At 33.4% G+C, this 144,179-nt stretch overlaps 1 protein-coding gene across 2 annotated transcripts; it reads left to right on the top strand.

The window, feature by feature from the left end:
• Positions 1-32,980: 32,980 nt before the first annotated feature.
• On the top strand, positions 32,981-139,736 carry TECRL (trans-2,3-enoyl-CoA reductase like). Of its 2 annotated transcripts, none has more exons than XM_045881082.1 (12): positions 32,981-33,268; positions 60,270-60,321; positions 85,884-85,928; positions 92,276-92,364; positions 108,461-108,576; positions 111,980-112,085; positions 113,357-113,429; positions 117,350-117,393; positions 128,776-128,833; positions 136,963-137,048; positions 137,851-137,896; positions 138,756-139,736. In XM_045881082.1, exons 1-12 carry the CDS (start codon positions 33,035-33,037, stop codon positions 138,881-138,883), a joined length of 1,077 nt encoding a protein of 358 aa, XP_045737038.1. In that variant the 5' UTR covers positions 32,981-33,034; the 3' UTR covers positions 138,884-139,736. The 2 variants fall into 2 exon arrangements, with proteins under 2 accessions (XP_045737038.1, XP_045737037.1); XM_045881081.1 differs by having other exon boundaries at positions 92,276-92,379.
• Positions 139,737-144,179: the final 4,443 nt, after the last annotated feature.

The raw sequence follows: 144,179 nt of genomic DNA, 5'->3' as shown, positions 1-144,179 counted from the left end.
GAGAGAGGACAGTTAAGAGAATATTGAAATAAACCAGGTGACATATTACTCCAGTTTGCACCAGAATAATAAGGGTGATTGGACTGTGTGTATATCTGTGTGTGTGTATGTGTGTGTGTGTGTTTGCAAATTTTGTGAAGGAAATTTTTTTTTTTTGCTATTAAGATGATTTGAATATAGGGTAAAAGAGAAGGGAATCAAACATAGTTTCAATTTTTGTGAGTGCATTTCTTTATGTGTGTGAATGTGTGTGCCAAGTATCTAGTTAATGTAGTGTCCATCAACTGAAGTATCAGATTGTGAGAGAATAGTTTCACCAAAAGGATATTTTCTGCCCTGGATTTAAGTTTTAGGTAACTTCTAAGTGGAGATTTCATATTTGCAGTTTTGACACACAAATCTGGGTTTAAAGTTAGAGTCTAGTGTGAAGAGGCAAAGTTTGAAATCCTTAGCATGTTAATGATATTTGCAGAAACAAAACTCAAAACACTCAGTGTTGAGTATAAATAAATAAATAAACAAACAAACAAATAAATAAATAAGAGAATGGCCTCTCTTAAGATGTAGAGGCCTACATCTTAGAAATTAGGTAAGACTCTAGAGAAGAAACTGAGTAGAAGTCACACACATTACAAGAGAACCAAAATGAATAGTGTTCCAGAATTCACATGAAGAAGTTTTCTCAAGAAGGAGGTTATGATGAACTTTGTCAAATACTCCTGTCAGTTCCAGTAAGATGAAAGCTAAACGTTTTGTGTTACATTTGGCAATATAGAAGCCACTTGTGACCTTGACAAGGAGTTTCTTTAAACTAGCAGGCAAGTCTGACTAGAATAAATTCAGGTAATAATTGGAGGTGAAAAAATGGAGATAATGAGTGTGATGATGTTTATTTAAGTTTTTGGGTTTCAAGGAGAGATGAGAAATGAAGTAGTTGCTTAGGGGAAAAGCAAGATCAAGAAAATATATATATTTTTTTACTTTTGGTATGTAGGAGACATTATAGTGTCCTTTACTATTATACCTATAGCATTTGTTTGTTCAATCTGAATGATGGTTAAGAGGAAGCATATAATTCCTAGAGCAGTGTCCTTGGTGTGCAAGAAGGGATGAAACCGAATTTACAAAGAAGGTTGGCGTAAAAGCCTTTACCCGTCCTAACAATACTTAAAACAATTTATGTGGAAGCAAATTTATTTATGTGTAAAAAGAATGTGTGGAATGTCTTTTTTAATTGCTCCTATTTTCACTGAAAAATAAGTAGCATGTTTATCAATAGAGTGTAAGGGCAGAAGAAGGATTTCTGGAGGTTTGAAGAGATAAGAGAATTTGTGAAAAAGGCATCTAGGAAAGTGGGAGAGTGGAGCAGAAAAATGTGGTAGACAAATTGGAAAACACATAGAACTTATTAAGATATTTTTGGTCTTGAATATAAGTGAATGTATCCAGTGTGGTTTTCTGAGTTTTTCAAACATATACACCCATCTAGAATTAGGTACAAAGTAGGTAATACTTTGGAGTTAACCAGAGTAGGGGTTAAGATAGGCAAAAAGAATGGTAAAACTGATACTCATGATTTGTAATTGACCATTTTGTAGGTTAAACTGAATGGACTTTGATACACTTTTATATTAAAAATGAATATGAGATTATTTTTACTGGAGAAAATAGAATTTTTCCCCTATATTTGAATCCATAATAGCTGAGAAAGAGAGAAGAGAGAGAGGTTGGGAAATTCCTCTTCCCTTTGTTACCATTCTTACATTGTATTATTTTAAGGTCTGATGGAAGCAAAATCATTTTTTCCCCTGACTGACTGCATTTAGGACTAATTTTCCTAATCTCAGTGATGCAGTTTAAGGTCAATCCGATGGCTTTTCTTTTCACTTTTATTTAGTAAATTTATCCAATCTCTTTTAGTTAAAAAATAAATTCATTTTATTGATTAAAATATCTACCTATCTGTAATGATTAATTTTATGTGTCTACTTTGCTAAGCCATGACACGCAGGTATTTGGTCAAACACCAAACACAACACTGTATGTTAACTACACTGGAATTAAAATAAAATGAAAAAAGTCTAGATGTTTTCATTAAGGTATTATTTTAGATAAGATTAACATTTGAATCAATAGACTTTGATTAAAAATAGAACTATAATCCAGCAATTGCACTACTAGGTATTTACCCAAAGAACACAAAAATACTAATTCAAAGGGATACAAGCACCCTGATGTTTATAACATCATTATCTACAATAGCGAAAATATAGAAACAGCCCATGTGTCCATCAACTGATGAATGGATAAAGGTGTGTATATATACAGTATATCTGGAATGGAATATTATTCAGCCATAAAAAATGAAATCTTGCCATTTGCAATGATGTGGATGGAGCTGGAGAGTATTATGCTAAGGGAAATAAGTCAGGCAGAGAAAGACAAATAGCATATGATTTCACTCAAATGTGGAATTTAAGAAACAAAACCAATGAGCAAAGGGGGAAAAATGAGAGAGAGGGGCAAACCAAGAAATACACTCTTAACTAAAGAGAACAAACTGATGTAAATCAGAGGGGAGGTGGATGGGGGATGGGTGAAATAGGTGATGGGGATTAAGGAGTGCACTTGTGATGAGCACCGGGTTTTTTGTGTGGAGTTGCTGAATCACTATATTGTACACCTGAAACTGATGTTACATTGTATCTTAATCAACTGGAATTTATTTACTTATTTTTAAAAATATTTATTATTTTTTTAAAGATTTTATTTACTTATTTGAGAGGGAGAGAGAGGAATAGGAGAGGGAGAGGGCCAAGCAGACTCCAGGCTGAGTGCAGAGCTCGATGTGGGGCTTGATCCCTGGACCCTGAGATCATGACCTGAGCTGAAATCTAGAGTCCAGAGATTAACCGACTGAGCCACCCAGGCACCCCAATCAACTGGAATTTAAATACAAACTTTAAAAAAAATTGAATCAATAGACTGAGTGAAGCAGACTATCTTCCATTTTGTGAGTGGGTCTCATCCAATCAGTTGAGAGTTTTAATACAAAAAAGTAAAATTCCCTGGAGGAAGAGGAACCTTTACCAATAGACTGCCTTTGGACTCAAACTGCAGTTTTTCCTTGGGCATTCAGCTTGCTGGCTTAGCCTGCAGAATTTAAACTTGCCAGCCTTTATAATCACAGGAGACAATTTTTTAAAATCTCTCTTTCCATCTATCTATTTTATAGAGAGATGACAGATAGATGATAAACACTTAGATACATAGATATATACATCATATATATATATATATATATATATATATATATATATACACACACACACACACACACACACACACATCCTATTGGTCTGTTTCTCTAGAGAAACCTGATTAATATACTATATAATAGGCACCTTCTGAATTACATGGAGATAAACATATTCTCCCTCTGCCTTAGTGTGTTCCATTTTAGACTTCTGAAGTCGTTGTAATTGATTCTCTAATTTTCTCCAGTCTAATGCTTCTTTGCCTCACAATCTTTTCAACTTGCTAAACCTGGTTAATGATCCTTCCAATGTTGAGAAGCACCCAGGCCAGTCTTAGTTGACTAGTACTGTAAAGATCTGTCACTGACATTCTCCAATTCTAGGTAATTGGAGTCTGTCTTTCATGGAATGCTTTGTAGACTTTCCAAACTGTCCTCTGCTGGGGACCCTTCACCTGTGTTTCACTTAAGAGAAGTTATATTTCCACCAGACAGCCACTTAAAATTCCTCCCCTAACTCTCTTGATAGGGTCCATGCCTCCTCAGGCCATCAACCGAGAAAGATGTAAAAATAGCTGCCCTCCAGTTTTTGTTTGTTTTTTGTTTTGTTTTGTTTTGTTTTTTCTTTCTCCTGAGAGACAGCTCTAAGCCTTCCTTGCCCCAGCACTTTCTAGAAGCTGTCCTCAAGAAGGTGCCTCTCCAGGTTCTGTCCTTCAATAAGTCCTCCTGAAATTAACACTTCGAGCTCTGTGAGCAGACTTCAGCAGACAAATATCCAATTCTGTTTGCTCTTTTCATAAAGCCCTTTTACTAAACTTGATGTGAGATTGAAAATAATTCTCTCCCTTTCTCCATTGTGAGAGAAGAGAATATATTGCAGAGTTGTGGTATTCACCAAGGAAATTCTAGTACCCAATTTATTGAGGTTTTAATTTAAATCATTTTTTTATATCCACCATCCGAATAGGCCACCAGTGTTACAAAACATAAGTGTTAAACCTAAGTGAAGCAAATGTTTTCTTCTCGTAATTTCTGTTTTCTTCTGTGTACTTTCAGAATTATAAATTCTAACTCTAATGCTATAATATGTAATTCTAAATATAAATATAAATATGTATCTGATCCTTCCTATTCCAAATAAGAATGCTAATTATAAGATATTGTTGTTTATGTTTTGTTTTGTTTGTGTTTATCTCCACTTTTAAATGTGTTTATTTCTTGTATAGGGCTATTCTCCTTTATTCTTTTAGGGTGTAATTATGTATTTTCATTAACCACTTGGAACAAAAGTTCATAAATACATAACGAACAAACACACAACTTAACAATTGTTTGAGGATCCTGGCAGTTTATGTTAATTATCGGAAGCAGGTATGAACTCAGAGAAGTGACTTTGTAGCCACTCACAGTGGGAGAATCAAATTGGGACTTGGATGTTAGAAAGTTTGCATACAAACTGAATTTTTACCCATTAAAAGGAAATATAGATTGAATTTCTGTTGGAAACTGAAATGTGTGTTTCTCTTTTTGAGGGTTAGAAAATATTTTTTTTCCTTTTTCAGAAGAATTTTGAAAAGACTTTGTAAGAAGGGATTTTGGTACCTACATTCACTGAAACATATTTTTCTTATTGCTGTGCTGAGATTTTATAGAAAATAGTTCTCAGGGGTGCCTGGGTGGCTCAGTCGTTAAGCGTAGGCCTTCGGCTCAGGTAATGATCCCAGGGTCCTGGGATAGAGCCCCACATATGGCTCCCTGCTCAGCGAGGAGCCTGCTTTTCCCCCTCCCACTGTCCCTGCTTGTGTTCCCTCTCTGGCTGTGTCTCTCTCTGTCAAAATAAATAAATAAAATCTTAAAAAAAAAAAAAGAAAGTAATTCTCAGTTGGAAAAAAATCACTAAAATATGTATTATAAACATGATCATTTTTTAAAATGCAGTTAGTGTCTCTCATAGCCTGTGTTTTTATGAGAATGTGGCCAGATGACTTATCTTGTGAATTTCCCCAGAAGCTAGCCTGTTTGTCAAGAAATAGCAGGAGGGCAAGGAATTAAATTTTTATTAGTGCTATTGTACAAGCTTATGTGAGAAACATATACAAAATACATGTGTATTGATTTATTTTGCTTAAATGTAAAGCAAAATGTAAAATTTTAAGAAAGATGCAGAATTTTAGTTTAGTGTTATATTTCCCTTATTTGAATTTTTAATTTTATATTACAGAACTAGACATTTAGAAATAGAAGAAATGATGGCATTTTATTCTGTTAATGATATTTAGATAAAAGAGAGTTTTTATAGATGAAATAATAAAATTTGAGGTATGTTTTGATTGTTAAAAGCTTTAGCTAAACTTATGACTAATTTCAAGCTATTTAGAGGGCTCTTTATGCAAGCACTTATTTGTGATAATGATTTAGTATGCACATTTAGTAGTTATCAAATATGTTATATATATATTATTAAAGCTGCAAAAAGATAAAATGATTCAATTTGGAGGAAATAAAGACTACAATGTATTCTCAGTCAAATTGCTAAATACATGATTTTTTTTTTCTGGATAATTTCTTCTGACACCATTATTTTTCTTGGTGCTAATCTCGATTTCCATTTTCTGTCCTGTTTTCTTTGATCCAACAACTCTTTGGAACACTCCTGCTTTTAATGGGATAAGTTTAGTATTTACAGTAAACTTATAGAGTCAGAGAGCAGAGAAGTTGTGTTTTAGGCAAAATAAAAGGATAAGCAAAACATTGTGGGAGGTGAAACTCTCTAATGGTGCTCAAATACAGCAGATGTATAATCAGCTGAACCTTGAATAAACTCTAAGCAGTTTATATTCAGTAATCATTAAAATTAAATCTTCATCAGATTACTGATTTTTACTGAAACATTCAGTATTTTATACATTTTTGTTGAGTTTTCTTTGTCCTAAACATTGCATTAAGCATTCATAGGATTCAAAAACTAAAGTGGGCATTATTTCAGAAAATTTTGTTAGTGATTAATCTATTAGAGAATCCATACTGGGTCACTGCCTAGGACACTTAACATGTATGATATACAATGGTGTTAGAGACACTATAAACTAATAGTGGTTGCATTATAATTACTGGATTACTGAGTTATAGATAATTTCTGAATCCAAAAGATATTTTATATCCATGTGGTCTTTTTAACGATTGGTAGAAAATGTCTTTCTTTAGGATTTTTGAACTTGGAGACCAAAGGTTTGTTGGTTTTATGTTTTCTTCATAGTGGCTAAAGCTCTGAACAGATACTGGTTGCCTGGTTTTCTATAACATATTGAAAGTTAATGTGTAGAAAGAAAGGAAAATGAAATGGAGCTACAGAAAAATATAGAGATCGCAAGCAGATAGAAAAACCCAAACCCAAATAAACGCTTTAACCCTAATTATGGTTATCAAATTCCCAGTTGTGAGTTTGCTCAACCAGACACTTTTTGCTCAACTCCTCTTTATATTTCATGAAGTACCTCTGTGTCCCAACATAAATCTCCCTCACCCCTCTTTTTTTGTTTCACATAAAGTTGATTTCAGTCACTTGCAATTAAAGTAATACTTATAAATACAGGACATAATTTTTTATACTGATAAGAAATATTTTATGAAAACAGAATGACATACTCTGATCCAGAGGAACCCCATCACTCAATTCCAATTTCTGCTCAGTTTTCATATACATGTGCCATTTTTCCCAGAATAAGAATCCAAAATGAATGAATTGTAACTGAAAAGATAGTGGAATGCATTCAAATAATCTAAACAAAATAGCCTCCTAAAAGACCTGATTCTTAAGTGCTTCGGTTATGTTTGTGATAGGGAAGAATATAAGTGACAGAAACAAAAATCTTGAGAATTAGTCTTTAAATATAATATATTGTAGGTTTTTAATTTCTTTCAGGATGACTTGTATATTTATTAATAATATGGTTTTAGCACTACTGTGAATAATTATCTTGAGTCATTATATATTCACATTGTTATAATAGATTCCAACTCCCATTTGCCCCATATTTTCATTTTGATGGCAATATTAATATTTTGACTATTGTTTTGTTTTATTTTTCTTGAAGATTTATTTATTTACTTGAGAGAGAGAGAGTGCACATGAGCAGGGGGGGGCAGAGGGAGAGGGAGACAAGCAGACTCTGTGCTAAGTGGGGATCCCCATGTGGGGCTCAATCTCACCACCCCTAGGTCATGACCTGAGCCAAAATCAAGAGTCAGAGGCTTAACTGACTGGCCCACCCGGGTGCCCCTTATTTTGCTTTTAATAAGGAAAAATCAAATTGCCCAGCCTAGAGCCTTATGCCATCTCACTGGCCACATTCTCTTTCTCTGTCTCTTTCTCAGGAATAACCCAATTCTCTTTTTGTTTTATGATTAATCATTTAGTGAAGATCTCATTGTCAGTTCCAAGTAGCTTAACAAAATATTTCTTCCCAGTATATGCAATGCTCTTATCAAGAGCAATTCTAATGAATAAAAATACCCCTACCCCATTAAAGTATTTATCAGATAACAATATGCAAGAACCATTTGAGCCTAGAGGGGTATTGTGGTCAGTACCAGTCAGGGTTATTGGTTGCAAGCAATAGAATTAACTCTGGCTGATATAAGCAAGAAGTAGAATTATTTTAAAGGTATGAGAATGTGAATGGGTCACTAAAAGGCTGGAGAAGTCGTTTTTAAATAGGGCCTACTCTAGCACGTCTGTGGAAGTTAAGAATAGTCAATGCATTTCACCCACTCCTGTATATCACCACTGCCAGTGGATGTAGCTGTCCTTGCTAGATACCTCTGAGTATTACAATTTACTCTTTTTCCAATTGAGTCACTCAGTCAAGAACCTAAGTTGTTGGCAGGAAAGATTAGGCTATTTATCAATGTCCTGTCTTGCAGGAAAAAAAAAAAAAAAAAAAAAAAAGGAAATTAGGGAATAATGTCCAAGGGGAATAATAAAAATTTCCAAAAACTTGCTAAAGGATTAAAATGTCCTATGGGCAAGAAATGACAAATGATGGACTTCTATTTACTACAAAAATTAAAGACATGGACAGCAAGAAATAATAAAGAATAAAATAAGAAGTAGGAAGAAGCTTAGGGTATTTTTGCTCAAGTATTTTTAATTAAGTTTGTTTAAAATCCATCTGATTTGTTCTAATTAAAGAGCATATTAAATCAATTTAAGATGCTCTTATTCATAAAATGTACAACAATTAAAAATAGAAATATTAGTATTCAGGAGTATGAAAGGGAATAGTTACACTGCACTCGTCAGAAATGCATAAAATAGGAAAAATCATACTGGAAATTTATTTGATAATAAATAGAAAAATATATTAAATGTACATATCTTTTGATGGAGCATTTCATGTTCAAGGCCTTATAATTACATGAGTAGATGTATGCACTATGCTTACCAATAAATATGATCTCCTGATGTCTTTGCCCCACTCTTAACACTCTCCTTCCACAGTCTTAATTGTCATAACCAGCCTGCCAGAAATTCCTATTTTCTCTTGCTCCAGAATTAGAACACAATGTATAATTCCCACTGCTACCTCTCCAGTAGAAGTCCATCATTTTTGGCCTTGAGCATTGAAGCAACCTCCTAACTAATCTCACAGCTTCTCTGTTTGTCCACCTATTACTCTATCCTTAACTAGATAGCCAAAATAACACTAATTCAGACCATGCTACTCTTTTTTTCTTAGAGAATTCCCAAAAGACTTATTGTTTCTTCTGCAGTAAAAGGTAAATTCTGACTATGACCCCTAAAATTCGGCATGACCTGACCCTCTGCTACCTCCTGATGTCATCCCTAACTGTCCTCTCATGTCTACTTCAATCCAGTACTTTGGCCTCATCCCCATGGTATGCTGCCACTTTTGGACTTTGTACTTGCTGTTCTCTCTTTCTGGAATGTTCTGCCAGATATCCATGTGACTAGTTTCTGATTCATGTCTTCATCAAAATAGTTTCTCAGAGAAATCTTTCCTGATCACTCTAATACTTCACACAGCAAACTCTGTTAATCTGTGCCTGCCTTTCTCAGTAGTTAGCACAATACAAAATATTATATATATATATACTATTCTATGTCATTTAGTGTTGATTTTCACCAAGTAAGATTGCGAATTCTATAAGGGTAAAGATTTATGCCTGTTTTTATCACTATTATTCCTAATAACAAAGCATGAGAATAGAAAGTTGGAAATACATCTCTAAAAGATAGATAATTGGTTAAATTGGTTTTGATACATAACATAATGAAGTCACTAAAATTTTGTTGTACAAGAATACTTATTAACTTGGAAAATAGCTTATCAAATAATTTTGTATTACATTGTTTATGGTATGCTTTTTAAAATTTTACTAAAGCATAAATAGTTGTATATACTGAAATGTTAACAGTGATCATTTTTTGAAGTTATGTTTAAAAGTGTGTTTTGGGGATTCCGCATTGGGCTCCCTGCTCTGTGGGAAGCCTTCTTCTTCCTCTCCCGCTCCCCCTGCTTGTGTTCCCTCTCTCACTGTGTCTCTCTCTGTCAAATAAATAAATAAAATCTTAAAAAAAAAAAAGTGTGTTTTGAACTTTTCATATACCACAAATTTACTAAAATGACACTAAATGCTAACTGAATATAAAAAAAAAAACACATTATTTTCAAAGAAAGTTAATCCAAAGGTGTATATTTGAGGAGAAAATGACCAAGAGTTATACATAGTTGAATGACACCAATTCTCACAATCTGTTAGACCAGTTGACTTCCAAGAATGGTAAATAAAAAGACATCCACATCCAGATATATCTCAGGGAAACGCCAAAACCAAAGATAAAGGGAGCATCTTTAGTTTTACATTTCCCTGATGACTACTGATGTTGAGCATTATTCATGTGTCTGTTAGCCATTTATATTACTTTTTTTGGAAAAAATGCCTATTCAACTCTTCTGTCCACTTCTTAATCAGGTTGTTTTTTTTCTTTTTTCTTTTTTTTTACTTTACTTTTACTTTTACTTTTGAGTTGTAAAGTTATTCATGTATATTAGATATTAATCCCTTATTGGATATATCATTTGCAAATATCTCCTTCTATTCAGTAGATCGTCTTTTTGTTTTGTTAATGGTTTCCTTTGCTGTGTAAAAGATTTTCATTTCAAGGGAGTCCCAATAGTTTGTTTTGCTTTTGTTTCTCTTGCCTGAGGAGACATGTCTAAGAAAAAGTTGCTATTATTGATGTCAGAGAAATTACTAGCTATATTTTCTTCTAGGATTTTTTCATGGTTTCAGATCTCACATTTAGGTCTTTAATCCGATTTGAGTTTATTTTTATGTATGGTCTTAGGAAGTAGTTCAGTTTCATTTTTTTCCATGTAGCTGTCCAATGTTCCCAGAACCATTTATTGAAGGAACTGTTTTCCCCATTGTATATTATTGCCTCCTTTGTCATAGCTTAATGAACCATATAAGCATGAGGTTTTTTCCAGGCTCTCTGTTCTGTTCCATTGATCTATGTATCTATTTTTGTGCCAGCACCAAACTTTTTGATTATTACAGCTTTGTAGTATATCTTGAAATCTGGGATTATGATACCTCTAGCTGTGTTTTTTCTCTCTCAAGATTGCTTTGGCTATTTGGGGTCTTTTGTGGTTCCACATAAATGTTGGGGTTATTTGTTCTAGTTCTGTGAAAATTGTGGTTGTATTTTGATAGGGATTGCTTTGAATATATAGACTGCAATCTCTGGATCTAATTTGAATTTTGATCCAAATTAATAAACTGTTAGCAAAAGAGATGATCATAGGGCATTTGGGGGAAATTTTATACCCTGACTAGCTTTTCGGATGTTAGTAAGGAATTATTGTGGAATTATTAAGAAATGTTATTAAGACATTATTGTGAAATTTTTAGATGACAAAGGTATTTTTAAAATATTTCTGAAGAATATTTAACTTTTGGACATGGATATAAAATATTTATGGTATTTGGGATTAACTGGAAAATAATCAGAAGATAAAAGGGAAACGGATGGGAATAGTGGATGGAAAGTGGATGGAGATGACACAAGATGGTTAAATCAACAAATACTGAATCCATATGATGAGTACATAATGGATGTTACTTTTCTATGCATGTTAATTTTTTCTAATAAAATATTTTTTAAATATTAAAAAAGGGGATCTTTAGAGCATCCTGAAAAAAAACAAAAAGAAGAGGGGGTGATAGATCACTTACAGAAAAATGAAAAAAAACACTGTTAATATCTTAACGGTAACAATAGAAGCATAAACAACAAAATAATATCTTCAAATGATTGAATATTGATTTCATAGCTAATAAAAAAGGGGGAACATATTTCCCTATATACAGTAGCATACAAGGTTTGTTCTAGCAAATTATCTCTGTAGAAAATTGAAGAATGAATTTAAGGAAAAGAGAAAATTCATCAAAGACATCTGAGAAAAAAATCATGATCAAAGGAAACAGAAAGTGTTTGAAAAATCTAAACAATTTATAGCAATACTGAATAATAATGCCAAATTGTGGCATATTTATAAATAAATCAATATAAAATAAGCATACTAGAGAACAATAGAATGAATGTTAAGAAATTAATCAGACAAAATAATCTAAAATTCATTATATTGTTGCAGAACTGAGAAAATAGCATCAAATGCTATCAAATAACACTCACATTTTTAAGCTTAATATGAGTGCTAAATTTTTAAACCACTAATGAATATAAATAAGTATGAAATTCCCAAAGGAAAAAGAATAAGGAGAAAGAAAATAGTGTAACAAAAAAGAAAGCAAAGGATGCAATACAAACCAATTCAAGAAAGGGGCTAAAGGCAGAATAGGAGAGAAAATTATAAAAATAATAGAAATTAATCCATATTAATCATTCTAATATATGAAAAATAATTTAAAATTTAAAAACCACTCATTTTTTAGGCATTAGATATTTGTAAAAGGAATAGGAGGAAGAGAAGGCATACATTTTCATTGACTATAGAAAGGTGATGGACATTGGGGAGGGTATGTACTATGGTGAGCACTGTGAATTGTGTTAAGACTGACGAATCACAGACCTGTACCTCAGAAGAAAAGAATACATTATATGTTAATAAAAAATTAAAAAATAACTTTCTAAATGCAATAAAATAAACAGCAAAAGAAAAAAATACACTGAGTAGAATGTAAAAAAAAAAAAAAGAAATTCTTGGAGTTTAAGTGATGGCTTAATTTATTTATTTCATGGAGATTTGTCCAATTTTTTCCTTGGCCAAGAATCTAAAAAGTCAATTTAGGTCCAGGCAGAGGACTACCACTGATAAGAAAAAGAAACCAAGAGAAATTTGGTGGTCGCATGGGACTGCAGTGACAAATGTGGATTCCTGAGAATATTTGGACTCCAAATCCCGAACAACTAATGGATCAAAGAAGATACCAAAAGAGAAATAAAAAATATATATTGAGACAAACAAAAATAGAAACACAGTAAAACACACTAAAACTAATGGGATATATCAAAAGTAGTTCTGAGTAGTCAATAGCAGTAAATGTCCACACTAAAGAAAAAAAAAGACAAAAACAAACAAACAAATGAACAAAGATCTCCAATAAACAACCTTACTTTATACCTCAAGGAACTGAAAAATAAAGAATAAACTAAACCCGAAGTTAGAGCAAAAATAGATGAAATAGAAACTAGAAAAATAATAGCAAGATCAGCTACACTGAGTTGGTTTTTTGAAAATATGAACAAAATTGACAAGTCTTTAGCTAGACTAAGAAAAAAAAAGAAAACTTAAATAAATAAAATCAGAAATGAAGAGGAGATATTACAACTTAAACTACAGAAATGCAAAGGATAAGGAGAGACTATTATGAACAATCATACACCAACAAATTGGATAATCTAGAAGAAAGGGATAAATTTTAGAAACATACAACCTCTGAGACTGGACCATGAAGAAATAGAAAATTTGAATAGATCAATAACAAATAAGGAGATTAAGGCAATACTAAAAAGTTTCCCAACAAAGAAAAGTCCAGGACCAGATGGTGAGTTCTACTAAATTTTTAAAAAAGGAATTAATGCTAATCCTCTCAAACCCTTCCAAAGAAGTTAATAAAAAAGAACATTTCCAAAGTTATTTTACAAGGCCAGCATTATTCTGATACCAAAGCCAGGTAAGGAATACTACAAGAAAAGAAAACTGCAGGCCAGCATCCCTGATGTATATATAGATGCAAAAATCCTCAGCCTGGCATGGGATTCTGGTGCCTCCAGAAGCTTTGTGCTTTTCCAAATCCTAGTCTTTGTTCTTAGTGGTCCTCAGGAGACTATGGTGTGCCAAGTCCCGTCAGTGCCCAAAGACAGGGAAATTCCCACATGCCCATTCAGACCTCCAGAGGACAACTAATTGCCTGCCCGGTCATTTCCCAGATATGGGCTAATTGGAAACCTTTCTCTGAGCAGTTGTGAAAGTTGGGATGTCAGATACGCAGTCTAGTTCCTCTCAGGGAGAAACCGGGAGCTGGGTGTTTTTCCTAGTGGCCCTGTGCTGAGCCAGGGGGAATAGGCACTTGTGCATTCGTATAAAATTGCCTCTCTATGCTGTGTGTCCTGTGGGATCCAAAAATGCAGAGATTTCAGAGCTATGTGACATAGGGGGCGGTTCCCTGGGTGGCAGTCTCATAGGTTGCACAGGCTCCTTCTAGGGAAAGCTGGTAACTCTTTTATTGTTGGAGTGAGCTGGGAGGAGAAGATGGGAGGCCAAGTATCTATAAGCCCATTCAGGCTCCTAGGGGATCCCACTCAGCTCCCAGATGCAGGCTAATTAGAAGACTCTCAGGCAGCACCTGGGAGAATATACAGTCAAACCCCATCCAGGGAGAAACTGGGATCCAGGACTTTTTGCCTGCTTCTTCTGCGCTGGTGCTGCTGGAGGGTTCTGTTTAACACTGTCTCTGTTTAATATGGTCCCTAGGGTACTTGCCAACACAAAGCCTCATCCAGCTCTGAGAGCTCTGTGATTTGGTACTCAGTCCCTTGGCTGGCAGCCATGAAAGGTGAGGTGCTAAATCTGTAGCTCCCAGAAGAAGCTGGGAGGTGGGGTTTCCCTCCCAATTATAGGGCTCTGCACCAGGGTTGGGGTTTAAAGTATAAGTGTGTCTCAGCTTTTCCAAACCATTTTACACTTGATCTTAGCCAAAAGGCCGAGAAGCGATCCAAACCATTTTAATGCGAACATTTTTTCAGTCACACCAGGTAGGAAACACTCAACTATTTTTTTTTGGGGGGGGTCTCTCAAACGGAATTGATTCATGGGTAGCTGTTTATTCAGGGTGTCCCTGAGAAGAGGGACAGTCAGCAGCTTCCTACTCCACCTTCTTGCTGATGTCTTTCTCACCCTTTCTTTTTAAAAATGAGTTACAGGGGCACCTGGGTGGTTCAGTGGGTTAGGCCTTTGAGTCTTGATATCCACTCAGGTGACAATCTCAGGATTGTGGGATCAAGCCCTGTGTCCGGCTCCATGTTCAGCACAGAGTCTGCTTATCCCTCTCCCTCTCCTTCTCCCTCCACTTCTGCTCTTTCTCTCTCAAATAAATAAATAAATGAATACATAAATAAATAAAATCTTTAAGAAAATGAGTTACAAATCTTAACCAGCAAAATAAAAAGAAAAGCACAGGACTCAAAGTATTATCATTTACAGACAATTCAGAGAAATATATGAATCATAGGAAAAATATTAAAATGAATAAAAATGTCATTTACTCCAAATTTTAATCACAATCAAGTTTCTCAAGGAACTTAAAGAATAATTAAAAAATTAATATAAAATAGAAAGGAGCCAAACATATACAAGATACACCAGCAGAGCAACCAAATGAGAGGACTTGTCCTGGTTTATATCATAGCTACTCATAAGGTTATAGTAAAACAAATACTATAGCAATGGTGCAGGAATGGGCAAACTACCTATCCACAGAACCAGATCACTACTTATTTATATGGAAAAGTCATACATATAGAGCTGGTATTGCAGGTTATCAGGGCAGTAGTGGATTATTAAGTGAATGGTGTCGGATCCATTCATTATACATGTGGAGAAAAATGAGCCACTCATTATAACGTAAAAATAAATTCTTAATGAATTAGAAAGATATATTTAGAAGGCAAAATTTGAAAACCTTCCAATAAAATATAGAAGACAAGCTTTATTAGTTCAGCAAATGAAAACTTTCAAAGGTCCAAAAGTAACTAGGAAAAGAAAAAAACTGATAAATTAGACAACCTCAAAATTAAGAAACTAAGAAGAATGAGATATGACAAGTAAAAAGTCTGGTGAATATATTAACAATATACATAATCAATAAAAGATTTAAATACAAGAAGTGTAAAGACCCTCTGCAAAATATTTAAAGGACCAAACAATTCATTAGAAAACATAAACAAAAATCTTGAGGTGATTTTAACAAAAAAGGAAAAGCATATCACCAACAAATATCTGAGAACATCTTCAATCTCATGAATGATCTTGGAAATGGAAATTCAGAGAGTAGTGAAAAACCATTCTACACACAATAGATTGGGGGAAAATGATGTAAATGGCATTATCAAAAGCAGAAAAAGTTGTGGAGCAATGGAAATTTTAGACACTCCTGCTCCATGTTTAAAGTTATGCAACAACTCGGGAAAACAATCTTAATTTTCCAGCACAAGTGAACATGCCTGAATTTATGGCACAGACATTGTACCTCTGGGTGTTAAACACATAGTGAAATACTTTCATGTGCGTATCAACAGTGATGTACATGCATTTTTGTTGTAAAATTGTTTATAGAAAGAAATTGAAAACAAACCCCCCAAACTCTGGCAAATATGTAACACAAATATTAAGTGTCAGATCCCAAACAGGGGCTCGTAGGTGGCTCAGTCAGTTAAGCAGCCAGCTCTTGATTTCAGCTCAGGTTATGATCTCAGGGTCACTAGATCGAGCCCCACATTGCGCTCTGCTCTCAGTGTGGAATCTGCTTGAGGATTCTCTCTCTCTCCCTTAGCTCCTCCCCATGTTCATGCACGCTCTCTCTCTCTCTCTCTAAAATAAATAAAGAAATCTTTAAAAAAACCCACAAATTTTACTACATACAAAAAGTGGAAAGTCATATCTAATAATTGGTAACCATTCTTCTATTGGAATCATTTCTGACAACATACATGAATATACCTAAATCTCAAAAATTGAATGTTTAGGAGAACATGTGCTGCTTATAAATATTGAGAAGTGGTCTCCAGAGGTGCCTGGGTGGCTCAGTCAGTTAAGCATTGGACTCATGTCGTGATCTCAGGGTCGTGAGATTGAGCCCAGCATGTGGCTCTGTGTTCAGTGTGGAGTCGGTTTGAGTTTCTCTCTTCCTCTGCAGCGCCCCCTTCAACTCTCTCTCTCTCTCTCTCTCCCTCTCTTTCTCTAAAATAAATCTTGAAAAAAAAAAGAAAAGCAATTGAAAAGTGGTCTCTGAAACCCAACAGAATATATTATTTAGAGATAAATAATCTGAAATTCAGGGAAAGGTTAACTGAAGGAGATAGCAAGATGTTTTTGCAGGTCACAAAGAGAAATATAAATGTTATTTTTTTAATGCCATATCATGAAAACTTCAATTTTTGCTTTGTTAATACACTCTAAACTTTAAAGGTATGCCATATGTGGTGTAATGTACTCATAATATAATTCAAAAATAAAATGATTAAAACCTACATATATAATCATATGTTTAAATATGTATATTTCTTCATATCTACACAATACACACTATAATTACATAAACATGCACAAACACAGATTGGAACCTATTAGGATTGAATCCTTAACATATGTCTTCCATCACACACAGACACCTCCATTTTGCTTATAAATATTTTCACTTCTCATCTTATCTTCTATAGAAAAAAATTTTGGTTGAAATACAGGTGGTCATTATATTTTCCTCAAAAGACATGGGGTCAAGCCCATTTGTGGCCTCTTTATAACTTTGTCAAATTGACTAACTACTTTGTTTGTAGTATCATATTGTATTTAATGAAGATAAACCTTATGAGCTACAAGATTATTGGTAAGTATATGAAATGGCATTACAAAAAAATAGAACAGTTTTATTTGTATATATACATACATATCTATATGCTTTTCTGAAGTGCATTTTGAACTTGTGTTGACATAATTTGAAGCAAGAAAATAGCTATTTCCTTCCTTCTATATTAAAAGCAAACATTATCTCGGCATGCCTGGGTGGTTCAGTCAATTAAACATCTGCTTTTGGCTCAGGTGATGATCCCAGGATCCTGGTATTGAACACTGCATCAGGCTCCCTGCTCAGCGGGGACCCTGCTTCTCCCTCTCTCTCCCTGTTGCTCCTCCCGCTTGTGTGCTCTCTCTCTGTCAAATAAGTAAATAAAATCTTAAAAAAAAGCAAGCATTATCTCATAGCATATGACTTAGTCATTTGCTAAATTAATGATGACACAATCAAAACAACACAATGTGCTGGAAGGTTTTCCACACAATGGAACTTTCAAAGTGCAACATGACCTACCATAGACAGTTGAAGATCATAACTAATGATAGCCAGAGCGGTTACTAAAAATGTCAATTTATTTGTTGCAGGTTGGTATTATACCTTTGAAGTATGTAATTATTAAGTATTTAATTATTTTTAAAGTGTGTAATTATTAAGAAAACTAGAAAAACATGCATTTCAATTTTTAAAAATATATACAGTAGAATATACAATGTACGTTTGAATGTACAGTTGAATATGAGGATTAAACAATATCTTTTAAGTGACTTAGCTTTTTTTCTTAATCAAATTTAATCAGCAGAACACATCCTAAGACATGGGCAAATCTTTCCTGAATTCCCTTCAAACACAGAATTTATGAATCTAGGGAAAGCAACATAAATGGATATCATCTGCTCTAGTAATCTAAATAGAATATCTTTAAAAATTAGCCATACTTTATAAAGTTGAACTTATAAGTAGTATAGAGTGAAGATGTGATTCTGAACAGCTTGCATATGTGATGAATATGTTGTTTTACTGTTGTAAAACTTTCACACTTTATGTAAATACTAGTATCTACCATAAAACCACTAGAGGTGAGCATATAAGGGAAAGTAATTTTAAAGAGAAAATTCCAGAGATCAGCCTTCTGAAACAGCTATTAATACTAGGTTTTAAGCCCCCAAAATATACTGTCACTCTGCAAGATGTAAACATTCTTTATTTAGTGCTAGGGGAATAGTTTCATGACCCATGTGTTTCTTACTGTGTCAGATAGAATATTTATTCTCCATTCTGTATCATATCTATATTTTTCATGTCAACATTCTATTTAATATTATTCTTTATCAGAGTAACTGGATTAGGAGATCATTTAGTTTTGCCAATTCCATAAGCATCAACACAGAGAATATGAAATACTAAAGAATGACAGAGGTTGATTTCACAGGAGAAAAATGAATATTTAGAAATTTGATGAAAGTACTGTGATACAATTATATTGTGGATTAGGGAAAAAATGAGAAGCTGCCAGTATAATGCATTAAATAAAATATGCATAATTTAGTTAAAAGAACTATTTCATAATTACTTAAAAAACTTTTTTAAAGAATTGTGACATATAAGCATTTTTTTAACTTTAAATTGTTGTTGAATACATTAGGTAGTCAGTATTTGTTCTCAAAACTGAGGTGGTTTACATCCATGCTCTTTTTTCACTTAATTTTATGGAAATTCAAGATATTTATTTAGATTGACAGCGAAGGAATATTAGCTCTTCTCTATTACCCTCTTGCATAATTTAGTCTGCCTGAGAAAAGAACAACAAAAAAATCCTAGAAACTCTTTTTCTTTCTTGAGAGACAGAGACAGAGTGAACATGTGCGTGCCTGAGCATGGGGGTGAGCGGCAGAGGGAGAGGGAGAAAATCTTAAGCAGGCTCCATGCCCAGCATGGAGCCCTAGCATGGAGCCCCACATAGGGCTTGGTCTCACTACCTTGAGATCATGACCCAAGCGGAAATCAAGAGTCCATTGCTTAACCAACTAAACCACCCCAGTGCCCCTCCTAGAAACTTTTTCAAGAGTCAGAGGTGGAAAGGAATCATGTCTGGTCTAAAAGTTTTGTATATTTTTTCCTCTACATCAAGAACAACATAGGGGCGCCTGGGTGGCTCAGTTGGTTAAGCGACTGCCTTCAGCTCAGGTCATGATCTTGGAGTCCCTGGATTGAGTCCCGCATCAGGCTCCCTGCTTGTCAGGGAGTCTGCTTCTCCCTCTGACCCTCCCCCCTCTCATGTGCTTTCTCTCTCTCTCATTCTCTCTCTCTCAAATAAATAAATAAAATCTTAAAAAAAAAGAACAACATAAATATATATATATTTGATTCTGGTAGCTATATATACATAAATATATAGATATTTGATTCTGGTAGCCACAAACAACTTTATCTTAAGATTACTTTCAACTACACTAATCTCTGGCATATTTAAATTGTTGCTTCATACTTAATTTGTTCAAGATACATTCTATAAATATTTCCCATAAACCTACCATGTTGCTGGCAATTATTCTTGGTGTCGAAGATACAAGTTAAACAAATAGACTAATTCTTACTCTGTGGAGTTTATATTCTAACGGAGATAAAAGAAGGATAAAAACACAAAGAATTGCATACTTAATGTGTCAAATGGTAATTTGTGCTCAGAAGAAATAAAGGTGGATAAGGACCCAGACTAGTGGCCAATAGGGATGGAGTGATTAGGAATGTCCTCTCTGAAATGGTGGTATTTAAGCAGAGACCTGAAAAAAAAAAACAAGTTAAGTACTCTTGCAAATACCTTCTACAATTAGGAGAAAAATAATGCTTCTTTTTATGGCATTTTTTCATAGTTCCTGGTATCTGGTATAAAGCAGTTGGTGCAATGTGAACTTTATGGTAATTTTATGGTAATTATTCATTTCTATAATTTATTGAGTGCCCTTTATGTGTAGATTGCACTAAACTATAAATGATGTAATGTCATAACAGTGAAAGTCACTGTACTGAAGACTAGCCAAAGAAGCAAAACTACTAACACATTTACCAAGAGGTTAAAAGTTGCAAGATGTCACAGATTCCTGGAAAACTCCATATTGCTATTATTATTTTTTTTTGGTATCTAATCTCATTGCAAATGAGGAATCATTTTAAATTAAGGATTTGTACCCTAATATATTAATCTTTCATCTCTTTTGAGTATTATATATCATAACCTCTTCATTTATAACAAAAATGCTTCTTATTTTTAAAGAATTACAAGCTGAAAAAATAATAACAATAATAATACAAAGAACACCTGTAACCCAGATTTGCCTTTTTTTTTTAAAGATTTTATTTATTTATTTGACAGAGAGAGACACAGCGAGAGAGGGAACACAAGCAGGGGGAGTGGGAGAGGGAGAAGCAGGCTCCCCGCAGAGCAGGGAGCCCGATGTAGGACTCGATCCCAGGACCCCGGGATCATGATCTGAGCTGAAGGCAGTCGCTTAACCAACTGAGCCACCCAGGCGCCCCCAGATTTGCCATTTTTTGACTTGTGTGTATATACTCTATTTTCTTAAACTATTTGAAAGTTAGTTTAAAATATCATGGTCTTTTCCCTTAAATAATTCAGAATTCATTTCCTAAGTACACTCTCATAATTATGATAAAATTATCTAACTTAGCACATTAAATCTTTATACAATAATGCTATTTCATATATAATTCATTGTTTCTTCAATTATCTCAAATTCATCCTTTTTTTGAAGTATAACTGACACACAATCCTGTTAGTTGCAGGGATACAACATAGTGATTCCGTATTTTTATACATTATGAAATGACTCCCATGATAATTATAGTTAACGTCTCACCATACAAGGTTGTTATGATATTATTGACTAATTCCCTATGCTGTTATGTATACATTACATCTCAATGACTTATTTATTGTCTAACTGAAAGTTTCTACCTGATCCCACCTCTATTCAAGAATTAAATGTTAATTATTGTTCATTTTTCTTGAGTCTTCATTTGGAGGATTTATTTACTCATTGTCTTACACTGTAAATTTTGAAGAATTTAATACAGATGTCTTGTTTATTTTTATCTGGTATTTTCCTATGATTATGATTAGAGTGAGCAACTATTTTTGGGAGGAATATTACAGAATCAATATTTTGTTCTTCTTAGTACATTATATCAGGGGATACAAGATAACAGTTTATTGCATTTTTGTTTATGTTATAATAATAGATCACTTATGGCTACCAAGTTTCTTCAATGAAACATTACACTTTCCTTTATAATTAGTGATTACTTTATGGCGAGATATTTAAAACTATGTAAATATCCTATTTTATTTTTCATTGAAATTTTTTTGCCTGAAAAAATTTTGTGATGGTAACAAAGTGCTATCTTTGTAATTCTATTATTCCTTATTAGCTGGTATACAACTGTTAAGAATTGCCATTTTTGGGGCAAATGGGTGGCTTAGTCAGTTAAGCATCTGCTTTCCACTCAGTTCATGATCCCAGTGTCTGTTGTGGGATTGAACCCCAGGTCAGGCTCCCTGCTCAGCAGGGAGCCTGCTTCTCCCTCTCCCTCTACCTCTCCCCCTGCTTGTGCTCTCTCTCTCTCTCTCAAATAAATAAATAAATATAACCTTAAAAAAAAAGAATGGTCATTGTTCACTATTTATGTAATTATACAGACCACTAGAAGATACATTAGCTTGGGTTTTAGATCATCCTGACCCTCTTAATTCATCCAGTGTCACTCCATTCTACCACTGGAGACAGACATGGCAGAGCTTAAGTATGATTGTTTTTGACTGGATCTTTCTTTCCTAATATAATCAAAAGAATATTCTGGCCCACATACATTCCAGCCCAATAATGATATTGACTGTACTTATTAACATAAAACTATATTTTATCCATCTTTTTATACTGTCTTAAGCATATTTTCATTTCTGTTTATTAATTTATTCATTAAACTTTATTGAATGCTTGTCATTTTTCCACACTAGGTAATTTATTCATTAAACTTTATTGAATGCCTGTCATTTTTACACACTAGGTACTATGCTCTATTATTTCAAAAATAGGTTAACTAAGATAAGTTCTGAAACTTTAAGAAAATACAATTCTTTTATAAAAACTGCATAATATACTAATCAGAAGACAGAATAAAATGACTATTCATCACAGTGCAGTATAATTTTCTTATATAGCAAACATAATGACCCTTTACTTATCTCCCTCAGTCCAAAAGAAAATTGTGTAACTCTAGGTATCATTATGGCTCAAGTAAATCCCAGAATAGCTGTGATGTAGGAATGGCAGGAAAAGTGACTCATGGGGCAAACTTAGAGTGAATGAAAGCCAGAGGAGTGTGAGCCTATGTATTTGTCAGGGGACATTATGTTTGCTATTTCATTAAGAGCAAGCCCGCCAAAGAACAGCACTGATTGCTCTAAATCATCACACACACATACACACACACACACACTCATTTGTACACACAAACATACTCACACATAGATGATATTGTATATGAAGGATCCCTAGGTTTTGAAAGTGTGCCATTGAAAAATGTGTGTGTGTCTACCATTTTGCAGTCACAATTATATTTTAAGCATTGAATTTAAGATAAATAATAGGCCCCTACTTACATGCTTAGCTCTGTATATGTATGTGTGTGGTCATGAAAAGTGATGCCTGGAAGTGATTAGGAATTTACACTGGTTTGTGAACACGTTTTGACTATCGCTGTGGTCAAGTTACTTAAATTCTATGTGTCTCAGTTTCTGCATCTAGAATAAACACCACCCTATAGAGTTGCAATATGGATAAGCATGGAGTACACTGCCTGGACCATAATAAACCTGACATGAGCATTGGCTGTTATTCTGTGAATACTGAGTACTTCAGCATAGACCTATCTTTTCTTTTCCTAAGTAGATTTAAACTATGTAAATCTTGTGGTATAAGATGTATCAAAATGAAAACAATATAGACAATGCCAGAGAGTCTTAAAACATGATACTTCACATATTGATAGTCAATCACTCTGCTTCCAGTTGAAAATTCATTTCAAACATCTCAGGTCTTATTACTAAATTTATTTAAATGTGCATTTAAAAACCTGAATAAAATATTCTTGAACTTTAAATTATGAGGATGGTTAATACCTTCACTCTGTTTGTACTGCTTCATTCTCATTTCTCTGACATATTTTACGTTTTTTTGAAGATCTATGAAAGCAAAGAAATTCACCTGCTTCAATCCTACCACCTGAATGAAAAAATCAGCTACATATAATAAAAAAATAAAGAAACTGAGTTATGATTCTCAAACTCAACCTTAAATTTTTGTTTGACCATGATTTCCCCACAACTTACCAAAGTAGAGGGAAAAAACCTGCATAAGAAGTGTTGAATTTTGTTTCTCTTATTTTTTTTCAGGTTCTTTTTTGAACATTGATTAAGAAGCTCTATAGTCCACACCATTCCTGACAACAAATCCCCGAAAGAAAGATGAGAAATAAGCTTGGCCTCAGCTCCCAAAATGAAGGGCAGGCTGTGCCAACACACATCAGTGAACAACTGCAATCTTAAGACAGGCTCTGGGGAAGGGCAGGCCTGAGTGATCTGGAAACTCTCCAGGAATGATTCAAAGAACGCAAGGGAGGGCATAGCCAACTGCCCTAATAAAAGCACAGTGTGTAATTAAGGGAAATGAAGCAGACAGAGATGAATTAGAGACTGAGATTGAATGGTTTGTGATGAGTTTGTAATTTGTATAAATGATTCAAAGGAGACATTTTAGTAAATATGCATATCAAAATTAAAAAAGAAAAACAATCAACAGAAACAGAAATGCATGGTCGGCTTGAAACTATGAAATAAAGTTCTGTCCCTCCTTTTCATTTTCCTTTTCCATGGAAATTTTAACTTTACAAAAAACCTTGAACCTTAGACACGCAAGATAAGACTATGTTTTACTCAATTTTCTTTAAAAAAGATTAAATCTCAGTCGAATGGATGTGCCTTTCAATAAACCATTAATTTCATCAAAGTCTTGGTAAAGAGCAGATATTTTCACTCCAGTCTGATTTATTAATTAATAATAGTGTCACAGATTTCACAGTACATTTTTACAAACATTACTTAACTGTCCAACAACCTTGTGAGGGAAGGATTAAAATCTGTGAGGATGCAGATTTTATTTCTACTTCTTTGTTATGGCTGATTTTGAACAGGAAACAAACTTTTAAATATTACTTGGCTAAAATGTAGTATTAATTTCAGGTGTAGAATTTAGTGATTCATCACTTACATACTGGAATTTAAATAAAAACTTAAAAAAGATAAATAAATAATAAATAAATAAATAACAAATAAAACATGGAAATCATAGTTACAGGGGTCATTCAAGATCATGTTGAGAATGTAGTCATTTCATGAATGTTATAACTACTATTAAGAGAGGTTACCCAGTTTATCCAATATCACACAGAACACATTGGCAGAGTAAGAATAAGAACCTACATCTCTTTCTTTAATACCAGAGCTCTTTCCCGTATGTTTCAGCTACACTGTCTTTTTGAATAGAGCAACTATGATTTATCTGTAATTTGAACTGATGCATTTGCCATTATTTTTTATTGATAATTTTTTCAGATCAACTATCCTAATCTGTTGATCAAAAATGTAAAATGGAAGCTTCATCATAATAAGAACATCTGCTTTTCTCTTCTGTCCCTTTACTTCTATTAAGAGTGGTTTATTTCATGTGACCAAAATAGTTTTTCAGTTATTATATATATTTTTTTCAATTATTACGTATTAGTTGAAATGGTAACATCAGTGATTTTAACCACTTAGTAGTTTCAGGACTTTCAGAAGCTTGTATAATAGATCAGGATATAAAATATTATTTTGGGAAAGTTCATATCCTCTGGGGACTCAGAAAATAATTTATTTTTGTATTACTAAGGTCTTTCCTATCTGCTTTTAGCCTGCTGATTCAGAGCCCATTTCATAGTTCATTGATATCACTAAAATTGGGAAAATTGGAGAAAAAATAAGACCATATAAACTTCACAGAGGAAGATATTTTGGGGAGTCAATGGAACTAGGTTAGAACACTGCCTGTCACTGTGGCTATTATGAATAAATTTAATTTCATAGTAGTATAACTATTCAGGTTTAGAAAGGTAGAGAACAGAAATAATTTGAATGCTTGAGTAGGGTGATGGGGTGAAGAAAGGCATAGATCTCATTTGGAGAGACATAAATCTGATTTTGGAGACCAACACTGAGAAAGTGCATTGTAAGCATATATTGGGAGTGCCTGGCTAGCTCTTTCAGTAGAGCATGAGACTCTTGTGAGTATATATTGAATGCCTTCTATTTTTCAGAAACTTCTCTGCACTTCATATGCATTGTCCTATTTGTCCTATTTCATGAAACTTATAATGTTATCAATGTGTGAAGATAATGGAAGCCTTGAGATCCCATAACGATTTAATTACAAGTACTTCTTGAGCCCATACTATTTCTACTAAACAATGTTACCTCCTAGACACACGTTGCTTGTGCCTTGGTCCAAGAATTGTGTACCTTGATGTATATATTGACATCCTCCTCATGCCTTAACTTCTTAAACTCCAATTATTTGTTACTAATATATAAGATTTTCCCATAAGTATTGACTAAAAATGTCCAGGACAAGTGGTTTGTCTTTTGCTTCCTATACTTTTCTTTTTCACCGACCTAATCTTGGGTTTAGTGTCTTCCAGGATTTGCTCAGGTAACATGTAGTACTGATATAAAGCATAGTTTTATCATGAGGACCTTCCTACTATCAAAGATGTTCTTAAACTCCAGTGACTACTTTATTGGTTTATTGAAAGGCACATCCATTCGACTGAGATTTAATCTATACTTTATTATTAATTAATGTCCCAGTTTAGAGGGAAAAACTTCATTTATACTATTATTTGTTTATTCAACAAAAAATGTTGAGTACTTACTATATGCCAGGAATTATACTATGCCTTAAAGGTAGAGTGATGGATAAAACCAGATCTGATCTCTGCATCATGAAACTTAGGTGGGTGACACTGTTCTTGGTTAAATGTCACAAACACGTATAGATGACTACAATTTCCATTGTTTGACTAGTCTATTGACAACAAGTGTTAAATATAGAGAATTGAACTACTCTCTAGAGGAAGGAGTAACAATCATTTATCCACTGATGGGCATAAGATCCCTTCCTGTTTTGCATTTTTGCCATTGATTCAGAGCAACGGTATATCAGTTTTGCAAATTTCCAATCCTATGATCTTATGAGAAAATCCTTTGTAAACATGCAGATACTCAAATATGACAGACTATGATTTAGAGAATATACAATGCAATTTTGGAAAAAAATGGAGTCTCTATGATAAAAACTGAACCAAGACACACAAAAGCCAGAAGAGCCCTTACAATACTGAAGAACAAAGTTGGATGACTGACACTACTCAACATCATGACTTACTATAAAGCTACAGTAATAAAGACAATGTGATGTTGGCAAAAGAATAGACAGAACAATGGAACAGAATAGAGAGTCCAGAAATAGACCCACACAAATATAATCTACCAATTATAGGCAATTCAATGGAGATAAAAGTAGTCTATTCAACAAATGCTACTAGTACAACTAAGCACCAACATGCAGAAAGAAAACAAATTTATACATAGACCTTAAATCTTTCACATAATTACGCTAAGCAAAATAAGTCCATAAGAGAAAGACAAAGAGCATATGATTTCACTCATATGTAGAATTTAAGAAACAAAACAGATGAACATAGGGGAAGGGGAGAAAGAGAAAGATAGAGGAAGCAAACCATAAGAGACTCTTAACTACAGAGAACAAACTAAGGATGGAAGGCGGGAGGGGGAGGGAGATGGGCTATATGGGTGATGGCTGTTAAGGTGGGCACTTATTGTGTTGAGCACTGGGTATTATATGTAAGTGATAAATCACTAAATTCTATTCCTGAAACCAATACTACACTATATGTTAACTAACTAGAATTTAAATAAAAATTTGAATAAAAAAGTAACTGTTGAATAAATTTACTGGCAAAAAAAAAAATTTTCTTCACATAAATTAACACAAAATAGATCATAGACCTAAATGTAAAATGCAAAACCATACAATTTCTAGAAGATAATATAGGAGAAAATCTGGGTTATCTTTGGTTTGGTGATGACTTTTTAGATACAACATCAAAAACCTGATCCATGAATGAAAAAAAAGGTAAGTTGAGCCTCACTGAAATTAAAAACGTTTGCTCAGCAAAAGGTAATATTAAGAGAATGGGAAGACAAGCCACAGACTGGAGGAAGATATTTGGAAAAACACATATCTGATAAAAGACTTGCGTCTAAATTATACAAAGAACTCTTAAAACTTAACAATAAGAAAAAAAAAAAAAACACAAAATGGACAAAAGATCTGAACAGACACCTCACCAGGGAAGACATACAGATGGCAAATAAGCATAAGAAAAGATGCTGCAAAAATTCTTTCACATCATTTGTCATTAGAAAATTGCCCATTAAAACAATGAGATACCATGCCACATCAATTAAAATGGCCCAAATCCACTGACAACACCAAATTCTGATAAGGATGTGGAATAAGAGGAACTCCCATTTATTGCTGGTGGGGAGGCAAATGGTACAGCCACTTTGGAAGGCAGCCTGATAGTTTCTTACAAAGCTAAATATAGGTCTACCATTCAATCCAGCAACCACACTCCTACTTATCTACCCCAATAATTTGAAAATTATATTCACACAAAAACCTGAACATGAATGTTTACAGCAGCAACCAAGATATCCTTCAATAAATAAATGAATACATTAATTATGATATATCCTTACACTAAAGGTATTATTCACACACACACACACACACACACACACACGAGAGAGAGAGAGAGATCTCAAGCTATGAAAAAGCACGGAGGAAACTTAAAAGCATACCGCTAAAAGAAAGAAGCCACGCTGAAAATACTACCTACTATATGATTTCAACTAATGATATGGTGGAGAAAGAAGACAGCAGAAAGATGAGTCATTGCCAGGGGTTTGGAGTGGGGGGAACAGTGGGGAAGTTGGAGCAGAGGACATTTTCAGGTCAGTGAAACTATTCTGTGTGACACTATCAAGGTGGATACATGGTTTTTTACATCTGTCAAAACTCAAAGAACTGTAAAACACAAAGACTAAATTCTAAAACAAACTATGGACTTTAATTAATAAATATCTGCCAATATTAGTTGTTTTAACAAAAATTCCACACTAATGCAAGATGTTACTAATTAAAGATTTATGTCATGGGGGATGGAGAGAATATGTGGAAACACTGCATTCAATTATGTATTTTTGTTCTGTAAACTAGAACAGCTTTAAAAAATATTATAAATCTATTAATTATTTAAAATAATCTAAGAAGAAATGGTACTTCAAATAGAAAATGAACTGAAGTGGATAGCTTTCTGTCAAAAATAAATGAAAAATATGAGGGTAAAGAAAAATAGTATCTTGGGTGCCTGGGTGACTCAGTTGGTTAAGCGACTGCCTTCGGCTCAGGTCATGATCCTGGAGTCCCGGGATCGAGTCCTGCATCGGGCTCCCTGCTCGGCAGGGAGTCTGCTTCTCCCTCTGACCCTCCCCCCTCTCATGTGCTCTCTCTCATTCTCTCTCTCTCAAATAAATAAATAAAATCTTAAAATAAATAAATAAATAAATAAATAAATAAATAAATAAATAAATAAATAAAAGAAAAATAGTATCTTGGGGCACCTGGGTGGCTCACTTGGTTAAATGTCTGCATGCAGCTCAAGTCATGATCCCAGGGTCCTGGGATTGAGCCCTGCATTGGCTCCCTGCTTAGCTGGGAATCTGTTTCTCCCTCTTCCTCTAACCCTCCCCCCTACTTTTGTGCTCTATCTCTCTCAAATCAATAAATAAAAAAAATATTTAAAAAAGAACAATAGGGGCACCTGGGTGGCTCAGTCGTTAAGCGTCTGCCTTAGGCTCAGGTCATGATCCCAGAGTCCTGGGATCGAGTCCCACATCGGGCTCTCCCCTTAGCGGGAAGCCTGCTTCTCCCTCTCCCACTCCCCCTGCTTATGTTCCCTCTCTCGCTGTGTCTCTCTCTGTCAAATAAATAAATAAAATCTTTTAAAAAAAAGAACAATAATATCTTAACTCCCATCCTTCATACTTTATTATAAATAAATGCAATTAGAATAAAGACACTTTTTTGACACTGCATCTTTTTGTAAACTTTTTCTATTTTATTTTTTTAAGGACTTTATTTTTATTCTTTACCCAAATTTTTAAGTTGTGTGATTGACACAGATGAAAACCTGAAAGTTTGCTTTTTAAAATGTTTTTAATTTCCATTTTTTTCTCTTTCTCCATTCCTTATTTTATATGTTGGTGCAGGTGTGTGTTTATTTTATGCTTTGCATTTTGGAATAGTTCTACAAAAACATTGAAAAGGAGGTACAGAGGGTTTTTTGTGTACTTTTTACCCAGCTTCCCCTAATTTTAACATCTTGTATAACCATGGTATATTTATCAAAATTCAGAAATTGTCATTGGCACAACACTATTAATTAAATTACACACATTATTATCTTTTCACCGTTTTTTCCACTAATTTCTTTTTCTGTTCCAGGAAACAATTTGGATGCCATTGCATTTTTTAGTCATGTTACCATAAATTCTCTTTTGATCTGTTACAGTCTCTCAATTTTTCCTTATTTTTCAAATGTTTGACAGTTTTGAAGAGTATTAAGTACTGTGTCTCAGTTTGTGTTTGTCTGATGTTTTCTCATGGTTAGACTGAGGAAATGAACTTTTGGTAGAATACTCCAGGAGTGAAGCATCTTCATCTCATGGTATCTGTGAGTACATGATATCAACATGACTTTTCATGGTGATATTCAACTTGGCCTCTCTTAAAATGCTGTCTGCTGCTTGTTTTTCCTCTATAGAGTTTCCATTTTCCCTTAATTATTTTTTGCAAGTGTGTCACTAAGTGAAATCCACACTCAGAATCAGAGTAACCATATATACTATTTGGAATTCTTGCGTAAGGAAAATCATCCCTTATGCCTATTTATTTATTTATTATTTAATCATTTATTGATAAAAGTATGGACTCATGGATGTTTATAATATTTTTGAGTTAGATTCTATTATCATCAGTATTTATTTTCTTACTGGAATTATTCCAGCTTTGTCAATGGGAGCTACATTCAATTTGGCTCCTATGTCCTTTAGACTATTTTTTTTTAAATAGAAACTATATTTGAAGAGACATACAGGTTGTGTTTATGTCATTTTAATATAAGACAATAGTTTACCTGAGCATTCTATTAACATCACACCATTCTGCCTATACCTCCAAGATACATTTACTGATTGTTTATTTCTTTCTTTAATATATATGTTTTGGGGGCACCTACTGTGTACCAGACACTGTTGTAGGCACTGTAGATAGTTTAAGGGATGAGATCAGTGATATAACAAAGTGCTGATGATGCAGACCCTATAGACCTTTGCAGAGAACTTTAGCTTTTTCGTTCCATAAAATAGGAAGCCTCTGCCGTGTGCTGAGCAGATTATTGCATTATCTGCTTTAGCATAGACCATATGCAGAGGGATCATAGCATGATCACTCTAGCTGCTGTATTAAAATGATACTAGATTGACCAGTATTGACACAGGGGACTAGTTTGGAAAAGCAATACAGATGTGATTGATGTTTTGAAGGTAGCATGGGGTGGTGAGAAGACTGTGTTCTGGATTTCTGATGGATTAGAACTGAGGTGTCGGAGAAAGGGAGATGTTAAGGATGATTCATTTTGTGAGTTTGGAGTCCTTAACAACTGGGGTGATGAAATTTCACAACACGTGTGTGTGTGTGTGTGTGTAAATACATGCACACACAAATGTACACAGACATAGACACATATATTCCTGTCTTCTATGTTTTCAAAATATTAAATATTGAGTATAATGGTTGTCTAGAGGATGAAATGATAACTGAACATGTGTAAATGGATCTCTATTGAATGATGTTTGATCAAAATTAAAAATCACTACATTACTTTTTTAATTATAAAAGTAAATTTTAACCTCATATAGATATAAGGATTCACCCCTCTATAATTATTATTATTATTATTTTAAGTGGGCTCCACAATATGGGGTTTGAACTCACCACCCTGAGACCAAGACCTGAGCTGAGCTCAACTCAGTTGCTTAATGGACTGAGCCACCCAGGCGCCCCACAACCCTCTATAATTTTAACCATTTTGCTTTTCATGTCATCATTAAAAATGATATCTCAGAATACTTTCCTGTAATATCCCTTTAAATCAGTGACAATATGTTTTGGATAGTTTTCAGTTGTTTCTTTTTTTCTTTTTAAGATTTTATTTATCTATTTGACAAAGAGAGAGAGAGAGAGAGAGAGAGACAGCACAAGCAGGGGGAGCAGCAGGCCAAGGGAGAAGCAGGCTACCTGCTGAGCAAAGAGCCCAATGTGGGACTCCATCCCAGGGCCCTGGGATCATGACCTGAGCTGAAGGTCGACACTTAACTGATTGAGCCACCCAGGAATCTCTCAGTTGTTTCTTTACCAGATATACCCGTATCTGAGTACTTGGAGTCTTTTGTACAGGTTGTTTAACATTTTTCATTGTTAATTTTGTGATTATTTCAATTTGCCATAGTTTAATGTTGTGGTAAATGTGGTGGTTAGTTCTAATTTCGTACATAAATTCAAATATTTTCCAATAAATGTAATGTGTAGAAATGTTAAAATGAAATTTACTTCTTTTTCCTCAAGTTATAAAACGGCTTTGTACATATTCCAATCTCATGGATGACTTGCCATCTTTCTATTCCCTGTACAAAGTGAAGAATTCATCCGTTTGTATCATACATATACACATTTGTATATATAATATATATTATTTATATTACATTATATTATATGTAGCATGTTTTATATTTATATATTAACCATATATTTGTTTATATATTTACATTTATTTATATGTATTTAAAACATGCCACAAATCTTTATCTTAGGCAGGATTTATAAAAAATTTTGTTATGTAATAATGCACTAGGTGTTTTTAAATTTATCTATAAGATAGCTCTATGCTAATTTTAAATACATCTAAATGTGAATGTGTGAATAATAACATATGTCCTTGAAGATTAGTGCGTACAGAATTCAAAGATAATAAAATCTCTTTCTACTCTTTTGGAATTTCAGATATTAGTGACCCTATTAAAAAGCAGAGATAAAAGGGGAAAGCAAGAAATAATTGGAATGCTGGTAAAGTAATCCTCTACACTGCCGCAATTTACAATAGCTTGTTATATATAGAAATAGATCAGTCATTGTTTTCAAGCCTGCTAAATAAAACTGAACTCTTGGAAAGGCATGGCACTTGACCTTTCCCGGGTTCACCAGCAGTATTTAAACTGGTGCAAGGCAACATACTTGCAAGTGTCTTCTGTTGTCATGACAGATTCTCCTGCTAGTTCACACAATGTTCAAAAGGCACAAGTCCCTTGCTTCGGAACGCAAGAGAGAAATATTTTCCCGAGGAGTTACACGGTCCATGCTGAAGAATGACTTGAGAAACTTTCACTGTTTGTCGCAACTTGTGCTCTCAGCAGGCCCTCTAAAATCAGCTCCAGTAGTTAAACATGCAAAAACTGCGCACTTTGAGATTGAAATACTTGATGCTCAAACAAGAAAGCAGATATGTATTGTGGATAAGGTAAGTTATATTCATTCATTAAATTTCTCTTACCTGCCCCAAAGATTATTGTTCACTTGATTTAATGCTTACAAGGTTGTATCAAAATATATTCTTGGCTTTTAATGTTAGTTTTATGAATAGTAGGATAGATACTTCATATATTGTTTCAGTGGAAGATATTTATTATGTCTTTCATAGTCAGTTTAAATGGTAGCTAATAATTATTAGGTTCTGGTTTTTCTTGTTAACGTTGACCATTGTCCAGAGGTAAAATGTCCAGTGCTCAACTTCTCAGCCTAGGTAACAAAGTTTCTCTAGGTTTTTCTCTCCATGTACTTCATTACATATTCAAATTATCATAGGGTTTTATTAGTGTTCATAGAAAATAGCAAGCAAAAGGTGCTACATTTACTAAAAAATTATGTTTAGCATATATGATAAAGTCTAGTCATTTAAAAATTATTTAGAGTTAATTGTCTTGAAAAATAAACATCTCACTTTTTATGAAAAGTTTACTTATTTCAAAATTACCACGTTTAAATTCCTAAAAATCAGTCTTGCTGAATATGTTACACTTTTATATTCATATCACAGATGTTTCACTCAGGAAAGATAAAATACATACTTCCTAGGTTAGAAAATTGACACATAAATATATGCGTACATCATGGATATGCATATGTGTATTTAATATTTAAAACATTTTCAGTTTTTCATAAGTTTGAAAAGTCACTAGTAATTGAATTTATTGTGAAAGATTGATATTTTTAAAAATAAGATATCTTCATTTATTTTGCTATAAAGACACGTTAAATAAGTTTTTTGCTATTGTTCTAAAATTCAATCACTGATTTCATTTAAATATACATATGATTTTAGATAACAGGGAAAGAGAAAAGTGTTTACTGCTTTTAATTGCAGAAGATCATATGTACTTTCTTACTTAGTAATTATAACACTATGACCAACCTATTAGCTGGGTGACACTAACTTTTATTTACAGATGGAAATAAAAGACAAAGAACTTTTACAAGTTCATACAGGTCGTAAGTGGAATGCAAGAGATTCAAAACTATGTCTATGCAATTCCAAGTCACATTCTTTTTCTATACAAGAATCATATATAAATGATGAATATGTATTACTAATAAGAGAATTTTAACTTATGAATTTCATGCATGTTATAATTTCCTTCTATTTTAGTATCCCAATAAAGTTTTTAGATTTTTTTTATATCATACAGGAATAAGATAAAACAAAAAATATCCAGAAGTTGCTGATGTTTGCATAATGTCACTTTTGAAAATTTAAAACTTATAAGAAAATTACAACTAAATGAAAAGAAATAAGGTAATGAATGGGACGAATATTAAATTGGTCAAGGATTCCCAAAAACCAAGATTCTAAAATGAGACTGGGTTTTGTGTCCTTTCTGATAATGTGTCTAAACCTTGATGCAAAATCCACCTTAGAGTAATGAGAACCTGCTAATGGGCTGCGAATTATTTTTCCCATACATTCAAATTTTGATATTGAGATTGCATTTAAAGGTAAAACATGGAGGCCTACATTTTCAGTTATTACTTAAATTGCACACACAAAAAATTAAGCATGCAGAAAGCCAGCATTCTTTAGAGATAAGGATTTGGCTTAAGAATTTCGGTTCAGAAATTTTGCTTGCATTTGAATAGTCCTGGTAATCGCATCTCCAGTGGCAAACCTTTGGGGAAACTCAGCAAGCCAACGAGGAGATTACTTTTGGATTCCACACCAGCCTTTATTGCGCAATGACGCTGTATGATGTGCAACTTACAACATAGAAGTGTTTGACTTGTCAGGAGAACTGGATTTTGTTTTGTCTCGTTTTCATTTTGTAATTTGATAAATTGTCTCGATAATGAAAGACATTTAAAAGAAAAAAAGATATGGATTCATGTACATTTTTTTGCTTCGTGACTCTTAAAAGTTCAAATCTGTAAACATGAGAAAGATTGATTTTGTTTGTTGTTCAAGATACTGTTTTTCTTAGACAAAGTAACAGCTATATTAGCAGTAAGGTCATGTTCAGTGCCTTTCGTTGTTCTTAGCTTTACTCAGTATACTAAGTAAGTGTTGCTTATGACTGAATCCCTGTCTTTCAGTAAGTACTGTGTTACAAAGTAGTAAAAGTTAAAGGTCGTGTACTTTGGAACTAAGTATATCTGGACTGAATCCCTGCTGCATCAATCATATTTATCAAGGCTCAGGCAAGTTGCTGGATTGCTGATCAACACCACCTTATTTAGAAAATAGGTTAATAAAATCTATTTTGTAAGCTTAGACTGAAAAGTAGGGATAATATATGTAACATGCTTAGCATGGTGCCTTGAACACAATAGGGATAAGCTATATTTTTCTTAGTTTTAATAATCATTTGGAGAGATAAAGTGAATGTGCATAAATATTCAAGAAAAAAATAAGTGATGAGCTTTGTGATACTGGCGCAGAGTTTAAATTTGACTTCTTGATGATTGTCCATTGATGTGAATTGTTATAATGCTTAGGTTAGATATACATATTCAAATATTCAAATGCCTTGAGTGGAATGTATGTATTTTATTTTATTTTTAATATGTATGATTTTTTTTTTAAGATTTTATTTATTTATTTGACAGAGGGAGACACAGCGAGAGAGGGAACACAAGCAGAGGGAGTGGGGGAGGGAGAAGCAGGCTTCTCGCTGAGCAGGGACCCCGATGCGGGGCTCGATCCCAGGACCCTGGGATCATGACCCAAGCTGAAGGCAGACACTTAACGACTGAGCCACCCAGGCGCCCTGAAGAGTGGTAACTTTCAAACGATATGAATTGACTGGAGAGCATAAGGAAATAGGAGAAACTATCCAAAAATTGTAACAAGTGGATATTTCATGCCTCACCTACAGTGTTTTCCATGGCCTGATGTGGCCAGTAAAAAAGCCACATGATTCATGGTGGATGACCAAAGACTACCAAGAATTGAACAAGGTAGTACCCCTCATTTATGTGGCCGGAATACATTCCCCGGAATGTATGTATTTTAGTAATACATGCTGACCTCTAGTAGAAATTTAGTTTATATCTAGATACTATAATTTAAATTTCAAAATGGATAAGGTATCTACTAAAGACATTCATGAAACAAAGCATTGAGAGAATTCCTGGGGTTAAAGAAGATATACTGAATCATGTTCTTTTACTTAACGTCATACACACACACACACACACACACACACCCTAAATAAACAAACCAAAACCTCTTGCCTTCACTATCTTCTCCAGCTTCTGCCCCATTTCTCTGATTACTTTCGTCCTGTTCATATTGTCTATCCACATTTCTCTCTTCTCATTCCATCCTAAACCTACTCCATTCAAGCATTTACCTCCCTAACTTGTCAGAGTTTGAACTTGCCAAGATCACCAGTGAGGCAGTGGTAAATTCCTCGCTAAATCCAAAGGTCAATTCTCACACTTTATTTTAGTGTACAGCAACATTTGCTGGATAAGCACGTCCTCCTTCTTAAAAAACTTCCGCGACGTGTGTTTCAGGATAATAGACACATATCGTAAAAACTCACTCCATTGCTTCTCCCTTTCCTCTTGGTGCTGCTTCATCATCTGATTTAAGTAGGCATGGATTGTCATTAACTCAGTCATCAGAACTTCTCCCCATCTTTACTCATTGTGTCCCATAGCTTTGAATATTATCTATTGGTGACTTTTAGCTTCTCCTTTTTTCCTGAATTGAAAATTGATTTATATATGTATGTATACATCTATGTATGGATCTGTGTATGTATTTACCTATGCATCTATCTATGTATCTATTTATGTACTACCCGTCCATCTATATGGATGTTTATTGGGCATCTCAAACTTAGTACATCCAAAACTGAGCACTTGGTCTCACCCCCAGATTTTATGACAGAGTTTCCCAAGTCAATAAGCGGCAACTACATCCTTCAGATACCTCAAGCCGAACACTTAGAGCCATCATAACTCATATCTTAATCTCACACTCCACATACAATCCATCTTCTCAGTGATACTTTCAAATATATCCAAACTGACAAATTTTCACCACATCTACTGCTAGCACTCTTAAATCTTTCCTCTACTTCTGTTCTTAGCACCTTCAGTATATTCCTTACATAGCAACCAGGACTAGCCTGTTATATCATGTCAGATAATAGCATTTCCTACCTAAAATTAGTCAGTGTCTTCTTTAGGTCTACTTAATTGTCACTTTTTCTTTGGGGGCTTTTGCTAGCTACTTGTTTTTAAATTGTAAAATCTGCCAGTATTCTCTATTACCCTTTCCTGTTCTATTTCTTTACTACTACTTAATACCATCTAACATACTGTTTATTTTTCCTTTTCATTTTGTTTATTATTTGGCATACTCCTGGTATGCCAGCTTCACAAAATCTGGGATCTGTTTTGTTTCTTTTTTTTTTTTTCATTCCTGTTCCTCCAACATTTAGAACAGTGGCTGGCACAAAGAAAATACTTAAACACATACAAAAAAGGTGTTTAACCAACATGTATTGAATAAATGATGCCTGTTCAAGAAATGTGTAAATTTGACAATGCACTCATGTTTAGCACTGATAGTTTTGGGATGAAGGAATAGGATATTTGAAAGTACTTTTTACTATTCTCAAAATCAAATTATTATTGAAAAAAATGTATTCACAGAAAAAGACATCTGATTAAACCATTTCACTAAATGCTGAAATTCTTCCTGGTTTGCTCCCCAAAAAGATGTATAATATTTAACTTTGTATTACTGTATAATTTACTGACAGTCGTGTTCTGATTTTAAAAAGCTAATAAGTTTTTCATAAGGCAGACAATGAAGATGGGGATAGTTATTCAATTAATTTAGTTATTTCTCATATGTGATTAAAATAATATGACTAATCAAGGATGGTTAGATGGAGAGCTAACTTAAAATGTAAATATCATTCTTGTTTTATTGTAACATAAAAATATATGAAAAATAATTTTTAAACTTTAACAGTGTGTTATTTTCAGTTGCTCACTATCCCTGTCTCACTTCTTTTTTGTAAAATGTCAGAAGCTTATCTAGTGATATACTGATGATTCAAGAGCACAGCAAGAACTCTAAAAGCTAAGATTGATAAATGTTTCCAATATCTTCCCATTCTTTTTTTTTTTTAATCTGTTCTCCAAGGAACTTGACCTCAAGAGCCCTCTTTCTCCTATTATTTTATTTGCTCTATGTCAAAACTTTAAAAAGCATTTTAAAGACTACTTATAGGAGTGCACTTATTGTGATGAGCACTGGTTGATATATGGAATTGTTGAATTACTATATTGTACACCTGAAGCTAATAAAAAATTGTATGTTAAAGAAAGGCACTTATAAATAAAAGAAAACACCCAGTAATTTTCCAATCCTTCTAATGGTAAAAATATCAGTTTTTACCAGAAAATACTAGAGAGAATTATAGGGTAGTCAGAATGAATAAAAATTGCACTTTTAATACTTTAGTTAGAAATTTTAAGAATTCTTAATTTCTAATATTGTCACTTAATATTTTACCTTGGGCAGCATGCAACTAAGCATATATATGCCTCAATTTGTTCATTTGTAAAATAAGAATGACATCTGTCTTAAAATATCCTCATGGCAGTTTTTGGAATTTCATGTGTATACAAATGGCAATATCTTATTTTTCTTTCATTCCTTTCCTTCCTCCTCCTCCTTCTCTTTTCTTCTTCTTTTCCTCCTCTACCATTCACCTCTTTCTCCCCTTTTTTCTTCCTTCCACCTCAATCCCCTTCCTCCTATTTCTTATTGTGAGCATGATATACTTGAAGCTTATGAACTTTGAATTCACACAGAACGGAATTTTAATATCAATTTGACTGTTTTTACTTTGTCTTTGGACATAATCCAATATCTATGCCCTTTATTATCATTTACTGTAAAAAGGATTTAAATATTACTATTCGTCTGTTTATAAAGGAAGAACAGTGGCATAGAGACTTGAAATGAAGAACTTAGTGTGAATTAGAACCAAGTTTTGCACTGGCCAATATATGTTCTGGGCTTTGCTCTTAACTACTATACACTACCAATTGACAGATACCCGTGATTTTCACTAGCCCAACTTCTCATGTTCTCTTTAATTTCATGATTGGTACAGAACATCTGAATCTGACTTCTGATACAAACAATATGTTTCAGGACAGAGATGCTATTTTTTTTTTTTTTGCATCTTTTTTGCCATCTTCTTTTATTAATATTTCAAGTTTTTATTTAAATTTATTTAGTTAACATATAGTGTAATATTTGTTTCAGGAGTAGAATTTGTGACTCAGCACTTACATATAACACCCAGTGCTCATCACAAGTGCCCTCCTTAATACCCATCACCCATTTAACCCATCCTCCACAACCTCCCCTCCAGCAACCCTCAGTTTGTTCTCTATAGTTAAGAGTCTCATTTATGGGGCGCCTGGGTGGCTCAGTTGGTTAAGCGACTGCCTTCGGCTCAGGTCATGATCCTGGAGTCCCTGGATCAAGTCCTGCATCGGGCTCTCTGCTCAGCAGGGAGTCTGCTTCTCCCTCTGACCCTCCCCCCTCTCATGTGCTCTCTCTCATTCTCTCTCTCTCAAATAAATAAATAAAATCTTTAAAAAAAGTATTAAAAAAAAGAGTCTCATTTATGATTTGCCTCCCTCTCTTTTTGTTTTTTCTTTCTCCTGTGTTCATCTGTTTTGTTAGAGGAGCTATTTTTTTTTTTTTTTTTTTTTAATTTGACAGAGAGAGACACAGCGAGAGAGGGAACACAAGCAGGGGAGTGGGGGAGGGAGAAGCAGGCTTCCCGCTGAGCAGAGAGACCGATGTGGGGCTCGATCCCGGGACCCTGAGATCTTGACCTGAGCCAAAGGCAGACGCTTAACGACTGAGCCACCCAAGCGCCCCTAGAGGTGCTATTTTTGAAGAATGTTATTTCCCTTCCATTTGATATGAAAGAAGTTTCCAAAGCTTTGCTTCTACTTTTTATGTACAGACATAAAATAGCATTAATTAATATTCAAACCTAGAATTAAAAATATCTTTGAAGTATCTTTAATAATAAATTAAGCAGCAGATATGCTCAAAATGTTTATATCATTAAAAATTAAGGAACTGAGATGAACAATTCCTCCCCAAAGAGGAAATTAACATAAGCATTTTCTATGAGCCCAGAGGAGCCTCAATGCCCACTCCTCTTTTTGGATATACTAGGAAATTCCATAATACAGCATGAAATTCTAATTTCAAAAGCATCAGTGTACTTTGAACTTAATATATTTTAGTATCATCTGCCCTGACTTAGAGTTCTCTCAGAACAAGTGAACCAGCTATATTTAACAAATACATAATGCCATGAGAGGCCACGTGGTGCAATGGTTTATGCACAGAAGTCAGACATTTGTGTCTGCATTTGAGATGTGCAAATTATTAATGTTTTATCATCCTAACATGTTACTTGACTACTCTAATTCTTGCTTTTATAAGTAGAATAAATACCAAATCAAAGTACAGTAAATATCTATCTTCCAGGATTATCTAGGGCTTTTATATTCATGTAAATATGAAAAATACAGCAGTGTGTCCATCACATGATTGGTTTTCTGTAAATGAATACTGCATTTTAGATAGTGGCAGTATATCAGTAATATTATTATTCCACTGACATGGAAAATAATTAAATTAATACCTTTCTTTTATAACTGTAAGAATTTAGTCATTTTTCATGACAGTCATTATGGTTCCTTTCTGAAATGATTAGGAAGCATTAGAATTAGGAAGTACGGTAATGGGGGCCATCTTTGTAACATCAGTTTCTAGCATGCTATATCTAATTTTCATACTCCAAATAATATGCATTGGGTATCTATACCATGATATACCATGAAAGACGTCAATGGATATATAAGCATTGCACATCAATACATAGAGAAAAAGAATATACTCTAGAAAACTATTCATGAATAACATTTATAAAACAAATATAAATGATTATGTGTATTCAATTAAATTATGTCTACATTTTTTCTATTTTCCAAATATATCACCATGTAAGAAAACTGTTTTTGTTTATAGTGAAGCTATAAAGAAGATGTCATGATCATTGCAATAAGAGATGCAATGATACTCTTTTAGAAGGTCAACATAGATGAGTAAGTTTTGGAGGATGCATCTCGAAAGAGAAGAGTTGAAATTTACCAGATCCAGTGGTTCTCCAGTTCTATCTTTTGATGTCTTATAGCGTCACAATCAACCATTTATTAATTGAATAGGTATTTGTTAAGACATTTGTCTAGTTTTCTATTATGTGTTCGAGATAATGCATTAACTCGACCAGTTGTGATTCATATTCTCATAGATTCAATTCTTTCCTGTGGAAGCCAAACACTGCACAAGTAATATTAACTGCAAAGATATCTACACAGTTAGAGGAAACAAGGTAATTTGAGGTGGTAAACAAAGGGAGATAATCTGTGAAACAGGAGAATCTCCCTGGAGGAATGATGTTTATGTGTGGCTCAGACAGTGAATATGATGGAAGAGAAATAGGAGGATATGACAGACACGGGAGATAGAGAGTACAGGACTTGTTTGCTTGTAAAAAATAAGAGCCAGGGAGGATGAAAGTATGATGTTGAATTGCTATTTGAGCAACTGAGATCCTGAGAATGGTATAATTTATTGACTTATTTTGTTGGTGTTTGTTAGTTTTCTTTTTCAAGTTTTTATTTAAATTCCAGTTAGTTAACATACGGTGTAATACTAGTTTCAGGTGTGGGATTGTTTCCTTTCTTGTTTTTGGTACAGACAAGTAGAGAAGCGGTAGGAAGCAAGAACTCAGTTTTGTTCTTTTTAAGTTGGAGGTCTTTGTGAAATATCCAAAAAGAGATAACCTGTAGGCATTTGGGTACGAGGATCTAGAACTCAGGAAAGTGGTCATGTTTAAATATGTCAACTTGGGGATTACAAATGTATAGGTGGTTCTTGCAGCCATTGTAGTATGGAAGAGAAAATTTAAAAGAACAATACAATGAATAAGGAAAGAAAACAACCAATAATAGAGGCCTGAGGAATTCCAATATGTACAGATCTTAAATAAAGGGGGGATTGAAAAGGAAAATGAGAAGTCTCCAGAGATACAGAAGAAATATGGTAACTCCTTCCTCATAGAAACCTAAGAAGAAATATTTGAGTGAGAAGGGAAAGATCAGTAGATGAAGCTAAGAAGCACAAAAAAATACAATAAGTACCCCAGGTATTAAGTGGGATAGTGTTCACTGTTTAGTTTAATCAGATCAATTTAGGTACAGTGATTTGGGGGGAAATCCAGTCTAGAATGGGGATGACAGTCTATGGGTAAGATAAAATTTGAGTTTCCTAGAAAGCCTTTCTTTTATAGGCAGCAGAAGTCTTGAAAAACTTAATTGTCTCTAACTCTTCATTCTTCAACTCTATATTGACTTGTGCAGTCTGATTCACATACTTTGGCTTATTTTTTACCCTTTATTACTCCACTTTTAACATTCTATATTACTCACCAGCTCCCCACAAAATATTGTAATTTCCATTCTTTGAGTTTAGGTAAAATTTGATTCTTGTGCCTGGAGTGTTCTGTCACAATCTTCTGTCTAATTCACATCTATTCCTCATGATCAAACTGAGATGACAACTTCTTTGTGTACCACTTATGATCCCTGATAAGCTGATATGTTATTTGTCCCAGGAACAGTTGGTTGAAATTTCCATTATATAATCTAATAGTTGGAAGTGAACATTTGTAAACTATCCTAACAATTTGAAAAAATAATTTTGTGCTTGTTCAATCAAATAATTTTTCTAAATGAGAATTGTAATTAGTTTATCAGTATTTTATTTTTTCTAGCAATTTATTTCATTGTATTTTACAAATGCATCATAGAATTTCTTTTTTTTTTTAAGATTTATTTATTTATTTTTATTTGAGAGAGAGAGAATGAGAGAGAGCGAGTACACGGGAAGGGGGAGGGTCAGAGGGAGAAGCAGACTCCCTGCCGAGCAGGGAGCCCGATGCGGGACTCGATCCAGGGACTCCAGGATCATGACCTGAGCCAAAGGCAGTCGCTTAACCAACTGAGCCACCCAGGCGCCCCGCATCATAGAATTTCTTAAGGAGTGATATTTTGTCCTACATTGTTTGGGAAGCATTGAACTGGATGACATGGAAATGACCTAAATGCTATGGTACAATAAATATGTCTTGGATGCAAAATTAGAAAATGTCATAGCAGGCTCCTCTTGGATTTCATTTTAAAAATTGTATGTTATTGACAGACAAGGTAAAATAATAATTCCCAAACACTTGAATTGTAAATATAGAACAAAAATTTTGGCTTAAATAACATGTTTTTACATCAAAGAAAGTGAATAAATCATGTTTTCCTTGGAAATGTAAAGACAGGATGAAAAGAGAATTTTTTTTTAAAGATTTTATTTATTTATTTGACAGAGAGACACAGTGAGAGAGGGAACACAAGCAGGGGGCATGGGAGAGGGAGAAGCAGGCTTGCAGGGAGCCTGATGTGGAGCTCCATCCCAAGACCCTGGGATCATGGCCTGAGCTGAAGGCAGATGCTTAACAACAGAGCCACCCAGGCGCCCCTGAAAAGTGAAATGTTAACCACTAGGGAAGAAAATTATGAGGGGACTATTATACTATTAAAAGAAATCCTGTTTCCTATTAAGTCAAGCCTGAATTAAGATAGTTAATTTTAGAAACACATGTTTTAAAAAGTACATAAAACATAGATAACAGTCTATGTAAAAAAAATCTAGCAATGAAATTGTGACTACAGTTGACCTTTGAGCAATTTGAGGGCATGGGGCACTGACCTTCATGCAGTTTAAATATATGTTTAACTTTTAACTCCCCCAAAACTTAAGTACTAATAATCTACTGTTGACTGGAAACCTTACAAATAACATACACATTTGGTTAACACATATTTTGAATATTATATGTATTATATATAGCAGTTTTACAACAAAGCAAGCTAGGTAAAAGAAAATATTACTAAGAAAATCACAATGAAAGAAAATACATGTACAGTACTGTACTGCAAAAAAATCTGTGAACAAGTGGCCCACACAGTTCAAACCCATGTTATCCAAATGTCAAATGTATATCCAAGAAAGACATGTTATTCAAATTAGACAGTTAATTTATGAGTAGCTACTATACTTTAGATTACTTGAGGTTGAAAGTTAAACGGATTTCCTTACCCTGATATACATGAGTCAAATTGGAAAGACAGATTACACATTTTAAAACAAATTATAACATGGCAAATAGCATATGCAAGTTTAACACAAATTATATTATGAAGGCTAGGGAAAGAATACTTATTCATCTGATAGAGGTTTAGGCATGAGGATGAGAAAAAAAGCTAAATTGAGTGAAAGGAGGCACTCAAAAGGATTTTAAAAATATATATGTTACATTTAATTATCATGGGTGAGGTAGAAAGAACATCCCAGGGGGCGCCTGGGTAGCTCAGTAGGTTAAGCTTCTGCCTTTGGCTCAGGTGATGATCCCAGGGTCCTGGGATTGAGCCCAGCATCAGGCTCCTTGCTCAGAGGGGAACCAGCTTCTCCCTCTGCCCCTTCCCCTGCTTGTGTGCTTGCTCTCTTTCTCTCTCTCTCAAATAAATAAATAAATTAAAAAAGAAAAGAAAGAACATCCCAGGAAGAATTAGCATATTGAAGGTATCACAAACCCAAATTTCTACTACAAAGCTGTAGTAATCAAAACAGTATGGCAAAATAAAACAAACAAACAAACAAACAACAGTATGGTATTGGCACAAAAATAAACACAGAGATCAATAGAACAGAATAGAAAGCATAGAAATAAACCTACACTTACATGGTCAATTAATCAAGGACAAAGGAAACGAAAGTATACAATGAGGAAAAAAACAGTCTCTTCATAAATGGTTTTGGGAAAGCTAGATAGCTACATGCAGACAAATGGAACTGGACCACTTTCTCCCACCACACACAAAAACAAACTCAAAATGGATTGAAGACCTCAATGTAGACCCGAAGGCATAAGACTCTTAGAAGAAAACACAGGCAATAAACTCTTGGACATTAGCCTTACCAGTATTTTTCTGGATCTATCTTCTCAGGCAAGAGAAACAAAAGCAAAAACAAAACAAAACCAAAAAAAAACATAAAACAAAAAACAATTAGGACTACATCAAACTAAAAATCTTTTGCACTATGAAGAAAGCCATCAACAAAACAAAAAGGCAATTTACTGAATGGAAGAAGATATATGATATATCCAATAAGATATTAATACTCAAATACATAAAGAACTCATACAACTCAATACAAAAAAACCCCAAATAATCCAGTTAAAAAATGGACAGAAGGCCAGAAGCCAAACAAATAGTCAATAGACATATGAAAAGATGCTCAACATCACTAATCATCAGGAAAATGCAAATCAAAATCACAGTATCACCTCAAACCAGTCAGAATGGCTAGTATCAAAAGGGCAAGAAGTAACAAATGTTGGTGAGGATGTGGAAAAAAGGAAACCCTCATGTGTTATTTGTGGGAATTTAAATCGGTGCAATCAGTGTGGAAAATAGAAATACCATATGATCCAATAATTCCACTACTGGGTATTTACCCAAAGAAACAAAAAGATTAATGAATATATATATATTCATATGCTTCCTATGCTTATTGCAGCATTATTAACGATACTCAAGGTCTGGAAGCAACCTAAGTGTCCAGGAATAGATGAATAGATATAGAAGATGTGGTACACACACACAGATTCACGTGTGCACAAACACTGGAGTATTATTCAGCCATAAAAAAGAATGAAATCTTAGCATTTGCTGCAACATGGTTGAAGCTAGAAGAGATTTTGCTGAGTGAAATAAGTGAGACAAAGACAAATACCATATTATTTCACTTATGAGTGGAATCTAAAAAACAAAGAAGGAAAAAAGACTCATAAATTCAGAGAACAAATGTGGTTGTCAGAGGGTGGGGTGATGAGCAAAATAGGTGAAGGGGATTAAGATGTACAAACTTCTAGTTAAAAAATAAATATGTCATAGGGGTGAAAAGTACAGCATAGGGAATATACTTAGTAATATTGTAATAACTTTGTATTGTGACAGAGAGTATCTATACTTACTGTGGTAAGCATTTCATAATGTGTATAATTGCCCAATCATTCTGTTGTACACCAGAAACTAATGTAATATTGTATGTCAACTATACTTCAGTTCATATATATATATATATATATATATATATATATATATATATATATATATATATATATAGCATGAATGGTGGACAAAGAGCATTCCAGGAAGAAGAATTAACATATCAAAGGTAAAGAAGCCGAAAAGTAACAAGCTTTCTGGCTTACTGTAATTAAGTCAATGGTGTGATGATGCAAAATAGAGCAAACAGAAGGGAAGGTTTGGCTGGAACTGAGGGTAGAGGCCTAGCTGACTTTCTAGCATCTGGACTTTTTCTTTCCATTCAAATCAGGGGGATAGTATTTTAAGATACTACATTCAGCAAATTAAATCTGGTAACAATGTGGAAGATAGAATGGACAATAGAAAGATTGAAGACAGAGAGCTCAGTCAAACTGAGAAGCAAATCTTTTGGGAGCCTGGTCAGGACTGCCACACTTCGGAGGCACCAGAGAATTCTGGGCTCTGCTTTGATTTTGAAGATACTCAGCCACCTCCCACACTTAACCAGCTTGTGACATTGGGCAATGTCCTTATTTTCTTTTCCCTTAAATTTTACTGAGGTAAGCTATGTCACTGGAGTCATCTGAACAAATGCCACCTTCTAGTAGGGATTTCCATAAGGAAATGCCTATGGCCCAGGGCCTTGAATATTGCTAACAAATTAAAATCTACAGATGTAAACATAATATAAAAGTTTTCACATCATTTAAATATATTAAAAACTATAAAATGAAGGAAGGTTTGAATTTTCACACTGTGATAAAAGTGTTGAAGTTATTTATTTTTTTCTTTCTGTATGTGCATACTCATGGGGGAGTAAGTAAAAAACAATTTAAATCAAATATAAATCACTGGGCGCATCTTTAGGATACACCTGAGCCTTAAAGTAATCAATATATGCACATATATTTCTAATTTAATCTTTATTGGACAACACACTTTATGTAAAAAAACAGAATAGTTATGTAATAAATATACCATAGTTTCTATCAAATGTGGTTATGGTCCACATTGTTTAGACAAATGTTTATATCCAGGTACAATAGAATAGAATGTGGTATTATAGGTAAAAGGAATATGATAGTCCATTACCATTTTATTTCAGTTATGTTTGGTTTAACAGGGATTTTGCTCTTTGAACTTGTAATGAATCAAGGCAATCTTCTGTATATAAACCTGTTATGAATTTGTCAAATGAATACACATTAAGTGGAGCACAGGGTGGTAGATGGTGAGCCGAGGTTCGACAACAGACCACAAGAGAAATGAAAATAGAGGAGTTTATTACTCACAGGTTCTGAAGGAAAGTATCCAGCAGGCTTCAAGGAGCTACATGGGGAGGTGAGAGAAGACAGGGTGCAGATATAGACAGACAAGACCTGAGGCCCAGGCCTTTATTAGGCTGTGTGAGTGGAGTGCTAGGGGTTCCTGGTTTAAGTCCGAGTTAGTCAATTCAGACCAAAATAGGGGCTTTTGGTAAGCCCCAAGGAAGTCTTATCTTAGGGGCACATTAAGAAAAGTCATTGGGAAACAGGGGAGACTGTTAGTCCCAAGGGCTATTGAAAAAGTCCTATCAGAATGGACATTTACTTATAACTCTGAGGGCTGCTCTCTTGGGCATGTTCTTGTCTGAAGGGCTAGTGTCAGGTGAAGGTCACTGCAGGCTGCTTGGCAAACAAAACAGATGCCAAAGCAGCAATCTCAGCTTAGCTAAACTCTTGACAAAACCTGAAGATGAGCAGAGTGTATTAGTTATCAGACAGTTCATGATGAAAGAGTTCTTAGTTTTTTCATGATCTAACAGTTCAAACAAAAAAGATTAAAAGTTGTGCTTAACATAACGTACTTCTGAGAAATAATTTTGTTTTGGTATTTTTGTGCTTTTCTTTGATTCTTTTTTTCCAAATAAACTAAAAGAAATTATATTTTAGGCGTGTACCTTGTCCAGATTAACATTTTACTGGTACTTTGGCTAGCCCAATAAAGAGCTATCAAAATCATTACTGAACGCGTTGCTGTGAACTTAATGTTATTTAAATACAACATACTTTTTTTTCAATTGTTCCTTTTATAGACTGTAATGCTCAAAATTATCTAGTAACAACTTTCTTTCCTGTACTATTACTCATAATAGTAGTATTTAACAAATGAGGAGTAAATTAAGGCAACATTAAGAATTCAACATTCCATTTTTTGCTTCATTTTGTTTTTTAATTAACTAAAGGCTACAGGGCAAGAGGTCTGAAGGCATAATATCGCAGAAAGTGGAAACTGACATTGATATCATTTAAGCCTTTTAACATCCTCACGATACACATTTGTGCTTCTTAACAACATAGAATATAGCAATGACAAAATTTATATTTCTGTTAGAATTTGTGTAATTATACATAAATGTGAGTGATCTTAGATTGACGTATGCTTACAGTGCATCTTACCATCTGCTGTGAAAACTATGCTATTTACATGGCCACATGATAAGAGCTCGAAGGTTTGGAAGCAATCATTGTTTGAACTTGATATTACCCTTTAAGTGTGTTCAATGGATCATCAAGTTCCTACAAGAATATCTTGCAAGGTCAGAACCCCAGAATATCACCTTTCTCTTCCCTTCCTCCTTCCTTCCTTCTTTCCTGTTTTTCTTTCTTTCTTTCTTTCATATACATTGAAGAATACCAGTCTTCCACTGTAATAGATCCTGGGAACACTAGTGTGAAAACCAAACCAAACCCGCCCCCCCAAAAAAGTTCCCTCCTTTTCAGACATTCTCTGTATTTTGATGGATAATCACATGTAAGTAGTCCAACATAAGATAATATGACACAAGCCAAAATAGAGTCATGAACAAGCTGCTAAGTCCAAGTGGATGATTTTCTTTTTTACTGCAGAAATTGAGAGGGGCTTTAGAAACCTTCTCCAGTTATAAACAGTCCCGACACACTGGCGGATCATCCCGAGGACATCTCTAATAGTAAAGGGCAATCTTCTAAAGTAGAAATTATCTCCTCTAAATGCCTTATATCCTCAGCTTTTCAAGCTTTAACTGAAGGCAGATAGCTATAGAGACACCTCTGGAGAATTTGGGAAGAAAGGCAAAGATGAATTCTCTATCCACTTAAGAGTTTCAAATGTGCAAACTTTTCGGGCTCCATAACATTAGTATGTTATATTTTATTAGTGGCTTTTTAAACTGACAGTCATCAAATAATTTTCAATCCTTGTTGATCTACTGGGATTCAGCTAAGTAACCTGAGCCCACCAGTCTGCCACCACATAAAGCCTATGAATGTCACACTTATTTATTTTCCTATAAGAAGTTAGTTCTCTTGTAGAGAGATTTATTGTGAACTGCCTACTACATCAACATATTGGATATTTTATTTGAGAATTGATCTTCCTCTTAAGTCAAGAATGCTGTACCTCTGCCTTCTTATAAACTCATCATTTTAACATCATTTTGTAAAAAGTGTGAATTAATTATCACCTGTCTTTTTTCTTATTGCTGTTTAAGTTTCCTTATTACACATTTTCACTGTCTCCAAAATAAACATTTAATATTACTTCATGTTTGGGCATTTCTGACTTTTCAATTATTGGCTATTTGATTTCTTAAAAATAAAAATGTAATGTAATTGTAATTTCTTTTAGCAAAATATTTGATGAATTACTGGTTATATAACTGAGGCCTTCATTTGTCAGTACTGGTCTGTGTGCCATTGAATATCTATTATCTGTTTCTCATTAACATCATTTAATAAAATCCATTTGTAATCTGAATTCAATTTAATAAGGACTTTAACATAGAATCCCTGAGACATTCAGAAGATATGCTACTTCTTTTTTACAGATAGGAAAATTTCAAAGAGCTTTCACACTAAAATTCCTGAGAAACTACTTTTGTCTTAAGAGATATTTTATGTAGAATTCTTTTAACTCGACATTATAAGAAGCCTATAAACAGCAAGAACAGCCACAAACCCTGAGCTGTTGAATGCTAAAATGAAATCTGCTTCATTTCAAAATGAGAAGAAAAAAATCAAGTACATTTTTCTACAACTATAAAAAAAGAGATCCATAAATGTACTTATTTGCTTTTACTTTCAATCAGCATTTCTGGCATTGCATAGATATATCTTCTTTTTTTAATTTTTTATTTAAATTCAATTTAGTTAACATATACTGTATTATTAGTTTCAGGGGAACATAATGTCTTCTTAGAACTTTGTTGGCAATCGAATTCCTCTAACTTAAATTAATGGTCCAAGTATGTCATGATTTAAATATGTAAATACAACTTCACTAAAATACTTAATTTTCAAGCTATTTCTTCTTGGGTCTCTACTGTGCTATAATAGAAAAAAAAATCTGAACTCACAGCTTAGCTCTGCTTCTGCACAAAATGACACCATATCCACTCTGCCAGATTATGTCTCTTCTAAATACTCACATCATCCACCATCACATCCATACTAAAAGGAGGAACCAACATGTGGAGTACTATAATACATAATGCATGTGTGATGGAAAGTGCTATTTTTTTCAGATGGGTCCCTGCTGTTGCCTCATGGTTATTCATTTAGGAGGTTGAAGACACTAACACTCAGCAAGTGATTGCAAGATGATCAAAGTGTTTCCATCAGTAGAGAATTCATGTGTGGAGCTAATTCTTTAATGAGCTGACAGAGAAAGTCTCACCTTAGCTTATCAATCTGCTTCAATTCTCTAGAATTTCTCCCTGTCTGTACTACATTCAATCAATGAGTATATCATTTTATTCTATACACAATATATCTCTGAACTTTACCATCCAAATTCAAATCATTATCACTTCTAACATACCGACTGATCTATGTGGGTCTTCAACAAACACCCATGGAATATGTAGCAAAACAGGAAATATACTAGAGTTTGTATCTGCTGTACTTACAGCTCATACATGTTCCACAGTATCATCTGGTGAAAAAGAACTTGGAATTTATTATTATAGGTGAATCATTTATTAATTGCAGTACCATTTTAATTGTCACCTAGTGTCTGTTCAATTTACAGAAGCCAGACTGATTCTTTTAAAACTTGAGTTATATCATGTCACTGCTCTGATGAAAACCCTCCAACAGCTACATATATCACTCAGAAGAAAATCCAAGGTACTCTCCCATATTCTAGAAAGTTATTCATTATTTCCCACCTTCATCTCTCTGGTCATGTGTTTAACCACGCTGTTCCTAACTCACTCTGCTCCGAACACACTGGCCTGCTTGCTGCTTCTCAAATACTCTGGATGTGGTGGTCCATCAGGGTCTCTGTCCTTGATGTTACTTCTGTCTGGAAGAATCTTCTTCAAGCTATCTGCATAGTTTGCTATCTAGCGTGGGCTTTTGCTCATACATCTTTTTCTTCCTATCAAAATCATATTTCTTCTTTCCATTATTCACATCTCTTACCTCCTTTATGTTTTCTTCTTAAAACTTGTCATCCTCGGATATATTACATATGTATTTCTTTATTCACTGTCTCATTTCTTAAATATTAGTTATAATTGAATATTAGTTCAATGTGTGCCATTGTGCCATAGTATTTTAGAAAGTGCTTTCAGGTATAAAACTGCTTATAATTAACCCAGTTCTGTTTCTTATTGGCTATGGGACAGGACACAGATCTCTTCACATCTGAGTGCATTAGTCTCTGCTCTGTCAACTGGGGTAACAATACCAAACTCTGGGTTGTTAGGAGTTCACATGATTTAACTGTTTAGAAAAGTTCCTGGTACATATAAGACATTATGCAAATGCTGGCTATTATTTTAAAATAAAATGAGAGAGAGAAAGAGAAAGAGAGAGAGAGTTTTTCCACTCTGACACATAGAAAAGTTACTGGTACATAGTTGGTGCTCAATTAATACTTTTGAATGAAACAACAAACTCCACACATATTTACCATATCATATTAGTTGTTAGCTTGGATCCTTTTATGTTAATAAAATACAAATGTTATTTGCATTTGTATAATGGCTAATGATTGATTTGTATAATAAATATCCAAAATATCATGCTTGGAATAAATATTATGAACAGCAAGACATGACAGTGAATACTTTCTCAAGTTTTTTTTTTTTTTTTAATCTATATTAGTTAAGTGACTGGTTGTATAACTTCAGGAGGACATTCATATTTCATGACCACAATTTTTTCACCTTTTAAAAAATCTCAGTGTCACTTACTTCATAAGGTTGCTTATGATCAAGTGCCTATCTGTATAGATCGTAAAGCAGTGCTTATAATGATAAATATTCAATATATTTTCCTCCATTCCCCTACCTTCACCTTTTTCACCACCTCTGCTATGTCATGTACTATGGTGAAGAATAAGTTTTGAACCAGGTTATTTGCATCCAAAGTCCATTCTTGTAACCTGTTAGCTGTGTCACCCAGATAAATTACTTAACCACTTATAGCCACAGTTTTCTTGTATGTAAAATGAAGATAATGTTGTATCTAAAGCCATAAAGATGGTATGTTAATTAAATTACTTAATAAAGGTAAAGGTCTTGGAATAGTGGTGGACTCTTATTAAGCATTCAGTGATGTCAGTTATGACTGCTAGCAGTATTCTTAATGGTTTTCAATGCTATTTCTCCATTCCATATTAATTTAAAACAAAAATGAGATAAATGATTTAATTACAGCATTACACTGGGAGTGAACACACTTCGGTGATGAAAAATGATAATCTATATCAAAGTAATAGATGAAAGAATAGCAAATAATATATATCAAGCATTGAAACTGATCTAAGTTCTAGGTCTCAATAACATTCAGTTTCTTTAAGGTCCATTGTAGCTGTTTAGGACACCTTATGTCCAGAAGAGAAGTGATGGGACTCCTTACCTGTATTACACTTTTTTATCCCTGTTTTGTGCTGTATTTAGTAATAACATTTTGTTTAGACTTAACATTGTCTGCATTAGGATTATAAATTATATGGTTGCTTTTTCTACATTTAAGCCTGTGAGAAGAGTACACCCTAGAAGCCTATGTCCTTCAAAACTACTTTAGAAAGAAATTGATAAAAGTTATTTTTCCAGAAATGCTAGCTGTACAAGGGGGGAAAGAATGCTGCTGTGCCTCGTAGTTACCACTTTTGTACCATGAGGGACAGAGGCTGAGCTGTCTGCCATATTCACTGAGAAAGAAATTTTGATTATTATTTGCAGTCACGATTTATGGACACTCTCCATGACATGTTCGCGATAGAAGTAATTTTATAATTCATGTAAAAAATAGTTGGTCTCATATGGAATTATTGAATATTGTATATTACATTCCTCAAACTAATATAACACTGTATGTTACTAACTAGAATTAAAATAAAAACTAAAAAAAAAGGAATAACAAAAAGATAAAGAAACTGAAAAAAAAAAGAGTCGATCTTATATTTATTTAACATCTGATGATCTGACCATTTTTATTTCTCTCATGTGCCCAAGAAGCTAATGTCTTGGTCAAAGATGGAAAGCATACACTTTATGTGAAGGAGGAAAACTGAATTGCATTTCATATCCTATCTCCCCATCCCCCCACATGCTAAAGGAACTCATATTTTCCAACTACTATGTTACTACAATAATGTTTAAAATATATAACATAAAACCTATCTATATATCTATATCTATCAATCAAGAGGATGGCTACATAGATGAGGACATGGTGTATGTGTATTTTGAAATGTAAGGGATAGAGGGCCAAATATTTGATGATCAGAAAGGTAAACCCTGTTGAACATTAGTGCTGTTTATTAAGAATTTTTGGCAGGTCCTCACACAGGAGATTGGTAAAATTAAACTTGCCTACTTCTTTGAAGTAACTTGTTTTGTGCTATAAAATGAAGGTGAGAAGCATGCATTTATTTCCTGAGGGAAGCTTTCAGAACCTAATCTAATTCACCATCTTTTCTTTTTTTAACTTCTGCTAGAAATAAGCAATGTTCTGTGTGATGTCTGCTTCTTCAGTGTAGATCCTAGAGTAAGGAAAATGTGCAGTAGATCCATCAGCCGGTCTGTGATATACATGTAGTGTGTGTGAAAAATAAGTGTGTATTGTTTTGAACCACATTTGTGACACAACTTATTTTGAGAAGTGCATTCAATGAAACTTGAATTAAAATGATTAAATCTTGTTTAAAAAGGTAATTTAAATGATAAAAATCATTTCATGATTTTGTCAGTTCATTACTAAAGATTCTTTTATCATTAAAATAACTTACAACAAAGAGACAAATAGAGAAACAGTTTTCTATCTCATTGTCATTTTTTTCCTCTTCTACTTAAAACTGTAAGGCAGGACTACATCAAACTTAAAAAAAAAAATCTGCACAGCAAAGGAAATCATCAACAAAATGAAAAAGCAACCTATGGATGGGAGAAAATATTTGCAAACCACATATCCACTAAGGGGTTTATTTACAAAATATACAAGGAACTCATACCACTCAAAGCAAAAGAACAAATAATCCAATTTAAAAATGGGCAAAGGAGCTTAAAATAGGTATTTTTTCCTAAGAAAACATACATATGCTCAACAGACATGAAAAGATGCTCACCATCACTAATTATCAGGAAAATGCAAATTAAAACCACAATAAGGTATCACCTTGCAACTGTTAACAATGGTAATCTTCCCAAAAAGACAAGTGTATCAAGTGTTGGCCAGGATGTAGAGTAAAGGGAACCCTGTACACTGTTGGTGGGAATGTAAATCAGTACCACCATTTTGGAAGACAGTATGAAGGTTCCTCAAGAAATTAAAAATAAAACTATCATAAAAAATAGGGGTCCCTGGGTGGCTCAGTGGGTGAAGCGTCCGACTTTTGATTTCAGCTCAGGTCATGATCTCAGGGTTGTAAGATTGAGCCCCACCTCAGACTAGCTGGGTGTGAAGCCTGCTTAAGATTCTCTCTCTCTTCCTCTCCCTCTGCCCCTCCCCACCCACTTGCACTATCTCTCTCTTTCAAAAAAAATAAATAAATAAATAAAATTGAATTAATTAAATTAATAAAAAATAGAACTATCATATGATCCATTCATCCAGTTTTGAGGTATATATCCAAAAGAAGTAAAATCAGTATCTCAAAGAAATATCTGTATCCCCATGTTTATTGCAGCAATGTTTACAGAAGCGAAAGTATGGAAACCACCTAAGTGGTTAAATAAAGAAAATTTGGTGTGTACAGACACCGTGTGTATAAGATGGAATATTATTCAGCAACCAGGAAAAGGAAATTTTGTCATTTACAATAACATGGATAAAACTGGAGGGCATTATGCTAAGTTAAATAAGTCACAGTGAGAAAGACAAATACAAAGACAAAGACAAAGCATGATATCACTTATATATGGAATTTTAAAAAAAATGAAGTCCTAGAAACAGAGAATAGAAAAGTGGTTTCCAGGGGCTGGGGGTGGGGGTAAAATAGTACAAAATTTCAGTTATAAGATGAATAAAGTCAGTGATTCTATTGTATAACCTGATGACTATAGCTTATAACACTGTGTTGTATGATTGAAATTTGCTAAGAGAGTAGAACTTAAATGTCCTCACCAAAGACAAAAAATGTGAGGTGTTAGATGCGTTAATTAACTCAATGGGGGAAATTCTTTAACAAACAATGCATATGTATATCAAATCCTCACATGGCACAGTTTTAGTATCTTACCATTTAATTTGTCAATTATACCTCAATAAAGCTGAACAAATAAATCATAAAAATATTTTTAGTTACGATCTGAAGATTACTTATTGTAAAATATCTGTTTACTCAGAATACTTCCTATCCATTCTGAGTAAAATATATGCAGTATATGCAAGTATGTATCCCATTTGCTAATGTAAAACCTTCCAATGGAAATTCTTAGAGAAATATTTTTCACTTTCCTGAACTTATCAATCCTAAAATATGATTCTCCAGGCTAGTACCCTTCCTTGTGTCCTGAAAACCAGGAACAAAAAGCTCATGCCAGTTAGCAAAACTGCACCAGATATTTTGCCTGTATGTGCGTGTGTGTATTTTCATGCCTCTGCATTTATTCATTTCTATTCAATTCATCTTTTATTCTGTTTTTCTATGTCTTTACTGCTGGACACATTTCTAAACAAAGTTTACTGACAATTTTTGGTGTGGTCATGGCAATTACTGTCAAATGAATTTCAAAGAGGTTGTTGTTTTTCCTTATCCCTTGATTTTCATTTCTTTAAACAGGATAAGCAGTATTCTGAAGACATCTGTTCATTTCAAGGAGTTCCTGAGAAAGTAGCTGAAATTTAATTCTAAAAAGTAGCAATAGTACAAAAAGAGTTTTACTGTGTAATACGCAGTATCTGCATAGGAAGCAAATTCAAGCAAATCCTAGATTTCAATTGAATGTGAAAAGTTTTTTCAGTCTATCAATTTAAATTGTTGGATAAAGTAATAGTGACCCAAAACTCAATCACGATCAGTTGGAATTAGAAGTAAATTTTTGATTCAACTAACAAACACCATTTACCTTGTCTATTTAACATTTTAAGATCAATTTCCTAATTGATCTAATGAGAAAGAAACATTAATGAAGAGAATTTCAGGATTTCAGATGTCAGAATACTTATGTCTCCCATTTGCACAATTAATTGTGATTTATAAAAGTGAACAAATTATTGTGATGATAGTTTGTCTTTTTTAAGAGGTATTAAAACTGGCTAAAAAGTAAAAGTTATTATGAATAAACTTTCTGATGAAGCTACAGAGACATCGATTTTAGTAATTGGAAAGTCTTACATACTCTGGTAATTATCATATTTTCCTCTCTTTGTGTTCTGAGTACAACAGAAGGGCTGGAGGAGTTGATCAAGCACAGTCTTGTGGCTAATTGAGCAATACTGTCTGAATCATTTAATAGTTAATTATTTTTTTCTTCTGTATTTGACTAAAATTGCTCCAGCTAAGGCAGTTCTCAAAGATTTATTCAAAATCAGCACTTTTCTAACATGTGAAAGTCAAATGTAATTTTTAAAAAGTAAATTAAAAACTTTGTTAAAAGCTTGCAATAACAACCCATTTCCACACGTAGGTTTCTTTCAGGAGAATATAACCTTAGTTTTGAAAATTTGTAAATTCAGAGCAAAAATGCATATATCAAATTAGAAGACTTTCTTTTATTTTTTATTTACTTTTTTTAGTTTTATTTTTTTATTATTATGTTATGTTAGTCACCATACATTACATCATTAGTTTTTAATGTAGTGCTCCATGATTCATTGTTTGCATATAACACCCAGTGCTCCATGCAGTACCTGCTCTCTCCTTAATACCCGTCACCAGGCTAACCCATCCTCCTACCCCCCTCCCCTCTAGAACCCTCAGTTTGTTTCTCAGAGTTCATAGTCTCTCATGGTTCATCTCCTCTTCCGATTTCCCCCCCTTCATTCTTCCCTTCCTGCTATTGTCTTTTTTCTTTCTTTCTTTTTTTTTTTTAACATATAATGTATTATTTGTTTCAGAGGTACAGGTCTGTGATTCAACAGTCTTAAACAATTCACAGCGCTTTCTTTTAAATTATTCTAGGAAAACATAGCTTTTCCACAGAAATCTACTTGAGAAAGATTTTTCATTCCAGATTTAAAAACTTCTGTTTTCATATGAATTTGCACTCACAGCTTTATTTTTTTGTTTCAACAGAAGTGACGTTAAACATTATTACATTTTATATGGTGCACTAGATATTGAAATGCAGACTGCAATAACACCAGGTCTTTGTCCTCAAGGACTTCAGAGATGGTTGGAACAACTAGCATGTAAACACAAGATAATATGCCTTCATCAAGTGAGAGCTGAGCAACAGTGAACTCTAAGGAGCTATTGATCATGAAAATTACTTGTTTTTCTAAATTAGATGGCCCTTGAAATGAGGGGTGGACAAATAATTGATACTCTAGAAAACAGTATATGGATTTTAGGCATCCTTATCAGAGAAAGCAACATATAAAATTTCTTTGTGTTTAAGTAGTGGTAAGATAAAACCAGAACAATGTTAAAGTACCATGTTTTAAAAAATATAATTCAAATATAAGAGTTAAATTATCAATATTAAAATGAAGTATAGGGCACTTGGGTGGCTCAGTTGGTTAAGCGACTGCCTTCGGCTCAGGTCATGATCCTGGAGTCCCGGGATCGAGTCCCGCATCGGGCTCTCTGCTCAGCAGAGAGTCTGCTTCTCCCTCTGACCCTCCCCCCTCTCATGTGCTCTCTCTCATTCTTTCTCTCTCAAATAAATAAATAAAATCTTTAAAAAAATAAAAATAAATAAATTAAATAAAGTATAATATATTCAAGTATATAAATATATATTACCCTATCTAAAAACTGTTTTATAAATATTTATAACCTCTTCCAAATAAGAGCAATGTTATGAAATTTTTGAAATTTTCATACAGATTCTTTAAGGTTCTTTTGTTCTTTACAACACTACCCAAATGGGAATTAATATCATCATTCTGTGCTTCAATCTTAGAACATTTTATTTAGTAAACCATATTCATAGAAGAAATTAGAAAAAAAAAAACATTCTATGAATTAATGTAGCCCACCCTTGGTTATAGGTCTATTAATCAGAGAGTGGAATATGGTAAAATCAATGCATTCATTGTTATACTTTTAATATTTAGTTAAATATTAAATATAATATTATAATGTTAATTAGAACTGCCTGGGGTGTTTTTATATGCCATCCTTTATGCACTTTTATTATTCACTTCACTCTTTCAAAATAGCTGTAAGACTTTAGTGTAGCAATAAAATACATCATGAACACAATATTCTATATGTGTTTAGAGAAAGGAAATATATTTTCTTACATGGCCATGGATTTGTCCTTTGTTAAAGATCTTGAAGTATTGTTGAGTTTTTTCATAAGCCAGTGAAAGGGACCAGAGGTAGAGAAAAATTTCAGTTAGCAAGTTTGATATGAACAAATTCAGAGAGTCAAAAAAATGTTGTATTGGCTTGAGGTGTTTAAATAGAATTCTCATCCTCATACATTTTGCAATCCCGATGAATCCATATATCTAACATGAATAAATACTAATAATATATCTAATTATATATCTAATATATCTAACATGAATTTTGATAGACTTACCATTTTGAAATGGGAGTTTTAATAACATAACTAATGAGGGGGCTTGGATAGGATATTTTTTCGGATGATACTCTGTAGTAAACATTTTCCTCTTTTGCCCATATAAATCAACCTCATATACTGAAGCTTCTCTGTTACAAACTCTTTTACCTTCTGTCTATCTTGTATATTTATTCATATTTTAATTGGTAGTCTCACCAGTTTGGAAGCCAGAAGTTGAGTATTATGGACAAAGAAGATTCAAAAATATATTTTTGAGGTGACCATTTAATAATCTCATATAATGACATCATTATTGCTACATACAAAAATAAAATTTTAGAAAAAGGCATACAGATGCAATATTTCAAGGTTGTCAAAGCAGTAATGAATAAAAAGTCACACAAAACACACTGGTTATTTCATACTAATTTTATACTTTACTAAATTATGTTTTCTTCTTAAAAATATAGCAAACAAATAAATACTTTATTAAAATAATTCTCTCTATATATTTTATTTTCCTTTTCAGGTGGTGCAAACATCTACTATTCATGATGTTAAACAAAAACTCCACAAAGCATGTAAGTTTTATACATAATTTAGAATTTATGTTACAGTTTTCTCAAATTGGTTCAAATGTATCTGTAAGAATAAGTTCAACATTATGATGGAAAGAGTGTATGGAAATCATATTTTTACAGGAAACTCAGAAATAATGTGTTATATATTTCCTGACTATATTTTCGTATCTAACTCTAATCCACAATTCTCTTAGTTTTTCACAAAATTATTTTGTCCTTCATATTTGAACAAGTATTTACTTATATGTAAGCAGAATATTAAGCAAAAACTTTACTCCATGCATTTATACTGGTCAAATCTCTTTCACATAGAGATTTTTTAACAGCAAATTAAAACTATACTATTTAATTTTATTAATAGCCAAATTTACCTCATTAAGAGGTGTCTTTGTTATTTACTTAGAAATATTTATATGAGGTTTATTTAAATTGGATTTTTATTTTACAATTTTACAATAACGTTTACTCATAACTTAAACATCATGAAAATGTCTATAATTACTAGGAAGCATTTTTTATAGACTTTAATTTTAAAGCAGTTTTAGATTCATAGCAAAACTAAGCAGAAAATACACAGAGTTCTTATATACCCTCTGCTTTCACACATGCACAGACTCTCCCACCAACATTTCACATCAGAGTAGTACAGTTGTTACAATTCATGAACCTACATTGACAAATCATTATTTCCCAAGGTCCATAGTTTACATCAGAGTTCATTCTTTGTGTTGTACATTGTATGGTTTTTGCTAGTGAGCATTTTCAATCTCTTGTATTTATTTGAACAATATTTCTTTTCTGAAAGTCTTAAAGCTCGCAATGTAATGCATCAAACAGTTTATAAATAAAGTAGGTAGAATTTTTAATAGGAACAGATAGCATATATAGTATGGAATATAATTATTTAAAATATGCTTAACCTGTTTAAAATTCTTTGGGAAGGTAGGTTCTAATATTTACCTCAAAGACATGTAGAATTTAAATATGCAGAAATGAACCAGAAAGGGATTATGGTAAGGAAAAGAGAAAAAAACAAGTGCAGAGATCTGTCATGGAATTGATTCTCTAACTTTTAGAATGAAAATAAATTATATTTTTGCCAGTACTTTCTAAATTAGGGAGAACTTTTCCAAACCCCAAATTTGTGCCTCATCACATTACCTATGTTAACCATATTAACCTGATTATTTACACAAATATTTCCTGTTTATTTGCATACTAATGCAGTTGTTTGTGTTATTCCTATCTTTGCATAAAATATGGTTCTCAAACTAATAATTATTGTCATCTTTGGAAAGACTTGGACTAAACTTATTTAATGAGGTCGTTTCAGAAAGTTTAGATTGTAGTAATAAGTGAGAAGACATTTGAAAATAATGCTTTTACTATAAAGTACAAAGTTGCAAGAAAATGGTTGTATTTAAATTAATAATGACAACGTAATAAAAATATGATTTCTACTATTGTCTGAAAAAGAGGAAATGAATTAAGGGCTAATGCATGTGTAGAAGGAATGTGCAATTACCTTGATGTGTAAGTCTATGACTGCTTGTATGACAGTTTGCAATATATATATAGATATACATAACAATTACAAGAAATCTTAAAAATTTTTGAGCCAGAAGTCCTGTATGTGGTTTAGAGCCTATTTCTAATAATAAGTAGTTTGCAGAAAATCTTAGAAATATGCAGTTTCTGAACTGGATAATTAAAAATAAGACAGGCATCTGGGTGGCTCAGTCGGTTGAGCATTGGACTATTGGTTTCTGCTCAGGTTATGATCTCAGGGTTGTGGGATTGACCCCAGGGTTGGACTCCATGCTTAGCGTGGAGCTTACTTGGGAGTCTCTCCCTCTTTCTCTGCCCCTCAGGCTCTCTAAATAAATAAATAAATAAATAAATAAATAAATAAATAAATAGACAAATGTAAAAAAATGTGACAATAATGTGATTAGTTTTAAAAGCTATATCAAGACAATGATTTCTTTTTTTTAGACTTAGTGATTTCTTTTTTTTTTTTTAGACTTAATGCTTTCTTTAGAGGATTTTTTTTTAAGATTTTATTTATTTATTTGAGAGAGAAGGAAAGAACACAAGAGGGGGAGGATAAGAGGGAGAAGCAGACTCCCCACTGATCAGGGAGCCCAATGAGGACCTCGATCCCGGGACTCCCGGATCATGACCCAAGTAAAAGGCAGTGGCTTAACCAAATGAACCACCCACGTGCCCTAAACCTAATGATTTCTTGATGACTATTATTTTATTTATTTTCCTAGCCATATATCTAATCTTTAACAACTATATGTAAATTGTGATCTTTTCATTATTATAAAATGAGTGTTATTTTATAAAGTATACCCATCACTTAAAGAAAAATAATATTCAAATGATTGTATTTATTATACCATACTTTATGTGGCCAACATGAAAAAATGCTCAATATCACTAATCATGAAGGAAATGCAAATTAATACCACAATGATGTATCGTTTCACATCTCTCAGAATGGTTATTTTCAAAAAGACAAGAAAGAAAATGTGTTGGTGAGGATGTGGGAAAAGGGAATCCTTGTGCACTGTTGGTGGAAATGTAAATTGGTGCAGCCACTGTGGAAAATAGCATGGAGATTCTGTAAAATATTAAAAATAGAACCACCATATGATCCAACAATTCCACTTGTGGGTATTTAACCAAATAAAATCAAAACACTAATTCAAAAAATGAATGCACCCCTTACGTTTATGAGAGCGTTATTTACAATAACCAAGATACGAAAGCATAAGTGTCCACCTAAGTGTCCATCAATAGATGATGGATAAAAAGATATGGTACGCACACAGACACACACACACACACATGCTGGAATATTACTCAGCCGTAAAAAGCAATATCTGTTTGTAACAAAATAGATAGAACTAGAGAGTATTATGTTCAGCAAAATGAGGCAGAGGAAGACAAATATCATATGACTTTACTTACATATGGACTCTTAAAACCAAAACAAATGAATCAACAAACAAAAACAGAAAGAGACTCATAAATACAGAAAACAAACTAATGATTGCCTGAGCGTAGGGGAATAGGGAGGTGGATAAAATAGGTGAAAGATATTAAGAAGTACAATCATCCATTTATGAAATAAATAACACATGGGAATGTGGTATACAACATAGGAAATATAGTCAATATAAAAACGTTGTATGGTGACAGATAGTAACTTATTGAGGTGATCATTTCATAATATATGTAGGTGTTGAGTCAGTATATTGTACACCTGAAAATCGTGTATTATGTGTAAATTACACTTTAATAAAAAATATAATATTCAGGCAATTTTTGTCCATTATACTTTATTTCAAAAACTTACTGGTATTTCAGTTTTACAAAGCACAAAAACATTTTTTTGTTATATTACATTACAGAGAATTTTCTGTAAGTCAGTTAAATTGGACATTATGTTTAATGTATCTACCAAATAATAAAAGGCAAGGAAAAAGTGCTAACACTAAAAATTTTACAATGGTAAAACTGAAACAGAACAAAATAATGTGTTGATTGCTTTAATATTTTATGTTGATGTTTAGCATATTTAATAGCATTGAATATCTTGTTGAATTTCATAAATATATTCAAATAATATTAATCTTATATATGTAACTACAATGGTTAGATTTTTTACAAACTTATTTCTTTACTTTCTGACACAGAATAAATTTTTTTATTACAATACTTCTGATGCTGTTTATTGGCAAGCCCTGCAGTTATAATAGGAATTGTTAATCTTGTAAAGAAAGAAACAGAGTCATCAGAAGGCTGGGTTTCCTGGAGGGAGAGTTCTCCTTATTTGTCTTTCATCTCTATTCTTTGTTCTCTTAGGTGTTTTGACTGATCTTGATTTCTGGTCGCCCTACTGTTTCTCTTTGTGTCAACTTTACATTTTTCTTAGTTCTATTTTTAAATTTTCTTTACTGTGATTTTCTTACCCTGTAAAATGACTATCTTATCCTCTTCCAGGGTTTATAATTTTTTTAGTTCACTTTTGTTATAAGAGTCATCTTTGGGGCGCCTGGGTGGCTCAGTCATTAAGCATCTGCCTTCGGCTCAGGTCATGGTTCCAGGATCCTGGGATTGAGCCCTGCATCGGGCTCTCTGCTCAGCGGGAAGCCTGCTTCTCCCTCTCTCACTCCCCCTTCTTGTGTTCCCTCTCGCTGTGTCTCTCTCTGTCAAATAAATAAATAAAAATTAAAAAAAAAAAAGAGTCATCTTTTAGATTACCCTGTTAATACCATGGCAGCCAGACTGGTGAAGAAATAGAATGGGAAGGAAACCACAATTAAAATATTAGTTGTTAAAATAAGAGGGAAATAGCAATGGTTTCATGAAAAAGAGGTTCTAATAAAACTTTAAATTATACATATGCACACATATACACTTTCATCTATTTATCCTCTTCTCATTTTTAATCACCAAAAATGTATGAAATGCCTCAGCTGCAATACTCCCCCAGTCTTTCTGTACCTCCACACATGTCTTTATTCACACTTGTGATGATTGTTTTTGCTTGTATTTTGAAGCCTCTCCTAGAGAGTCTCAGAGACCATGCTCACGGCCCTATAGGTCATGCTCTGTTTACTCTCATTTTCTCATAAAGGTTGTGCAGAAGAATTAAACCTTGTTAAAGTTAAGCTGAAAAATTAAGAATCTTAGAAATCTAGGTGACACTGTGACTAAAATTATGTGAATATTTTCAAAGATTTCAAGGGATTAAAAAAAATTCCATGTTAAAAAACAAACTTGGGGCACCTAGGTGGCTCAGATGGTTAAGCATCTGCCTTTGGCTCAGGTCATGATCCCAGGGTCCTGGGTGGAGTCCCACATTGGGCTCCCTGATCAGCGGGGAGTCTGCTTCTCAGTCTACCCCTCCCCCCTTCTCATGATCTATCTGTGTCTTGCTCTCTGTCAAATAAATAAAATCTTAAAAACAAAGCAAAACAAAAAACAACTCTATTACGTATTCAAGCTGAGTAGCATTACCTTATTTCATGTTACTTAAATCAATAACTATTCCATGATTTCTTTATTTTAAATTTAAGTTAATTATCTTTTGGTGTACAATATGACTTTATTAGAATAATAGCTAATATTTTTAGAACATAATAGAACTTATAAAAAGCCAGGGCCAACTGTGTATATACTAATTTAAATCTGTAATGATATATTCCATTTTGTGGATTTAATCAATCAACAATCAAAATGTTTGCCAGAATAACAAGTAAATTACAGTGGAAAAATTCTGCCCAAATATTACAAGTTATTTTGCTATGCTTTATCATACTTAAAAGTATTTAGATTCTTATAATCTAGACCTCCTTAGAAAAGGGATGGATGAATAGTTAGCATGGATAAAATAGAAGTTATATTAATAAAAAGAATTTAAAGATTTTTTAAAGCAAATGTCTAGTGAATATATTCTTTCAAAACTCTGTCATTACTTGTTTTAGGGAGGAAGCCAAGGAATCTAAAGCAGAGATTAGATAATACTACTGCTGTACAAAGTTGTATAAAGGTAGGATTTCATCTAAATAGTTTAAAAAAAACAACTTTTTTTCAAATCTTTAAAAACTTTTACTGGTTTTGTAGCTAAAAGTGATTTGCAATCACAACAAGATAAGGTGCTCTGAATACTATTACCATTTCATGCATAATCTCTAAAAAGAACTAGCCTTCAACCACTTACTGTGAATGACAACTTCTGTGATTGTTTGGTGGACCTAAATACCATAGTTATAATTAAAATGGATGATAGGAAAAACTCTCTAAAGATCAAGGGAAGCCATTTTAGATTTCTTCCTAAGTTAACAGGACTGTGTATAAACTTCATTTAAACCAAAAGGCTGATTAATGGCCCACCAAGCATACTTTGTACACTTGCTTTTTAAATAAGTAGCCTAAAGGAAAACCATCTTTTTTTTTTTTTTCAAGATTTTATTTATTTATTCATGAAAGACAGAGAGAGAGAGAGGCAGAGGGAGAAGCAGGCTCCCAAGGAGCAGGAAGCCCGATGCGGGACTCGATCCCAGGACCCTGAGATCATGACCTGAGCTGAAGGCAGACTCTTAACCATCTGAGCCACCCAGGCGCCCCTAAAGGAAAACCATCTTGCCCATAAGATATCAATCAATGCTCCTACTGCCTGCATCCCTTAACACTAAAATTTGTGATTTCTGCATATATGTTAATCTATAATCCTTTGAGATTTTACAAGAAGTACAAAATATATAACCCTATAAAAGCTCTTCATTTTCCAGAGCACTTTCTTCCCTGTGAAGAGCATGTTTCCTGGGCAACTATCCTAAATTAGGCTCAAATAAAACTTTCTTTAAAAAATTTTATTTATTATATATTACATTATATATATAATAAATATAATATAATATATATAATAAAATACATAATAAATAAATATAAATATAAATAAATAAATATACTTAAATTCTTACTTAAATTACTTAAATTACTTAAATTCTATTTAGTGAACATACTGTGCAATATTGACTTCAGGAGAAGAATTCAGTGATTCATCACCCACATGCAACACCCAGTGCTGATCAAAGTGCCCCTTTTAATACCCATCACCCATCTACCCTCATTGCTTTCCTTCCATCAACCCACAGTGTGTTCTCTATCTTTAAGAGTCTCATGGTTTGTTTCTCCCTCTCTGTTCATATGTTTTGTTTCTTAAATTCCACATATGAGTGAAATCATATGGTATTTATCTTTCTCTGACTTTTTTCATTTAGCATAGCATACCCTACCTCCATCCACCTTGTTGCAAATGGCAAGATTTCATTCTTTTTTGAGGGGTGAGTAATATTCCATTATATATATATACCACATCTTCTTTAGCCCACCTGGTAGACATTTGGGCTCTTTCCAAAGTTTGGCTATTGTTGATAATGCTGCTATAAACATCAGGGTGCCTGTACCCTTTCAAATCTGTATTTTTATATCCTTTGGATTAAAGACCTAGTAGTGCAATTGCTGGGTCATACAGTAGCTCTTTTTTTTTTAACTTTTTGAGGAACCTCCATACTGTTTTCCAGAGTGCCTGCACCAGTTTGCATTCCCACCAACAGTGTTAAGATCATTCACATTTCTCCACATCCTCGCCAACATCTGTTGTTTCTTGTGTTGTTAATTTTAGTCATTCTGACAGATGTGAGGTGGTATCTTATCATGGTTTTAATTTGTACTTCCTTGATGATGAGTAATGTTGAGCATCTTTTCATGTGTCTATTAGCCATCTGGATGTCTTCTGAAAAATGTGTATTCATATCTTCTGCCCATTTCTTAACTGGATTATTATTTTTTTGGGCATTGAGTTTGGTAAATTCTTTGTAGATTTTGGACACCAACCCTTTATCAGATATGCCTTTCGCAAATATCTTCTCCCATTCTGTATGTTGCCTGTTAGTTTTGTTGATTGTTTCCTTTGTTGTGCTGAGATTTTTATTTTGATAAAGTCCCAATAGTTCACCTTTGCTTTTGTTTCCTTTCCCTCCAGAGACTTACCTAGTAAGAAGTTGCTCCAGCCAAGGTCAAAGAGGTTGCTGTCTGTGTTGTCCTCTAGGATTTTGATGGTTTCCTGTCTCACATTTAGGTCTTTAATCAATTTTGAATTTATTTTTGTATGTAGTCTAGTTTCATTCTTCTGCATGTGGCTGTCCAGTTTTCCCAAAACCATTTGTTGAAGAGACTTTTTACATTGGGTATTCTTTCCTGATTTGTCAGAAGATTAGTTCTGGTATGGATTGAATTAAATGTGTAGATTGCTTTGGATAGGATTGACATTTTAACAATGTTTTTCCAATCCCTGAGCATGGAATGTTTTTCCATTTCTTTGTGTCCCTTCAATTTCTTTCATAAGTGTTCTATAGTTTTCAGAGTACAGATCTTTTACCTCTTTGGTTAGGTTTATTCTTAATATCTTATGGTCTGTGGTTCAATTCCAAATAGAATCAATTGCTTGATTTCTTTTTCTGCTGCTTCATTATTGGTGTATAGAAATACAACAGATTTCTGTACATTGATTTTATATCCTGTGACTTTGTTAAATTCATGTATTAGTTCTAGCGATTTTTGGTGGAGACTTTCAGGCTTTCTATATAGAGTATCATGTCCTCTACAAATAGTGAAAGTTTGACTTCTTCCTTGATGATTTGGATGTCTTTTATTTCTTTTTGTTGTCTGACTGCTAAGGCTAAGACTTCCAGTACTGTGTTAAATATAGTGGTGAGAGTGGACATCCTTGTCTTGTTCCTGACCATAAGGGAAAAGCGCTCTGTTTTTCTCCATTGAGGATGATATTAGCTTTTGGTCTTTCACATATGACCTTTATGATATTGAGGTATTTTCCATCTGTCCCTACTTTGTTGAAGGTTTTTTATCAAGAATGGATGTTGTATTTGCTTTTTCTGCATCTACTGAGATGATCATATGGTTCCTATCCTTTCTTTAGTAATATGGCATATCATGTTGATTGATTCATGAATATTGAACCAGCCATGCAGCCCAAGAATAAATCCCACTTGACCATGGTGAATAATTCTTTTAATGTACTGTTGGATTTGATTTGCTAGTATCTTGTTGAGAATTTTTGCATCCATGTTCATCAGTGGTATTTGCCTGTAATTCTCCTTTTTAATGGGGTCTTTGTCTGGTTTTGGAATCAAGGTAATGCTGGTCTCATAGAAGGAGTTTGGAAGTTTTCCTTCCATTTCTATTTTTTTGAACAGTTGGAGAATAGGTATTAACTCTTCTTTAAATGTCTGGTAAAATTTCCCTGGGAAGCCATCTCACCCAGGACTTTTGTTGGGAGAGTTTCAATTACTGATTCCATTTCTTTGCTGGTTATGGGTCTGTTCAAATTTTCTATATCTTCCTGTTTGTGTTTTAGTAGTTTGTATGTTTCTAGGAATTTATCCATTTCTTCCAGATTGCCCAGTTTGTTGGCATATAATTTTTCATAATTCTCTCTTAAAATTGTTTGTATTTCTGTCATGTTGGTTGTGATCTCTCCTCTTCCATTTGTGATTTTATTTATTTGGGTCCTTCCTCTTTTCTTTTTCATAAGTCTGGCTAGGGATTTATCAATTTTATTATTTCTTTTGAAGAACCAGCTCTTAGTTTTGTTATTCTGTTCTACTGTTCTTTGTTTCTATATCATTTATTTCTGCTGTAATTTTTATTTAAAATTCTCTTATGTTTAGAGACTCTAAAAGGTTTGTTCATTTAACATTGACAAATCCACAGTTTTAAAGTTGGGTGAGATATAAAATCCAATGAACATTTGAAGAATACTGAATGAGATTCAATCTTTATGTAGTAACAAATCACATAACATTTACTAAATGTTTTTCAAGTTACATCAATATTTATATTTTCAAAGCTTATATCAAAGTTTGTATATAATTGAGATTAACTATGCAAGATTTTGATTAATGTGAGCATTTGTACCAAACACTTGATGAATGATTTCTTTCTAGATAATTCCTCATAAATATTTTGGATCCTTATTTGACACTAAAGTTTGAATACTTGTTTTTTTTTAGAAAATTATACATAGTATGGGGCACCTGGGTGGCTCGGTTGGTTAAGCGACTGCCTTTGGCTCGGGTCATGATCCCAGGGTCCTGGGATCGAGCCCCGCATCCAGCTCCCTGCTCGGCGGGAAGCCTGCTTCTCCCTCTCCCACTCCCCCTGCTTGTGTTCCCTCTCTCACTCTCTCTCTCTCTCTCTGTCAATTAAATAAATAAAATTTTAAAAAAAGAAAATTATACATAGTAAATGCTTTTTAGTGTTTCTAGATCATGTTTCTTTTTAAATTATCAAAATAAATTAGGATGCTGTGATGTTTTGATTTATACTAAGAAATGTATATTTGGTTTTCATCCTAGTTTCCGGCACAGAGCTCCTAAAAACTTTGGAATATCCTAAGTAATGACAGCAACAAAGGTCTTTTATTGTTAATGAGGTAAATTTTAGACTACACCTAAGAATGGGGGCTTGTTGCCAGGAGGTTTGGAACTTTCAGTCTCACCCCCAGGCCTCTGGGGAGGGGAATGGTCTAAAGTTTGAATCAATTGTCAACAGCCGACAAGACTGGATTCAGAGAGCTTCTGGAGAATATGTGCAGATTCAGGGAGTGTGGTTTTTTTTTCAGACAAAGCATGGAAACTCTGAGGCATTTCTCCATCCTTGTTGTATTCATCTCTTCCACCTGACTGTTCCTGAGTTATATCCTTTCATAATAAACTTGTCATCTAATAAGTAAAATATTTCTCTGAGTTCTGTTAGAAGCTCTTGCAAATTAATGATACCTGAGGAAGGGGTCTTGGGAAACTTCATTTTATAGGAGGTTGGTCAGAAGCACAGGTGACAACCTGGACTTGCAACTGGTGTCTGAAGTAATGGAAAAGCAGTTTTGTAGGACTGAACTCTTAACCTGTGGAACCTGCTGGTACTTCCAGGTAGATAGTGTCAGAATTTAGTTAAATTGTGGGACACCATGGTGGTGTCCCAAGCATAGGTTGTAATGGGAGAACACCCTCCTCCCTCCCACACCCTGACACACACATGTTTAATTGGGTGCAAAACCCAAAATAGATGCTCTAAGCCAATAAAGTCAGAAATAATAACACCATGAAATTAGTATGATATTCCATGGAATCTTTCTACTCATCAATTTTTTATGGACTAGGAACATATATGTCAAAATTGATAAACAATTGTGTTTAAGAAAATTAGAGGAAACCATGAAGGGCAAGGAAAATGAAAAGAAAAGCTCTTTCCTTGTGATGTTTATCTTGTTATTGTTTTCTCTTCTTTCCTCAAATCTAGGTGTGTCAATTATTAGTATCCTTGTGCTCTTCAAGCATTATACCTCAAAAACATAACTCTGTTAGCTTCCAATACCATCCCTGGGCTGCAGAAATTTCTTTCTTTCTTTTTTTATTAACATATAATGTATTATTTGTTTCAGGAGTACAGGTCTGTGATTCATCAGTCTTACACAATTAACAGTGCTCACCATAGCACATACCCTCCCCATTGTGCATCACCCAGCCACCCCATCCCTCCCACCCCCCTCCACTCAACAATCCAGTTTGTTTCCTGAGATTAAGAGTCTGTTATGGTTTGTCTCCCTCTCTGGTTTCATCTTGTTTCATTTTTCCCTCTCTTCCCCTATGATCCTCTGTCTTGTTGGGAAATCCACTTCTAAAACCTATAAGATTTTTTCTCTGCATAACTGTTCCTTGATACTTAAAACCTCTAATTCTCCTTCAAATGAATTTCTTTTTGTTAAATTTCATACTTTCTGCCAATGATTATAGCATCGCTAATTTTTGTTTCTTGGATATTTGAATTGCTTTAAAAATTATTTATTAAGTTTAAATTGTCACTTAGGCAGAGTATCCCTATTCCTTCACGCCGATGTTTGCTCGTCTCTTTATATTTCTTGGAATAATCTATCTTTATAAAATTCACTAAATTATCAAGATATAAATGCCTTTTTGTTCTTGATGAGAATCCTTGATTTTTCTTAATTATACTCTCATTTTTTTTAAATTGAAAGATTATAGCTGATATCAAAGTTGAGCTTTTGCTATCAAATATTGTGCCTCATAATATCTTTGTATGTCCTATTCTAGTTCCCTTGCATTAACATTCATAATAAGGAAAATAAATATAGCTAACTTTTATCAAATAGTCACTCTTTGTTATGAATATCCTAAGATATTTCTGTTCAGCAAATATTTAAAACTACTTACAACAACTTTATCATCATCTAGTAGTATTTTACTTTTCATTTTACAGATGAAATTCTTTGAAAAAGATTAGAGAACTTGCTCAGTGTCACATAGCTAATAAGTGGCAGAGCTGGAATTCAAACTCAGGGAATATGACTCTGTAACCTGCACTCAAACCACTAATCTCCATTGCCTCTATTTTACTGAGTCATATATTTAAATTATTTTTTAGGCAGAAATTCAAATAATACCTGTGTATTTTACTTCAGAAATGCTATCATTAGTCCTCATTAACAAATAGAGAAAGAACTTGAAAGTTAGTTTTAGAAATTATGTAATGAATAATATTGCTATAAGTCTATGCATAGTTCACAATTGGTTATAAAAGTTGAAATCCCTGTCTAATGTCACCTGGTGCCATGTAAGATCAACAGTTAAATTAAAAACAACACTTAATACAAATAAGAGGAATTAATGCAAATATGGTTTGAAATTGCCAATGGAATTTTCTCCTGTGAGACTGATCTAAGAATTAGTAATATATGAACTGAAGTAAAAAGTGAATGACAGTCAATTGAAGTATAATTCATGCACTCATTCTGTGTCATAAAGGAATTTTCTGAAAGACAAACCAAGTCATTTTACTCATGACCTGTGTTATCTATTAGTTGGTAACACCATACAAAGTTTCAGTGATGTTTATAATTTATTGGACTACTTGTCTCTGAGTCCCCAGAGAGAGCCTGGGATGGGGCAGTGGTGGAAAGGGAGAGAGAAGCAAGAAAAGGCAATGGGATTAGGAAATCAATTGCAGTTTCAGACCCATAAAGGGATGTATAATTTATTGTGACAGTTGAAATGCTTATATTTCTTTGCCAAAAGGCCAGGGGGACATAAACAATGATAAACTTTGAAAGGTTCAAGGAGAATAACTCAAAACAAAGATAACACAATGGAAATATTTATGACATATAGTATAGAATAATGAGTATCCTCTAGGCAATCTGAAAGGAGCCTCCTGGACAAGGCTGTAGAATTCCCTGATCTCTCTGTGAAAGAAGCTAGAAAAATGATAAATGTAACCAAGGGAAGAAGTGGCAGAATGTTTTTCTTTAAAAAGCTCTCCACTGCTAACTCTAGAAGTAGCTAATATTCTTTCTATAATAGTTTCCTCAGCAACAGAAATTATGAGTCTTATCAAGAGTTTAGATAAATATATGGAATAATTTGGCAGGTTATTCACTCAGGTTACATTTTGTGAAAGCTATGGGGATTAAGTGGCTATTTCCCTTCTAGAAATCTAATCACCCCACAATTCAGTAAGACCCTTCAATAGTGGGCAAAAATCTCACCAGTTTTTTCTTATTACAATTAGATCTCAAGATTGAGATAAATTAATAAATCCTGTTAATATTGATGTTCTGGTCATTGAAAAAATTCTAATGAATATGCCAAATGACACAAAAAAGTAGACTATATGGGTCTCCCTGAGCTAGAAATAGCAAAAGAGATCTGTTAACCACATCCTTGATGAACCTCATGCAAAATATTTCAGGAAAAGAGTGAATTTTTATGAATCATATTTAACCCATTTAAAATTTAATCAGATTTTCAAAGCATCTCTTCTTTACTAAGCATACTGTATACATCATTATAACAATTTTATTCCACAGATTGTTAAGTTTTCTTCAATAAAGAAAGAATCATTACAATTTGAAGCCAAATAATATTTGGTAATCTAAAAAATTTTGTTTTACAGGAAATTTTTTATAAGTTTCCACATGATTATCTCACAAAATAATAGTTTAATTTTTTTGTATTTTTAATTGTATCTTTAAGAAAATCTTTTTTTTTGCTACTTGAGTAACAAAAATTATTTAATTCCATTTAATTCAACAAATACTCATTAATCAAGTTAAATCATCAGGTATTATGCTTTACTACTATAGATGAATATTCATAGTCTAACCATCAAGACTTTGTGGCATACTGAAACACATGTGCCTACGCAAGCATACACACAAATTGAATGATTTTCCAGAATTGCTTAATGTTGAATTAATTAGTTAAAAATAATTAAAATTTTATTTTACATTAATGTTAGTAAATTTTATTCTGTGTGGTCGCAGATGCTCTCTTGATTCTTAAAAGGAGTTGACAGGATATATCCAACTTTCTTTTTCTTAAGTATATTTCAAAATAGTTAACTTATATATGTTGAGAAATGTATATACATAGAGAGAAATGTCAAATCTTTTTTTTTTTTAAGATTTTATTTATTTATTTGACAGAGAAAGACACAGCGAGAGAGGGAACACAAGAAGGGGGAGTGGGAGAGGGAGAAGCAGGCTTCCCATGGAGCAGGGAGCCCAATGTGGGGCTCTATCCCAGGACCCTGGGATCATGACCTGAGCCGAAGGGATCACGAACTCAGCTTAACAACTGAGCCACACAGGGACCCCAAGAAATGTCAAATCTTAAAAAAAAAAAAAAAAAAAAAGGTAATGCTGGAAGAAGATTGCTTCCCTAATTTTGAAATTTTATTTTTTTAATTTAATTTAATTTTATTATGTTATGTTAGTCACCATACAATACATCTTTAGTTTTTGATGTGGTGATCCATTAATGTGTTCTATTACATTGATTGATTTGTGAATGTTGAACCACACTTGCATCCCCAGGATAAATCCCACTTAATCGTGGTGGATGATCCTTTTAATGTATTATTGGGTCCAATTAGCTAGGATTTTGTTGAGAATTTTGGAATACATATTCATCAGGGATATCAGTCTGAAATTCTCCTTTTTGATAGGGTCTTTTCCTGGTTTGAGGATTAAGGTAATGCTGGCCGAGCCTTCAGGATCTTAATTTTGAAAGCCTAAAATTAACAAGTCAGGAAATGACAGATATTGGCGGGGATGCAGAAAAAGGGGAACCCTCCTACACTGTTGGTGGGAATGCAAGCTGGTGCAGCCACTCTGGAAAACAGTATGGAGGTTTCTCAAAAAGTTGAAAATAGAGCTACGTTATGACCCAGCAATTGCACTATTGGGTATTTACCCCCAAAATACAAATGTAGAGATCTGAAGGGGTATGTGCACTCTGATGTTTATAGCATCAGTGTCCACAATAGCCAAACTATGGAAAGAGCCAACATGTCCATCGACAGATGAATGGGTAAAGAAGATGTGATTGAGATATATATATACACACACACACACACACACACACACAATGGAATATTATGCAGCCTTCAAAAGGAATGATATCTTGCCATTTGCAACAACTGGATGGAACTGGAGGGTGTTATGCTGAGCAAAATAAGTCAATCAGAGGAAGACATGTATCATATGACCTCACTGATATGAGGAACTCTTAATCTCAGGAAACAAACTGAGGGTTGCTGGAGGGGTGGGGGGTGGGAAGGATGAGGTGGCTGGGTGATAGACATTGGGGAGGTTATGTGCTATGGTGAGCATTGTGAATTGTGTAAGACTGTAAAATCACAGACCTGTACCTCTAAAACAAATACTACATTATATGTTAAAAAAAAAAATGAAGAAGATAGCAGGAAGGGAAAAATGAAGGGGGGGGATCAGAGGGGGAGATGAACCATGAGAGAGTATGGACTCTGAGAAACAAACTGAGGGTTCTATAGGGGAGGGGGGTGGGGGGATGGGTTAACCTGGTGATGGGTATTAAAGAGGGCACATACTGAATAGAAAAAAAAACTGAAATTTTAGAGAGATTGATGATTAATTTGTTCATAAGTGGCAAGTTGAAATTTTAAAAAAAGGAACTAAGGAATGTATCATCCACCAACATGATATTAAGAGCTGCATACGTTTTGAGGTAATATTTTGAAAAGAAACTACATATCAAATTTATTCCATTATAGTATATATAGGTACTGAAATCACAAAGTGTAATAATATAATGTTCCAAACATGTTTTTTATATCTCATTAATGTTTTCTATTATGAAATTCTGCTAATGATATATAGAATAATACAATTTTGTTTTCTCTGTCATCTTAACTAAGTAAAAGGCCCTTGTTAAAAGTACTTCTCTTAACTTTCTTACTTAAGCCAATATTTTCTTTGTGGCTTCAGTTCAAATCATAGTATAAACCACTTGCACATATTAATGTACCAAGTATTGAAAATAGACTTCTTCTCACTGTGACTACTGTAAAATACTGGTCAAATTTACATTGCTGTATACTTAATGTCATCAGCAACTCATATAAGTGTCAAAAATTCAATTTACCTATGTGATGTATTATTGTTTTCAGAATCTTAGGAGACTAAATTGTTAGGAAGGGATGTCCATTTTGCCAGTCAAGTTTCATGTAATACAACTGTCATAGCTAATACAATTATTAAAGTGCATGAGGTATGATCCTGTCTGTAAGTTGTTTCATCTCTCATTATGGCACATTTAAACCTGTGAATTGCTGAGCAATGTCAGGGTTATTTTGATTCATCTTTAATGACATGCTGATATTCCCAAAGACAGATATTATTAAATAATTTTGTTTTATAATATCCAAAAGTCAAAATGGTTGGGATAGCAGTATTTGAACTTGAGCAAGTGACTATATTATAGATTCACCAAATATTAGAAGAGATGTCTTATCTATAGCAAATGATTGATTTCAAATTTATATTTGAATGTGTGACTGTGTGAGGAAATTTAAATTCAAAGAAAATAGATATATGAACAGTGAAATATCTGGACTGGTTATTATACTTTTTAAGGGAATGTTCTCAATAATACAAAACCAGAAAGCACAGAGTACTATGGCCACTGGTATGAAGTCAAAGATTATCTTGCAAACTTTAAAAGCAATGTTCTTTTTGTTGTTTTCTTTTTTTTTTCTTTTCTTTTCTTTTCTCTGTTTGTTTTTAATTTTTTTTCTACTGTTTTTGGTTAAATTTCAATCATTAGCAGGCTTATGGACATAATGTTTGGTGAGTAATATAAAAAATCAAGTTATATTAAAATCACTAACAATGATGAATGAGTAGTGGTGGAGAGCATGTTCTGAGTTAAAGTCATGAATATTTTAAGTGGAAAGACCAGTCCACCAGAGACAGCAACAAGAATCAATTAAATTAGATAGTAAAATTTGATATGAAGTCCACAAGGAGAATGGAGAAAATGTTTTGGAAACAGCATTTAATAGCAAGGAGGATTCCTAACACATTTTCATGCCCATAATTGGAAGGATTTAGTGTGAAGAATAAATACTTAGTTGAAAATCACAGAGTTTTCTATTAAGGGAAGAAGATGGAGGGACTTTTTTGAGTGAAAATTGATTGTTTAGAAGTTTTTGCTGTTGACAGACTCTAAGTGCCCTCAAGTGCATTGGGGGAGTATTAGAAGGCATGGGAAGGTGGACAATCAGGTCTGATTAGTGGTTGTGCAAGGCAAAATTGGGAGAAGAGTCATTGTAATACTCTGGGAGACTTGACAGCTAATGGTGTCCAATGTAAATGATCAATCCTGGTAATTTCTTAGAAGTATGGTGGGTAATTTGGTGAACAAACTGGCTATAAATTTAAGCCAGTGAGGATAAAGAAATAGTCTGGTTATACTCTTTGTGTTCTTCTCCCTGCCCCACATTATTCTGCTTTCTGCTTTGTTATTTAGTGTGAAATTGACTTGCTACTTTATGCTTCTTGCTTTCATGCTCTCTTTTATAAATCTGAATATTTTTATGCAGCTTTTAAATTTTCCATTTTTAGAACCATGTCTGTTTTCCTTCAGAAGCCTTGCTTTGTGATTGCTGATTATACAGTGTGATAGCACTCTGTCTTTCTTATTTGAGCACTCCATAATAGCAAATTCTTTAGCAGATGCATTTTCTTTTCAAGGTCAGCAAAATTACATACATTGGTTGGTGGCTGGCTTTAGTGTTAAAACTTTTTGTTGTTGTTGGAATGAGATAGGAAATGGTTCTTTTATTTTTCAGATATAAACACTATCACTCATATCATATCTTACTGGCTTCCTTGATTCTATTTTAGTTTGATCACTTAATTATGTAGGTGGCATTTATAAAACTTCAAATAAATGGTTTCCAAGGAAAAGAATGGTCCATTTAGTTCTAGTGAAGTACTGTACTGAATGAATCATTTGTAACAAATAAAACAACTGATTCAACAATATTAAATCAGCAGCCAGTATTTTAATACATAAGGAGTTTTATATATGTTTGGTGTTTATTTCTTATAAAAAAGGAAACAATTCATGTGTCTGCCCTTTTGTTCAGGCTTGCTTATAGAATTGTAGTGTTTGGAAAGACTATGGAAGTACTAATTAATAAAACAATATAACCAAAGAGATAATGCAAACTACACAGGACAGTCTGTCATAACATCATGTTTCCTACTTAGAATTTCATTACTTGGTTGATATCTCCTGTACTTTAATTTCATTTTGTACATATGAGAACTTTACATCAGAGCACATCCTTTGTCTCAAAGGAAAAGAGAGTGTTGTATACTTCAGATATTAGAACAAGGAATATATGTGGAAGTTATTAATAAGAAAAAGTTTGGCTTAATAGAAATATGTTTACTAATAAACTGTTCAAAATTTTAAAAAATAAATCTTTTGGGAAGCCTGGGTGGCTCAATCAGTTAAGTGTCTGACCCATGATTTTTGCTCACATCATGATCTCAAGGTCATAAGTTCGAGTCCCATATCAGGCTCTGCTCTGGGTGTGAAGCCTGCTTAAGATCTCTCTCTCCCTCTGCTCCTCCTCCTCCTTTTCTAATAAATAAATAAATAAATAAACAAATAAAAATATTTTTATCAAAATCTGAAATTGATCAATATTCCTACATTCTTCTTAAATAATCCAAGTTATTTAGAATACTTTAAGTACAAAGAGTGCTTTCCATTTTTTTGAGTGCTTTCCATTTTGTATGTTATTGTTGTCCAGTATTTTGTTTCTATATACGTATATACATTATTACTAGTACCTATATTATTTTATATACATGAATTATATAGATATTCAGCTATTTTATATAGAAGTGTCCACATATATGCCAGTTCCTTTGCTCAATATTGTTTAGTTTATCTTATCTCTTAGTCCTAGAATTAACTTATTTTTCTAAAAGTTGATCCTTTAGATGTTCATCTACCAACAGGCAGAAAGGGTCTACTGAGTGTGAGATTTCTCATTCCAGTAATGTCCTTATGTTTTGTTTAAAAGGTACTCCATTTAGAAGCCATTTGTCCATTACCTTTTATTGTTGCCATTTAGAAAATCTGCTATCAGTTTAATTGCCATACATAAAAATTTGAAAAATGTGAAAGTATGTAAAGATAATAACAGACTCTAGATGAAGTTATCTGCCTCCAGAGATTATTTACTTTTGCTTCCTTGGGCAGAAGAGCTGGACTGTGGAGATTACAGATCATTTGAATCCAAACAGGGATTGGGATGATTCAAAATTCAGCTTCATTTCCTGTAGGAACTGGTTTATTTCTGATTTGCCCTAATTACACAATGCCAATTGGAATATTGGGCTTTTACCAGAGCTTCTACTTCTGAACTGGGGATATAGTTTGTTCTTCTGTTTCCTTAGGCTTGTGAGTTTGTGGAAAGTCCTGCTCAGCTGTTTCTTCCAATACAAGCTGATATCCCTAGGGGAATGTGTCTCCAGTTGCTAGACTCAGCTTTCTTGGTTTTCTGTTCTCCCAGAGCTCAGTTTCATAATTCTTCATTTTTCTAATTACTCTGTGGAGAACTTGAGAAAATATTTTGCCATTCTTTTCTAGTTGTCCTCAATAGGATGTATGGGGAGGAATATATAGTGTACCATTGTAATTAATATTTTTTTTCTTATGCTTGAATATGCCTAATATATTGTTCACTTTTAGCCCCTATTTCTTTTAAATTGCTTTCACCTTTTCTTGAACCTTTCATGTTTCTACTTTCTGAGTAATTTCCTCTCGTCCATTTTCCAACTAACTAATTCTCTCTTCTGCCTGGTCTAATTGTCTATACTATCACTCAACTTTTTTTTATTATTAAAAATAAGTTGATAAATTTCTATAAATTTTATTCAGTCTTTTGTCAAAAAGCCTCTGTGTATATAAACAAGGATGAATTATACAAATACAAATAATATTATATATTATGTTATATATTATAATAATTATATACACATACAATTTACTTTTTCTTTCAAATGGGTTATTAGAAATAACAGTTGATACACTTTAGTTTATAATGATATGTTTTCTTGGAATGCCTGGCTGCCTCAGTTAGTACAACATGTGACTTGATCTCAGGGCTGTGAGTTCAAGCCCCACGTTGAGCATAGAGATTATTTAAAAAAAAAAAAAAAATGCTACATTTTCTTGAGTCTTATTATCTAAAGTTTTTTTTAAACAGGTGCCATTGTTATTTTTCAGAACATTTAGAATCTATTTCCTATCTTGTAGCTATCAATTATTTGGAAAATAAGCCTTCTTTGTTTCTAACTCTCTGGAACTGTCATCTTCAAGATTAGCTTTAATTGCCACATTTATATCTAGTGGCAGGTCACAGTAAACAGTGCAGACAAATTTGCTTATTTTCTTCTACATCCAGTTCTGGAATATTGGGGAATTAAACTGAGCCATGTAGAAGCTTGTAGAACTTCATCTTTCTTCCATTAACCTCTTGAACAGAGCCAGCTCTGCATAGCATACTTCTTAGGTCTATATTCTGTTTCTATTTATTCTTTATCTTATCTCACAACACCAGCCACAAAGAACCCAGGATGTAAACAACAAAAATTGATCACCATTTCATTTATTCCTAGAAGTCTCTATGGTTCAATATGGAGGCTCCATCACATTTATTAACTTTCTTTAATCCTTAACTGCTCTCAGAACTTATCCTTCCTACTGGGATGGGTGAAATCAAGAAAAAGGTAGGAGTAAAGGGCAAGTTTTACCAAGGGTCATAAGTGAAGGCATAAGTGTTCTGGGATTCATGGATTTCAAAATTTTTTGACTGTGAATAAGAAATTATTATAGTTCTTATAAAAATAAAATGTACTTATACAATTTAAACTATTGAACAAAAGTTCAAGAAACAGTCCTTAACCTATCTACAATTTATTGCAATACATTGCATCCAGTGTCATGATGATACATCTCTACTTATTCTACTCTACACTATTCTGTTCTATTCCTTTAAGTAATGTTAAGAATAACACACTAATTCCATTTTTCAATTTATTAATGGCTCACAACCAACAGTTTGGAAAATAACTTATTAAAATAAATATATTTGAATTACCTATTGAAGTACATATATATTGAATTACATATATTACCCATTTAGGATGTTATCCCTTGGGGCGCCTGGGTGGCTCAGTTAGTTAAGCATCTGCCTTTGGCTCAGGTCATGATCTCAGGGTCCTGGCATCAAGCCCCACGTCAGGCTCCCTGCTCAATGAGGAGTCTGCTTCTCCCTCTGGTCGTCTCCCTGCTTATGCTCTCTCTTTCAGATAAATAAATAAAACTAAACTACACTAAGCTAAACTAAACTAAAATAGAATGTTATCCCTTAGTGATATAAACACTTTTAATTATCAAGAAAATAACTATAAGTCGTGGTTAGAATATGAAAAAAGTTGCACAAATCAAGCTCAATATCTTGATAAATTCGGAGACTGACAGATGCATTAGATCTCCTATGTATTTATAATTCATCTGTAAGCCAGTTATCTAACTTCAATGTACTCCACAATATAAATAATCTTTTAGAATATTCATCCATGCTAAAAATCCGTATGCAACTTATGTTCTTTATCATTTATACTGTCTTTTTTCTGCCATTCTTCAAACCTATTCCGCCTCCCCACAACAAGCACAGAACATTTCAGCAAATGTATTCTTTGCTCTTTGAAAAGGTGACTGAAACTAATCTAAAGGCTTATATAGGCAGTTAATAACTGTTTTTCGCTAGGACACAGTGTTAAAAGGTCACAACCTATAAATGCCAAGTTTATTCCATAAGTAGATCTATGTTGACAGAGTTAGAAGGCCACGGATTTCCCAAAAAGTGTTTAGAGTTTCTAATTTCTCTGATGTATTAGTGTGGGTTCAGCCAGTATTCAGTCATTTGGTTCATAGACAGTTTTATTGGCTTAGAATGATAGTTTTTTATTTCCACAATAGGAAGCATCACAAAGTGCTGTTGAAAGCAGTATCTCATGTGAATATTATTTAAATGGACAGAAATTGTCAGCTTTAATGTACACCCATCGTAGGTGCTCAATGACTATCTGTTCAATATAAATGGATTCCCATTCTGATTGTAATTTCTCCAATACCCATATTTGAAACTCAATTAAAACTTTAGAAGCCTCTGTTGTATATATTTGCATCATATCTTCTTTGGCAGCAGATTTTCACTATGAATAATACAAGTAATTATTTTAAAATATCTTTCAGCAAAAAATGTTAATATACATTCCAGAACAACCAATGGTTATATAAATAATAAGAATTTTATTAGTAAATACAAAAACAAAACAAAAAAGTGTCTTTACCTGCATATTCTCTAATTTAAAAAATCAAATGTCAAAATTAAATTTTGTGTCTGCTCATTTGTCATGCTGTTACTAAATTTTGTTTAAATATAATCCTAAATAGTTTTAAACTTGTGATTACAATTTTTGACTTATGAGTTATTTGTCCATGATAATGTGCATGTATAAGTTCTCTTTTTGCAATAAATTTAGAGAGAATTTATTTCAATAGTCTACTTACATCTTATTATCATCATTCTTACTACCACTTTAAAAAGTAGTGTTTTGGGGGCGCCTGGGTGGCTCAGTCATTAAGTGTCTGCCTTTGGCTCAGGTCATGATCCCATGGTCCTGGGATCGAGCCCCACATCGGGCTCCCTGCTCGGCAGGAAGCCTGCTTCTCGCTCTCCCACTCCCCCTGCTTGTGTTCCCTCTCTCGCTGTGTCTCTCTCTGTCAAATAAATAAATAAAATCTTTAAAAAAAAGTCTATAAAAAAATTAAAAATAAAAAGCAGTGTTTTGAAAACAAAAGAGCAATGCAGTATGTTTCTTTGACAGTACTCTTAATTTATTATAAATCAAGTTAATTTGCTTAATACTGGATATCAAAGTTAAGAATTAAATTTTCAATAGAAACTTTAAAATAATAACTTAGAATTCATTTTAAGAGAAAATAATTTTTTTTAAATTGTATTATGTTATGTTAGTCACCATACAATACATTATTGGTTTTTGATGTGGTGATCCATGATCCATTGTTTTTGTATAACACCCAGTGCTCCATGCAGTACATGCCCTCCTTAATACCCATCACCGGGCTAACCAATCCCCCTCCCCACTCACCTCTAAAACCCTGTTTGTTTCTCAGAGTCCATAGTCTTTCATGGTTCATCTCTCCCTCCGATTCCCCCCCCACCACCATTTTTCCCTTCCTTCTCCTAATGTCCTCCATGCTATTCCTTATGTTCCACAAATAAGTGAAACCATATGATAATTGGCTTTCTCTGCTTCACTTATTTCACTTAGCATAATCTCTTCCAGTCCCATCCATGTTGATGTAAAAGTTGGGTATTCATGCTTTCTGATGGCTGAGTAATATTCCATTGTATATATGGACCACATCTTCTTTATCCATTCATCTGTTAAAGGGCATCTTGGCTCTTGCCACAGTTTGGCTATTGAGGACATTGCTGCTATGAACATTGGGGTGCGTATGGCCCTTCTTTTCACTACATCTGTGTCTTTGGGGTAAATACCCAGTAGTATAATTGCTGGGTCATAGGGTAGCTCTATTTTGTGAACCAATTTTTCTATTATGGCTGTATATGGTAAATGCATTTTGATTTCCTTATCCAGGTAGAATTCTTTAGTAAACTATGTATTTATTCCTAATGGTAGTATAAGGGAAAGATACTAAATTGATGGTCTGCTATGATCAATAGGTTTATAATTATTAAAAGTCGATAATACATATTATTCCAATATGAATTGTGTGCTTTACTCCTGGTAAAGAAAATAATCCACTTTCAGGTGTCAATATTAAAAAAAAATAATAATAAGATCAATGTTCTTTGGTTTTAAATGAAGATGGTTAAGCATTTTATTGAAAAATAACTTACATAAAGTGCACAAGTCCTATGTCATATACCTTGGTACATGTCCACAGATTGAACACATATATGTAGCCAGACCCCAGATTAAAAAACAGAAAATTACCACCCTAAAGCTCTCATCATAACTATCAACCACTGCTCATCAGCACACTGCCAAGATCTATCTCCATTTATGACACTGGATAAGTACTTTATCCACTTCCTAAGATCGAATCTGTCTTCCAACAGAAACTATTAGATTACTTGGGGTGGGGAGGGAAATGTCTATTCATGTATTCTGCCCATTTTTTAATCAGATTTTTCATTTGTTTTATTTAAATTACAGTTAGTTAACATACAGTGTAATATTGGTTTCAGGTGTACAATTTAGTGATTCAATGCTTACATACAACACCTGTTACTCATCACAAGTGCACTCTTAATCCCCATCACCTATTTAACCAATCCCTTCACCCACCTCCCCTCTGGTAACCATTGGTTTATTCTCTGTAGTTTAGAGTCTGTTCTTGGCTTGCCTCTTCCTCTTTTTCCCCTGTGATAGTTTGTTTTGTTTCTTAAATTCCACATAGGAGTGAAATGATATGGTATTTGTCTTTCTCTGACTATTTCACTTAATGTGCTACACTTTAGCTCCAGCCACATTATTGCAAACAGCAAGATTTCATTCTTTTTTGTGGCTGAGTAATATTCCATTGTGCATCTATACTACTTCTTCCTTATTTATTCATCAGTTAAAGACACTTGGGCTGTTCCCATAATTTGGCTATTGTATATAATGCTGCTATAACATTGAAGTGCATGTATCCCTTTGAGTTAGTATTTTTGTATTCTTTGGTAAATACCTAGTAGTGCAATTGCTGGATCATAGGGTTAAAGACCTAAATGTGAGATCCAAAACCATAAAAATCCTAGAGAAGAACACAGGCAGTAACATCTTTGACATTGACCATAGTACCTTCTTACTAGATATGTCTCCTGATGCAAAGGAAACAAAAGCAAAAATGAACTGTTGGGACTTCATCAAGATACGAAGCTTCTGAACAGCAAAGGAAACAATCAACAAAACTAAAAGGCAGTCTTCAGAATGGGAGAAGATATTTGCAAATGATAATTTCTGGTAAAGGGTTAGTATCCAAAATATATAAAGAACTTATAAAACTCAACACCCCAAAAAATGACTAATCCAATTAAAAATGGACAGAAGATGTGAATAGACATTTTTCCAAAGAAGACATCCAGATGGCCCACAAACACATGAAAAGATGCTCAACATCACTCATCATCAGGGAAATACAAATCAAAACTACAATGAGATATCACCTGATACCAGTCAGAATGGCTAGAATTCACAAGACAAGAAACAACAGGTGTTGGTGAGGTTGTAGAGAAAGGAGAACCTCTTACACTGTTGGGAATGAAAAGTGGTGCAGTCACTCTGGAAAACAGTATGGAGGCTCCTTAAAAAATTTAAAATAGAATTACTTTATGATCCAGCAATTGCATTACTAGGAATCTACCTGAAGAAACTATTAGATTTTAAAATGTGTGTATACTTGTGCTGACAATTAAATGCTTTATTTTTCATGGAATAGGTCCAAAGTGGTATCCTTCCCGAGTTGGCCTGCAGCTAGAACGAGGTAAGAATAAATTTTCACTGATCTATTTATTTAATTTGGAATCCCTTTTCTTTCATCAATAGTTAATATTTATTTATCACTTACTAAATGACAAACATTATAGTAAGTGGTCTAGATCAGTTATGTCGGTTGATTCTCCCCATAAGCTAGTGCTTCACTTTTTGCATGAGGAATTCTAGTCTAAAGATAATTTTCACACATCCACTGTAATTTGCATTGGAGGCAGGATCTGAACTAACATCTTTCTGTTTCTAAAAGTTTTACTGCTTTATTCTCTCATTCTACTATCACCTAATATGCTCTCAGGGATACAGCTCAATATTCTTTTTTCTTCCTTCCCTCTTTCCTTCCTTCCTTCCTTCCTTCCTTCCTTCCTTCCTTCCTTCCTTCCTTCCTTCCTTCCTTCCTTCCTTCTTTTCCTTCTTTCCCTCCCTCTCTCCCTTCCTTCCTTTCTTCCTTCCTTCCTCTCTTCCTTCCTTTCTTTCTTCTTTCTTTCTTCTTTCTTTCTTTCTTTCTTTCTTTCTTTCTTTCTTTCTTTCTTTCTTTCTTTCTTTCTTTCTTCTTTCTTTCTTTCTTTCTTTCTTTCTTTCTTTCTTTCTTTCTCTCTCTCTCTCTTTCTTTCTTTCTTTCTTTCTTCCTTCCTTTCTTCTTTCTTTCTTCTTTCTTTCTTTCTTTCTTTCTTTCTTTCTTTCTTTCTCTCTCTCTCTCTCTCTTTCTTTCTTTCTTTCTTTCTTTCTTTCTTTCTTTCTTTCTTTCTTTCTTTCTTTCTTTCTTTCTTTCTTCTTTCTCCTTTCTTTCTTTCTTCTTTCTTCCTTTCTTTCTCTTTCTTTCTTCTTTTCTGTTTAAAGCAGAATAAATGAGCTAAGGAGGGGAGAAATGAATGAATTTTAGGGAAAATGTAATATCTGGGATTAAGCCTGAAATTTCTCAAACTGTCAAATCCTATTCTTCATTCAAAAAATTTATAAATAGATACACTTAAAAGTTACTCCTGCTAATAATCATTGTCACTAATATTACATCAACTTGACCTTAAATTTGGACTTGTTAAATAAGAGCTGTGGGTAGAATATAAATTTTGGAAGAATACTTGAAGTCAATAATAGTAAATCTACAAGAGGTGTCTATTAAGGAATTTCAATCTCTAAATTTTTCCATAGAGTGGTGAACTGCCCTTTTTTTTTTTTTTTTCCTGGTACTTTTGCTAATATTCAGGACATCCTTTCTCAGATATTACCTTTACTTAAGGACAAATGATGATTTCCTTGCATCTCTCTAAGGTGTTTTGTTTGTTTTCATCGTTTCTTAGACATTCCAGGTTTCTCTGAGACCTCTATGCTGAAAAAAATAGGAATCCATGATATTCTTGGAAGTTATACTTTCTTAATGATTTCAAATTCTTCCAAGCTCAAATGTTCAAGAAAAATTCCTATCTGGCTAGAGTTTAAAAGAGAAGACTCACTCTCTTGTTTATTTTTGCCTCTTCAGGGCCTTGTATATGCTAACCATATAAATGCCTTTTAACACATGGATGCTCAAATAACATAAAATTATATAGTGGTATTGTTTTCTGAACTTGACTCTTATATAATGAAGACTCTAGAATGCCACAGGCATCAATATAAAATATAATTCAATTTGAAGAACACTACAAGGGGAAACAGGAAATTTCTATTAGTTCAACCTTCCTGGTGAATGTGACTTTTTACTTTCTCCTCACATATATTTATTTGGTTTCCCTTCACATACATTTATAGGGTATGATCTGAATGAAATATAGCCACTGAGTGCCCTTGAATAAGAATGTGATGACTTATTTGAAAAAAAAAAAAAAAAGACTCAATTATTTTAGTGAGCTAAGCAGGATGTGGTACAAAGAGGTTGTTTGGAGTAAAACAGAATTTTAAAACCTGACTCTTCTGCTTACCTATCTATAGGGTCTTCTTTCGTAAAGTGGAGCTAATAAAGAATTTAACCCATGATTTGGTTTTTGTTTTATAAGTGTTAAATAAGATCATGTTTATAAAGCACTATAATTACTGACACATGGTAGATGCTTCATCTGTTATAACTGATGTTATAACTATTCATATTAAGAAAACTTAACACTGAAACAAATCAAGGCCTAAATATTTACAAATATTTCCTGCCAGAATGCTTATACTATGAGCAATGACATCATGCAGATTTAGTCTTCTACATTTTCTTTACACAAAAGACATCAGTAAAACATAAAGAAAATAGCAAACATTGATAATCATAGGCAAATTAACAAACTTTTTTTTTTTTTTTTTTTTTAGCTCAGTGGTTATGCTAAGCTGAGCTAGACTTAGCCTTACTTGGGCGGGTCCACTCAAGTAGCTGCAGTCAGCTGGTGGGTTTTTAGTGACTGGCTGGTCTAGGATGGCCATGACTATAGCCAATCCTCTCTACTCTTTGTGGTTTCTCATGTTTCAGCAGAATATTTGGGGCTTGTTCTCATGGAGGATTCAGGGATTCAAACAAATGAGCACAAGCACTTAAGATTTCTTAAGGCCCTTGGGTGCCTGGGTGTCTCAGTCATTAAGCATCCGCCTTCAGCTCAGGTCATGATCCCAGGGTCCTGGGATCGAGTCCCACATTGGGCTCCCTCCTCGGCGGGAAGCCTGCTTCTCCCTCTCCCACTCCCACTGCTTGTGTTCCTGCTCTCACTATCTCTGTCTCTGTCAAATAAATAAATAAAATCTTAAAAAAAAAAGAAAAATATTTCTTAAGGCCCAGGCTTGGAAGTATCATATCTCTTGCCCTACATTCTGTTAGCTAAAGTTAATGACTAGGCTAACCCATATTCAAGGGCACAGGGAAATAGGCACCAACTCTTATAAGAGGTACTAAAAGTCATATTGTAAATGGTGTGGATATGGGAATGGTAAAGAACTGAAGTCACAATTGTAATACATCTGTCATAGAAACTGGTAACTAAAATGTGTTCTCTCCTCCTACTTTGATTAAGATACTTAATAATGTTCTGGAAGAACAGGGTTGAATTTCCAATGCTTAAAATCATTGGATTTCTAAAATAGAAAGGTGAAGCATGAGTAGACTTGGTCCTTTCCTTCCCAGCCCTGGCTCTAATCATCCATAGCACTTATAAAAGGGCCTTGACAAACCCCTAGGTACATACCCTAGTGTCTGGCACAATTTTGGGGAAGAAATGCCCAACAAAGAAGATTTGTTTAAATTAATTTGGGCAGAAAATTCACAGGCCTTAAGTGGCTGAAGCCTGATATTCATGGAATTGACTCTTGTTTTAGGAATATATTCTTGGCCCTACCCATTCCTCTCCCTTTGGAAAAGGACATAGACATAGAAAGCCAAGGACAGGGTTCCCTGATTACTGAGTCTGAGTGGTATGATTAATGATATGCCTGGATTCTCTCAGTTCCTTCTATGCAAATCTCATATTGATGGGACCACATTTTAAAAATATGCCAATGGTCTGCTCCTTGAAGTCATCAAAAGTAATAGAGGAGTAGAAACTAATCCCCTGTCCAAAGATGTCAATAGATGTATGTTGGGAAGATGTTTACAGTACTTCAAGTGGTACAATTATCTCAGATTATTTTGTTCTTATTAACATTTCTTATTGTTATACATGATTGTCAAAATGATTTTGGCCATTTGTATATCCAAGTCTTTACCTTGACCCATGTTACATTAACTTCCTATTGCTGTGTAACAAATGACCACAAACTAAGCTTAAAATAACACTCATTTATTAGCTTGAAGACACAGTATGGCCGGATTCTTTGCTCAGAGTATCACAAAGCTGTAATCAAGGTGTTGGTGGAGCTGAATCTCTTCTCAAGACTTTTAGAAAATTCTACTTCTGTCTTTATTCTTATTGTCTGAAGTTTTTTTTTTTTTTGTGGTTCTATGACAGAGGTTCCTATTTCCTTGCTCCTTGTCACATTCTATAGGCCATTTCAGTTCCTAGAGGCTATTTGCATTATTTGCCATGTCGCCCTCTCCATCTTCATCCCAGCAATCATTCTCGTACTGTAGTATCAGTATTCTAGTACTTTGAATCTGAATTCCTCTGGCTTACCAATTCCTGCAGATTTAAATAGCACATGATTAGCTCAGACCCACCTGAATAATCTCTCTTATAAAGCCACATAGCCTAACCTAACAAGGGAATGATAGCTTACCATATTCACATTGGCTTTATCAAATACCATCTTCAAAATTAATATATAACAATTGCACATTTTATCTTACTTTAAAATATTTCATTGTAAATCAATGTATTGGATTCTGAAAATCAACTAAAAATAGTCATAAATTAATATTTAATGTGTCTTGGAAAAATAGAGAATGGAGGACTCCTAGGTGGCTCAGTTGGTTAAGCATCTGCCTTCAGCTCAGGTCATGATTCCACAGTCCTGGAAGGGTCCCCACTTTGGCTTTTTGTTCCCTGCTCAGTGGGGAGCCTGCTTCTCCCTTTCCCTCCCTCCCCCATGCTCATGCACTCTCTCTCTGTTTCAAAAAAATAAATAGGGCGCCTGAGTGGCTCAGTCGTTAAGCATCTGCCTTCAGCTCAGGTCATGATCCCAGGGTCCTGGGATCGAGTCCCACATCGGGCTTCCTGCTCAGTGGGAAGCCTGCTTCTCCCTCTCCCACTCCCCCTGCTTGTGTTCCTGCTCTCGCTCTCTCTCTCTGTCAAATAAATAAAATCTTAAAAAAAAAAAATTAAAAAATAAATAAATAAATAAAATCTTTAAAAAATAGAGAATGAAATGACACTTTTTCATGAGAAAAAGATAAAGATAAATTACAGATAGATTAGCATAAAGAATAATATCAATACAAGCAACTACAATGGCAATAAAAATAACATTATACTTATGAGATTCATTTAGCCCTAGTCCACTTATTTTTCTTTCTGTATGGTATAACTTTGAATAAAACAAGATATATTTAGCGTTATCTCATTTATGAAGATTTAACTTTTTACAATTGTTTTACAATTATAAATAATGCTAAAAAGAACATCTTTGTACATATATTTCAGTACACACATGTCAGACTTATCTAGTGTTTATTATTAAGAACGGAACATTTCCTTTACATGTCTTCTAAGACATCAGTTTATTCTTCTCCAATTTCATGAGAAACTCCTTTTCAGTAGTATGTTTCTTTTATTACTTTGAAAGCCCGTAGTGCTAGAAACTTTTTTCAGTTTCCATTTTCTTTTCAAACTGAACACTCAAATAATCTCATCACACAGAATGGCTTTAAACGTTAATGACTTTCAAATATCTACAGACACACCTAACCAACTGCCTATTTGACAGCTCCTACTTGAATGCCTAATAAATATCACACACTTAACATACCTTAACTTAAATCTTAATTTCCACCCCCAAATCCTGCTCCTTCCCCAGTCTTCCTCCTGCCAGTTAATGAAATTACAATGCTCCTAATTGCCCAGGTCAAAAATCTAAGACTGTCTTTATTTCATTGAAATACTCTCTTCTCAAGTTGAACCTGCTCTATGTTCAAAACATATCTGAAATTGATGAACTTTTAACATTTCTACCAGTGCCATCTTAATCCAAAAAATCCCTTGCTTGATGAATTTTGAGTTCATCCTAAGTAACCTTGCTTCCCTTCCTCCCAGTTTCCATACAGCATCCATAGAGATCTTTTAAAACATACATCAAGTCACTCTGCTGATGCTTGTGATGACTACTAAAATTTATTTGCCCTAATTAATTTATCAAATAATAAAAGAATTTAGAGAACAGTTGACATCTATGTCTACTGACACCCCAAATTATACTTTTTTAAAAGATTTTATTTATTTATTTTAGGGAGAGAGAGAGCATGAGCATGGGGAGTGGCAGAGAGAGAGGAACAAGAAGGCTCCCCACTGAGCAGGGAGCCCAACACAGGACTCAATCACAGGACCCTGAGATCATGACCTGAGCTGAAGGCAGACACTTAACTGACTGAGCCACCCAGGTGCCCTCCCCCCAAAAAATTATACTTTAAAAATATCCTGTATCATGCTCGGTTATGATATTACCCAGTATTACATTTTCTCAGAACACAACAGGATAGTAACTAGTGGTAGTCTGCACTTTGTTTAAGTAGAGGTGGGAAACTACCATATATTTGAAAAATTCTTAGGTATTTTATAAAATGAGTTCACTTACATTTTATTTTACTTTAAATATTTATTATACATTGCAGTTTCTATGTATGATTTATTCTTAGCATTCACAATTTTTCACATTAAAATTGTTTGTTAAAAATCACGATGCCTTGAAATTGTATTAAAATACTTTTCCTTATTATTTAAGGTGGGCCTTTTTTGAAGGACTACATAACCATTCAAAGCATTGCAGCTTCCTCCATTGTCACCCTCTATTTTACAGACCTAGGTCAACAGGTCAGTTGGACTACAGTAAGTATCAATCTGAAATATAATGTGCATGTCCCACATTTTGATAGGAATAATTTGTTGACAGAAGGACAATTTTTATCAAATAAATTCATAATGAAACAAAATACTGTACTGAATGTCATTTTAAGTTTTCCACTCTTACTAGAAACCATGGTCAAAATTTCATACAAGAATTAGAGCCATGGAAATACACAGTTGAAAGAAGGAGAATAAATTATTTTTTTTTAAATGTCCATCTATCCTATGACTGTATTTCTTCAGCTTTTCCTTCTAGGAACCTGGAGATATGAAGACTCTTCACAATGGAAAAAGAGGAGATAGAATATTCAATAAAAAAAATATTCTAAGGCAAAGGGAGGGCATATGGAAAATCAGAATGAAGTAGTGAGATTTCTTTGAGTAAGACGGTCATGGAATACTTTCTGCTCTCCTTGAAGGAGGAGCTTTCAAAGTGGTGGCAACTGAATCCAATGGCATTAGAAGAATGAAGACTACATTCAGTGGTGGCAACTGAATCCAATGACATTAGAAGAATGAAGAATGAGGATTAAGAAATAGAGAAAATACTTGACATTAGGTCACAAGTATTGAACTATTCATGAGTTATGGAATAGATAGGTTGAATAGCTTTAGTAGCAATAGGAAATCCTAGGTGATATTTTTGTGACAAAGAGTTAATTTGATAAATAATTTTAACACTGATATAAAAAGAATAGAGTAATCATTCTATTTTTCAATTCAATTTTTAATTTTTTTAGAATTTTAAAGTTTTTCCAATTACACAGATATTTCATATTTGTGATGGGATTGCACTTTTTTTGGGGGGGGGACTTACTAAAGTTTTTTTTTTTTTTTTTTTTTTTTTTTATGTTATGTTAGTCACCATACATTACATCATTAGTTTTTGATGTAGTGTTCCATGATTCATTGTTTGCATATAACACCCAGTACTCCATTCAGTACATGCCATCTTTAATACCCACCACCAGGCTAACCCATCCACCCACACCCCTCCCCTCTAGAACCCTCAGTTTGATTCTCAGTGTCCATAGTCTCTCATGGTTCAATTCCCCTCCGATTCCCCCCCTTCATTTTTCCCTTCCTGTTATTTTATTTTATTTTATTTTTTTTTAACACATAATGAATTATTTGTATCAGAGGTACAGGTCTGTGATTCAACAGTCTTACACAGTTCACGGCGCCACCATAGCACATAACCTCCCCAATGTCGATTACCCAGCCACCCCATCACTCCCACCCCCCAACACTCCAGCAACCCTCAGTTTGTTTCCTGAGATTAAGATTTCCTCGTATCGGGCGCCTGGGTGGCTCAGTTGGTTAAGCGACTGCCTTCAGCTCAGGTCATGATCCTGGAGTCCCGGGACTGAGTCCCGGATTGGGCTCCCTGCTCAGCAGGGAGTCTGCTTCTCCCTCTGACCCTCCCCCCTCTCATGCTCTCTCTATCTCATTCTCTCTCTCAAATAAATAAAAAAAAATTCTTTAAAAAAAATTTCCTCGTATCACTGAGATCATATGATACATGTCTTTCTCTGATTGACTTATTTCGCTCAGCATAATACCCTCCAGTTCCATCCATGACGTTGTAAAAGGCAAGATTTCATTATTTTTGATGGCTGCATAATATTCCATTGTATCTATATGTACCACTTTTTTATCCATTCATCAGTCCATGGATCTTGGCTCTTTCTAAACTTTGGCTATTGTGGACATGGCTGCTATAAACATCAGGGTGCATGTACCCCTTCGGATCACTACATTTGTATCTTTGTGGTAAATACCCAGTACTGCAATTGATGGATCGTAGAATAGTTCTATTTTCATCTTTTTGAGGAAGCTCCCTACTGTTTTCCAGAGTGGCTGCACCAGCTTGCATTCTCACCAACAGGTTAGGAGGGTTCCCCTTTCTCTGCATCCCCGCCAACATCTGTAATTTCCTGACTTGTTAAATTTAGCCATTCTGACTGGTGTGAGGTGATATCTCATAGAGGTTTTGATTTGGATTTCCCTGATGCTGAGGAATGCTGAGTAGTTTTGCATGTGTCTGTTGGCCATTTGGATGTCTTCTTTGGAAAAATGTCTGTTCATGTCTTCTGCCCATTTCTTGATTGCATCATTTGTTCTTTGGGTGTTGAGTTTGATAAGTTCTTTATAGATTTTGGATACTAGCCCTTTATCTGATATGTCATTTGCAAATATCTTCTCCCATTCTGTTGGTTGTCTTTTGGTTTTGTTGACTGTTTCTTTTGCTGGGCAAAAGCTTTTTATCTTGATTAAGTCCCAATAGTTCATTTTAACCCTTGCTTCCCTTGCCTTTGGTGATGTTTCTAGGAAGAAGTTGCTGAGGCTGAGGTTGAAGACGTTGCTGCCTGTGTTCTCCTTTAGGATTTTGATGGACTCCTGTCTCAATTTAGGTCTTTCAAACATTTGAGTCTATTTTTGTGTGTGGTGTAAGGAAATGGTCCAGTTTCATTCTTCTGCATGTGGCTGCCCAATTTTCCCAACACCATTTGTTGAAGAGCCTGTCTTTTTTCCATTGGACATTCTTCCCTGCTTTGTCGAAGATTAGTTGACCATAGAGTTGAGGGTCCATTTCTGGGCTCTCTATTCTGTTCTATTGATCTGTGTGTCTGTTTTTGTGACAGTACCATACTGTCTTGATGATGACAGCTTTGTAATAGAACTTGAAGACTGGAATTGTGATGCCACCAGCTTTGCTTTTCTTTTTCAACATTCCTCTGGCTATTCGGGGTCTTTTCTTGTTCAATACAAAATTTAGGATTATTTGTTCCATTTCTTTGAAAAAATGGATGGTATTTTGATAGAGATTGCATTGAATGTGTAGATTGCTCTAGGTAGCATTGACATCTTCACAATATTTGTTCTTCCAATCCATGAGCATGGAACATTGTTCCTTTTTTTTTTGTCTTCCTCAATTTCTTTCATGAGTATTTTATAGTTTTTGGAGTACAGCCTCTTTGCCTCTTTGGTTAGATTTATTCCTAGGTATCTTATGGTTTTGGGTGCAATTGTAAATGGGATTGACTCCTTAATTTCTCTTTCTTCTGTCTTGTTGTTGGTATATAGGAATGCCACTGACTTCTGTGCATTGATTTTATATCCTGCCACTTTCCTGAATTCCTGTATGAGATCTAGAAGTTTTGGGGTGGAGTCTTCGGGGTTTTCAACATAAATATCATATCATCTGCAAAGAGTGAGAGTTTGACTTCTTCTTTGCCAATTTGGATGCCTTTGATTTCTTTTTGTTGTCTGATTGCTGTGGCTAGGACTTCTAATACTATGTTGAATAGCAGTGGTGATAGTGGACATCCCTGCCATGTTCCTGACCTTAGGGGGAAAGCTCTTAGTTTTTCCCCATTGAGAATGATATTCACTGTAAGTTTTCCATAGATGGCTTTTATGATATTGAGGTATATACCCTCTATGCCTATACTCTGAAGACTTTTGATCAAAAAGGTTGCTGTACTTTGTCAAATGTTTTTTCTGCATCTATTGAGAGGATCATATGGTTCTTGATCCTTCTTTTATTAATGTATTGTATCATATTGATTGATATGTGGATGTTGAACCAACCTTGCAGCCCAGGGATAAATCCCACTTGGTCGTGGTGAATAATTCTTTTAATGTACTGTTGGATCCTATTGGCTAGTATTTTGGTGAGAATTTTGGCATCCATGTTCATCAGGGATATTGGTCTGTAATTCTCCTTTTTGAAGGGGTCTTTGTCTGGTTTTGGGATCAAGGTAATGATGGCGTCATAAAACATGTTTGGAAGTTTTCCTTCCATTTCTATTTTTTGAACAGTTTCAGAAGAATAGGTATTAATTCTTCTTTAAATGTTTGGTAGAACTTCCCTGGGAAGTCATCTGGCCCTGGGCTTTTGTTTGTTGGGAGATTTTTGATGACTGCTTCAATTTCCTTAGTGATTATAGGTCTGTTCAGGTTTTCTATTTCTCCCTGGTTCAGTTTTGGTAGTTGATACATCTCTAGGAATGCATCCATTTCTTCCAGATTATCTAATTTGCTGGCATATAGCTGCTCATAATATGTTCTTATAACTGTTTGTATTCTTTTGGTGTTGGTTATGATCTCTCCTCTTTCATTCAGGATTTTGTAGATTTGGGTCATTTCTCTTTTCTTTTTGTTAAGTCTGGCCAGGGGTTTATCAATCTTGTTAATTCTTTCAAAGAACCAGCTCCAAGTTTCATTGATCTGTTCTACTGTTCTTTTTGTTCCTATTTCTTTGTTTTCTGCTCTAATCTTTATTATTTCTCTTCTCCTGCTGGGTTTAGACTTTATTTGCTCTCTTACTCCAGCTCTTTTAGGGGTAGGGTTAGGTTGTGTATTTGAGACCTTTCTTGTTTCTTGAGAAAGGCTTGTATTGCTATATACAGTCCTCTTAGGACTGCCTATGCTGCATCCCAAAGAATTTGAACAATTGTGTTTTCATTTTCATTTGTTTCCATGAATTCTTTTAATTCTTTAATTTCCTGGTTGACCCATTCATTTTCAGTAGGATGCTCTTTAACCTCCATGTGTTTGAGTTCTTTCTGACTTTCCTCTTGCGATTGACTTCTAGTTTCAAAGCATTGTGGTCTGAAAATATGCAGGGAATGATCCCAGTCTTTTGGTAACAGTAGAGACCTGATTTTTTACCTAGGATGTGATCTATTCTAGAGAATGTTCAATGGGCACTAGAGAAGAATGTGTATTCTGTTGCTTTGGCATGGAATGTTCTGAATATATCTGTGAAGTCTCTTTGGTCCAGTGTATCATTTGAGGTCTTTATTTCCTTGTTGACATTTTGCTTAGATGATCTGTCCATTTCAGTGAGGGGGCTGTTAAAGTCCCCCACTATTATTGTAATGTTGTCAATGTATTTCTTTGCTTTTGTTATTAATTGCCTTATATAATTGGCTGCTGCCATGTTAGGGGCATAGATATTTACAATTGTTAGATCTTCTTGTTAGACAGATCCTTTAAGTATGATATAGTGTCCTTCCTCATCCTTATTATCTTCTTTGGTTTAAAATCTAATTTGTCTGATATAAGGTTTGCAACCCCAGCTTTCTTTTGGTTTCCATTAGCATGGTAAATGGTTTTCCACCCCCTCACTTTCAGTCTGTGGGTGTCTTTGGGTCTAAAATGAGTCTCTTGCAGACAACATATTGATGGGTCTTGGTTTTTTATCCAATCTGATACCCTGTGTCTTTTGATTGCGGCCTTTTGCCCATTTACATTCAGGATAACAATTGAAAGATATGAATTTAGTGCCATTTTATTGCCTGTGGGGTGACTGTTACTGTACATTGTCGGTGTTCCTTTCTGGTCTATGTTGCTTTTAGGGTCTCTCTTTGCTTAGAGGACCCCTTTCAATATTTCTTGTAGGACTGGTTTTGTGTTTGTAAATTCCTTTAGTTTTTGTTTGTTGGAAGCTTTTTATCTCTCCTTCTGTTTTCAATGACAGCCTAGCTGGTTATAGTATTCTTGGCTGCATATTTTTTCTCATTTAGTGCTCTGAATATATCATGCCAGTGCTTTCTGGCCTGCCAGGTCTCTGTAGATAAGTCTGTTGTCAATCTAATGTTTCTACCATTGTAGGTTACAGACCTCTTGCCCCGAGCTGCTTTCAGGATTTTCTCTTTGTCTCTGAGACTTGTAAGTTTTACTACTAGATGTCAGGGTGCTGACCTGTTTTTATTGATTTTGAAGGGGGTTCTCTGTGCCTCCTGGATTTTGATGCCTGTTTCCTTCCCCAAATTGGGGAAGGTCTCTGCTATAATTTCCTTCTATGTACCTTCTGCCCCTCTCTCTCTTTCTTCTTCTTCTGGGATCTCAATTATTCTAATAGTGTTTTGTCTTATGGTATCATTTATCTCTCGAATTCTGCCCTTGTGATCCAGTAGTTGTTTATCTCTCTTTTTTTCAGCTTCTGTATTTTCCATCACTTGCTCTTCTATATCACTAATTCTCTCTTCTGCCTCATTTATCCTAGCAGTTAGAGCCTCCATTTTTGATTGCACCTCATTAATAACCTTTTTGATTTTTACTTGGTTAGCTTTTAGTTCTTTTATTTCTCCAGAAAGGGTTTCTCCAATATCTTCCATTCTTTTTTCCAGCCCAGCTAGTATCTTTAAAATCGTCATTCTGAACTCTAGTTCTGACATCTTACTAGTGTCCATATTGATTCGTTCCTTGACATTTGGTATTGCCTCTTGTTCCTTTTTTTTTTTTTTTTTTTTTGAGGTGAGTTTTTCCATCTGTCATTTTGTCCAGAAGAGAATAGATGAATGAGAGAACAAAATGCTAACAGGGTAACAACGACCCCAGAAAAATATACACTAAACAAATCAGAAGAGTCTTGAAACCAGGGGAAAAGAAAGGGAAAGAAAGAAAAAAAAAAAAAGAAAGAAAGAAAAAGATAAAAAAAAGAATATGATCAAATATGATCAGGCTGGTGCACAGATCATGCCACACACTAGATTTTGGGTGTATTTTGGTCTGTTAGAAGAAAGTGCCTCCCAAAATTTTAAAGAAAGAAACACTTATGTATGTACAAAAATAAGGGTAAATATGATGAAGGGATGAGATATGAGTGTAAAGGTGAAAATTATAGATTTTACAAAAGGAATTGGTAAGATAAAAAGTTGGTTGAAAAAAAAAGGAGAAGATTTAAAAAAAAAAGGGAGAGAATATGTTCAGGTAGGAGACTAGAAGAAAGCCATACACTAGAGATTTAGGGTATATTTTGGTGTTAGAAGAAATTGTATCCCAAAATTTTAAAGAGAGAACAACTTATATCTATCTATCTATCTATCTATCTATCATCTATCTATCTATCTATCATCTATCTATCTCAAAGATAAGGTTAACTACTATGAAGGGGTAGGATATGACTCTAAAAATGAAAAATAAAAAATATTTTTTTATAAAAGAGATTGATAAGATGTTGGTTGAAAAAGGGAAAAAGAAAATTCAAAAAAAAAAGTTAAAAAAAATTAACTCTGATCAACTAAAGAATCATGGGAAAAAAGCCATGAATTCTATGTGCAGTATTCCCCTAGTGTTGGAGTTCTGCAGTTCTCATTGATCAGTAAACTTGGTCTTGGCTGTTGGTTCTTGCTGATCTGCTGGGGAGGGGCCTGTTGCTGTGGTTCCCTGATGTCTTTGCCAGAGGCGGAATTGCCCTACCCTTGCTGGGTACGGGCTAAGTAATCTGCTTTTGTTCCCTGTAAGCTTTCCATTAGGCTTTGGAGGATGAGATTGAAAATGGCAGCCTCCCAATCTCCACCCCGGAGGAGCCGATAACTCAGTGCCCCACTCCTCAGTGCCCCCCAAAGAAAAGCAGTCAATCATTCCCATCTTCCCGACTCCGGCCACACTCTGTGCTCACCTGGCCTGTGACCCAGCATTTCTATCTCTGGCTCATGACCCCGTGTGGAGTCTCCAAACCCAGCAGATCCCTACGGTGTGCTCTTGCGCCCCTCCTCTGGGGGAGGAAGGGGAGTCTCCCCAGATCTGCCACTTCTTGGGTCCCTGCTAGAGGAGCAGTGGCCCGACTGTGCCGTGGATCATGGTTTATGGCAACCCCGAGCTGAGAGCCCACTCCTCGGCTCCATCTCTGCAGCCGGCTTCCCCGCTCTGATACCTGGGAGCTCTGCTGTACTCAGGCACCCCCGGTCTTTCTGTGATCCCAAGGGTCCTGAGACCACACTTTCCCAGTCAGGGTTCCACCCCCTGTTTAGCCACTGGAGTGACGTCCCTCAGCAGAGCCGACTTCTAAAATTTCTGATTTTGTGCTCTGCTGCTCTATCACTTGCTGGTAGAGGCTGATGGAGGCCCCCTCCCCCGCCGTCTATCCTCCCAAATATCACCTCGGATTCACTTCTCTGCATGCCCTACCTTCCAGAAAGTGGTCACTTTTCTGTTCAGAGAGTTGCTGCTATTCTTTTCTTTGATCTCCGGTAGAGTTTGTAGGTATTCACAATGGTTTGATCCCTATCTAACTGAATTTCTGGGACCAGACGAAATTTAGTTCTGCTACACCTCCACCATCTTGCTCCTCTGGGATTGCACTTTTTAAATTTAATTTTATTTTCTTATGTTATGTTAGTCATCATATAATACATCTTTTTTTTTTTTTTAAGATTTTATTTATTTATTTGACAGAGAGAGACACAGCAAGAGAGGGAACACAAGCAGGGGTAGTGGGAGAGGGAGAAGCAGGCTCCCCGCAGAGCAGGGAGCCGGACGCGGGACTCGATTCTAGGACCCTGGGATCATGACTTGAGCTAAAGGCAGTCGCTTAACAACTGAGCCACCCAGGCGCCCCCATCATTGGTTTTGGATGTAGTGATCCATGATTCATTGTTTTGGTATAACACCCAGTGCTCCATGCAGTATGTGCCCTCCTTAATACCCATCACTAGGCTAACCCATCCCCTTATACCCCCTCCCCTCTAAAACCTTCAGTTTGTTTCCCAGAATCCATAGTCTCTCATGGTTGTTCTCTCCCTCGGATTTCCCCCCCTTCATTTTTTTCCCTCCCTTCTCCTAATGTCCTCCTTGCTATTCCTATGTTCCACAAATAAGTGAAACCATATGATAATTGACTTTCTCTGCTTGACTTATTTCACTTAGCATAATCTCCCCCAGTCCCACTCATGTTGATGTGAAAGTTGGGTATTCATCTTTTCTGATGGCTGAGTAATATTCCATTGTATATATGGACCACATCTTTATCCATTCATCTGTGGAAGGGCATCTCGGCTCTTTCCACAGTTTGGCTATTGCAGATATTGCTACCCAGTAGTGTAATTGCTGGGGCATAGGGTAGCTCTATTTTTAATTTTTTTAAACATATATATATTTTTTAAGATTTTATTTATTTGCAAGAGAGAGAATGAGAGACAGAGAGCATGAGAGGGAGGAGAGTCAGAGGGAGAAGCAGACTCCCCACTGAGCAGGGAGCCCGATGTGGGACTCGATCCCAGGACTCCAGGATCATGACCTGATCCAAAGGCAGTCACTCAACGAACTGAGCCACCCAGGCGCCCTATTTTTAATTTTTTGAGGAACCTCTACACTGTTTTCCAAAGTGGCTGTACCAACTTGCATTCCCACCAACAGTGTAAGAGGGTTTTCATTTCTCCATAACCTCTCCAGCATTTGTTGTTTCTTGCCTTGTCAATTTTTACCATTCTAACTGGTGTAAGGTGATATCTCAATGTGGTTTTGATTTGGATTTCCCTGATGGCTAATGATGATGAACATTTTTTCATGTTTCTGTTAGCCATTTGTATGTCTTCTTTGGAGAAGTGTCTGTTCATGTCTTCTGCCCATTTTTTGACTTGATTATTTGTTTTTTGGGTGTTGAATTTGAGAAGTTCTTTATAGATCTTGGATACCAGCCTTTTATATGCAGTGTCATTTGCAAATAACTTCTCCCATTCTGTGGGTTGCCTCCTTGTTTTGTTGAGTGCTTCCTTTGCAGTGCAGAAGCTTTTTATCTTGATGAAGTCCAAAAAGTTCACTTTTGTGTTTGTTTCACTAGCTTTTGGTGATGTATCTTGAAAGAAGTTGCTGTGGCCGATGTCAAAGAGGTTACTGTCTATGTTCTTCTCTAGGATTTTGATGGATTGCACTTTTATTATTTTCTATATTAAGGTAGCTTTTCTTTTGCCATCATTAACAATCAACAGTATCAGACACAGTACTGTGTTTTCCCTGTAAACATTCAATTTTTAAAATTATTGCAAACACAGGACAATTTATTCATTATTATTTGATTCTCAAATAGAGAAATTCAAGTTTGCATTTATTAAAATATTGTCACATCTTTTATTTTTCTGATAAACTGTCCTTTAATATACATTATCTTCCTGAATTTAGTTCATTATTTATTTTTCATTGTTATTGCTTAAATAATTGCTTTAGTTTTCAAAGTTCTTAGGTTGAATTTTTGAGTACTAATTTGTTGCACAAAAAAAAAAAAAAACTGAGTTTAGAGTATTCTGAATCCTTGTTAAGTATAGTATTTATAAAACAGCCTATTAAAGCATTCATTATGTAAGCAAAAGATTTAATGCTTAAATGTGATATCAACAGACCTTTACTAAAGGAGATTTTAGACAAGCATGTTCTGATCTTCAAAGGTTAAGATATTCAAAGTCTTTGTCCACATTTATGATGAAAAGGGAATTCTGTCTCTAGAAGTTTTGTCAGGATGAGTGGCATTAACGGTGAGTTCATTAGAAATTCCAGCTGCATCATTAGGATAAGCACTGAGCAGAGAAATTGCTAAGGTGGAATTCTAGGACAATTGTACCAGAAAATTATAGCTTATTTGAAAGGAAAGTCTAGGTGACAAAGAGAACTCTGGAAATAGGGTGAATATTTTTAAATCAACCCTATGTTTCACACAATCTTTTGCTCCAAATGAATCAGTCCTATTAAATGCTAAAAATATACACATTACATTGCAATCACACCCACTTTATGCCTACTAAATTATACAATAAAAGCAATATTTACCACTTATAACATTGTTGTACATTTATAAGATATTAAAATGTGCTTCTATAATAAAAGCATTATCCTAGGGTTGGGCTTTTTTGTTTGTTTTTGTTTTTTTAGAGACAATCTCTTTATCAAGGTCAAAAATAAGATTTTAATAATATTTTTCATGAAGTAAGAGTGTGCTGTCACAGAATATTGAGAAAATATTTGCCTCATTGAACTTACTGAAAGACAGGATAGACGGTTATTATAATAATCCTCATTATATAGATCCTATCAACTAAAGATCCGATTCACTTTTCACCATTTTTATGTTCATTCTTGTTTGTCCTATAGTTCTATGCAATTTATCCCTTGCAAAGATTCAGGTATCTACCACCACAATCAGATACAGAATTGTTCCATTCCCACAAAGGAACTCTCTCATATTAATCTCTATATTTATACACTTTTTTCCCTATCTTGGGGCAACCACCAATCGGTTCTTCATTTCTATATTTTTGTCGTGTAGCAAATGCTATAAACAGAAATAGATTTTTTTTTTTTTGCTTTTGTTTGTTTGTTTTTTGAGATTGATGTTTAATTTTCTTTAAGTACAGTGCCTTTGGGATCCATCCTGGTTATTGCATGTATCCATACTCAGTTCCTTTTATTGGTGAGTAGTATTTGGTTGTATGAATGTAGCAGTTTGTTTATCCATTCACCCCCTGACAGGTATTTGCATTGCTTTCAGTATTTCACCATAAATAAAGCTGTTATCAATCTGTGTGTAGGTATTTGTATAAACATAAGTTTTTATTTATCTGATACACACTGTTGAGTTATAAGAGTACCTTTTATATTCCAGATGAAGCCTTTTGTCTGATAAGTGGTTTGCAAATATTTCTTCTCAGTTTTAGCTTGCCTTTTCATTCTCTTAATGTGATTTGTGGTTTTCTTTTCTTTTCTTTTTCTTTCTTTCTTTCTTTTTTTTGTGCGTAAAAAGTTTTCAATTTTAATGCAGTTTAAGTTGTCAGTGTTTTAAGGATATTGTCTTTGCTGTCACATGTAAGAACCCTTTGCCTTGCCCTAGATATGGGAGATTTCTCCTATGTTTTCTTCTAACAGTTTAATAGTTTTTTTATGTTTTACATTTTAATCATAGTCTATTTTTATTGTAAAGAAATATCTAATTTTATCATCCAGATTAGTATCTTTGTTTCCTGTGTTCTACAATTCTTTTGTTCTGTTTTTATATTCATCCCTATTTGGAATTAATTGTCATATTTCAGTTTCTATTAGCCTTTTGGTTATTTTGGCTATATCTTCTTTTTTTGCCAACTCTACTGGTTACCCAAGAGATTATAATGTGCATCTTTAAAATATTGAACACTAATAGAAATTATTTAATTTAGGTTTACTGATGTGAAAATACTTCATAGATAATTGAATGACTTTATGACATTTAATCTCTTCCTGACTAATCTTCTATTGTGGTATATTTTAATTTTCTAGGTACTGTTAAGTAAAAATCCACTACTATAATTTTATATGGCCAATATTCATTTAGATTTATCATTTTCACTCTAATTTAGTTATTTCTTCTAATGCTGAGCTTGTATCTGTGATCATTATTCTTCCTAAAGAACATCTTTAGTGATTTATTCTGGTTCTGCCATTGGTGAATTTTTTCAACTCAGTTCATCCAAAAATGTATTTATTGAACTATTTTGGGAAAATTTTTTTGTGGAAAAAAATAATTCCATATTGGCAGTTATATTTGTCTCTTCACTTTACAAAATTTTGTAATTTTGATTTTTGACTCCCATGCATCTGTTGAAAAGTCCACTATGCTCTTTTAAAATACTGTGTCTTTTCTCTGGCTCATATTAAATTTGCCTTTTGTTTGATTATCACTGTTTGACGATGATGCATGCAGTTACAATTATGTTCCTATTTATCCTGTTTTGGGTTTATAGTGTTATCTGAGTCTACTGTTTGGTATAAATATTTAATTTGAAAAATTATCATAATCTCTTTAATATTTGGTTTTCCACTATTCTCTTTGTATTCTCCTCCTGGGACTCCTATTACATTTCCATATTTTTCTTCTCAGAGGTTGCAAATATCTGCTGAAATACTCAGCCTTGTTTTTTTTATTTGTTTGAATATATAAAAGATCATTTTTTAAATGTATGTGTCTGATAATTCTACTCTGTGGATCTTCAGTTTATCTCTTTTGAATGTCTGTTGTTTCTTTTGGATTTGATTACAATATCTTTACTCTTATTATACTTTTATATTTCTGACATAGTGCAGGAAAATATATATGAGCAACCTGTAAAGATAACTTGAGGCCGAGGATCATGTTACTTTCTATTCAAACTGATTTATCATCCTGTAGATGGACTAATGGCATTATTTGGCCCATGTCATCTTAATCCAATTGACTGAAATGATTTCAGGCTGAGCTTTAGTACCTGTAAAGACATCCATTTTTGCTTCATCATGGCTTTTAACCCAAATCCTGGAGATTTTATAAGGCCATTTCTGTCTTTAAAAGATGCCAACCAACAATTTTTTTTTTTTCCCTTCATTCTCAGGCATCCTCAAAAGATTTAGTCTTCTTCTTAGGATGTTGTCAGATTTCAAATCCTAGAGTCAATCACTATTCTAGAATCCTGTTTAAAAAATCCTAATTCTCAATTCTCAGTGACTCAGTAGCTCTTTGAACCCTGAAAAACATTTTGATCAACTTTTCTTGCTGATCTCATTACAATGGTTTGAATAACTTAGAATAAAATTTTCCATTATATGTTATTCATATAATGGTTAAATTAAAACAAAACAAAACAAAAACTTCTTTTAGTATTATGTTAGCTTCAATCGTTCTCATTCAGTACAAAGTGCTATTACTGTTGAGAAATGCTCTCATAATTTTAATAACTCTCCCATCATTAGAAGATTAAGGATGGCACTACTTTATTTTGTCAGTAATTTTCAGCAACTGTGAAATATGCAATTTATTTTGATTTCAACTGTCAATTGTAATTTTAAAAAATAAGTGAAGCCAACACCATCCCAATAATAATAGCACTAAAAAGTTTTATTTTTTTTCAAGAGAGGATGAAATGCATTAATCCCAGTCTAAGCACAAAGATTCTAATCAGTTTGCAACAATTGCAGCTGTGTGTTTCAATTTATATTTCTAAAACATCTTATTGTCTTCTTCCTTTTTCAATTTAGACATATCCCAAGTTGAATATTCTACAGAAGTTCAAAAAAAAAAAAAATCTCAATTACCTAGGATGCTTAATATCCTATGCCTAGTATCAGTTTAAATTTTACATTTAAAGCAACACATTAGTTTAATACAGTGATCATTCTATAAAGGAAAAGCATGAAAATAATTTCATATTGGACATAAATTGGAATTTAAAAGTAGTAATATATATATATATATATATATTCAAAGTAAGAAGAAAGTCTATCTGCTTATTTTGAATATGTAATTTCTACTAAACTTTTGGATTATAATGGACTTCCTAGTCTTTGTAAATTCATCTGATTTGTTAGGGCTTATGACTGGCATATTTGTTTATTTGGCTTTGGTTTTGGATTTGTTTCTTTTAGTAGGAGAAGAAAAATTCCTTTTTCAGAAGTGTGTCTTATTAATATTGTCTATCTGGTCCTTGTTTTTATTTATTCTAAAACTATTTTCAGATTACTTTCTAAGTTTAATAAAACATTGCACTCCTTTTTTTTCTATTTGCACCCAAATATACTTTTTTTTTGAAAGATGCATTGTCCAAAAGTTATTTTTTCTCATTCTCTACTTCTTTCAGGTCAGGATATCGCCTTCATACTTTAGTACTGTTTTAACCCCCATGTTTCAGCATGAACAATATTTGTGATAAAATATTGGGCCTCCCTGAACATATTACTGTAAGCCACCAGGTTCTCCTGATTTATTTTTAGGGTATGATGGAGATAAGACTGTAGTTTAATTTCCTGATCCAAAGAAACTTCATATTTGTGATAGCATTTTTATTAACTTAATAAAGAATGACAGGTGGTCAAGGTTAACTATTGTTCATAACATTTTTCATTACTGATATATTACTAGAGGATTTGCTCAAAATTAACTTGACTAGATCAGATGGCATTGAAATAAATATTTTAAATATTTTGTTTTAATAAAATAATTACTGTAATTATTCTGGAATATTAACTAAACTCTATTATCAGACATTCAAAGTGGTAAACACTTTTTTCTTTACATCTGAATAATCAGGCATGTTTTATGCCATAAATTAATATAGTCTATCAGTAAAAAGTTGCTTTACACTGATTTTATCAGATGTTGCATATTTACCCTCATATAAAAGTCTTTCATGGCTAATGGGATGATCAATACTATTAAATGGAAAAAATATACCTTAAGAAACCTACATATATAAATGTTTATACTTGTGTGTACATATACACACAGATATAATTATGTATATAAAACATGCATATATATATCATATAATCTAACCATGTAGTTATACAAAGTTCTCATGAGAAATAAGAATATAATTTCTAATCAATGTGCACACCTGCATATTTGAGTAAAACATGTGCAGCTTTAAGTTTTCTTTCTTAGAAAATAATGAAAATTGGCAAAGACAAAGCAAAGCAGTAATGGCAGTTGAATTTATCATTGTCATGTCTGCATTCTTTCTCTTTGAACACTCAGAGATAAATTATTTTCCTTTCTCTGTATGAATTCCAGAATGACTTTAACCTGGTTTTAGTATCAAAACAAAACTAAATAATGGACCATCATAATATTTAGAAAACTATCAGAAGGCCAGTCAGCCAGTGAATCTTAACACAGCCTTGTTTCCAATTATCTTTCCAAATTTTAGGATTATGTCTCTATAGATCAGATATATCTCTCCATATATATGGTTGACTCTCAGCTCCAGAATTCAGAAGGCAATCCTTTTAACTACCTACTCAAACTCATTAGAATTAAAGTCTAAAATTTCCAGAAGAGAGAACTAAATTATTTCAATTTGAATCATTGTCAAATCAATCAAATTCAAGATGACCTGGCCATATAAATTAAAAAAAAAAAAAAATAAAGTCACTGTAGGCCAATTCCATTCAGTTATAGGAACAGCTCACATAGAAGATGGAGTGTGTATGGGGCTGGAGAGACACTAAGAAATATGTTTATAATAGTTTGGTTAGTTAAATAAAAACTCCTGTGTACTATTTGTGAAGAAATCATTAGCTTCAATATTTATTTTTTATTTTAAAGTCACCATTTATAATTGTCCTGTCCTTAAGTCTTGGCTAGTTCTTGCAAGGAAGACTTCTTGTGAATTATATTAGCACCCAGTATAATTCAATTTAAAGAATAGATAATGCCACGTGCACATTTTACCAGTTCATTCAGTAGGCTAAGTTTATAGACATGCTTATGTTTATATATAAATCTTAATAATATCTACAAAAGTTTATTTTTTGATTTAAATCACTTTCTTATTTTCAGGTATTTTTGGCTGAATACACAGGACCTCTGCTGATATATCTCCTCTTTTATTTGAGGATCCCATATATATATGATATGAAAGAGAGTTCTAGAAGATTCCGTCACCCAGTGGTACAGTAAGTAATACATTAGTACCTATAGATGAAGAGGAGATAAACTAGGACACAGATATAATTTTAAAGTTTGTCTATAAACAAAATTAAAGTGGATTACACTTAAGAAACTATATCTTAAGTAACTTTAAATAATGTATACACACCAACTTGCAAATTTATATACAAAGACCTACTAAGTATACCTTAAAGTTGAGGTAATATAAGTTCATAATGATCACAGTAAAAGAAATCTGGAAATTTAGAAATATTACAAGAAGCTTAAAATTATAAAGTTGTGAGGTCATATATAAAGAGCTCAAGATATAAAACTAAATAAAATAAAATACGTACTTCTCATGGGCAACATTAATAGGAAAGAAACAATGGTTTTATAAGTTACCTTTAGTAAATCAAAATCCAAGATAAATTTTACTTTAAAGTTAAAAGTAAAAGTAAAGTACAGAAAAAGTTGAGGGCGTTTATTACAACAATATATAGCATACTGTGAGAATAATCTCTCTCTGTGTCTCTCTCCCTCAGCTTACCAAATTAAAGATTAAGAGAATAATTATTATTCAAGATGCTACACTGAGATGTGTTGTTAGCAATTCGTTAAAAAAAAAAAAAAAAAAGAACCTGATTTAATGACTAAACTCTAAGTGAATTAAGAAACAAAATTTAGGTCTTAGGGATACTAGAAGATAGAGAATGATTTGATTCCTGACTTTCTCATCTCAAATCAAGTTTTCCCTTACCCTTAATATCTGTACCACAGCCACACTGACCTTTCTTGTCCCTGATACCTACCATGTTCCCTTTCATGGAAGGGCATTTACACATGCTATCCCTCTTCCTCCATCCTGATTACCTCTTTCTTCTCTCTTATGTAAACTTCATGTAGAAGTTCAGTACTTCTTACTCATGGTAGCCATTCCTACTCCTTCCAGTGCAAATATGCCACTGAAATATTTTTGAATATTATGATTGGAAAAAAGAATTGGACCCAAACTTATTTATGGATGTTCAATTAGTTTAGCACTGCACAGCGAAAGAGTTAATATTTGAAGGGAAATCAACCATAATTAAATAGAAATATTTGGAATGAAATCAAACATGGTAAGTGAGTTACCAATACTGTGTGAAGTGACATATATCCATATAATAAGATACAACTGCGTGTACTATGCTGGTATAACATCAGAAAAATAAGTAAACTAATTTAAACATAGCATGAACTAAAATTTCTCATTTAGTGCTCTGCTACATAGCTGGGCATAACCTCACTTTATGCTTTCTTACAAAGAGGAAAATTTTATCACTCAAGTATTTACTCCTACAAAGAACCAACAAGGTAGGAGAGATACTGATTCCCATATCAATCCTTTAAGCCTACAGGGCTTAAAGCTTCTCCTAAATCAGAACCTTTCCTTTTGCTCGTCTGTCTAGAAAGCTCTGCCCCTGGATATCCACACTTCGTTCTCTCATTTCTTGCAGAATCTGTCTATTATTTAGAGATATACAAACATTGAACGTTGTCTCTCCACTTATAGGGGCACACTTATATTTTTTTCTGAATTAATGAATAATAATAAATTCCCTAATGATTTAGGCAGGTTGGTTTGTGTTTATTTATTTGTTTTCCCAAAAGTCACTGTTTTTATTAACCCGAAATCATTAATTTATTCTGTTAAAATAGACTCCCGTAAAGACTCAATGTTTGATTGTGCATAGAGTAAATGAAATGCTGATTTTTACGTTCAAACTTTATTGGTGTAAGTGTGCAATTTTTGATCCATATTGATTTTCTTGAATAGCAACCACAGTTTTCAAAGTTTTATATTTTTAACAAAATCAGTACTGATTTTAACAGAAATATATTTTAAGAATAAGTAAGAAAATATACTTGTGTAAATCATGTCTGACATTTACTTTTTTTTGTTTTATTATCTTATGTTAATCACCATACACTACATCATTAAACACCCAATGCTCCATTCAATACGTGCCCTCTTTAATACTCATCACCAGGCTAACACATCCCCCCACCTCCTTCCCCTCTAGAACCCTCAGTTTGTTTCTCAGAGTCCATAGTCTCTCATGGTTCGTCTCCCCCTCCGATTACCCCAATTCATTTTTCCCTTCTTACTATCCTTTTTTTTTTTTTTTAACATATAATGTATTATTTGTTTCAGGGGTACAGGTCTGTGATTCAACAGTCTTACACAATTCACAGCGTTCACCATAGCACATACCCTCCCCAAAGTCTATCACCCAGCCACCCCATCCCTCCCACCCCCCACCACTCTCGCAACACACACGACATCTACTTTTAAAACAATAGTTTTATAAATGCCAACAAGAGTTGCTCAATTAGAAAAACAAAAACAAAAACAAACACACAAAGAGACAAACAAAATATTACAATTTGTTAGGTAGGCAAAAACCAAACATAAAACAAACCTAAACAAAACAAAAGCTGCACGGACTCCATAAAAAGTGAAATTCAAACCTTTTCAATGTATGGTTCTTGCTAAAGGACAACCAGACAATGAAAAAGTTATTCTGAATATTATAAAATGTCAAATGGATTCTAAGTAGATTTTGGGTATTTTTAAAATTTGTAAGTATTCCCCTCTGGCAACCAACAGTTTGTTCTCTTTATTTATAGGTCTGATTCTGCTTTTTTGTGTGTTTATTCATCTTTTTTTTTTAGATTCCACAAGAGTGAAATCATATGGTATCTTTCTCAATCTGACTTATTTCACTTAGCATAATACCCTCTAAGTCCATCCATGTTGTCTCCAATGGCAGAGGGGAGAAGAGTGAGGGATCAGGCAAAATGGGTGAAGAGGAATGGGAGATACAGGCTTCCAGCTATGGAATAAATACGTTACAGGAGTAAAAGGCACAGCATAAATAATGCAGTCAATTATATTATAATAGCATTGTATGATGATAGATGAGAGTTACAATTGTGGGGAGCATAGCATAATGTAAAACTTGTTAAATCACCAGTTATACACATGAAATTAATGTAACATTGTGTGTCAGGTATACAAAAAAAAAAAAACCTTGTACATTTTCTGCTTAATTCATGTGACATTTTCATATGAGTACATTTATAATTATTATATATTTATTCCTCGGTAGGGGTGAACATATAGATTGTGACTGGTATTATAAGGTATTTTGAATGTCACCGAAAGTAAATTTATAGAGACTGTTGTGACAGTACTGTTATTGTGAAACAAATTTAGAATATTTCTAGAATAAAAATATTAAAATAAACATTAGTGTTTTTTTATTGGAAACATTTCCTAATAAATATAATATTGTAGTCAACTAACAAAAAATGTCTTATGTGTAAGGCAAGCCAGACCTTTAGAAGGGGACTTAATATGTTCATGTTTTATTTTCTTTCTAGCTTGGCTTGCTTCTGTCATTGTATACACTATATCCGATATCTTTTGGAAACCTTATTTGTTCATAAAGTTTCTGCAGGACATACACCTTTGAAAAATTTGATAAAGGTGAGGATTGATATGTTTTGTAATTTTAATTATTATTGAGAAATTTTGTGTATTGGGTCATCCATAAAATGATACAAAATCATGTTTATTTTCCTTATGCTTAGAATTTTCTGTTCAACTGTGTCAGCATATCTTAAACATCCACTCCTGAGATGCCACTTCCTGAATGACCTATTTCACTGGAGCTGTGTTCAACCAATAACCCTACATAAAAGATTTGCCATGGCCTTTTGTTACAAGCCCTGTATTCTCTGGTATCTTTGATTTTGGAAATACTTAGCACTGAATTCAGATTCTTTAAGTGCCGCTTGAGGAGGGGGGATGTCATATATGAACCCTCCTGTAAAAATACATCTGTGTGATAACAATGATGAAAACACACCCTGTATTTATGACAGTTGTCAGTGTGATGACAGTGTCTTTGCTCTTCCAAAAGTGGTGGATGCAGGAGTTAATAACCATCCCATCAAATAGCTGTCAAGAATATGGGAAGTTTTATGAAATATTGAAGTGGAAATGTACATTGGATGACATGTTGCAATTCAATTTTCCAATTCTAATTCCAATTTATTTTAATTTCCGATTTAAAGTTTACTTTCAATAGGAAATATTTCCTTATTAAAAATTTCTTGTCTTTTTTGACAAATATCTGTTTTGTAAAAATTTCAACAAGTCTTTCTATTGTTGTCACTGTAATAAAGCAAATAAACTCCAAGACTCTTAGAAACCTCAAAAATCATTTAGACTAGCTTCTATTCTGGCAGAAGATATGAAAATTTATCATATCAATACAAGATCAGCATTATAGCCTAGGACTTTTTGAATTAGGTTGTTTCCCTTTACAATCTATCAAGATATGTTTTACTAACGATTAAATAATTCATTATCTTATTCACTTACTGTTGGAAAATGAATATTAGTATATTTTATGTAATACATTATTTATTATTTTATTACTTCATTTATATTTATTACTTGATAGTCAAAGACTACTCTTGAAAATATTCTAAAATATAGTGTTACATTTGCCTTATAACCTAAGTACCCATTTATATTAATAAGGTTAATGCCTTTCCTTAGTGATATCAAATAGGTACTTGTAAAATGCTACTTTATTGGGTGAGGAGTCATTTCATTTATCTTGCTTAGAACATACCATTTTTCATACAAAAAAATAAGCTGCAGTGTGGCATATAAGTATATGGGATGATTTCAAATGATATGATAGATTTTATATATATTCACTAACTTTTATTATGTTTTATTTATAGGCCTGTGCCTTTTATTGGGGATTTACTTCTTGGATTGCCTACTACATTAATCACCCACAGTATACACCACCATGTATGTAGGATTTCTTTTTAATTAAACACATACTAAATTGCCAACATCAAAACTCTCTTCTACACTACACAGAAATAATGAACAACCTGGCACACTTAAAAAAAAGAAGTAAATAATGAAAAAGATGTCAATTTTTAATAGCTTCCATATCATACTCTATTACATTTTTATGTAGATTTAAAAAAACAAACTTGACCGACATACTTTGATTTATTTTCTCTCCATAGGAACTCTAGCAAAAATATGAGTTGATTGTAAACCTCCAAAATGACAGATAGTAAAATGAAAGAATGAAGATTAAAAAGAAAAATTCCATATAGTCACAAAATCAATCATATAAAATCAGCTATCAGGATTTTTAAAATACACAATAATTATGTAATTATTATATTAAATGTAATTCAATAAGAAAAGATAGAAGCAATTTGCTTCTGTAACATACTGTTTTCTGTTTATAACTTTATTAAATGTCCTGACCATTGACTCAGATGAAGCAGTTTGGTGGAAAACACAATGGACCAAACCTAAATCCTCATTTCATAAAAGTGAAGAAAAATAGCTGTCCTTGTCAAAGAATTCCATTTCTTTTATTTGCTGTGGACTTTTCTCTCCTCAGCTTTTACTGCAGCCCTCAAGACACACACAGAGCTACAAGGGTGCTACAAGGGTGGAGGTTTCACATTTTATTGACAGTTTTTTTGTGTGTGGTCTATTTCTGGTGTTTATGAAGTTTGAAATGGAAATGAATGGAGTAGTCAGGCTTTATTTTAGATTTTATAATATAAGTTAAACCATCTTAATACCTGTGCTTGAAGTACCAACAACAAAATCTTTACTAAGATCAGCAAATCTAGTTGAGTGTGCTAAAAGTAAATCATTGCAATGTTCAAAACTTTAATTCTTCTAAATACTAACAATTAACTATGAATATTGAAGGGGAAAATTTCTTAATATTATATAAAATTTTTTTAAAAAAAATATTTTATCAGAAGATGTACCTACTAACGTTAGAATATTAATGGACAGATATTTTTGCTCCACAAGGTGTTTAAGAGGAACCTCTGAAAAATGCTACATTCACGTATCTGATACAAAATAATAGAAGCTGATTGTTATTAACATATGCAAAATATTTATCGAAAACTTAATGTTTGTCAATAATTGTAAAATATCTGTTTCTTTTGTAAGAAGAAACATTTTTATGTAAGTGCTAATATTCCCGATTATGATTAGGAAAATGAGGCCCTGAAAGTCTAATTTTACTGTGCTCAAGACTCTTAAATGCATAAGATGTAAGTAGGACTTAAATTCTGTGAAAACATATATAACATTACAATATTGATTCCAACCGGAAAGTGAATAAATATCATGTCTAGTCTTATTCTCAACAGATTTGACTGCATAAAATTAATAGCATCTGTACATTTTGACACACTAACTTGAATAAAATACTACATATTATTATTATGTATTTTCACCACATATACCATTAAGGAAGTAATTTTTTGTACTTCTTGAAAATATTTTAAAGTAAATAGGAGACAAATTATGATAATTAAAAACTGCCCAATGGCAAGAATATTCCATTAACTGTAAACTGGCATGCATATGTTCAGAAAACTTAATACATAAATGTTAGTATCAGCAGCAATCAAATAAAAACAACCTGTTTTTCTTTCTCGCCAAATGTAAAATATTATAAAAATTATAAAAATAATACAGAAAGTTTAGGGAGGCCTGGGTGGCTCAGTCGGTCGAGCCTCTGCCTTCGGCTCAGGTCTTCACCCCAGGGTCCTGATATTGAGTCCTGCATTGGGTGGTGGGGGGGGGGGGGGTCCTTGCTCAGCGGGGAGTCTGCTTCTTCCTCTGCCCCTCCCCTCTGCTTGTGCTCGCTCTCTGTCTCTTTCTGACAAATAAATAAATAAAATCTTAAAAAAAAATTACAGAAAGTTTTAATGATGGTTAAAATTTTTTATAGAAAGTTTGTTTCAAATTACAGTATCTGTAGCTTTGCTTTTTGGAAATAAACATTAAAAATATTTAAAAATTATACTCTTTGTCCCTGTACCTGTTTTTATCACATCATTATTTATTCTTATTAAAAAATGAAAACAAGGTATATTTTCACTGTCCTACTACATGAAATGTTCTGAACCCCTCTCTTGTCTATTTAATATCTTTTCATTTTCTAAATCAGAGTTCAACCATGTACTCAGAGAGTCCTCCTTGATCTCCCTGATTAAATCCTTCATTTTAGCTCTTACATTAAATACTATATAGGCCTTTCTTAGTAAGGCCAGCACTTATCAGGGTTGCACACTTCCCTTTGTTATCTTGTGATTATTATTTGTTTCCTTGTTAGACAGTAATTTTTATTAAGATAAGAGTTGCTTTTGGCTTAGTTTATAATTGATTTTATCACAAGCACACATTATAGTGCCTGTCCTATAAATTCCTAATAGCTGTTATTGAATGAATAAAGTTTTGTCTAGAAGTAGCATAAATAAAAAAATATATATATTTTGATTTAGCTAAAGAAGAATGTTTAATTATATGGCAAATGTTGCTTAGTTATATGGCAAATATAATATTAAGGAATAAATGATTATAAAAGTGTTTTATAAGATACTGTAAAAAGTGTATAACAAATATGTATATTTCCAAGGGAAAATCTGAGTTTTAACTGATTTATCATGGATAATGGGATATTAATGTATTTTATTTCCCTTTACATTTTTATCTATTTTCCAAATTTTCTCCATTAATGTATTAATGTATTTTATTTCATAATTAGATATATGTACTTTATAAAAACAAAACATTCAATACTTCTACATATTTTATATATATGCTTTATGGATATATATATGTATATGTATATATATGTATATATACATATATCCATGCATAGATACTTACATAACTTTTGACTAAATCATCCTTAAAATTTCTAACCCATGGAACTTCCATAAAAGACTTATAAAGAAAGATGTTTGAAGTAGTATTTATCATACAAAAAATTAAAGTAGCACTAATTATGCAGCAGTGAGATAATATTTAATGTTTTTAGAGCTAGCCACGTTATACATTATGATGCAGATATTGTCATAGCTTGTACAATGAACATTTAATAATATTAGAAATTCCTTTAAATATATTCTTATAAAATATGCAAGATTTAAAATGAGACATTATAATTGTGTAAATGTGTTTACATAAATACAATGTATATGCACACACACAAAAGTAAAAAAAAAAAGAAATGCAACTGTTAATACAGATGATATCAGAAAATTTTATTTTTAGTACTTTTGTATATTCCACCTTCTTTACCATGAGAAAGGTAACCTTAAGACACTGTCTAAAATTCTATTTTATTCCTTATTCTATATAATTTGGGAACATGTAACCTAAATTTTTATTTACTTTAAGATGAGAACATTAATGCTTGCCTCATATATTTGTTTTTAGATGAAAAATAAAAAAAATAAAATATTACCTGTTATAAAATATCAATGCATAAAATAAAAGTTTTTATTAGCATGTTTTTTTGTTGTTAAATGTTAAAAAACAAGAGTTATCATTGGGTGCCATCATATATTATGCCATATGATGTGCTTTTAAGGTGACAAATGAAAGATTAAATCTGCCTTCAAAGAGCTTAATAATACAAATTAAAAATAGATTCCTTTTGTATTCTAAATATAATTAAGTGACTAGAAAAAAAGTATATGTTGATAGCAAAAATATTTTCATCCATTTGGTTTGCAAATGTGCTATCCCAAAGGGTCAATTACATACACCACTGTACTTTGGATTAGAGGATAGTAATATCCAATAAACATTGCTTAAATTATGTTTATAGTGTGGCAGTCCAAAATATGAATGTTTGCATTACATCTTCTTTTCTTACTTTCTAGCATTTGGAAACCGGCAAGTCACAGTATCTGCTATCAATTTTTTGGTATGTATTATTTATATTACTTGCATTCAGCTCTAGTTGTAGTACTAATTAAGAATGCAAAACAAATTATATTTGAGGATTTCACATGTAGAAATATCATCTATTTTTATATTATATACTTAATGATATTTAGTAGAGTAAGTCAAACAATTACCCCGAATCAAGCTATTAGCTCTCTAAATTTTTTTTAGCTCTCTAAATCTTTTAATCAAAATGTTCTACTCATCTATGAAAGATGATTAGAATAATTTGAAATCTAGTAAAATTTGAAAAAAAATCATAGTAATTCTTCCTATTGTCTATATACTTACAAACCCCTAAGAGCAAAAAGTTTTATGAGTCTAACAGATGAACATCTAAAAGACTTTTTGGCATATGAAAACAGTCTACTTTTTTGAATGAAAGTTAGGTCTTTTCTAAGTGTTCTGAATCCAGTTATTTAGATTATTTTATTTAAATTTACATATGTATTGTTTGAATTGGGTACACATCAATCTGAGTACAACAGATTATTTATCATTTCTGAAATGCATTATTTCATTAAACACATATTTTGCTTCATACACCATATAATTCCACCATATAACCCATGCTTCTATTCTTTATTCACGTTCTTCCTCATTCTTGTCCTTGATAGATTAACTTCCATGATTCCTGTCCCTGATGCATTGATGAAATCTCTTGATTCATATATAAGTCTATATCCTTTGTGAAGCTGGTATTGAATAACTTATGCCCCACCATTTCATACAAGGCATAAATCACAAACACTTTGTTAAAATCTCTCATGTGAACCTATGTGTGTACATGTGTGTATTTTAATTAATACTTTAGTTAATTACATCCTCTACATGTTGGCTGTGGCAGGAGCAGGTCCTGCTTTAATATTTTTAGCACCTAGTTTTGTGCATATTAGAAACACTCCTTGCTTTAGTGAATAACAAAAATCATTTCTTTATTTATAACTTCTTAAGCAAATATATTGTCAATATATCATCACCTTTTAACTTTCCACATGTGTATATTATTGATAGATTGCAGGGCTTCAGTTTATTTATTTTGATGCCTTTATTGTTAACCTACATTGTACCAAGTCAAATGACTTCTGTATATTAACTACTCAGTAAATTTGAGCAAATGGAAGAATTAATTAGTGGATAAACAAAACAATAACCACGTATTTGGTCTTTATTTTTATATATTTTTGGATTCATACCTGATTATTTTTCTCATTTTTATCCTCCTTATAATGTTAGCCACTATACATTTTTGCAACTTGTTTTCTGTTATTTCTGTGTAAATATTTACACATCTCCCATTTTATATACTATTCTTGATTTCTTTCCTTTTCTCTAATGTGGTATAGCTATGAATCCATGGCTCTAGTATAAAAGAAAACTTTCAAGAAAAGTTATAGTTTTTTTAATTTTTTTTAAGATTTATTTATTTGAGGTGGGGGAGCAGAGGGAGAGGAAGAGGAAGTTTTAAGCCAACTCTGCCCTGAGCACAGAGCCTGATGTGGGGCTCGATCTTATGATCCTGAGATCGGGACCTGAGCTGAAACCAAGAGTCAGATGCTTAAATGACTGTGGCACCCACGTCCTCCAAGAAAAGTTATTACTTTTTAAAACACTTGTCTTAACAGTTATAATATTTTTTAAGTGAAAAAAGAGGCATAATTGAAAACAAGCAAAATTCTAAAGGTTTGCAATATACATTTTTCCCCAAAGACTTCTAAAGACGTTGCCTCCTAATTAATCTACTAGTGCTTAATATTCACACATGATTTTATTAATCAATGCTTTTTAATACATTTCACATGGGGAAAAAATAAGAAGGAGAATTAGGAAAGTCATAAAACTTTATCAGAGTTTCTGTCTTATAAAGGCCAAGGTGTCAAAATAAACAAGTAGTGATAAATAGCATTGACTAAATCCAATACAGACAAAAAGTAAGTGTAATAACTTTAATTCCACATTTCTAAGCACATAACAGATATTGACTGTTCCAATCATAGACTTAAATTAAGATTAAAAGAACAGCCTGTGCTTTTAATTACAGATAGTATTGAGTATATGAATAAAACCTTATGTAAAAGTCAAAATTTTGAATGCAATTGTATTCTGTTGCAAATAGATTCAGAAATGAGACAGAAGGGTCACGCGAGTCTCCTAAAATTATAAATTGTGATGACAAATTAAAAAGTCCTGCTAGCCCCGAATTTCTTAATAATGTTTCATGTAGGCAAAACACATTTACTTTTCACAAATAAAATATGATATTAAGAGGTAAGTATTAGGAGACTGATTCTCATACTGGATATAACAACAAATGAGTTGAGTTTGCACATACATCACCTAAATTGAAGATGCCTACCATATCTTTGTGAGCATAACATTCTATATTTCAAGGTTAATTTTTTTTTCGTTCACAATAACTGAATGTCTACGTGTGTGCTTTTCACATTTATCATAAGAAATGTATATGCAAATGGTTCGGAAAGAAAAGCACGTATGTTTAAGTCAAGTGCTTTTAAAATTATTTTATATTATCAGCATATAATATAGTCAATTATTATTATGTAGAGGAAAAAGAGGGGAAATTCATAGGCCAATCTTGTATAATATAAAGTTTAACCAGAAAATGCCTATCTTAATTGAAAGTGTTAATTTCTCTGCTAATGTTTGCAAAACTTCCTGTTCTTCATTTTGTTGGTATATGCACCCTCTTAACATAAGAGAAAAGCATTATCCGTTTAAAGTTGATTTTGCTTCTGCTGCTGTGTAGAGCCAGATTATCACCTGGTTAGGAAGTAATACAGCGCAATGTGTGAAATATGGTCTTAGTTAATTCTTAATTATTCATATATGAATCATCCATTTTGTGGACTAACCATTAACAATTATAATTTTCTCTTCTGCTCCCTCCTCTTTTATTTTTAGTCTAAGTTTTCTAATATAATAAGCAAAATCTATTGTAAGCAAAACAACACACATTACAATGCATACTTAAAGTATTCCAAAGGGAGGTATAATTCCTTGTGGAAAATCTTTGATTTTGGTGAATTTTGTCATGTAGATACTATATTCTGAGAAGTATTTTACCACCTCCCCCTTTGTGTAAGTTCTTTCTGACTTTCAACATGACTTTGTTCTCTCAAGTATGTTCTGATATCATAAAATCTACAAGTGAAAAAATCAAAGAAGTAGAATCAAATATAGGCAAATTTATAAAGACATCAGTGTATCTTTCACCACAACTTTTAGATCTTTTTTTTTCTGCTAGAAATATTGTAGAGATACACTATAATCCAGTCTCTTCATATTTCTGTGATCTCTCTTCATTCTCTGAACCCAAGTCCACCCACAAAGGAACGAAAGCACTACTGCAAAACAGAATACAGTCTATAATTTTTAATATTTTGCTATTTTATAAATAACAATCCTGTTTTCTTTATCCACTCTTCCTCTCAGTTTATTTTTACTCTCCAGAAGTAGTTTATGATTTGTCAATTCTTTGTACATTGAGCACTTCACCAGAAAATGAATTTTTTCCTTGCATTTCCTTGCATTTCTTCAGCAATGTAGGAATTGAAAGAAATAAATAATAACATATAAGACATGGTTTGCAAAGTACTGAAAATCACTCTTCTACCTGGTTTTGCCTCTGTGTCTTCAGTCTCACCATTAGTTATCTACTCATTTAGATTAAGTTTTATTTTTTGTTAAAATGCAAATATTCTTGGAGAAGTAATAAATTACGTTCTTATCAAACAGTCACCTTCTCTTGTAACATTGAATGGAGAAGGACCTTGGGCAGAGAACAGTAATTTTTGATTAGGGGAGAGGATGCTGGGAACAATATATCACAGCTTTTAACAAGGGTGGAGGAGAGTGGGGCTGTGCTATGGAAACTTCAGTAACGCCAGGAAACTGCTCGAATGTTGGGTATTTGTGGAGGAGATAAATGAGGGAAGAAATGTGTGCCAAAGGTAAGTGCTTTCATTCTCAGGCAGCATGCTCAGGTTCGGTTGTCAGAGTTTTTTCCTGATCTTTTGCCTACTGTTGATAGACACCAGTAAAAAGATGGACAGAACTTTTTATTGAAGACTTAAAACAAAATTTAGCACTCTACATTTTCTCATCATTTGCCGATTTGGTTTCCTCTCAACTCTCCTCAAGTATCTAAGATAAATAATAACATAAGTAGGAATCAACTTTTATACCTAAATTTGGTTGGAGTACTGCTTCTTCAGTAATTTGTTTAGAAAACTAGTTTTAAAATTAATAATGTAAAATTATTTTTAAAGATTTTATTTATTTATTTGCCAGAGAGAGAGCAAGCACAAGCAGTGGGAGCAGCAAGCAGAGGGAGAAGCAGGCTCCCTGCTGTGCAAGGAGCCTGATGCAGGACTCGATTCCAGGAGCCTGGGATCATGACCTGAGCCAAAGGCAGACACTTGACCAACTGAGTCACCCAGGCATCCCTAATAATGTAAAATTAATGCAAATTTATTTTATTATAATTTTTTGTAATTATCATTTATTTTTTGGCTAATACTCCTAAAAATAGTAATACTTTAAATTAAAATCAGCAGCTACTATATAATGATAAAAATTATCATTGCTAAAATATATAGTATGAAAGCTAATATAAAATAACTTTTAGGGCGCCTGGGTGGCTCAGATGGTTAAGCGTCTGCCTTCGGCTCAGGTCATGATCCCAGGGTCCTGGGATCGAGTCCCGCATCGGGCTCTCTGCTTCTTGGGAGCCTGCTTCTCCCTCTGCCTCTCTCTCTCTGTCTCTCATGAATAAATAAATAAAAATCTTAAAAAAAAAAATAAAATAAAATAAAATAAAATAAAATAACTTTTAAAAAAATCATCATAAATGTGTTTTTAACAATAAATTATAATAGTCAGTATTTATGAAGTATCTTTATCTTTAAAATTTTACTGTATGGTGCTATTTTTTAGACTATAATCTTGTACTGTATGTGCACATTCTTGTGTTATATGATATTTCATGAAAACTCTATGGATTAAAAAATAAATAAATCAGGTATCCCTAGAATTGTGGTAATGAGATGGGCTACAGAAATAAAATATACTATTTTTAAACATTAAATCAAATACCTTGGGTTACAATTTGAGTGAAAATATCATCTCTTACAGCAAGTATATCAAGTTTTATACAGTAAAATATTAATTTCATGCAATAAATACATTCATAAAATAACTATTAAAATTTATTTTTCATATCCTGCAATCATATAAATGCAATAGCTGAACTTTTACTTAGAACCCTACAGTTATTCATTTTTAAAAGTGACATGTATTGGTTAGGGCAAAGACAATACAATAGAACAAATAAATCATAATAAATGGTGCTGTAGGAGCCAGATATATACATACAAAAAAAATGAATCTAGACCCAGACCTTATACTCTTCACAAAAATTAACAGAATAATCCATGAAGGATAATATTGATAAGCTAGACTTCATTCATCTTAAAAACTTCTGGTCTGCAAGGACTGATGTCAAAAGAATGAGAAGAAAAGCATAGACTAGGAAAAATATTTGCAAAAGACACATCTGATAAAAGATCATTACCTGAAATATATAACGGATGCTTAAAATGCAAGAATAAGAAAACAAACAGCTCAATTAAAAAATGGGTAAAAGGCCTTAACTGACACCTTACCAAAGAAGATATACAGTTAGCAAATAAGCATATGAAAAGATGCTCCAAATCATATCCTATCAGGGAAATGCCAATTGAAATGAGATAGCGCTACAAACAGAATGGCCAAGAACCTAGATCACTGACAACACCAAATGAAGATAACGATGTAGAACAACAGCAGAAACTCTCATTCATTGCTGTGGGGATGCAAAATGATCTAGTCACTTTGGGAAACAGTTTGGCAGTTTCTTACAAACCTAGATATACTTTCACCATATTATCAATTGTGCTCCTGAGTATTTACCCAAAGGAATTAGAAACTTATGTCTACACAGAACCCTACAAATGGATGTTTACAATAGTTTTATTCATAATTGCCGAAACTTGGAAGCACCTAAGATGTCCCAAAGTAGATGAATGGATAAACTATGATACATCCAGACAATGGAATATTCCTCAGTGCTAAAATGTAATGAGCTATTAAGCCATGGGAAGACATGGGGAAAGCTTAAAGGAATATTGCTCAGTAAAAGAAGTCCTTCTGAAAAAGCTAAATACTATATGATTCTAACTAGATGACATTCTGAAAAAAACAAAACTGTAGAAACAGTAACAAGATCAGTGGTTAGCAAAGGTTAGGGAGAGAGGAATAAACAAGAGGAGTACAGAGGATTTTTAGGACAGTGAAAATACTCTGTATGATACCATAATGATGGATATGTGGCATTATACATTTGTCCAAACTCAGAATGTACAACACCAAGAGCGAACTTTAATGTAAACTGTGGACTTTGGGTGATTATAATCTGTCAATGTAGGTTCATCTGTTGTGACAAATGTACCACTCTGTTGGAGGACACAGATAATGGGAGAAGTTATGCATGTTCAGGAGCAGGGGATATATGAAAAACCTTTGGACCTTCCCCTTGATTTTCCTGTAAACTGCTCTAAAAAAAAGTCTTAATGAAAAAAGTATTGGTTAGTATATATATTTTCTGATAAGCTCATAATTAGCATATTGGAAATATATTTATTCTGGAACACAATGCATGCTATCCTTTTTTTATTGAAATGTATATAAATGGGTTTCCTAATTTAAAAAAAATAGAGGTTAGGAATTAGAATAAATTTTTATAATGTTATAGTGATATATTATCATGTTATAAAACTTAACTTATGATGCTAAAAGAGTGTAATATTGGCCTATATTATCAAATAGCATGTCTATGCAAGTGTGTTTTATCCTTTAGATAATTATATAGTGATCTAAGATTTTCCTTATTCTTGAAATATTAAGATAAAATAAATAAAACATGACATAATAATTATTATCATTAGAAACAGAGAAAATTAAAATAGCTGAAATTCAAAACAAACCTGATTATCAGTGTTAGAAACATTTTGGCAGATTCAAATTTTTTAAATTATATTAATGAAATAGACATTACATTGCTCAAATTATAAACATATCTGCTGATAATTAATAATAACAATAACATATATAAATCTTAATCTCAGAAAAGAAACTGAGGATTGCTGGAGTGGTGGGGGGTGAGAGGGATGGGGTAGCTGGGTGATAGACATTGGGGAGGGTATGTGCTATTGTGAGCGCTGTGAATTTTGTAAGACTGTTGAATCACAGACCTGTACCTCAGAAACAAATAATACATTATATGTTTAAAAAAAAAAAAAGATAGCAGGAAGGGAAAAATGAAGGGGGGGAATCGGAGGGGGAGATGAACCATGAGAGACTATGGACTCTGAGAAACAAACTGAGGGTTCTAGAGGGGAGAGGTGTGGGGGATGGGTTAGCCTGGCGTTGGATATTAAAGAGGGCACGTACTGAATGGAGCACTGGGTGTTGTATGCAAACAATGAATCATGGAACACTACATCAAAAACTAATGATGTAATGCATGGTGATTAACATAACATAATAAAAAATATATTTGGGGAGAACAGATATATACAGAAATAATATAGTTTTTTTTTTTTTTTTTTTAGGATTTTATTTATTTATTTGACAGAGAGAGAGAGACACAAACGAGAGAGGGAACACAACAAGGGAGAGTGGGAGAGGGAGAAGCAGGCTTCTGGCTGAGCAAGGAGCCCAATGTGGGACTCAATCCCAGGACCCTGGGATCATGACCTGAGCCAAAGGCAGACGCTTAACGACTGAGCTATCCAGGCACCCCGTTCATTTTCATTCCTATAAAAGTACTATTAGATTACAGAATAAAAATTACTCATTTTTACTTTGGAAACCAAAAGAATTTTACTAAGACAAAATGACAAAGCCTACTATTTGATGGCTACAAATTCTGTATTAGGGTGTTTAGATTTTATTATTATTTTTTAAATATTTAATTAATTTATTTAAGAGAGACAGCACGAGAGAGAGAGCACAAGCAGGAGGGGGGAGGGGTAGAGGGGGAGGGAGAAGAAGACTCCCCACTGAACAGGGAGCTGGATCCCACTGAACAGGGAGCTGGATGCCGGACTCAATCCTAGGATCCTGGGATCATGACCTGAGCTGAAGGCAGACATTTAACCGAGCCACCCAGGCGCCCCTAGATTTTATTCTATAGACACAGTGTTTTCACTATTTATATAAGTAGATTATGTCCACTTGCTGAGGCTTGCAAGAAAGAACATTACAGAAATTATATAAAAGTAGGTCTCTGCAAGTTGGGCTTCTTCTACACATCTGTATGTTTCACTATATAAGATAATTTAACATTTAAGTAATGTAAAAATCAAACCTAATGATAGCAACTTCCTCAAACTTTATTTGTGAAATTGCTGTGTTTACATATAATGTGCCAAAGGAAGATATCTGATTTATTTATTATTTTTTTAAAAGATTTTATTTATTTATTCATGAGAGACAGAGAGAGAGGCAGAGGGAGAAGCAGGCTCCCAAGGAGCAGGGAGCCCAATGCGGGACTCGATCCCAGGACCCTGAGATCATGACCTGAGCCGAAGGCAGACGCTTAACCATCTGAGCCACCCAGGCGCCCCAGATATCTGATTTAGAGAAGAATCAACCCAGGAGAAATGTTTAAGTGTTGGAAATGCTAGAAAATTTTCCAGTGTTTCACATTTAATGTTCTTCTGATTTTTTTTTTCAGTAATAAAACCATATATTGAGTTTTATAGCACTGACTGAATTTTCTAATCTTACTCAGCTCTGACCCAAGAGGAAATTACATCAACCACTTTTATCTAGGTCAATTAACCTATATTGGACACATTCATTCTTGAGAGTATTAAAGCCAGTGCTTAAGGTGAAAGTTGAAAATAGTCACAATTGCTCTTTAAAATCCATTACAGATTCGCTAAGTTAATGATAAACTAAGTATTTTTAAACATATAGATATAGCTGATTTTTTTTCTCTCCACCCCTAGAATGTATATGGATATGCATTTCATCTGTAGATAGCAAGATGGAAAAGTTGGATTATTTACCACTTTTTTAAATCACCTCTCATATTTCTTATTTCAATATGTTATGTTTTATTTGGCGGCAGGCGGGAAGGGGCACCTAATGATAAATTATGGCATTAGCATACAGCTAGTGGTCTAACTGAAGCTAAATGCTCATTTTTCCATGGCCTATACTTTGGGTAGAGGATTGATGTTTTCGTAGCTAGTTGTGTTATGAAAAGTAGGAAGGAAAAAATATTTTGAAGGTTGAATGAGATTAAAATATTGATAATCATAAAGTGAATATGTTTTACCAGAAGAAAAACCACAATTTCTAAAATATAATTTGTTCACAGAGTTGGTAAGTTAATTTGCTTATTAATAAGTATTTTTATCATATATTCCATTTTGCATTTGGCACTGTGAGTGATGAAAATAAGTATGACATGCCATTTGACTGAAAGAAGAGCAAAAAAAAGACCGAACAAAGAAAACAAATTATTAATTTAGTAATTATGTGTTTTGTGGTGCTGCCATTGTGAGAGATAGAAATTTAGAGAAGTAAGATTAATCAATGTAGGGTAATTGTCCAATTTTTAATTGATGACATTGGTAACTAAAATTATCACAGTTTTATTGGGTAATTCATATGTCAGACACTTCATTTCATTTAATCATCCTAAAATAACCATCATGAGAAAGAAAGTAATATCAGCATTTAGGTGAAGAAATGGAATTTCAGATGTCTTAATCATGTAATCTCTAAAAAGTAAAAGATGAGGCATTCGAGCACAAGTTCATTCAACAATGGCTCACACTCTTAACCACATTCACCTATAAATAAGTTCAACTATAAAATTATTATCTGAAAATGTAAAATTCAGCTTTTATTCCTAATGATAACTTGAGAAACTAAGGGCCTCTTCTACAATTACAAAACTATTATATGTGAAGAAATCCCTACAGAAATTGTTGAAAAGAATAAAATCAGATATATGTTAAGAGATTAATAGGATTAAAGGCACTGAGTTAAAAACATGCTCAATTTAGGGATATCTTATAGTGAAAATTTGGATGACTCTAAACAATAATGGTATTGGATAACAATGTTATTAATAACAAAGTATTAAATTTTGAATACATATCTAGTGTTAATCAGATGAAGCATATTTATGACAAAGGAAAGGGTACTAACTTCTGGGGACACATGTTGCAAATTGGGAACATTATTTTTTTTAAATATTTTATTTATTTATTAGACAGAGAGAGAGATCACGAGCAGGGAGGAGGGGTAGAGGGAGAAGCAGATTCCCCGCTGAGCAGGGAGTCCCATGCTGGACTTGATCCCAGGACCCCAGGATCACGACTTGAGGTGAAGGCATATGCCCAACCGAATGAGCCACCCAGGCACCTGCAAATTGGGAAAAACATTAACCCTGCCCCTGAAGATGTTAGTAAGACTTGAGCTTCTTAGACGTCATAGTGGTCTATGGACCGGGACGGCTAGTGGAGTGTATATGATCAAGGGGTCAGATGACAGACAATCAGCAAGTGTCTTTGTGGGACAGTACTGCTTCCACTCAATTTTCTAAATTGAGTTGAAACCAGCTGGGCATCACACTACCACCCTTGCAGTAACAGGGTTGCTACTGTGCTAATGAATTTAGAACATGCATACCTATGCCAAATCTATCTTCCACGACCTGACTTGTCTCTTCGTGGCATGCAAACTTATCTACTAAACAAGTACAAAGCATATAATCAGCACAACCTGATTTTTAACAAGGGAATTTGTACCTAGTTATCAAAAAGGATCAATAATATCTTCAAAGTATCTAGCTCAATGTGATTCATTATGTTAATTCAATATATATCTACAACAGCTTCTTTCATTATTATGATATAAGCTTCCTTCTCCCTACAATTAGAGTAATAATATATCTCTTGGATCTTTGAAATTAATATATTAAATGGATACTGGCAAATCTATAGAATATGATTTAAAAATTTTTTTTTAAAGATTTTATCCACTTGAGAGAGAGAGAGAGAAGGGGCAGGGGGAGGGGCAGGGTGAGCAGCAGAGGGAGAGGGAGAAGCAGACTCCCCACTGAACAGGGAGCCCGACTTGGGGCTCAGTCCCAGGGCCCTGGCATCATGACAAGAGCCGAAGGCAGATGCTGAATGGACCAAGCCACCCAGGTGCCCCTATAGAATATGATTTTTAAAGAGGAACATGTAGATTACACTGAATAGTTTAAAATGTTTTACAGATTTGTGAAGCTGGAAATCATTTCATCAATGTAATCTTGGCTCATCCCAATCACACAGGTTAGTCCCTTTTTCTCTTTATCTTCTCTAAACAATGTTAATTATTATTTTTAAAAGCCTTTATTAAACAATTTTTAAAGCAATAGTTGGAAACATTTAAGAGAATATATCCCAATTCTAGGCCCTGTATGCCTAAGTTTTTAAAATATTTGAACTAAATCGTATTTTCTTCTTCTTTTTTTTTTTTTAAGATTATTTATTTATTTATTTGAGAGAGAGAATGAGATAGAGAAAGAGAGCATGAAACGGGGGAGGGTCAGAGGGAGAAGCAGACTCCCTGCTGAGCAGGGAGCCCAATGCGGGACTTGATCCCGGGACTCCAGGATCATGACCTGAGCTGAAGGCATTCGCTTAACCAACTGAGCCACCCAGGCGCCCCAACTAAATCGTCTTTTCTAATAATGGTTTTTCTAAAATGAAATGTGCATGCCCCCCACATCAAATGACGATCTCACTTAAATATGTAAAAAATAAACAGATGATTAAGAACTAAGGCAGTATAAAATCCAGTGATAAATGCCAATTTTTTAGCTTAACTCTCAATCTTGATCTAATTTGCATAATAATTGATATAACCTCACTGTATTTCAAGTGACTTAAACTTTTTTTAATAATAGTGATCTTTGACAAATTCAGTAGCTCTGAGATAGCAATGCCTGGGAGGACATTTTGAATTTAGTAGTTAGTTAAAAGTATTTCACAAAATTCACAGTGTTTATATAAAGATATTCTTGGTAAATTAATCCTCTCATTCAGGTTTAATTATAGGTATGGATTCATACTGAGTTTTGTATATGACACATAATTTAATTATATTTTAAATGGCAATGGTCAACATTTGGATTTCATGTTGTTATCAGTCTAGTTGCAAATATAAAGGTGCATTTGCCTCAAGTGTTTTTTAACATCTACCTGAATGTCTAACATTTTCTTGCCTTGCACATTTCTGGCAGGTTGGTGAAACACTTTCCAAAATATTTTTTTTCATATAATATATAGAATCACAAAGGAAATTTACTATGTTAGAACATTTATGAATATATAAAACAGCTATAATATATAACATGTTTTATTACATTACATAATACTGTGATAACTAGTCAATTTTTTGACTATTGACCATATATCCAGAGACAGATAGAAATATATATAGATATCTAAAATAACTACAATATGACTTGAAAATATTTGTACTTTATCTTGATGAAAATTATTAACAGATTAATGCCAATGCTATCGTGGTTTATTGTCTGCTTTTGCATTAAAGAAGAGCCTACATTTCCTTAAATGGATGGATGCCATTTTTATCTGACTTAAATTCATAGATTTGCTGAGTTCTCTTTGGATGTATTTGAAGCCCAATTGAAAACCTTCTGATAGTCTGATTTGTTTTTAGTGTAGAAACACAATACAATCCTGTAAAAACACTAGTATTGCCAAAGTTATGAACATTAGTAATTTAGTCTTAACTGTGACCCTTTAACAGTGTCACCTTGCTCAAGTTTCTTCATCTATTTGGATTATGGTATCATGATTTGAAAATGAAAATTTTAAATCATCATGTTTCTGAAGTCAAACATGATTTTGGAATTGTTCATGTGAAAAAGACTTTTTTCTTCAGTGTTTACTCCACCCTTTGTCTTGCTTATATATTGCTCTTGAGAAATCAGACGCCAATTTAATCTTCTCTTCTTTGTTAATTGATTCGGTCTTTTTGCCTTGAGACTCAAAAGATTTTTTCTTTACCACTAAGTCTATTAATTTTGTAGGATATGTTTTAGAGTTCGTAATTTCAGGTCAATTTTCCCAGAAACATGATGTAAACTTCCAATAGGTTGATTCATGTCTTTTTTTTTTTTTAGTTCTAGAAAGTTTTCTCATAGTTTAAAATTTGTTTTGTTGCATTGTGGACTTTATCAGGGGGGTAAATTATATATGTTATATCTTTATATGTTAATATTTATCAATTTCTATTTTTAGCTTTTTCTTTGTTTTTGGCTGTTTTTGTTAATCTACTTAATATCCTCTATTCTATTGAACATTCCACTCTTAGGCAAATTGAAATGTCTATATTACTGAGATGACTTTTTTTCTTTTTCTACAATTTCTTTCTTGAGTACAATCACCTTTCATCTTTTTTCCTTTCTTGTTGGCCATATCTATTTTGAGTTTTGGAATTCTTAATAGTTATGTCCTCTAGTACCTGCAAATGCTTCTGTGTAGGCATGTTCTGTTAAAATTTTTCAATTTTCTTTTTTTTGAGGGGTATTTTTATCAGCATGGAAAAAGGAACTTTCTATTTTATTCACATAAAAAGCTTATATGAATGCCAGTCAACTTATGTTCATTTTTAAGTGTATGGATTGTCCTAAAAGAGAAATAACAAATGTTTTTTATAGATGGGATGCTTGAAGAGGAGTCCCTAAAGTGTATTCTGGAAGGGATGGGGGGTTTCTTTATTGTGTCTTTTGATTCTTTAAACACTCCTTTTTTTATACATCCCACAATTCCCAGAACTGTTTCCTTCTTTTCCTTCTCCTCTAAGCCTCCAAGCAATGTCTTCCCCATGAACTGCTCTCCAATACTACTTTTCTTTTCATGGGAGCAGTGCTTTCTAAGATGAAAACCTTCTGGTCTCACTTTCAAATCATTTCATCTCATTTCAGTTCTTCATATCCAGTGTTCTGATCTATCAAGTATCAGACAATTTCTCAGGGTAGACCCATTTTTTTTTCATCATGAATTCTAGATTTCTATACATACAGTATAGAATTCTTTTTTTTCTTCATAAACTCCTTTTTAAAATATCAGTTCTTTTGTTGGCTTTGAAAAACTTTCTGCTGCTCCTGAATTTTTATTCCCCATTATGTATTAATTAAACTTTGTGGTAATATCTTTTTCCTAGATGTGCCTTAGCCATAAATTATGTATTGGGGGACCATTTAATATATATTATTTAAACAAGGTGTCACAAAATGTGTTCCCCAGGAGACACAATCTGATATAGAATAAATTTAAAAGAAGGTTATTACAAAGTATGGAAAAGAGGGAAGGAAGGAGAATTTTGCTAAGTGAGAAATTGATGCCATTTCATGGGTGGCCTCAGTCAATTCTATAGGGGTATCTGAAACTGGAACAATCTTTCTGAACTGTCTTATGTTGGAATGACTAGAAAAAGAAGGGTAATTTAGGTGTGGATCTCTCTGGGAAATGTGAATGACCAAGGATAAGGCAGCTCTCTTTAGTCAAGGCCATCCTCTCAGCGGGTCTGATAGTTGAAATCTTTCTGCTACCAGCACTTACAAGTTATGGAAGTTATCACACCCACTGGGGATCTTGGCAGTGTATCACTGAAACCATCACAGTCTCTTCCTTTTTTTTTTTTTTTTTTTTTCACGGATCCGCTTTGTATACTTTCTTTTAGTAGCCCTGTCAGGATGCCAATAGGCCTCTCTTTCTGGGGGAAATTTAAAAAAAAGGTGAAAGATTTATATGATCTGAAGAGAAACCAGAGTATGGGAAATTTAAAAAAGACATGCTGGGGCACCTGAGTGGCTCAGTCATTAAGCGTCTGCCTTTGGCTCAGGTCATGATCCCAGGGTCCTGGGATTGAGCCCTGCATCAGGCTCCCTGCTCCGTGGGAAGCCTGACTCTCCCTCTCCCACTCCCCCTGCTTGTGTTCCCTCTCTCGCTGTGTCTCTCTTTGTCAAATAAATAAAAATAAAAATCTTAAAAAAATAAAATAAAAGAGATATGCTAGTGGGAGAGTACACAGCTTTTTTTTTTTTTTTTTAACAGCCACAGTAGTTTATTTACAATTGGACTCTTTATAAGATATTTACAAGACAACCAATTTTACACATCAGAAATGGTATCAAAAGTATGAATTACAACACAGACAACAATATGAAATGGGCATAAAACAAAGCTGAAGTGGACAGACAAGCAATTTCTCTTTTTAATTTATTAACACTAGCTTAACTTTGTTAAAGAAAGAAACAAAGAACTATGTTTTAGGAGAATTGCAGGGCCTTTGTTGAAGATTGAATTTCACAGTGTTGTATCCCATGTAGGGAAAAAATAAGACTTAATTTTCCCCCCACACTCTAACACACTGTAATTTCGCTCTTGGAATTTTGCTAATCTACTCTCCAACCTCCTCAACAAACCTCAACACATCCAAATTAAAGGAGAACTGATCTAGAAGAGGGGACAATAAAAGGAGCAGTCCTAGGTAGAGGGAGAACCAAGGAAATAGAATCCACTTAAGTCTGGCCAGATAGCACCTCATGGATTCCTCTTAGTCTAGCTCAAGTTCAGAATCTGGGGAGTCCCCTGGGTAGGGCACAAACACAAAGGTTATTTTTGCTAACCCATATCCAAATTAGGAATCCGACAAATGTATGGTCTTGGTATGACAACTGATTTGTACTAATTTCCTCCTCCACAAACTGCTAAATTCCTTTTACCCTCAACATGAACATTTAATGTCTCAGGGATTACCTATTGGCATGGCCTAGATCTTCACTTTTTTTTTTTTTTTTTTTTTTTAAGCAGGGAGGGGCAGAGGGAGAGGGAGCGAGAGAATCTTAAGCAGGTTTCATGCCCATCATGGAGCCCAACATGGGGTTCGATCTCGTAATCCTGAGATCATGACCTGAGCTGAAATCAAGAGATGCTTACCTTACTGAGCCAGTCACCCAGATGCCCCTACCTAGATCCTCATCTAGAGGATAAAATTTTCATGGATACTTGTTTTGGTGTTGCAGGGTCTTCTTTTCTGAGTCCCAGGTTGTTCTTCTACCAATGAGTTTAGTGTCTTACAACTGGTTAAAGTGCAAAAAGTGGGAAAGGAATTTTATATTAAGTTAGCTGCTCCAAATCTCTGGACTATTCATCTCTTATTTTACCTAAATTCAAAAATAGTACTGTTGGGTAAACATTAGCTAGCCTCTAGGAACATTGCGTTATTATAACTAGCCACAACGCTTTGTGGATCAAGCTTCTTCTGAATTTACTACACATTCTGGCTTATGACAGGTAAGTGCTGCAACTAGAAATGCTTTTGATTTGGGAAAAGGGGAGGGAAGGATCCTTAAATCCCAATCACAACTAGTCCATCCTAGTTTTAAGATGACATCACTTATACTCAGCCTGGAATAGCAGAGAGACAACACTAATCTTAGTGCTGGTGGTGCCCCTTTCACTAAAACATTCATTATAGCTTTGGAAAAGTTCTATGGAACATAGGAAAGAACATGGGAATATAGAACATGAGAAAAAAAATTTCTCCCACGGAAAAGGGTCTTCCTTTTACAGCCTTATATAGACTAATTTAGGATCCCCACTTTTCCAAGCCATTTGATATATTTTGTCCCCTGTTTGCCATGGAATTTTAACATTTCTTCCTCACTTACTATGTGCCATTACTTTGTTCATGCTTCCAGACGCATGTTAGCGTGTTTGTACCATTTTAGCAGAACATTATTTCCTATGTCCCAGAAGACTGTGCCAACATCATAAACCTACTGTTGTCCAATTTTATATTTTGCCTTTCTTATCAAGTACCCCCAGAATCCAATCACATGTACATACATTCTTCTATAATTAGCTAGTTCATGGGAGCTGAGTTCTGTAGGTCCATTGGGGCATAATTCTTTTTTTTTTTTTTTCCCCTTATCAGTCCAGAACAAACTCTGGTAGGTTATATTGTACTATAACCCTAGCCTATAGCATAGGAGTTAAGAAAGTACATGGAGAAGATCTTAGAGGGGATTTTCTTGCAACAGAGTGGCATATGTATTGCCTTTAAGCAAGGGGATGTGCTAACTTTTAATAGGGAGGAGTGGGTGACTTCTGTAGGTTCAGGGAGTTCATGGAAATCTATATATTCCAAGATTTTGTGAACAACAACCTGGGCTTAGCAGACCAAGTTTGGATTGGAAGTCTTTTTTCTTTGGAGCCTGACTACTCTTGCAAGTAAGTCCTTGGTCTGGTCCTCAGCTTTCTCTGCCTTTCTCTTATTGCAAGAGATCAGAGCTTCTCTGATGAGGCCCTCTAGCTTTCACAGCTGGATTTTAATTGCCAATTGTTAATTTCAGTTTTTAGCTATTTTTATCAAGAGCGCTGATAGTGATCACCACTTAATTCTATTGGACCAAATAAAGCATTCCTTTCCACCAGTATAGCATGCCAGCACACCATTGGTAAAAGGCTTTACACTTGCATAGCTACTCTTGTACCAGCAGTTATCTGTTCAAGACCTACCATCAGTGATGCAGTACTCATTGCAGGCTTTTCAGTAGGTCATTCCACTTTAAAATGCCAGTCCATTATCTGGTTTGGGGGCCATTCCTGGTGGCAGCTATTGTTGGTTCAGTTTTCTGGGATGCAGATGCTGAAATGGAGTTTAGCATTCAGGAGGTTTCTTAGAGAGTGATTTTATGAATGGGAAAAAAAATAAGTCATGTTTGGGGAGGAAATTGAGAGTCATGCAGTTTCAAGGGGAGTTTCAGATGAACCTCAGGGGCATTCTACAGCTAGGATGAACAATCAATGCTATTCTGAGTTGAGTCCTCAATTTACCACATTGATCAAATATTGGATTAAGGCTACACCAAAATATGAGTGTGACCTTGGGTAAGGTTTCTCCCTTCTGTCAGACAATCTTTATAGAGGGTGCTGAGGGTTGAAAGTTTTCTGCCAGGAGTTATTCCTGAAGCTGTGGAATAAACTTTTATACCTGAAGAAGATTCTGTGTGGTGCAGTGTTGTAATGTAAAAAATCTTCTGACTTTTATTTAATAGAAGCTCTATTATTAATAGTAACTATAGCTTGAGAAAGCATTTCATGGGCTTGTAAGTATTAAATTAGTAACATCTAGACTTACACCTTAAAATTAACAGTAAATACATACATGAGACAGTATCTATATACATATATTTTCCTGGGTCCTAAGACATTTTGGTTATTAAATTTACAAACTAGAAGAAATGTGTATTTGTGGATCCCTGAACATTTCCACCACCACTAGAGGCTGAACAGTCATAAACTAGGTTTAACCCAGATTATCTTGTGTGTATCTTCCACCTCTGAAATTCAGTTTCTATAACATGGATACTAGGTTCCTCAATCACTTATCTTTTGATGAATATATGGACATTACACAAAGGAACTTGCATGTAAGTTATCAAGAGAATCTGTAATATTAAATGGTATGTTTTTATCCTTATGTTGAAATGAGCAGTACATGAAATCTGCACAGTACCTAATATATTTTTTTACTTTGATAGTTTAACGATAGTTACAAGTCTGAAAACAAAATACTGACATTTCATTATGACTTTAGAATTATAACTAAAAGAGATTAGTTGATGTGTTATTTGATTAAACTTGCTATGGAGAATAACCAGTAATTTATAATTCATATTTACTTTTACAAGTGCCATTGCTCAAAGTTCAACTTGAAATCTTTATAAATTTGTTATCTAAAATATTTCTTGAAAGAAGTTAAAAGGCAAAAAAAACCACAAAAATCAAGCGGCAGTATGGTAAGTATAATGAAAACTGTAAATCACAATCCTGATTGCTGAGCAGAAATAATTTATGTGGTATTTCTGAATATTAACTATGCTGATATTCACTGTAATCCTCTTATGAGAGATTTTCACACTTTCCTAATATAAATGACATCCTTACAAAATTCCCTTTGGATTTTCACTAATTAAATAGAAAGGGATGTTTGAAGTATTTAATAATCTCAACCAAATCATTGCCTTTAACACTAAAAGAGAAGAGGCATGCAATTGTTAAAGCACATTTACTGATTTCAGTGTACAATTCAGCTGCATCTATTATGCAAAATAACATTTATATATTGAATTTTAAAGAACTGATTATTATCAACATAGCTATAGACATAGAAAATGGCAGGTATTCTGTTTGAGTCAAAAGGTCATAACATTTGAAACTGGAATTCTTCTAAGTAATTTGGGAAATAGGTTTCTATAAATATATGATGGCATTTTATGTTGTATAAGTTATTCTAGGGAATTCAGAATCATATAAGACATATATGATTAAATTTACAATATGTAGCATCATTGATATTTTACTCTTCTTTCTAAAAGGAATTAATGCCTGTTTTCCAAGTCCAAATTATAACCCCTTCACATGGATGTTTTTCCTGGTTTCATGTCCTAACTACACTTATGAGGTATGCTATTTATGTATGTAAATAATTAAACTTTATTCTGATATACTAAATGCATATGCTTATGTATTTACATATATTAAAGTTTAATATATATGATTATACACAGATTTTATCGGTAGATCTGTATATCAGAGATATATATTATGATATATTATTTCATTTCAAGTTATAGGCATACAGAGCCCGGCTAGCTCAGTCGGTAGAGCATGAGACTCTTAATTTCAAGTTATAGGCATAGGAAATTGGAACATTTAACCACAATTTTCCCTGCAAAAAAATGAATATTTTCGTATATATTTATTTTTAAAGAAAACTTTACAATCTTCATATAAAATGTCTTGAGATGTTTCAGGATTCCTTTTTTTTTTAAGATTTTATTTATTTATTTGAGAGAGAGAATGAGATAGAGAGAGAGAGCATGAGAGGGGGGAGGGTCAGAGGGAGAAGCAGACTCCCTGCTGAGCAGGGAGCCCGATGAGGGACTCGATCCCGGGACTCCAGGATCATGACCTGAGCCGAAGGCAGTCGCTTAACCAACTGAGCCACCCAGGCGACCCTCAGGATTCCTTTTTTTATCATCAAAGTTTTTGGAACAATATCTTTCATTTTGTTTTATGAATATGATGCTTTTTATGGCATTATGACTATCATATTTAACAACAAAATTATTATTTGGGTGACATTTATTTCTACCTATAGTTTTCCCACTGTGTTTTAAGCTTTCACATTACTTATATAATATCACAAATAAAAATATTAGATTAATCATAGGTATTTATTAATTTATGTTTTAATCTAACAGATTGGATCATGGATTAGTTTCACAGTCATGACACAAACACTGCCAGGTAAGACTAGGTTATTTGACATTTAAGTAAGTGCAGCTTTAAGAGAAGTGGTTTCTGATAACAAGTTTTCATAGTACTAAAGTTTGGCAGCTTTGCAAAAGGATTTTATGCTTCCATTTTTATTTTTATCTTGGATATTTTTAGAAGTATTAAAATATAATGAAACAAAAATCTCTAGGTAATTGTGGCTTAATCCAACCTAGAAAATGTAGCTCAAACATATTTACTAGCGACAAGGATTTGTTAACAGAAGTGGTGATAATAATACACTTCACTTGAAACTCTTATGCATGAACACAGACAGACATGTGTATGTGCTGTGTCCTTCAAGTGTCCGTGATGTCTCTGAAGGGAAGGCTGGGAGCATGAGTGTGTAATCTTAAATGCTGGGCATTTTAACACACATAAGAGAGTTAAATTGAAATGAACTGCATGTATTGGAAAGGGTATGTATTACATCCATTTCATCCATTATTTGTTCCACTGTATAAAATTTTTGAATCATAATTAACGTGGTTTGCTATATGCATGTGTGTCTAGATGTATGTTATATACATACAGAAAACTACTATTGAAAAATTCAGAAAGATAAAAATTCCTTATTTGGAAATACTTTGTGGCAGTGGGATATAAAAAAATGTGGATTTATTTTGACCTCTGCTATGTACTTTCTATGTTTATTCAACCATGTGGTAAAAATAGAATATATATTATGCTAGGCAATTAATATGAGTAAAGAAAATTGATACAGAAGTATCACTTGAGAAATATTTTAAGAGCTAAATAGATTCTTTTTCTAATAGAACTTGCTATATCTATCATAGAAATAAGAAAGGATAATTCTTTTTTTTTTTTCTAGTTGGGATTTTTACACTTCTGATGAGTATCCAGATGTCTCTGTGGGCACAAAAGAAACATAAGATTTATTTGAAGAAATTCAATTCTTATGTGCATAGAAAATCAGCAATGATTCCATTCATACTGTAGGAAAAAATATATAGAAGAAAAGTATATAAGCTCAATAAATCAGACTTGGGCAATTGTTGACTATAATGCAACAGATTTTCAAAAACTACAGTACTTTTACTGAGTATAAATATTAAATGGTATCATCTAGCTAAATTTAAAGGAATAAACCTGAGACAAAAAGAAGAAACCATAAATATGGGACTAATAAAAAATAGTATCCAATATCTTTTCAAAGAATTGGTCCTTAAACAAGATTTTCTTACGTCATTAAATATTTCATAATACTATTTGCTTAAGATAATTAAAATACCTGAATTCTAAAGTAAAAAAATTGTGACATTTAAGTCCCTTGAATTTTACACATTTTGATAGTAATTTATTATTTTCTTTATTGTTCAACATGTTATTGAGAAGTATATTTCAATTTCTTGTGAAAATTCTACCTATATTAAAAGTGAAACATGTAATTTCTCATGCCATATTCATTTATTCATACATACGTTGTATGTATGAAACTATACATTCTGAAACTATAATAATTAAAAATATTTTCTAGACATTATTTACTAAATCATTTGAATATATACTGCATATTAAATATATATTTATATTTACATGCAAATCATTTTTATATATAAGTATATATTGAAATATGTATTTTTAAAATTGATTATATGTGATGACAGAGTACATTGGAGATGTTTTGAGATTAAGAGTGGAAATATTTCCTATGTCCTCTCAAAGCTTGTTTGCATATGTGTGTGTATGTGAATATGCATATATATTTTGACAGGGAGATGACTGATACAAAAATCAAGTACACATTATTTAAATATTTTTAAAAAATAAAGTTTCTTCATTTTTAAATTGAGATTCTTTAGATTGGTTAATTTCTAGAACCTTTCAAATTTCTACATATATATCAAAATATCCTCATTAAAGCTGTTAGATTATATACATATTTGACAAAATATCCTTGGTAAATGTAGGTATGTATGCATTCTGTGGGAACCTATCATTAACACATGTGTCAAATTATTCAAAAAATAAAAAAGCACCCTTTTAAAAACTTTGTTATCATCCCCAAATGTATAGCATTAAAATATCTCAGAGGAAGACAACAACAAACTTTAATTCCCTAATATGTATTCAGCAAAGTAGCATGGAATCAAGCAAAAGCCTTTTTTTTTTTTTTTTTTTTTTTAGCATATAATGTATTATTTGTTTCAGGGATACAGGTCTGTGATTCATCAGTCTTATACAATTCACAGCGTTCACCATAGCACATACCCTCCCAGTGTCCATCACCCAGCCACCCCATCCCTCCCAACCCCCTCCACTCCAGCAACCCTCAGTCTGTTTCCTGAGATTAAGAGTCTCTTATGGTTTGTCTCCCTCTCTAGTTTCATCTTGTTTCATTTTTCCCTCCCTTTTCCTATGATTCTCTGTTTTGTTTCTCAAATTCCACATATCAGTGAAATCATATGATAATTGTCTTTCTCTGATTGACTTATTTCACTTAGCATAATAACCTCTAGTTCCATCCATGTCATTGCAAATGGCAAGATTTCATTTTTTGATGGCTGCATAATATTCCATTATATATATATATATATATATATATATATATATATATATATATATATATATATATATAAATACACACACACACACACACACCACATCTTCTTTATCCATTCATCTGTTGATGGCCGTCTAGGCTCATGCAAAAGTCTTAAAAGGAGGTACTAATACATTAACCCACATACACTTAATACATCTATGTAATCAACCACCTGTGATAATTATCTTTGTTGAAAGACAAAGAATAGCTATGTATTCTTAACTAGATCCTGACTGATGCCAATCCAGGAAGTTTGCACATTCTTACAGGACTAGAAGCTCTTTGATACAGCAAGGAATGATGGGATACTTACAGGACAAACATTTCTCTTCCCATGGTGCTACATTCCCTCATATCTATCTCATACCAATCATTTCCTTACAGTTGAGAATCACACCTTGGTTAATGGGTTATGAACTGCTTTTTGAAAATTATTTCTTTCTCATTTTTATTTCCTGGAAGACTCATTGCCTCAAAAGATAGAAACTGTTAAATTTACACCATTTTGTTATCAACATTAATGTTGCCAAATATAACCACTAATCACATGATTAGGTATTTACCCAAAGAATATAAGAACACTAATTCAAGGGGATACGTGCATCCTTACACAACATTATCTACAATAGACAAGATTTGGAAGCAGCCCAAGTGTCCATCAGTTGATGCATGGATAAAATGGATAAAGAATATAGGTATAGGTACACACACACACACACACACACACACTGGCTTGTTATTCAGCCATAAAAAAGAATGACATGCCTAGAGCTTAAGAGTATCATGCTAAGTGAAAAGAGTCAGAGAAAGACAAATACCATAGGATTTCATTCCTGTGTGGAATTTAAGAAACAAAGCAAACAAGCAAAGGGAAAGACAACCATCTGATGGTTACGGGGGCCAGGATGGGTTATACAGGTTATGGGAATTAAGGAGTCATGATGAGTATATGGAACTGTTGAATTACTATATTGTACTCCTGAAACAAATATAACACTGTAACTCACTGGAATTAAATAAAAACTTAAATAAAACTAAACAAAATAAAATACTTGAGCTTCCCTTTTTATTATCCTAGGATTTCAAAGCAGGCTATAGGATCTGTCCTTAATGGACAAGAATAATAATTATTCTAAGTGAATCAATAACTCAGCAGTCACATTGTTGTTCCTTAAATTTTCTCAAAGTTGAGTGGATATGATGTCTCAGCAAAAAGGATACTGTACAAATGAGATGTTCAAACAGCTAAGTTTACTTGGAGAAAAACTGAATATAAAATACCTTCTGTAGGGACACAATGTCTGTGCCTTTTATTTCTATGTTTGGCAAATGGAAACATGTAAAATCAGTATTTCTTCTCCATTAACTGACATAACAATATAGAACTACCTACCGGCCCTTCATGATTAATAAAAACAACATAAAAATAGCCTGCTAAGTTGTATTTTCATTCCAAATATGATCTCCAAATATCATCTAATTTCTGATTTTAAACATCTAAAGATAGTATTAACTTTTCTTTATTAAGTTTTTGTTCTTTTATTTACTGGGCTGCATGGATAAAAAGGAATGGACGTTACTTCAAGCTGTAAATGCCTGTTCAAACTATGGAACTGGGAATCTGATTCACATGCTCAATCTTCTCTCAGGCCATTTGTTTGTTATAATATCTTAAAATTGCTCTTCATTTCTATCATTTTTGCAGAGCATACCATTTATAAAAACAAAACAAAACCCCTAAAGTTTTAAAAATAAAAATATATCATTGGTGGTTATAGATCTATAAATTCATGTCCAATGATATCTTCATAGATTGAGTTATTTATTGATTTACTTGATGTTTTATAACTCCCTTCTACACATCTAGGGTCTTTAGGAGGATGAGTCAGTTTAAGGGTCCTTAGGAGGATGAAACTATGCAAAGTAGAAAAGACCAGGTTAGGAAATGAGTTCCACACAACGTGTCCCTCCATTAACATAGAACTTACTATGTCTTCACAAATAAGGGCCCCATTCCCAACAAAGGCTGGAAATAAACTTAGTCAGGAGTGCAAAAATATAATCACAGATTTCAGCCTCAATCATCCAAATCATTTAATGCAATAATTATTATGATCCCTGCGAAGCTACAGCTTTGCACCTTCCATTTGGAGTTTTTAAGAATGGTAGCCAATAACACATTTCAATTTTATGACTGTAATTAATCATATGAGAGTAAATAAATTAACATCAGAATTTACTGATTGATACTGGATTTGTGATTACATATAATATTAAAAATATAGTTCATTTAATCTAATAATTATTCTAATAGTTACCTTTTTGAATCATTGTCTGGAAGAATACTTTCTTTAATCCCAAATAAAAATTTGCAAACAGTGTTTTTAAAATACCACACCTTCATCTCTCACACATTTCTTGTAAAAAGTAGCTGCAGAAAGAAAATAATCAAAAGAAAAACAACAAAAGTTAAGTCAGCTGCTATGCCACCCCAAATTATCACAGCATACTGCTTCTGCTCTCCACCCCTTCATCATGTCTACCTCAAGCTGCTATTTTATAGGTGTTTTCGATTTGTTTGCATGTGTTTTAAAAAAAATGTTTTGCCTCTAATTTTGAATAAAAATAGACCTGTAGTGCATTTTGCCTTTAAGTAAGTTTTGTGGAAACAAAAGTTATTCTCTGACTCATACACAGGCACACACAAGCACAAACACAGCAATTTTAAGTATTATCATTTCTTAAGAGAAAAAATATTTTGGGTCAAATAATTTTTAAATAAATAAAGCAAATTCTTATTTTTTAAATGGACGTGTTTTATCTTCTCTATAGAAATGTTATGTTTAATACCTAAGCATAATCAAATAAGAAAATTCAACATTATAGCTGAATATCTTGTATATTTACCTTTAATCTTCAGTAATTAAGCATATTTTCAAGGTATTTTAAGTTTGATTTTAAGTAACTGGCATTCAGTATATGTTTAGCAGTTGATGTATTTCAATTAAAACATTTGTCCTCATAAAATACAATAAAATGACCTGTGAATTGATAATGAATGTTCTTTCCACTTTTTTTTTAGTAAAAAAGAAAAGAAAACCTTTATGTTGCTCCTGGATATTAAAGGTGATTATAGCAAATGTTACTTTATAAGCACAAGTAAGGGCATTTATGCAGCTTTTGCATAATGATAATAATTAAAAACCATTTATTTTAAAGGCTGCTTAAAAGCTAATTTTCACCCAGGTGCATATTGAAGCCTATAATTAGCCTTCCTTCAGAGGAGGTTTGGTTGAGGAAATGCATAAAAGCATTTCCAGAGGCAGAAGTTTCCTGCTAAAATGAGATTTTGGTTTTTAACTTTAGCTTGATAAAGGTGCTTAAAATATGTGAGGAAAAAATGCTCAGAAATATTTTAAAAAATGAATCTATAATCATCCTAGATAGATTTTATTGAGAAGACATATTTACATACACTTTGTTTGAGAAATGAAGTCCTATAAGACTGGTACCTGGGAAATTTTATTATTTACAACAAATATAAGAAGTGTTCAAAACAATCACAAAGCATAATTTCTTGTGTATAGTGCCATTCTACTGGCCTGAAAATCAATGTTATTTCTATGATAAAACCTTACTTATATGTAATGTATGGGGATTAACATAAGAATAAAAAAAAACCCCTTACTT

Source organism: Mirounga angustirostris, unplaced genomic scaffold, assembly GCF_029215605.1.
Source record: "Mirounga angustirostris isolate CCGP_5_RB_7025 unplaced genomic scaffold, mMirAng1.0.hap1 SCAF_2, whole genome shotgun sequence".
NCBI classification, from domain to species: Eukaryota; Metazoa; Chordata; class Mammalia; order Carnivora; family Phocidae; genus Mirounga; species Mirounga angustirostris.
This window is presented reverse-complemented; position numbering and strand designations above follow the sequence as displayed.

Excerpts from the sequence above, each read along its gene's own strand:
- TECRL (XM_045881081.1), top strand. The coding sequence starts at position 33,035 with ATGTTCAAAAGGCACAAGTCCCTTGCTTCGGAACGCAAGAGAGAAATA. Across the intron at positions 113,430-117,349 it reads CCCACAGTATACACCACCAT|CATTTGGAAACCGGCAAGTC; the intron begins GTATGTAGGATT and ends CTTACTTTCTAG. Across the intron at positions 137,049-137,850 it reads GTCCTAACTACACTTATGAG|ATTGGATCATGGATTAGTTT; the intron begins GTATGCTATTTA and ends TTAATCTAACAG.